The sequence below is a fragment of the Canis lupus genome, chromosome 17 (assembly GCF_011100685.1).
Source record: "Canis lupus familiaris isolate Mischka breed German Shepherd chromosome 17, alternate assembly UU_Cfam_GSD_1.0, whole genome shotgun sequence".
Lineage (NCBI taxonomy): Eukaryota > Metazoa > Chordata > Mammalia > Carnivora > Canidae > Canis > Canis lupus.
This window is the reverse complement of record NC_049238.1, coordinates 171,518-312,488: the sequence shown is the minus strand read 5'-3', so window position 1 is coordinate 312,488 and position 140,971 is coordinate 171,518. Positions and strand designations below refer to the sequence as shown.

General features: G+C 52.0%; 3 protein-coding genes and 2 long non-coding RNA genes across 8 annotated transcripts; 2 read left to right on the top strand and 3 right to left on the bottom strand.

Moving 5' to 3' along the window:
- Positions 1-6,287: 6,287 nt before the first annotated feature.
- On the bottom strand, positions 6,288-12,440 carry LOC111090451. The gene is made up of 2 exons (XR_005371938.1): positions 12,084-12,440; positions 6,288-6,412 (listed from the first exon to the last, which is right to left on the bottom strand). It is a non-coding gene; the product is annotated as an uncharacterized LOC111090451 (long non-coding RNA).
- Positions 12,441-43,191: 30,751 nt separating this feature from the next.
- On the top strand, positions 43,192-48,728 carry ALKAL2 (ALK and LTK ligand 2). Its single transcript, XM_038560642.1, has 5 exons — positions 43,192-43,477; positions 44,764-44,817; positions 44,895-44,975; positions 47,310-47,375; positions 48,110-48,728. Exons 1-4 carry the CDS (start codon positions 43,192-43,194, stop codon positions 47,372-47,374), a joined length of 486 nt encoding a protein of 161 aa, XP_038416570.1. The 3' UTR covers position 47,375; positions 48,110-48,728.
- Positions 48,729-51,282: 2,554 nt separating this feature from the next.
- Positions 51,283-64,192, bottom strand: ACP1 (acid phosphatase 1). 2 transcript variants are annotated; one of them, XM_038560652.1, is made up of 6 exons: positions 64,042-64,192; positions 59,074-59,147; positions 58,713-58,826; positions 53,137-53,198; positions 51,490-51,595; positions 51,283-51,415 (listed from the first exon to the last, which is right to left on the bottom strand). In XM_038560652.1, the coding sequence occupies exons 1-6, from the start codon at positions 64,082-64,084 to the stop codon at positions 51,338-51,340; spliced, it is 477 nt and encodes a 158-aa protein (XP_038416580.1). In that variant the 5' UTR covers positions 64,085-64,192; the 3' UTR covers positions 51,283-51,337. The 2 variants fall into 2 exon arrangements, with proteins under 2 accessions (XP_038416580.1, XP_038416579.1); XM_038560651.1 differs by lacking the exon at positions 58,713-58,826 and adding an exon at positions 58,874-58,987 and having other exon boundaries at positions 64,042-64,190.
- Positions 64,193-64,766: 574 nt separating this feature from the next.
- On the top strand, positions 64,767-101,856 carry SH3YL1 (SH3 and SYLF domain containing 1). 3 transcript variants are annotated; one of them, XM_038560650.1, is made up of 11 exons: positions 64,767-64,834; positions 78,358-78,468; positions 81,937-82,050; positions 84,943-85,007; positions 88,110-88,222; positions 88,871-88,999; positions 90,710-90,878; positions 91,378-91,456; positions 95,373-95,429; positions 100,224-100,294; positions 101,019-101,156. In XM_038560650.1, coding segments are annotated over exons 1-10 (876 nt in total). In that variant the 5' UTR covers positions 64,767-64,833; the 3' UTR covers positions 100,262-100,294; positions 101,019-101,156. The 3 variants fall into 3 exon arrangements, with proteins under 3 accessions (XP_038416578.1, XP_038416576.1, XP_038416577.1); XM_038560648.1 differs by lacking the exon at positions 100,224-100,294 and having other exon boundaries at positions 101,019-101,856; XM_038560649.1 differs by lacking the exons at positions 88,871-88,999; positions 100,224-100,294 and having other exon boundaries at positions 101,019-101,856.
- Positions 101,857-132,150: 30,294 nt separating this feature from the next.
- On the bottom strand, positions 132,151-134,348 carry LOC119869711. The gene is made up of 3 exons (XR_005371770.1): positions 134,016-134,348; positions 133,491-133,637; positions 132,151-132,305 (listed from the first exon to the last, which is right to left on the bottom strand). It is a non-coding gene; the product is annotated as an uncharacterized LOC119869711 (long non-coding RNA).
- Positions 134,349-140,971: the final 6,623 nt, after the last annotated feature.

Genomic DNA, 140,971 nt, shown 5'->3' with positions numbered 1-140,971 from the left:
TGTGTTTATTGGCCTTCTGTCTAGCTTCTTTGGAGACACATGTGCTCAAGTCTTTTGCCCATTTTTAAATTTTTTAAATTATTATTGTTGTTGAGCTGTAGGAAATCTTTCTTTATTCTAGATACTAATCTCTTATCAGGTAATGATTTGCAAATATTTTCTCCCATTGTCTGAGTGGTCTTCTCACCCTGTTGATAGAGTCCTTTGATGCACAAAAGTTTTTAATTTTAATGAAGTTCAATTTATCTATTTTCCTTTTTCTGGCTCTGATTTTAGTATAATATCCAAGACATCACTGAAAATCCAATGTCATGAAGCTTCCCCTCTGTTTTATTCCAAGAGTTTTATAATTATTACCCTTAAGTCTTTGATCCATTTTGAGTTAATTTTTGTATATGGTGTGAGATAAGGATACAACCTCATTCTTCGGCATGTGGATGTCCAGTTTTCCCGACACAGTTTGTTGAAGAGATTGTCCAGAAAGTCCTCATTTAAAAAAAAAATCTCAAAAGGAAGCATTGTTAACATGTTTCAATTGGAACACTAATTTTTATATTGAAATACAAAAACATTTGCCATGTGTTGTGCACTTACTCGATGCCAGATAGTAGACTAAAGTCTTTGCATGCATTATCTCTAAGATTCTGCAGAGCCCAGCGAGATTTATGCTTTTAACAAATATCTATTCTATGTCTGATACATCAGCTACTCTCCTAAGCACTGGATTTAGCAGTGAAAAAAAAAAAAAAAGCAAATGAAAATCCCTGGTTTCATACAGAAGAATTCTAGTGGAGGAGACATATAATAAACACAGAAAATGTGTAGAATTACGGGTAATTGGTATGCTGAGAAAAGTAAACTAAGGAAAGGGTGTAGGGTTTACTGGGGTAATGAAGGGCTGCGATTCAAAACACAGGGGCCAAGCCCCAGGGGAGGGTGACTGAGTGAAGGCCGGACCTGGGGAGGCTGCGCCAGGGGCACGAGGGGAAAGGCATCGCTCGCGCGGAGAGCCCGGGAGGCCGATCACACCCGCGGTCCCTCCGGTAACAGGTCACAGACAGGGCCGGCCCGGCTCGGCCGACCCCACACCTGAGCTTCTTGCCACTTCATCACACCAAGCACCCGCCGTCTGGGACCGTGGGAGGTCCCCGGGCGTTGGCTGAGGGCGAGGGTTCACTGCGGGAAGGAATACCTTTTACTTTCTAGCAGCAAAGGCCCTTCTCCCGGGGTGGCCCCTTGACCTGCTCGCCCGAAGGACCTGCGCTCGCGGCCTGGGCCGCTTCCCCGGGAAGGCCATCCCTGAAGGCTCCCCGACGTCTCCTCTCCCCCGGACCCCAACTCACCATCAGGTGCTGACTTCCGCCCTCTTCTTCCTCAGTGCCTCCCTCCATCAGGGTTGGACACGTCCTAGGAGCATAGGCCAAAGCCCCGGGGACACCACGGGCAACCTAGAACGATCGCAGGACCCCGAAACACAAACAGCAATGCACGTCGGATGAGGAAGTCCGTACAAGGAAACCCTGCTGAGCACCAATACGTAGGAGTCCATGGGCTACAGTCACTCCCTTCCCAGGCTTTGACCCCACGCCTTGCCGCACGACCCGAGCGCCCCACCAGGCTGGCAGCGCGCCTCCTGACCCCGTGGCCACCTGTGGAGCCCAGGCACACGGTGGACAGGCCGAGGCACCCCCCATAAATCCTCGCAGCCCTGCGCCGGCTTCAAATTATACCGCACCTGTCGTGAACTTGTGTCTTCTCAACAGTCACTCTTCTATTTATCCTGCAAGTATGACGTGAAAAGATACTGCGTGTTGTTTGAGAGAGCAGTGGACACGAGGCTGTGTCACCAGCCGCGAGCAGACGAGGCGGCTCCCCGTGGATGGAGTGACCACGTGGCCCAGGAGCAGGGCCTTGCTCTGCACCTGGGCGCCCGTAGGCCTCACCTCCCTGGGCCCCCGATGTCACCTCCGAAGCGCTGGAGACCGTCCAGCTGAACATCACAAATCTTGGATGGTCCCCGAAACTCATTCCAGCTCAGAATCCCTATGATTCTAATTATACTATTCTTTAAGATTCTCGGGAATATTGTCATTTGAAACATGATATTGGTAACTTCCCAAGCCAACAAGCATTCATGAAAGAGCCTTTCCATGTGGACCATATGGATTTAAAATCTCTTTCAAGTGCAGTATTTAGATTTTGGAACAGATACAGCATTCTTTTTTGGAACAACTAAAGCACTTTTATTATATGTCTTCGAGCATTTGTAGGCAAAAAAATATATGTACTTTAAAAAATGAAATGGTCTTCAGGCCTACGGAAGCTTTGTAGCTACACCAAGGATACATTCAAAGACACCAGTGGTGCAGGGAAATGACGGACAACTAACATCATCGGAGGCAGGAAGAGCCACATCACGGCTCAACCGTGCGCGTCGCAATGTCTCAGCCTCGGCACTACTGACGTCTTGGACCGGGTGGTCTGTATCGTGAGGCCCATCCTGTGCGCAGTGGGGATTGGGGAGCACCCCTGGTCTCCACCCACTAGATGCCAGCACCCTTCCCCGAGGTGCGACAACCAAAGGTCGGTGCAGGTGGGAAGCCCTAGTGCCCCTGGGATGTCCGCAGGACACGCGGCATTGGAAAGGAGCCCCCCACCTCCCATGGACCCCTGAAAGCCAGCGTAAGACGTCCCCCAGGAACAGTAGAAAGACCATTCACGGCGGCGGACAGTTAGCCAACTGCTCCAGGACCTGTCTCCCGGGACTGGGCTACACCCACGCCCACCCGAGTCAATCCGCCGCAGGAGCCTGTATCCAAGATTTCAGGACGCGTCCAGAGATGTTCATATATTCGCCGAGTGTCACACGGTTACAGCTTTTTGCATAATCCATGGCAATTCACGTGATCTTTCCAGATTATCAAATAAACCTTCAATTTTAAACTTCTAAAATTGGAGCAACTAAAGCACTTTGTTTAGGCTTCTAAAATTTGAGTGAAATGTAGCAAAAGTCTCTCTCTCATCCTTTGGAAATTAAAAATGTCACTGTTCCTACACACTAAAATCTCTGCGCACTAAAATATTTAAAGGGTTTAAGTTCAGTCATATAAACTGAGAACTGGCAAGTAATCACAGATCAGCATGCTGCGCTAAATATAAACAGGATTTGGAAGAACCTCCTAGCTTCCTTCTCCAAGACGCTGCCCTCAGCCAGTTGGGGGGGGGGGGGTGCGCAGTCACGGTGAGCGGGAGCCCGACGGACGGTTCAGGGGGAAATCTGAGTGTGGCTACAACCCTCTGGCTCCCCCCGTGGGGCCCCCTTCTCCCCACCAGCCGGGAGGAGAAGCTGAAGATGCACGACACCCGCAGCCCACACGTAAGCCTCCCTGTGCAGAACCTTCTCTTCCCATAGAATAGAGGAAGCCCGGGTCAGAAAGCGTGCCCGGGCCTGGCTCCATGCAACCAAGGCCTCCCTCCACAAGAGAAGAGAGGAACTCGGAAGCTCTTAGAAAGTCTCCCCCCAGATTACGAATGCAGGTGCCCCGAACCTGCTCCCCTCATCCCATCGTATTTACAGGGCCCTGGTGGGGCCAAGGCCGCAGGCTCCCTGTCCTTGGGTGGCTCAGAAGCAGCCATCTGAGGCAAAACTTTGTGTTTGCAGGAAGTTGGTGGTTAAAGCTATGAGGGTAGGGCTGAGTTGGCAACACTAGGTTGGCCCCGGGGACATATAATTGTCCCAGAAAAGCTCCGTAAAAGAGCAAAGTCCTGGTAACAGTGCAGGCGGGGAGCTGCTCGCAAGACTTGAATAATCATTCATAAACCTGCTCTGAGGTGCGAAGGGAAAACAGAACCCAGCTCCAGAATATGAAGCAGAAGAAAGTCATGGGAGTGAAGCGGATATTTGTGGAGAACAGAAAATAGAGGAACTTTATAAAGAGCTCTAGTGATAAAAAAAAAAAAAAGCAGGAATATAGAACCACAATAGAAAAAGATTATATAAGACAACTTTCTCGAGCTGAAAAGGAACAAATGCAGTCATTCCAGACCAAAAATAAAAATAAAAATCAGTGACAACGTCTGTGTGGACAACAAGCATAAAGAAAGAACCTGAGTTTTATTAGCAAGACAATGATGGGGAATTTGTCTGCTCAGCAACCAAAATACAATTTTCCTCTTAAACCTTAACTATCTAAATATGGCATAAGGCCCACCAATGGTGGAAAGAGGACACAGGACGGCACGATGTTTTAGCCATCAAGGTGCGGTTGAGCCAATAAATAGAAATACAGCTCAAAACAATCCCCCTCGGGAAGCCTTCCCGAAAGATCTCCCCGGAGAGTAGTTCTAATCCAGCATGACACGAATCCAAGCAGAGTTCAAGCATGGAAACATTCCAGAAAGTATTAAAACCAATTAAACAGGGAAGCCTGGGTGGCCCCATCGGCTCAGGTCGTGATCCCGGGGTCCTGGGATGGAGCCCCGGCCGGTCTGCTGCTAGGCGGGGAGCCTGCTTCTCCCTCTCCCCCTGCCCGTGCTCTCTCGCTCTCGCTCGCTCTTCAAATAAACAAATAAATAAAACCAATTAAACATAGACGTGTCTAAAGAAGTCTGTTTACAAAACCGGACTCAGATATCAATCTGAATCTACAGCATCACAAGATCTAGCACGTGAAGTGCAGCAAGGCACGTGAGGGAACGGTGCGCCCCGGACCCACAGGCCGAGGCCTCACCCCAGCACGAAGGCACCGCAGAGGGCGTGTGGGCATTCCCGAAGGCTCCAGGCCACCGAAGAGTCCTACTCCCGGAGCACTGATGTCCCCACAAGAGGAAGAGCCCGAGGGAGCACTCACAGAGGGGACACCCGGGAGGACATAGGGGAGGACACAGGCCTGAGGCAGCCCACGCCCCGAAGACCTCAGGTCACCAGAGACCAGCCCCGTCCACTCCCTACCTCAGGCCTCCAGCCTCCAGGACCCGCAGAGCCCGCACATCAGGGTGCAGGCCCCCAAATCCGTGGCTTGTTAGGGCCGCCAGTCAGACCAGTACCATGTGCCGGGAAGTGACGCCTAGTTTTATTTTTATTTATTTTTATTTTTTTTAATTCATTTATTCATGAGAGACACAGAGAGAGAGGCAGAGACACAGGCAGAGGGAGAAGCAGGCTCCATGCAGGGAGCCCGATGGGGGACTCGATCTTGGGACCCCAGGATCACGCCCTGGGCTGAAGGTGGCGCTAAACTGCTGAGCCACCAGGACTGCCCTGACACTTAGTTTTAAACAATGGGTTTTAAATATTTGTTTTAAAAAAACAAATAGGTTTTAAGAATAGAACGTTGTCAAGTTGAGTGTGACTATTACAGGAAGACAGGCTAAAATGACTTTAATACAAATAGCCAGTAGTATAATTACACCGTCAATAAATGGCGCCTAAAATACTAGTCAATAATATTTTATTATTAGCTTTAAGTATGCAATTAATGAATTATGACACAGAGTGAGGACAGCATTTGAAAAATAAAACAAAAAAAAGAATTAGAAGACAAAAATGACAAAGTATATGATTCAAATGCTAATTCTTTAAAAATAAGCAAAAATAATTATTATTTTTTTTAAATAATTATTTTTCAAAAGCCATTTATGATATAAAAGAAAGTGCAAAATCACTTCATTAGAAAACATTATGAAGAGTGTTTTCCATCCTAGAGACATAAACCCTATATATAATGTATTTACTAATTTAGTACCAGGTATGTTAATATAATCACACATTTTGATGAAGCAGTATTTACATAAAAATGTAAGGATAGTTTAATACTAATATATGCATCCTCAAAATTCATCACAACCCTTGACCAAAGAAAAACATTATTTATAGAGATCATAAAACTGCTTTATAATAAAATCCAGCATCTACTTATGGGGAAAAATCTTCTGTTTATATAAAAATTGGGTTTAAAAAAATCAGTTGCAAACCATCATGGAAAAACTTAATGTCGGACTAATACAAGAAATTCATTCTTAAAAAACAAATAAGCAAGGATCCTTTTTTCCTTAAAATGCCCAATATTATCACAATTACTTAGTGTAAATAACAGCTACAATGAAATGTATATTCTGGCCTCTGTGCCAAGGTGATGACAAAAATTATGTCCAATCCTTACATTTACTCAAGAAGGTCTTGAGATTATTTACCTACAAAGCCCAAGGGAGCGTGTTGGAAATTAGTAATGAGATACGGTGGTCAGACACGGGTAAATGTGAGAAATCTCAGGGCTGGTATCAAAAAGTATGATGGAAAAGAATCTTTTAATGACTGCAACAAAAGTATACAGTACGCAGGACTGCACATGCATCCATGTGAGGATCTGTATGGAGGACCGTCATTGGTGGATGGGGGAAAACTCTCGAAGACCTGGATAAATGGAGAGAGGTCTCAAATTAAAACAAAATACGATAAGGATATCAATTCTTCCCATATAATCTGACAGAACAAACCTAAGCTCATTTACAGAAAGAGAGAAAAATTCATTCTAAAAGCATATTTAAGGTACAATAAGTTGACACTTGGATAACTGACATTAAAATGTATTTTAAAGTTTTAAGGATTGAGAAAGTATTACGATGGAACAGCAACTGATGAACAAATAAAGGGATCGTGCTAAGAACAGACTCAAGACATACAAATACTCATCACCTGGTGTCTTCCAAGAAGTAACATGAATTTAAAAGCATTAAGCGTAAGTGAAAGACCAAGGAATCTCTAACATTTTATTTATTTAGATATAATTGACATACTGCTTTGTGTTAGCTCCGGATGGACAACATAATTGTTTGATGGGTGCAGGTGTTGCCAAATGACCCCTCCAGCAGGTGTGGTTACCATCCATTCCTCACGGTTACACACCTTCTCTTGTGATGAGAACTTTTAAGATCTTCTCGGACTTACTTATTTTATAACTGGTAGTTGGCATTGTTTGACCACGGAAGGGTTAGATTTTTTTTTAAGTGCTGTTTTTTATTTTATTTATTTATTTACTTATTTATTTTAAAGATTGTATTTATTTATTCATGAGAGACACAGAGAGAGGCAGAGACCCAGGCAGAGGGAGAAGCAGGCTCCGTGCAGGGAGCCCAACGCGGGACTCGATTCCGGGACCCCAGGATCACGGCCTGGGCTGGAGGCAGGTGCCCAACCGCTGAGCCCCCCAGGGATCTCCTGTGTTCCCTGCATTTAAATATATTTAAATTCCTTAGACACTGACCAGTGATGAAGGCCAGCTGGTGAGTCCAGTCGCCGGCTTCCTCTCTGTTCTCCTTCCCCCGCTCCATCCTCTACCGTCCTGTCAGACTGCAAGTAAAATCTGCTCTTCAAAGGGAATCATTATATTCCCGATGAATCAGGTAATTTCTCTCCCTCAACCAGGCTTGGAGAAAGATTCTTCCCTGCTTAGATATGAGGGATGAAACCTGGATACTTGTTCCAGGACTACAGACCCCACGTTTGCAGAGCATTTTCATGAAGAACTTTCATCTTGTTTCAGGGACATACGGGCGGGCGGTGTGTTTTTTTACCGCTTTGGTAAATTGCGCCTGATGAAGCAATGGAGCCTCCGAGCCTGCGCCCTTGGAGAAAGGGATCGGGGTGAGGGGGCAGCAGATCTGTGGGATCTGACACCCAGCCGCTGACACCGGCGTGTGGATTCAGGGACTTCCTTTCCTCGCAAGCAACTTGCTGGAGAAGAGCAAGGTCTCCCAGGCCCCGAGCAGCTCATGCAGGTCAAGTGTGCAGCACGCAGGGTCCTGGTGACCAAAGGAGATGTCCTGAACAAGTGCTGCTGCTGGCTGTGACTCACTTCTAGGGAAGCTGCAGAATTACCTGCTGTTTGGGGGTGCCCATCCCACCCTCAGTGCCCTCTTGGATATAAACTGCTTTTAGTGTCTTCTGATACCAAGGCAGCCTTACCTCAGCTGTCAAAACAATAGTCAACCTAAGAGTGATGTAACCAGAAATGTAAAGCAGCATCACATTTTCCTCTGGTAACAAATCAGAATTATCGAAGTGCTTCCATTGTATTCTCAATTATGTTAATTTTTTTCTTTGCAAAATACTATATAAGGAGTACATAGGTATTGTGAAAAGGGAAGTATTTCAAGCAATATCTGCAATGACCTCGAGGCACTGCAGAACTTTTAGAGTTCTTAACTCAACTTAATCCAGCAGGCAGATAATATAGCATTTCAGGATATGGTCACACACATACTTTAAATTATGTTAGATGAGATGAGATGGATCATCTCATGGATGAGATGGATGGATGGATGCGATATAAAATCACTACTTAAGGCTATATGCTTCTTTATTCAACAAATGTGAGTGAAAAAAAGAAAAAAGGAAGGAAGGAAGGAAGAAGGGGAAAACAGGAGAAACGAAGAGAAACAAACAAGACAAGAAGCAAGGAAAGGAGACCAGAAGGAGAAGGGACAACAGGAGGAAGGAGCGGACTCGCCCATGCAGCCCTGCACCGGCCGGCCCACCGACCCCAGGCCTGATGGAGCCCACGCTCTTGCAGTCACGACAGTAACCGTCATCTGCAATACACTGTGCTAACACCAAAAAGGGGGTTAAAAACAGACTGCTATAAATATATATTAATTTTAATTATTAGAGTTATCTTAATAGCAACAGTTGTATGCTACAATAAGTCAATTTTTAATGATGATTATCTAAAATATAAAAAATTTAAAAGTCTTGGATTTTCATCTTTTAGTGGAAGAGATCACTTTAAAAAAAAAAAAAGATTTTATTTATTTATTTATTTGTTCATGAAAGACAGAGAGAGAGAGAGGCAGAGGCACAGGCAGAGGGAGAAGCAGGCTCCATGTAGGGAGCCGGACGTGGGACTCAATCCCGGGACTCCAGGATCAGTCCCTGGGCTGAAGGCAGGAGCTAAACCACTGAGCCACCCAGGGATTCCCAGAGAGGTCACTTTTTAAATGTGAAATAAGAATTCTACACTCTAATATCTCCAAAAGCAAATGAGCAGAGAAAAGACATGAGTTTTGTAAAAATGGACATAACTTCATATACACGTATCATGAGTTTTTAAAGAGTATCTTGGGAAAATGTAGCAACTATCTCCAGAATTATACCATTTTTGGTAAAAACTATATTACTGAGACATAACTATAGAAAATTATTACTTTTGTAATTCAAACGAAAAATAAGAACTAACAGAAAGAAAATTAACTCAATAGCTGAAGACAATATTATAGAGAAAATGCAGGAGTCCATGGTGAGTCAATAAGTTATGCCTTTGATACACACCAAACAAAAACAGTAATGCTTAGGAACTATTTATCTAGAGAAAAATATTTCAAAGTTAAATTTTATTATAAATCACTATTGGTAAAAAAATAAAAGAGAGAGAGAGAGAGAGAGCGAGAGAGAGAGAGAGAGAGAAAGGGAGAGATATTGATGTTGTATGAAATCAGATTAAAAAAATCAGATTTCACACATCCCTATGTTCTAAATATGAGGTTCGATAACAATGACAAATGTTTTAGTATTCTTATTTTTTAAACTTGGATAAATTTGGTGTGAATTCACTGCAGGATCACAGACTTGCTGACGCGGTATAGTTAAAAATCTATTATGGAACTGAAAAAAAGTCCTAGAAACAGAAATCTATTTTTCGTATGCTAACTTTAATGTGATTAATTTCCACTTCTCTGAAATGTCCAACTAGCAAAGCTATACCCAGCAGTTATTAACTAACAGTTAAGATAGCTCCGGGTTTTGGCCTTGACCTGGACTCATCAGATAAAGCTCAAGCTCAGTGACCTGACAAAGGCGTGAACATTACGGAGTAGCAGTGCCTTCCGGTGTGCCAAACCCTGGCACACGGGAAGGGTTATACGTGACGCAAGGATTGGATGAAGTAGAATCTATCCCAGCGATGCAAGAAAATCAATCACGAATTACAACACATTGATAGGGCGAAGCAAACAGCACGCACCCGCGTGATTGTCTTGATAGACACAGAAAAAGCATCTGCTAAAATTCGACATCCTTTCATCATCGCTAAAAAATACTCAGCAAACTGGGAATGGCAGAGAACGCCTTTAACAGGATAAAGGGCAACTGAAAAAACCACAGCTAGCTTCACAATTGTTGGTGAAAGACCAAATCTCTCCGTCTAAAACCAGAACAAACCAGGATGCCCACTTTCACACTGCTGTGCTGTAGTCCTAGCCAAAGCAATTATGCAAGAAAAAGAAATAAAAGCCATTCGAATTGGAAGGAAAGAGGTAAAACTATCTCTGTTTGCAGATGACATGTTCTATAAATAGAAGATCCTGTAGGGGCGCCTGGGTGGCTCAACTGGTTGAGCATCTGCCTTGGCTCAGGGCAGGAGCCCAGCCCCACACCCGGCTCCCTCCAGCTTAGTGGACAGGCTGCTTCTCCCTCCCCCTCCCCGCCCGTCTTACCCCCACTCATGCACACTCTTTCTCTCTCTCACTTGCTTCTACCTCTCACTCTCTCAAATAAATAAGTAAATAAAAGCTTAAAAAAAAAGAAAATCGTATAGAATGCACATCAAAAGCTAATTATTAGAGCAAATCCAGCGAGATTGCAGGGTACGAGGTTAACAGAAAAAAAAATCAGTTGTGTTTTTGCACACCAGCATTAAATAATCTGAAAGGAAATGGAGAAAGCAATTCCATTTACAATCGAGTCCCAATGAATAAAATGCGTGAAAGAAACTGAGCCAAAGAAGTAAAATACTTGGGCACTGAAACTACAAAACATTGCTTGAAAGAAATTAAAGGAGGCTTCCACGAATGGAAAGACCTCCCATTCCACAGACCGGAGGACTCAATATTACGAATATGGCAAGGGATCTGTGGGTTTGAGCAGCCCCATTCCAGATCCTCATGACCCCCCCTTTTTTTTTTGCAGAAATGGAAAAAGGTGATTCTGAGATTCTTATGAAATTGTAAGGAACCCCCAAAATAGCCGAAACAACCCTGAAAAGGAAAAACAAGGTAGGAGGACTCACACTTCCCAATTTTAAAACCTATTACAAAGCATTCGTGAATTCACCCACTCACCAGAATTTATTCACAACCGGAAGTCCTTCCTTCAGCCCTTGCTGCAGGGCTACGTGCAGATCCGCACAGCGAGGCCCATGTCCAAGCCGAGCCCCAGGCTGCCCCTGCCTTCCGGCGTCGGGCCTGTCCGGGGACAGTGTGTGTTTACAGCACAGGCAGTGTCCAATCTTGGCATTTTTTTGTGGGTTTTGTTGGAGATTTTACTGCTTAAACGGCCCCCGAGGAGAGCGCCCAAGTGCCGTGCGGCGTTCCGGGGAGCGAGGCCGGGGCTCCCGGGGAAGGGCCCTGGCGTCGGGTCCCAGCAGCTCCACCAGCTGCATCTCTGTCTTGTCTGCGTGAACTGTCCGTGTTGCCCGTTTTGCCCGTTATCTTCATGGAGGTTGTTCAGGAGGCAGAGGCTTTTCCCTTCCGGCTCACACGCTCTGCAGGGGCTCCACGTCCCCATGTCACGGGTCAGTGTGCACTCTTGAAGTTTCCACGTCCCACGTGTTGCCTTGCTTTCCCACGACTCGCCCCGTCTCCCCTCCGGAACGTACCGTAAACCCCCGTCCTCCCCCAGGATCTGTCTATACTGCAGGCCACATCGGGATGTGGTGTTCACGGTTTTGTGACTGCACATTCAACTGACGCGACACATACGACAGACTCTAAATCTGTCTTTTAAAAGAAGATTTCGATGTTTCTAGAGTTAATAACTGCCTTGTATTCTATCGGGTTGTTACTTGAGCAATGCAATACTGAGTCTCCTCTCGAGGCTTTCAGACACACACCAGGTTGAGTCTTGGGGACACAACCCGACGCGGGGTTCCCTCTCGTCGGATACACAGACGCCACCAGCACGGCCGTGCCCACCGCTCAGGGGATGCCTCCCCCCACCCCTGCATCCCCGCGGCCTTCCTGCCGGCCCATCCAGTTTGGCGACGGGAATGTGCCAGGGGCTCCCCTGGAAAGGGCATTTGGGAGGCACAGACCTTTGAACACGTTTGATAACATCCGAAGATCCCCGTCTTCCGTCCCCCGTTCGGGTATTTGGCTCCGTGTGGCACTTCCCCTCGAAAATCATCCCCTGTGAAAAGCTGGCTCTCCTTCCCGGGCCAGGGCTGCTTCGCGGAATGTACGTGGTTCCATGGCCCCTCGTGCTCCTGGTCCTCAGCTCACCACTGTTCTGGAACTTTCCAGGGCTCCAGGTTGGCTAGATTTCCTCCCCCCAATGTGCTGGGCCCTCGGTTTTTTCTGTCAAACGGGAAAGTCGTATCTCCTGGTTCTGGAACTTCGCTCTGTAACCAATTCAGTTACTTCCTTCTCTCTAATTCCTCTGCCTTCTCATTCTAGAATTCTGATTTAATGATACGAGTGAGCCTCCGGGACTCATCGGAACCTTAAGTTTCTCTGTCGGCTTTTCCATCTCTTTGCCTTAAAATTCCAAAGATTTCCTCAACGGTACCATCTGGCTCTTTTACGGACTTAACCTTTTGTTTTATATAGAGAAATACATTCAGGATCCAAGGGTGTGTTGTCGTCCTCTGAATGTTTCTAAGACCGTCTTGTTCTCACCGGACACCACCTCTGACCTCCCTCAGGAAGGTTTTGATCATTTTGCTTTCTTCTGCGCGCAACGTCGTCCAATCTGCGTGTTTGCTTGTTGTCCGTCTGTTCCCCACCTTCCCTGATAATACGCCTGCTGTTCTCCCGCAGGTAAGAGACAAGTACTGAACCCAGAGCACCCATCGTCCCCGCCTGGACCCAGCCCGACCCGTTCAGAGGCTGAGCATGGGCTTCCTCATGGCTGCTGAAGGGCTCGTTGCTCCTCGGCAGGCACCTCCAGACGAGCCAGGGGGACACGCGCCTGCCTGCGCTGTCCCTCTCGGAGCCAAGATGCCGGACACCTAGGCAGCCTGTCATGAACCATAAGGCTACTGTCCAGGCGACGCTGCAGCCATACCCAGGTCCTCCGTCCAGTGTCATGAGAGGGAGCCTGCGGCCTCTCTCGCCAACGAAGGGAAAAGCCCGAGTTCGACCTCTGCAGGGAGGACGGGTGTAGTGGGAGAGGGTGGGGACGGAGGGTGGGGACGGCGTGACGGCCGGCGCCTCCTGCGATGGCACAGCTGGGCTTTGCCCTCGAGCCGGGCCCGGGAGATGCTGCCAACAGGAGGACCTGGACGCTCGGCCTGCCTCGGGGGAAATAAAGTGAGAAACTACTTAATTTCACACAAGACCCAAAATGCATAAAGAAGGGGATTCAGAACACGGCCCCGGGCCGAGCTCCCAGTGCCGACCCCGCCGCAGAACCGTGCACGGACTGGTGACGCTGTGACTCCGGGGTGGGTGACACGCGTGCGTGGCCTCCGGGCCCTGAGAGTCAATGAAGGGACGTGAGCCCCGGAGCGCAAGCGCTGGCATTCGGCAGAGCCAGCTGAGAGCCGCAGATTGTGGATCCCAAGCAATTATATTTTTAAACATGTTCAAAGTTATTTTTAACCTTTTATAGTCCTTTCTGGTTTTCACTGTGCAGAGACTATTTTAAACCTTTTCTTATTAAATTTGGAAATGTAGACAAGGACACTTAACAGCAAATTGTGAATGAAAGAGACAGGGGCCACCCCCACAGGAAGAGGGGCCTGGGGCGGAGACGGGGGAGGGCACACCTGGGGGGCGGCTTCCGAGCACAGACCCAGCGCCAGTATCACCCAGACCCGGTGGCCGCGGGGAATGGATGTGCCCCGGGCTGTGGCCCTCGGGGTCCCCTCTGCACCTTGACTCAGGCACAGGCCACCCTTTTATTTGCACCCCCAGGGACGGCCCAGGTGGGCACCTCACGATGCTCAACCTTCCTTCTCGCCTGCAAAGTACCTGCACTTTAGCTGCTCCCGGCACCTCCTTTCCCCACATCTCAGCCTTCGAGTGGGCACTACAGGGTACCCAGTGCACCCCATCCTTCTCGGGGTGACCCTGAGCACCTCTGTGCACCCCTGTCCTTGTTGGGGTGACCCTGAGCACCTCTGTGCACCCATCCTTCTCGGGTGACCCTGACCACCTCTGTGCACCCCTAGGTGGTCCTGGGTTCCCGGGCTGCTCCTGCTCCCTGGGCCTTCTCACCACTGATCCGTGCATAGTTTGCTCCCTGCTTAACGACAGGAAGAGGGACCCCGTTTCCCAAGGTCCTGGAGCACCCCCTTCCCTCTGCCCCCCCGGGGCCCCCACGCTGACGGAATCTGCTCTTCCCAGGCCCATGGCCTCTCCTCTCCTTGCTCTCCTCTGTCTCTGCTTCTTCTCCGTAGGCTAATGGGGGACCCTGGGCCACAGCGGAATGAAGGGGGGCCGGGGAGGGACGAGGCGGAGCAGGGGTGACCCCGGTTTACTGGGGGCAGAGGCTTCACCAGTCAGAGGAAAGTGGGATCAAAACTAGTAGGGCCGCGCAGTCCGCAAAAGCGACCGTGTCGCGTGGATTTAGAAGGACAGTCCGGAGACCTGACAGGTTCTCTTGAGCCCGTCTTTGCCTTGATAAGGCTCCGCGGAGGGTGGGCCCAGGTCTCCGGTGCGAGCATTCGTGCGTGCATGTGTCTAGCCGCGGGGTGCATTTCTCCTTCTTTTTGTTTGTTTTATTGTTGTTTTGAGGGTTTGTAAATTGAGGTAAAATTTCCATGCAGTCAGAACCGCAGACCTTACAGGTACATCGTTGAAAGACGAGTTTTTAGAGCAGTTTTAGGTTCAGGGCACAAGTGGGAGGGAGGCCTGGTGGGGCCTCATTCACCCCGTGCCCCCAGAGCCCACACCCGGCCCCCCGCCAGGGCACATTTGTTTCCAGGGATGGACCCACGCAGACACATCAACAGGCCCGGAGCCTAGTGTCTGTTCTGGTTCAGACTGGTGGTGTTCCTTCTGCGGCTCGGGCAGACACAGGTGACGCCTGGGCCCCTGCAGCATCTTACTGCCCTCAGAACTCCCCCCCCCGCCGACCCCCAGCGAGTGCGGCCCTGCGGCCTTCCTGGGTTTGCTGGGTCCCTGCCACGCCGGGATGCTCCGTGCAGGGCCCCCCAGGGCTCACCTCCCCCCAGGAGGAATCCCGCGGTCCCGGAGTCCCGGTGTCGGGCGGGCGGTGGATGCCCTGGCGTCCCCAGCTCCGAGGCTGTCCCCCACGTGTCTCCCCTTCTCCCTGCCCCCCGTCCCTCCCGCCTTCCGGCCTCTTGCAGGACGCACCGACCCAGCGTCTCTGTGTTTGGGCATCACCACTTGATCACATTTGCAGAGTCCCTCTCCCCAGTCCAAGGACCCACACAGGCCCAGGGCTCAGGACCCATGTCTTCGGGGCCACCATTCCCACGCAGCACACCAGTCGAGACACAGAAACAGCCCCATCACCCCAAGAGCTGTGTCAGTCCTACCAGCGCTGCACACTGGCCCGGGTCTGGCCTCATCACGCGCTTGCCCGTTCGCGGTCTCTGCGAAGGGACAAGGCAACACGGGGCCCCAAGCAGGTGCCCGAGCCATGGGGCCCGGCCCAGCCCACGCTCCGCCTGAATGGCGGGGCGCCTCCTTCACCGCGGGGTGCTCCCGGTCCTGTGAGCGCGCCTGTCACCCTAAGACCTGTTTTCCTGCTGGTGGCTGCGTGGATCGCCTGCAGCCTTCGGGGCCGTGAGAGAAGCTACTGGACGTTCTCGGGCAAGCTCCTCTGTGGACAGACTCTCCCCTGCATCTTGGCTAAACGCCGGCACGGCCCCCCGAGGCCCCAGCAGGTGCATCTTTACCTTCCGAGAACCTGCCAGAGTGTTTCAAAGTCACCGAGCCGCTTCTCGCTGCCTTGGCAACATGTGAAAGGTCAGGTTGCCCTCCGACCACCACCTCCCACCCCCAGATTTGGTGTTTAAACGTTTGCTTTTAGCAAATTGCAATATCGCATCCTGAGATTAATCGACATTCCCTGAGATCCAACATTCTTGAGCGCCTTTGCGTGTTTCTATGGAGTTTACGTGCGTCTTCGTTAGGAGAACCGGAGCCTGAATCACTGAACCATTTTTATTTGGTCTTCTACTTTTTATCGACTCATTTGAGTCGTTTATATATTATTGATAAGTCTCTGTCAGATGTATTATGAGTATCTTCCCCCATTCTATGACTCGCCTTTGTATTTTCTTAATAATACGCTTCACAGAAAGGTCTTAACATTTTGGTGCAGTCTGATTTTCCAATTTGTTCTTTAGGGGCCAGTGCTGCTGCTGCTTCTTCTTCTTTTTTTTTTTTTTTCTCTTTAGGAAGGCTGCAGAATATTCCCTTGTGCTTTGTTCAAGGAGCTTTATAGGTTTAGCTTTTATTTGGCATATGAACCGTAATCTGTTTATGTCTGTAGTGAGAGGTAGGGATAGAAGTGATTGGCTATTTCCATTTATTCATTCTGTTTTTCCAACATCATTTTTAAAAACACCCTTTCTCCACTTAGTTTCTCTAGAAATTTGTCAAAAATCAATTTATCATCTACCTGGGTGTCTTTCCGAGCCAGCCACCTGTTGTTGCATTGATGGAATTGTCTACACCACACTGTCTTTATTACTGTGGATTTTTAGTAAGCCTTGCACTTTGGTAGGAGAATTCCTCTTTTTTCTTCTTCCTCATCGAAAGTATTTGGGCTGTTCCAGGTCCTTTGCATTTCCATATAAGCTTTAGGATTAATTTGTAAATTTTTACAAAAACAGCCTGTTGGCATTTTGATTGGAATGTGTTGAGTCTAAATAACAATTTGTGGGTATTTGAATTCCTAACAAAATAAATCTCTACATTAATGGTAGTAATATTTCCCCCCATTTGTTTAAATATTCTTTAATTTCCTGCATTATTCTTTACCACTTTTTAAAAATATGCTTCTGAATATTTTATATTCCATCTTAATTCTATTATAAATTAGGTTTTATTTCATTTTCCATTTGCCTGATGCTAGTATATAGAAATAGAAATGCAATTAATTTTTATATTTACTTTGTATTTTATGCTCTTGCTATAAATTCACTATTTCTAGTAGTTATTTTGTATATCCCTTGAAATTATCTACATACACAATTGTGCTGTGTGTAAATAAAGACCGTTTTCTTTCTTCTTTTCCAATTCATATGCCTTTTTATTTCTTTTTCTTGTTTAATTGCACTGGCTAGCTACTCTGATGCAATGTTGAAATTCAGTGGTCAGAAAGAACATCCTTGTCATGTTCCTGTCTTTAGGGGAAAAGCCTTCAATATTTTACCATTGAGTGAGCTGCTGGTTTTTCATAGATAACCTTTGTCAGATTGAAGAAGTTCTTTTTTATTTTTTTGTTTGCATTTGCTAAGATTTTTCATCACACATAAGTGTTTAATTTTGTCAAATATTTTTCTGCATTTTTAAAATTATATAATTTTTCCTTATTTTATTAATATGTTGGTTTATATTGATGGATTTTTTAAATATTAAATCAAACCTTAGATTTCTGGAATACATGTATTTGGCAATGTTGTATTATCCTTTTGTTTTATCATGTTTGGTATCAGGGCTGTGTGGGTGGGCTGTGTGAATAAAATCAGTGGGAAAGTATTCCTTCATCTATCTCCTATTTTTGTAAGACTTTAATTAAGATTATATTATTTCTTCCAACATTCTAGAATTCACCATTTGGGCTCAAATATACCTTTGTGGTACGTTTTTTTTTTTAAATTTAATAATCTTCAATACAAAAGTTCAAATGAATAGTTGACATATGGCTATTTAAATTTTCTATTTATTTTTGTGTCATTTAGTAAGTTGTCTATCAAAGATTGTCCATTTCATCTAAGTCACCAAATTAATTGGAATTTCTTTGTTTATAATATTTCTTTTACTCGTTCTAAATTATGTAAAAATTGCAGTGATATTCCCTCTTCCATTCTAATATTTTGTGTTTTTATCCTTTTTTCTTGATTAGTCTCACTACAGATTTATCCATTTTATTATTCTTTACAAAGAACCACCTTATAGTATTTTGTCTTTATTGTTTGGCTTTCTCTACCTTACTCATTTAAGCTCTTTATTTATTTTTCATCCTATTCATTTGGTTTTAGTTTACTTCTCTTTTTCTAGTTTCTTATGTGGAAACATAGGGAAAGTTTAAACTGTTGCCCTTTTCTAATATCATCATTAGAAGCATCATCAAATTTCCTTCTAAATGCTGCTATTATTGTAATTATCTTCATAAAGCTAAAATATTTTCCAATTTCCCTAGTGTTTTTATCTCTTACCCCTTAATTATTTAAAGTGTGTTATATAATTTTTAATCATTTGAAGTCTTTTCAAAATTTTTTGTAGTTGATTTTTTAAAATATTTTAAGTTCAATTTGCCAACATATAATAGAACACCAGTGCACACCTCATCATGTGCCCTCCTTAGTGCCCTTCACCCAGTTACCCCATCTCTCTACCTCCCTCCCCTTCTGCAACTGTTTCTTTGTTTCCCAGAGTGAGGAGTCTCTCATGGTTTGTCTTCCTCTCTCATTTCTCCCCACTCAGTTTCCCTCCTTCCATTATGGTCCCTTTCACTATTTCTTACATTCCACATATAAGTGAAACCATATGATGATTGTCCTTCCCCAACTGACTTATTTCACTCAGCATCATACCCTTCATTTCCATCCATGTTGATACCACGTGGTAGGTATTTGTCTTTTCTGATGGCTGAGTAATATTCCACTGTGTGTGTGGGTGTGTGTGTATCACAGCTTCTTTATCCATTCATCTCTAGTTGATTTTTCATTTGATTCAATTTTTGATCAGAGAACAAAAAGCCTGTAAGTTTTCAGGCTTCCAGAGAGTATGGAGACGTATTTTATGACCTAGTATGTGGTCTATCTTGGTGAATATTTCAGCTGCATTTGAAAAGCATGTCTACTCCCTAGTTGTTGTGTAGAGTATTCTATAAAATTAAATTGAAAAAAGGTAAATTGAGTCGAGTTAGTTGATAGCATTGCTCAAATTTTCCATATCCTCACTGGATTTTTTTCTAGTTGTTCTATCAATTACCAAGAAAGGGGCATTGAAAATCATCAGCTGTGATTTTATATTTGTCTATTTCTCCCTTTCATTCTATCAGTTTTCTTTTCATGCATCTTGAGGCTCTGTATTTATATACCTCCACATAAGGATTATTATGTCTTTCTGAAAAACTGACCATTTTATTGTTGTAAAAGGTTCCTCTTTATCTCTGGTAAAATCCTTGTCTTTAAGTCCACATTGTCTGGTACTAAGGTAACCACATCAGCTTTCCTATATTCATTGCATGGTATATCTTTTTCCATCCTTTTAGTTTCCACCTATTTTTTATATTTAAAATCTCAGGCAGCTTATAGTAAGTCTTATTTTCTATTCAGTCTTTTTAGACAACCTCTGCATTTTAATTGGAATATTAGGCCCATTTACATTTAACGTAATTACTGGTATGGTTAGATTCACATCCTGGAACCCTAAATCTGCCATGCTAATGAGGCTAAACTATCCTGGTAAATGAAAAACTAGATAGAGAAGAGCTAAAGAACTTCAGCTTAGGAATCCCCAGTGGCTCAGCGGTTTAGCGTCTGCTTTCAGCCCAGGGCGTGACCCTGGGGTCCCAGGGTCGAGTCCCACATCAGGCTCCCTGCATGGAGCCTGCTTCTCCCTCTGCCTGTGTCTCTGCCTCTCTCTCTCTCTCTCTGTCTCTGTATCTCCCATGAATAAATAAATAAAATCTTAAAAAAAAAAAAGAACTTCAGTGTATCGTCAAGTAGCCCTTGGCCACCAGTAGACCTGTCATCGGTCCACAGATGAATGACAACCCTTCAGAGATCAGTTGAGCTACCTCGGACCAGAAGAACCACCCAGCAGCCCACAGAATAGAGAGCTAAATAAAATGGCTCTTGTTTTAACTACTAAGTTCTGAGGCCGTTTGTTGCACAGCCCGAACTAACTGATACACTATCTCACTGACCTCTGTTTACGTAGTTGGCTCCTCTAACTATATGTTCCTCTTACCTGTGCTTGACATTTTTCTCTTTTCTTGACTCTTTGTTGTCTCTTTGCTTGACATTTCTCTCTTGTTACATATCTATAGAAAGTCTGTTAAGCCCACTTCTGGGCTTAACAAAACAAAACAAAACAAAATATAACAAACAAAAAACAAAACTGCTGCTAAATTTCATTCATTAACTGATTTTGTTTGAATATGTTCAACTTCTAAGATCTCTGCTCACCTTCAAAAAAACGACATATTTTCACAGGCCATCCCAAATCACCCACCTAAACTTTCATTTTAATCATTAGGAGCCCTTCTCTGATTGACTTATTTCCCTCAGCATAATACCCTCCAGATAAGTCAATCGGAGAAGGACAAACATTATATGGTCTCATTCATTTGGGGAATATAAATAATAGTGAAAGGAAATAGAAGGGAAGGGAGAAGAAATGGGTAGGAAATATCAGAAAGAGAGACAGAACATAAAGACTCCTAACTCTGGGAAATGAACTAGGGGTGGTGGAAGGGGAGGTGGGCAGGGGGTGGGGGTGACTGGGTGACGGGCACTGAGGGGGGCACTTGACGGGATGAGCACTGGGTGTTATTCTGTATGTTGGCAAATTGAACACCAATAAAAAATAAATTTATTATTAGAAAAAACAATATATCCCAGCAGATTGAATGCAAAAAAATAAAATAATAAAATAAAATAAAAATCATTAGGAGCCCTACTTTTTAATATATTTACCCATTCTTGACTTTCCCCCTTCTTTCAAAAATAAAGATCTCCATAATCCATCGGTTAGAGTATCTACTCTTAGCAGCCAAAAATATCACATATGTTTGTTTTTGAATGCTATTATTGAATCAGTACATAGATAGGGTTTATAACGTCCCTGTGAAAAATTAATGGTGCTAAAAATCAAAATATATAGGAATATCTCTATATTTAAATACGGTTGTCCTGGGGTTGCTTTAGCAGAGAATAAAGCTATACCAGGTAAAGAATGAATCCATAAATATCTTAAACATAATAAGTTTTGGTCCATATCTCATGGGCACAGCATCCTCAGTATGTAGCACTGACGAAAAAAATTACCTGTGAAGCTCACTTGCATCCTACAGCTGAGTCAGGATATGAATCCAAGCTTTGCCACAGGTTGCGAAGAGGGCACTAAATTGCGGGCATGTTACTGATTCCTGCAGGAGTCCCCGTGCCCTTAACTGACTACTGTAGGGAACACAAATATTTTGCACAGAAACATTCTGAACGCTTCATGTATAAATTTAAAAAAAAAAATGAAAAAGCCAATTGAGTGGAGGCCTAAAGTGGCCTAAAGTGGAGGCCTAAATTATTTCCTAATATAAAAAATCAGGGTTCCTAGGAAACCACCCGGGGATCGAATATTAGGTACCACTTTTGGTTAAACTCTATCTGTTTTCATGCCCTCCCAGTCTCAAAGCACAATGTTTTATTTATGGGAACTCTATATAAAACTTGGAAAATTGAACAAAAACAAACAGAGTTTGTCTTTTGAGTCATGAGAGTTCAGCAGTGTGTTCACAGGACCTTCTAGGACAGCATCAGAGGAGACAAGCCAGGAGGGGGGACTCGTGCCATGGCCACTCCTCACCTGCTCCGTGGAACTATCTTCTTGGACCTGACATCGTTAGGAACTCTGAGTTCCAGTTTCAGCAGGATGCATCCCAAGGGTGTGGAAAATAAGATTTCTGGCTTCTAGGGCCTGAATCCATAAACCATGAAACTCAGAACATCTGGAAACATTGAGTTGTGTTGCAAGAGAGACGCGGAGGACTTGACAGAGGCCCGGGAGCAACCTGTGCCAGCCCGCTTGGCTCTAGGACGCGCTCGCGCCTCATCCGTCTCCTGCCCTGATGGCTGCTGGGCAGAACCACGGAACCCGAGCACTTGAGCCAGCGTTAGCGACCCGGGGGGGGGGGGGGGTTCATATTTACCTTCATAGATTCTGTTCTGAAGGTTCTAATTATTTATGTGGCCCTGGAAAGTCTGGAGACACGCACGCAAGAGCCGAAGCTGGTCACAGTTTCCCTCGGACAAGTAGAGGCCGTTTACACCATTTTTGGAGTCCTGCGCTGGGAACAAAAGGCCAAGCTGCAAAACTCTCGGAGAGCGTGAGAACTCCTGGTTAGGCAACAACTAACGGCACAAAGAAAACAAAAGCGTAATTTAAAGCAAAAGAGTCTCCGGTGGCACAGTGTCCTCGGAGCTGAGCTGTGGGGACCCGAGCCCACGCCGTCTCCACTCCTTCACCCACGGGCTCACCCTTCTCTGAGCGCCTTTCCCTTCCTCCGTGTCCTTCTCGGATCTAGGGAGTGACAGTTGCTGGCACGGTGGACAAATGTGGACTCGGGGAGATGCAGGGGACAGAGGCAAAGCGCTTCGTCCTCCGCAAGACTCCCCGCAGCTCCCAGGCCAGGTGGCGCCTTGGTACCCATGGCACACGCCGGGCCCGGGACCACACCCCGCACCCCACGCTCGTCCCCCGCAGGCACCCTGACCGGCCCTGAGACCCGGAGGCCCCGGGTTGGGAACAAACAGACGACGGGTTTTAAGGCTCGCGTGCAGCTCTAAGGGTTTCTCTTCTCAAATGCTGTTGCCTGCAGCCTGCCTTGGGGCCTGGGGGCCTTGGAGCCTGGGGGGCCTGGTGGACCTGGGGGGCCTTGGGGCCAGGGGGACCTGGGGGCCTGGGGGGCCTAGGGGGCCTGGGGGTCTCAGGGGCCTAGGGACCTGGGGGCCTCAGGGCCTGGGGGCCTTGGAGCCTAGGGGCCTTGGGGGGCCTGGGGCCTGGGGGCCTGGGGGCCTGGGGTATCTGGGGACCTGGGGGCCTGGGAGGGGTGAGACAGAGGCCACAGGGCGGGGACCAGCTGCCTCCCCTGCCACCCGCGGGCTCAGCCGAAACACTGACCCGAGAATCCGGCTGGAAGCCCCGGGGTCAGGGGGCCCCCGGGCTGCGATCTGAGGAACAAAGGCCCAGGGTCCGGCGGCCAAGCATTGGGGCCCAGCGAGGCGTCCAGTGCGGGGACGTCCGAGCACACCCCAGGACCCAGAGGAAGGGACCACTGACCAGGACGCGAGCCCGAGCGCCCTCCTACGTGACGCTGGAGCCACTCACTCTCGGTGGTCCCCTCGCCAGTCGCAGCTTCCTGGGGCTCAGAGTCCCCTCCGGGCGCTGAAGCATTTCCCGCCGCCTGCAGATGCTCATCCTGTCCCCCGAGCAGCCTGCGACTCTTTCTCCTCTGCTTGTCGGGATCTGAAAGTCCCCTTCCCTCCGACACTGTGGCCCAGGACCCAGAGCGGACCCAGAGCGGACCACCTGACTCCGCAGGGACCAGTCCAGCCAGTTCTCAGCTGGGCTCTCTGGGCTCTGCTGGAGGCCAGCCCTGCGGCAGGTGCCTGGCGGAGGGACCGGCCCGGGAGAGAAACGCTTCCCCCTTTTAGGGGACACTTTTTGGGAGGCCCCTGGGGGAGCTCAGCAGTGGAGCAGCTGCCTTTGGCCCAAGGCGTGACCCCAGGGTCCTGGAATCGAGTCCCGCGACGAGCTCCCTGCATGGAGCCTGCTTCTCTCGCTGCCTGTGTCTCTGCCTCTCTCCCTCTCTGTGTCTCTCATGAATAAATAAATAAAACCTTAAAAAATAAATAAATAAGTGACACCTTTCACTCTAATCTTATTACCTTAAATCCAAAGTAAATCTATTTTAACATCTAAAAATTAGCGCTCTTTTAGATGCTTAATGCATTTTAAATTTCTTTTTTGAAGCAATTTGTCGCCTCCCTGAGAAGCACCGCTCTGTGAGTCCTGGTGAAACAGGACAAATCACTACCGTCCTCCTTGTGCAGACGCGGCGAACCGTGTTTCCCTGACGAGCCAGCTGCTGTTCCCCACGGGCCGTGTGTTCGGGGCGTCACTCCTGTTCCGCTGCTCAAGGCCGAGCAGGCTCCTGCAGGGCGGGGACCCAGGCCATCGCCCCCGACCCCGTCCGCGCTCCTCTGTCCCCTCTGGACACGCACTTCATGCCCCCCTGTCCGTGGCCTCTTCGATGGACACATAAGCCCCTCGGAAGTGAGGACGGAGAGAAGTGACCGCACACATCACAGCTGCCCCTTCTCCCAACTTGCCTGCGGTCGGGACGCGTATACACGTCTCCAGCTCACACACGTGAGGCCGAGAGCTGCGGGGGAGGAGAGGCTGCCCGTGTGGTCCGCCGGCAGCAACGTGAGGACTCCCCAGCACGCACGTCCGCGATCCTGGACAGACCACAGGCCGCGGTGCCGCCACCACGCAGAAGGCCCGACACCCTGCACACGAAGGAGGATGCACGATCCTCTGGAAATGATGTCACCATTTGCACTTACTACTGAGTGACGCTTCTGTGAAGCATCTCTGTGTTTAACCATTGTTGATGGTCTCCAGGCCCCCGCTGCTTCCCGCCCGCCCCGGCCTCCCCGGCCACGCAGGGGACTCCCGGCCGCCACGGGGTCTCCCCTCGCCTGCGTCCCGGGGATCTAACTACAGTCCTTGGTCAAGCCCTGCTGGAACTGCGTGGAAAGGAAGGAGGAAAAGCTGGCAGATTCTGACATTTTAAGCACGGCAATTTCACACCAGATTTACTGCTGAGAAAGGTGTGTCCCAAAATAGCCCCGAATGATGAGCATCCACCAGTTGGAGCCTGCGCCCACGCAGATGGCATCCCCTCCACGCCGCACACGGGCCCGTGGGGAGGCCTGCGGGCTCCTGGCGGCCAAGGCACGCGTCCCAGGGTGAAACTCACCTAGGAAACCAGCCAAGGGTGAACAAAGGGAGGGCGAGGCGCGGTCGCTCCTGTCCCCGATGTCCAAGGTGCGTGTCGTCCTAGGGGCACGTTACCCCGGGCCCGGGGCGAAGGATGTCTGGGCAGAGAAACGGGAAATTGAAACAATCATATGCTACTTCTGTGTCTTTCTTTTATATTTTCTGCAAATGGGAGAAGAGAAAGTTGCCCACGTTCATAGAAAAATGGGTTCCTATTACTCAAGAGTCAGTAGATTCTTTTATTAAAAAGACACGAATCATAACTTTTCAAAAAATGCCGATGGTGCGGCCGTCACAGCCACTGGCTCCGCGGCCCCGCGCGTCCCACGTCCTCCCGCCTCGGCTCCCGCACCGGGATCCAGCGGCAGTTGCCCCCCCGGGGCTGTGCCATGGCCTGCACCATGGGAATCAGGATCCCCCCGGATCCTACACGCCACGTCCTTACGCCGAGATTCCTCCTTCCTGCGATGCGGAGCACTTCTGAGCACGACGGCGAGCGGCCTCGCCCGCCCTCAGTTAGATGCTGGGCGCCCCTAAAGACGGCCCCGGTGCGATCTGACCCCAAATCCCAGGCCTTCACCCCCATCTCCTACCTGCACGTTCTGTGTTGGCTGCATGTGTCCCAAGGCAGAGTGAGCGGAGCCGCGGTGCGGGCCGGGGCCGGGGTGCGGGCTGCTGGCCGTCCTCCAGCCTTGCTGCAAGCAGTGCGGCTGTTTATATCCTGGGCCTTTCGCTGCCGCTTACTAAGCCACCAAGGGGAAGATGAAAAATTCTAGCCGCGCTGAGCAGAAGTCGCTTGGCCCGAGGCCAGGAAGTGGCCAGTGGCCCTCTGCGGAACCCACGGTGGAATTTTGCCTTTATTTGGGTACCAGGCGGGTAAAGAGAACCAAGGAGCCAGATGAATGGACGCTAAGAATATCTTTCTCGATGAAAAGCTCAAATTTCTTTTTGAATCTTGAGTTTGGTGGCGAAGGACTTTGTGCTCACAGGCGGGTGCCGAGGAAAGGCCGGCCCTTCGTCCTGCAGCGCCGCGGCCCCCCGCGGGAGCACATGGGGGGGGATGGCCTCCATCAGGACCTGGGGCTCCTGGCCCGAGGCTTGTCCCACCAGGGTCGGCGGATCCTGGAGTGTGAGGGGCGCCAGACACGGGCCCCCACCTTCCAGTCAGCCCGGTGCCTCCACCGATGTGCCAGGGCCTGCGAACCTGGTGCTGTGACCTGTGACTGGGGAGGGTGGGGAGGAGGGGAGGAGGGGAGGGATGGGGAGGGGAGGAGGGGAGAGTGAGAGGGATGGGGAGTGAGGGGAGGAGAGGGGACAGATGGAGAGAGGAGGGGGATGGGGAGAGGTCAACAAGGGCAAGCCACTCGTGGCGGGCACACCTGGGCCCACTTGCACCGCCTGGAGCCCGCCCCCCACGCCCCGGCTGCGTCCCACAGCGCTGGCCCGACGTGCTCGCCTCACCCACGAGCTGCTCGCTATGCTCCTAATCGGTCCAGACCCCAGGCGGGCGGTTTGGGAACATCAAGGGCACCGGGGCTCCGTGGGCCCAGCACAGGTCTCCGGGTGAGGCAGGCTCCAGGCTGGCTGCAGCCCCCAACCCCGGCCGGAGCCCCGCCTGCCTACATGGGGTCCCAGGGTCGCGGGGTCACTCGGGTGCCTCCTGCCAGCCGGGGGCTCAGCAGGACGTTGCAGCCTCTGCTCCTCCTGGACTGCGCTTCACGGAAGCCGCAAGGTAGTTTTCATCAGCGCTGAATGCCCCGTCCGGCTGGCCGCCTCCCAGGCCGCACGCGGGCCCCGGCCCTCCCCAGCCCTCCCCGGCCGCCAAGCCCGCGGGTCAGTGTGGCCGAAGAGCAGACTTTTCCCATCTGGCTCCGATTCCAGACGCTGTACAAGCGCAGGAGATCTGAGTCGTCCTGTGGCCGGAGGGCAGCGCGGCCGCAGGTGTGGACACGGCGGCTTGCAGGGCCCCACAGCTTGAGCCTGGCTCCCCAGGGGCAGCGGGAGCCTGCGTGCCGACCACTCCCCGTGACGGCTGCCTCGTAGGCCCGTGTTCCCAAGGCTACCCCTGCGGTGAGGCCACGGCTGGCTCTGCACGTGCCGCCGGCCTCGTGACACCCCGAGGATGCCTGGGGGCTCTGGGCCGGGCTCCCGAGCCTCTGGTGGGATCATCATGACACTCGCCCCTCGGAGCCGCCAGGGACCCCAGGGCCACTGTGCATCTCGGGTCCCGCGCGTTATTGTCCTTACGTGGGGTCGCCCCCTCTCAGCGCCCACCAGCGGCCTTGCAGCACTTGCCGCCCCGGAGCGGGGCGCTGGGGCTGCGTCTGTGCAGCGCGGGAGCTCGTCCGTCGCCTGTGAGCGAGCACTCGGCATGGCCAGGTGGGGTCAGCCCTCGCGGCCGGCCCCCCGGGCCGCCCCCCAGGCCCCTCTCGCTGGGGCTGTGCCCCCGGCCTCGCCATCTGGCTGCGCGCCGCCCTCATCCCCCCCATGCGAGGGGCATGTCCCGTGTCCACCACGGCCGCGGAGCCCAGGGTCCTGCTGGGGCGGCGGCCGCGAGCCCTCGTCCTCCACTGGTTGACTCCGGTGTCCAAGCGGGGCCCACTTGGGCTGCAGCTGAGCCCCCCCGACGGAAGGGCCCCGGGTCTCCGACAGGAACGGCACCCAGTGCCGCCCGTGGGTGACAGAGGCCGGGGCTCGGGAGCCCGGCGTGCACCTGCTGGGGACAAGCTGGCGAGTCCTAGGCCCCAGGCCCACGCAGGGAAGCCCGGCCGCCACGCCCTGGGCCCCGGGCAGACGTGCTGCCCTCCGCGGCTGGAGGTCGGTTCCCTGAGCTGTGGTTTCCTGGGATGGCGACAAGGAGACTCGATAAGGGCTCAGCTATCCTGCGTCTTCACCTCTGAACAGCACTGTCAGCACCGAGAGAAGCCTCGCTAGTCCCCTCCTTCCTCTGGACAGACACGTAGGCCCGTGGCAGCGGACCCCTGTCTGTCTGTCTGTCTGGTCAAACATACTGGAGTGCACGTGGCGAGAACAGCACCGCACCCTCTTCCGTAGCCCGCGGGCCACCTGGTAAGGGCCGTGCAGGGCCAAGCCCAGCCGACTGCCCGGCACCAACAGTCTGCAGAGCGCGGCCTCCGTCCTGCCCCCTGGGGCCACTGGTCCTGCTGGGGCCCGGGCGCTGAGGGAGGGGCTCTAGGACACCCCTGGCAGGATGCATGGTCACGCCCCGCGACACGCTCCCCTCGGAGGTCGTGGGCCCGGTCATGCTGCTGAAGGGCATCTGGGGGGACGCCTCGGCCCGGCTTCCTCGGGGGACCCGGTCTCCAGTGGGCTCCCATCCATGCCCACCACCGGCCACGCTGCCCCACGCTGCCCCAGCCCCGACGTCACACGCGTGTCGGGAAAATCTAAGGAAAAAAATCCACCCCGACCGATTATAGAAACTGTTGCTCAGTTGTGCGAAGGCGTCTGTTTCCCACCAAGGAGACCGAAGGGAACAAGGTGCGACACTTCGGGGTGCTTAGGGCTTTGATGGAACGTAGGAAGTCTTTAAAATGCCTTTTTAAAGGCACGTTTACGCTCACGGTTGTGGGAACCCTGGTGCCCGGTAAGTGCGAGCAGCGAACGCAGAGCCCACAGGCGGCAGCGCAGCCACTGGGCCGTGAGCGCGGGAGGGCGGCCACCCCAGGGCGCGAGGTCCTGGTCCATGGGTGTCGTCCCGGAGCACACGGCACAGCTCGCTGTTTGGGGAACAATGTCGGGCCCCGGCTTCACGACCCCCCACGCAGACCTCGAGGGTTGATTCTTTACGCTGACATTGGCCGTTTCTGATCCGCTTTAAGAAAAACATGCCGATCTCCCAGTTTGGGGAAGGAAGCTAACATTTCTGTTGGAAACAAATTGCTTTCTGCCACTACGGAGTGTGAGATGAACTGGGGGGTGGGGGGAGAGGTGCCTCACGCCCCGACCGGAGACCAGAGACCGTCCACGGAGTCACAGCAGGACGGCCATCAGCTCAGCGTGACCCCTGCACTTTGTATTTCATTATTTTGAAGTTTTTATGGGATTATTTAAGGAGATGTTGCAGCTTCTAGGAGGGAAATCTTGTACATCAAAGACACGCTCTTCCATTGAAAGGCCCATCCCTTTCAACGTGGATTTCCGATCAGACCCCGAGTGACCGGCTGCCGAGGAAAACTCTCGATCTCTGGATACACAAGAAATTTTCGGCACAAACCCTGAGGCAAAATAAAGGGGCTGTGCTTTATTTTTAAAATGTATAAAAGGTTCAGGGGCTTGTCCTGGAGAGAGTGACAGAGAGGGAGCCGGAGCCGGAGAGCAGGAGCGCGTGCCGGCCTCTTGCTCCTACGAGGGGCCCCCAAAGGACCTCGGAGGCAAGTGAAGCAGGAAGGGGGCCTGATTTATTCTGTATAAACACGAATTGTGTTTTTCTTTTACAGTGAAAAGGGAAAAGTGATAGTGTATCCTACTGTAGTTTTAGATGAATTATCGGTGAGGATCGGCCACTCACACAGGACAATAACTGGCTCTAAAAAAAAAAAAAAAAGATTCAGGAGAGACGAAATGCTCAGCAGAGGCGCGGCCGGCTGTCCCCCCCAGACTGAAGCCGCGCGGCCAGCAGGAAGAGCAAAGCGGGATGCTGCTAAATAAAGCTCCATTTAACAGGGAGGAGAGATCAACAGAGTGGTTGCCATAGCAACGAAGGGAGCCGAAGGGACCCAGCACCCACCCCGCCCAATGACAGGTAGCGCCACGGCCTGTGCACTTGTTGAGTAGATTTATCCCGACGACTCCCTGCTCGGATTCTCGCCGGCCACGTGCGGCACCGTCAGGCAAGGCTGGGCCACCTGGGACCAAGGCATCTCTCACAAGTCACAGTGACAACTAAAGGAAAATAAAGTGCCAAATGCATGTGACACAGATGGATTTTTGTTGGCCACTGGTGGGCACGGAGATTTCCCGGGCAACCTCAGGCAGCCATGCGCTCCTGTCCCTGAACATCGGTGATGGCCAACCCCGCGTAAGCACCGGCCGTGGGCGGCTTTGCCCCGAGGCTCGGCGTCCGGGGCTCGGGGAGGCCGGCAGTGGTCACGCAGGGCGACGGCCTTCACCTTCGCCTCCTGCCACCTGTCCGGGTGAACAGGTGAACACGTCCGTCCTTCAGCGGGAACGCTGTCAACCGCCCGGGGACCCGCTTCTTGCTCCTTTTACCGGATAAGCTCATGGACCCGGTCACCTTCAGCGGGAAGCTGTGGAGGCCGTGGGAGGGAGGCAGGAGGTCGCACCAATGGCCTTGAATCCTGGCCTCTTCTGCTGCTTACAGAGCGGAGCGACCTCAAACGTAGCCGCTTGGGATGAAGGAGAAAGGGGGGAGCAGGGTCAGGGATTCCCAACCTCTGCTGAGCAGGGAAGCTTGTGAATGTTCGTGCCGCATGTAAAGCAGGTGGAAGCCCAACTTGTCCTGGAATCCGTGGGGCTGGGCCCACAGCAGCTGGGCCTCACGGAGCTCCCGCCGCACTCAGGCCGTCGGATCGGCTCCAGCGTGACGGTCTATGGTCCACCCAGTAACTCAAAAACACACCAACGCGGGGAGATTCTCGCCAAAGGCGTGTCAGGCCCAAGCCCCCGTGTCTGTAAAGTGGAGAGGCCACGGCTCTCGAGGAAGGATGGCAAGGGCAGCGTGGACTGTGACCCGGCCCCTCAGCCCCAGGCCTGCTCGGCCTCCGCTCAGTCGGGGTGCAGTTCATCCATAGGGCAGGAAGGCCACCCCCGGGGACACGTAGTTCTGCAGGAACAAGCAGTGGTCACTGCTCTTCCTGGAGCCTAAGGGGTGAAGTGCGTGCCACTCACGGCCGGGGTCACCTGGGGACAGGTAGGCGCACGCAGCTCAGCTCATCTGACCCCACAGGCTCTGCAGACCTCTCCCCTACCAGCCATCCGGGGCTGACCCTAATCCTCGATCCCCTCCTGCCTCCAGGGACGCCATCAGCGAGAGGGAGGAGGAGGCAAATCCGGTGGGTTGCTGTCCCCCACCCTTTCCCCGAGGGCCCCTCAAGCTGATCTGTCTGCACCAGAAACCCTCCCCTCCTCGTCGTCCTCACCCTCGCCATCTGGGTCCAGGCTGGGAGTCCACAATTTCCCCAGAGCCTGCCCGCCACCTGCTAAATGACCAACCCGTCCCCTCCTATCCTGCTGACAAATAGGAGAGGAAGCAGCCGCCTCCAGCGTCATGTGGCCGCCCGCGGCCCACGGCCCCCACGCTCCTGCCTCTTCGGTACCTTCACATCATTCTCCCGTGCACGTTGCTTCCATTCCAGACCCTCCCAAGGACCAGAGGGCCCTCCGGCCCGTGAGCCCCGGCATGGGGAGGACACCGCCAGGGCCACCTATGGATCCTGCCGAAGAAGACTTGACCAACTCGTGGCCGCGACGAGACCCCCAGAGGGATGACAGCTGCTGGGTCATGTCCTCGAGCCCCTGACGAGCCCGAGGCTCCTGCCCCAGCTTCTGGTGTGTGCGGCCGTCCGCCGATGTGTGCACTGAGTGTTCCGTCCCGTGTGTATGTATCCCAGCTACTTTGGAGCCTTCTCCAACTAGCGACCAAAGTCATCGCCAAATCGTCATCCTCAACTTTCAGGTCAGCTGGAGCCCGACCATGAAGTCCTCCTTGGTGGTTTGAAGGAATGCGGGAGCTGTCAGCCTTGCAAATAAAAGGTAGAGGCAGAGTCGGGAGGAACAGAGGCGTCTGGGGTGAAAGGTCGGGTGGCACCGTCTACTGCACAGAAGACCAAGCTGCGCGCTGTGGAGGCTCCAGTGGGACCGAGGGCGGAGGGGGCGCAGGGCGGCGAGGAGCTTGACCGAACCCACACAGCTGCAGACCTGATTTAACCTCATCCCATGTATTTAAAATTAGGCAATGGTTTGCTTCTAACCTGGAATGGCAGCGAGATCTTAGTGAAACGCGCCCTTGCAGCCTCCAGGTGAGCGGGGTCGGCCGAGGATGCCCAGCTGGCCCGTGACTCCGGGGAGGCCAGGTCCCCAAGGGCATCACCAGCCACGCGGCGAGCCCGAGTCCGTAGATCTCCTGGAGCCCCGTGCTCCCGCCTGATTGGAGCCCGCATTCCGAAGCAGCGTGGGCCTGTGCATGGAGGGCGGCTCCGACGGGGAGGGGTCTCTCCTCCGCAGAAGACTTCCCCCGCGCGCTCCCCACGGGTGGGGATGGTAGGCGTGACCTTTCTCGAGCAACACGAAGGAATCACAGTGGGCTGCTACACATTTCCCCCCAAACTGCTTGCCCTCCCTCCCCAGGGCCGCAGCCCAAGTGAGCTAGGGTCCACGGGGTGAGGAGGCTGGGGAACGTGGGAGTCGGGGGCAGGAAACACAGCAACTTTGTTTATCTGCAAACATCACAATGTTCTCAGGCAGCTTATTGTAACTTAAATATCAGTTTTAATGTAACTACTATAGAATGAAAAGAAATAATTCTAAAACATTCACAAGTGTTTTAAAATTCCATTTCGATACTGACGTAAATTAATTTATTTATCTTTGCTCTTTAGGAATTTATTTGTTGATGAGACTTTACATTTTTTTTGTTTTTTTATTGGAGTTCAATTTGCCAACATAGAGCATATGACCCAGTGCTCAGCCCGTCAAGTGCCCCCCTCAGTGCCCGTCACCCAGTCACCCCACCCCCTGCCCTCCTCCCCTTCCACGACCCCTCGTTCGTTTCCCAGAGTTAGGAGTTGCTATAAATTTTAATTTACCAAAATAAATGAAGGAAAAATGAATTTTCCTTACGAAGAGCTTATTTGCTTTAAAAATAAATTAACCACAGATTCTTTAAATAACAAACATCCTTAGCATATTTAAGATTCAATTCAACTTAAATTTCACCCATATTCTCAGGGATATACCTTAGTAATTACAAGCATATTCTCAGGGTCAGCCCTGCAAAAATACTTTGCAAAAAACTGAGCCAGTCATTCAGATGGAATTTCTACAGATGCCAAACATTTGGAAGCACCGGAATGATTGACTCCATTTTTCATTTTTCATCTAAATGTTTTTGCCTTTTGTAGAGTAGATGTTGCTATAGAATATCTCAATTTCTCAAAATTAAATACATTTTAAAAGATGGAGGAAATTATAATTACCAACCCACTACATATGGGACTATTCTTTCACAAACCTGCTAAATGTAAGGGTTCAAATAAAAGTCAAAAATGTAAAGAGCTCTTTTACTCCTTGTACATACAAATTATATTAGAAAACAGCTGGGCCCAGTGAAAGCTTTGGGATTGATTTAAATTTGTATCCACTCTATTCCATCACTCTGTGATTTCAGGGTGCTGACAATAAAAATGGAATCTCTTCGTATTGTGGTGTGTGCATGAGACTTCTTGTCAGAAATGTTCATCAGGACTTGAGTAATAACAGAGTCATAGGAAGTAAGAACTGCCAACCACGTTAGCATCTATCTGTTAATTTTAGCAAAAAAAAAAAAAAAAAAAAGAAAACCCTTGAAACTGTGTATTGCTAACACTTTAACTAGAAATGCCTTTAAAATGACACCAATAAATTCCAGAAATGACTGATTCAATCCAGACTTTCATTAGATTGGTTATATCTTCATTAACATCACAGTTATTGATAATGTTTGATAAAATTTACTGAGGGCCTTATCCGAAGAAAGTCAGATATCAGACTCTGGGTAATGAAAGCTGTTACTTTCATATATATATATATATATATATATATATATATATATATATATCTGATATACATATCTGATATGTATCTGATATATATATATGTATCCAAATATATATATTTGGATTTTATTTTATAACATAAATGCAATATAATATCAATTATTAAAATGAACAAGGCAGGGGTGCCTGGATGGCTCAGTCAGTTGGGCGTTTGACTCTTGATTGTGGCTCAGGTCATGACTTCAGGGTCATGAGATCGAGCCCTGCATCAGGCTCAGAGCCGGGCATGGAGTCTGCTTAAGACTCTCTCTCTCCCTCTCTTAAAAAAAAACATAATTAGAAAAGAAAGAAAGAAAGAAAGAAAGAAAGAAAGAAAGAAAGAAAGAAAGAAAGAAAGAAAGAATAAAATGTGGAAGGCAGTTAAAATATATTTTGATCTTAGTAAATCATAGCAATTTAAAGACACAAAAATAAAGTGCCCTTTTTAAAGATGGGATCTCTTCTCAAACTCAAATGTTCCTACTCCGCAGAGAGAAAACAATCACCCATCGCCATCTGCCAAAATCCTGCTGTACAAGATATTGTTTAAATCTTTGCTGAAACACTGTTAGAAGAGGCCCTTTTAATCCCGACTCGGGTATCTTTTAACGGGTGCTTCTGTAAATATGTGCTAGTGGTTGCGTGTGAAGCAACCACGGCGTAACACGTTGTATTGTACACGTAAGAGCAAGAGTCATAACCTCATCATCCGGCTCTTCAGTAACGCGCAGAAATAAGGACAGTCAGGACACCGGTGAAGGCACATCGGCCCCTGAACAGGCGACACAGCAACATGGGGTGAGACCCTCCTGGCCTCGGGACCTCCCTAGGTCTTTTTTTTTTTTAATTTTTATTTATTTATGATAGTCACACAGAGAGAGAGAGAGAGGCAGAGACATAGGCAGAGGGAGAAGCAGGCTCCATGCACCGGGAGCCCGACGTGGGATTCGATCCTGGGTCTCCAGGATCGCGCCCTGGGCCAAAGGCAGGCGCTAAACCGCTGTGCCACCCAGGGATCCCACTCCCTAGGTCTTTAAAACATTTAGAAAGGATCCATCACGGGCTCTGCAATCGCCACATGACTGCGCTCGTTTGTCCCCAGATAAGGGGAAAGGTGGGCATCGATCCTTCCGATGCCTGAATGGGGCCGAGCTGTGCCACAGGACAGCGGTTACCACGATTTCGATCCACGTGAGGCCAGAGGTCCTGAGAACGTAGGACGGCTCCTCTCTCCTGCTCTGACACCCGTGTCCGTGGGGCACGGGGACGCCCTTCCCATCCTCACTCCCTCCCCATCCCTGAGCCGCCGCTCAGCTCGCGGGGCCCCTCGGCCTGGGCTCCCCCACAGGCCGCAAGGCCAAGGCTGGAGGCACAAAGGCCCCTCTCCGGGCTGCTCACGGGGAAGGCCAAGCAGCGCTGCTGAGCGTCCAGTGAGTCAGGGGTGCTCCGCGGGCACCCCTCCCTGGGGGGTAGAGCCGTTCCTGCTCCAGGCCGCTGAAACTCTGACTCCCGCCAGCACCAGGAAGCAGCCGGAGTTGAGGGGTGCCCAGTACCGACTGCTGGACTGAACCGTAACTGTGGCAAGAATGCCCGGAGAAGGGTCACTGCCCTAGTCGGAGGCTCCTCCGACTGCATGGGGGCGCGAGCAAACCACAGATGGTTCCTAGGACGTCATAGCCCCGCGCAACCACCCACATGCCACCTTCCCTCACAGGTACCTTGTGTGTTGCCTCACATTCTGGCAGTGCCCTCCCCGCTGGGGTGAGCAAACCCACTCACTGGGGTGAGCACACTCACTGTGATGAGCACACTCCCCCACTGGGATGAGCACACCCACTCATTGGATGAGCACACTCACTCGCTGGGGTGAGCACACTCACTGGGGTGAACACACTCCCTCATTGGAGTGAGCACACTCACTGTGGTGAACACACTCACTGGGGTGAGCACACTCACTCACTGGTGTGAACACACTCACTGTGGTGAACACACCCACTCACTGGGGTGAGCACATTCACTCACTGGGGTGAACACACTCACTCACTATGATGAGCACACTCCCCCGCTGGGGTGAGCACACCCACTCATTGGGTGAGCACACTCACTCGCTGGGTGAACACACTCCCTCATTGAAGTGAGCACACTCACTGTGGTGAACACACTCACTGGGGTGAGCACACTCACTGGGGTGAGCCTACAGTCAGTATTCTGAGGTCTCTGATTGCTGCTACTCTGATTGCTGGGTCTGTGGACACCTAATAATTTAGAATATTTTAGTCCACTTTCTAACCATAGATTTTCTATGCAGCCTTGAATGAGTTACAGAATTATGCTGCCCCAGAAACTCTATAGAGAATATAGATGATGCTCTTTTTTATGGGATATAATACGAAATTATGAACTACAGAAAGAAAAGACTTAATGCCAGCGTACACTACGAGAGACTTAGTAATGGTCGGAAATGTTCAGTTTTTTACGTCCCTGCGCTGAAGGCTCGACATACATCATTGTAGCTGCTACTCACCAAGCCCCTGAGGGATTGTGTCCTAAGTCCTTTCCCTGTGAGTCATGAAGAAACTGGGCTCAGAAGCATTGTCTTGCCCAAGTTCCCAGGCTGGTGATTGGGAGTCGCCACGCCAGCCCACATCTGGGCTCCGTGGCCACGTTCGTGGCCACTCTACACGCTGCTTTCCCAAAGAAAGTGGACGCCAGGAAAGCCGTCTCTCCAGCGAGTGTCGCCCCCCCTCCTACAGTCTGTTCTCCCCACACAGGCTCCCTGGGGCTCCGAGGGCCCCACCTGAACAGGCTGCACCTGCGTTTCCCTCTGTCTAGGAAGCTCCGTCCCGTCCCAATATGACTATCCCTTATCACTACGAGTAGCACTTCTGCGGCAGAGTCTACACTACTCCCAATTCTCTTCTGAGACAGCCCCGACTGGGTACGATCTTTTATTGTTAACAATATTCTGGTCGTATCTTTACTGTATAATCATATGCTTCCTAAAGGGATGATCCACACTCCAGTCATCTTTGTAATTCTACAAACATTGGTTATCAAAAAGGAAGCACCCAATAAAAAATACTTATTGAAATGCTTTTGTGAGCATCTTTCAGTAAAAATACATAAAAATAGCATGCTTATTCATTTTTTTTTTCAGAATCATTTACTTTGTGTGAAGACGATGTTCCCTGCACATACTAAGCGCTGGTGGCATAATGATAAAGAGGCAGCTCCTGGCTGCAAAAACACGGTGGCCAATGGAGGATGCAGAAAAGTAACCCAGGAAACATTCAGAAAGCAAAGAGAGTTAAGTGAGGTTGGTGCCGTGATGGGAGAAGCAGAGATACGGGATTAGGGAGATCTGGGAGGAGGCCCAGAAGGCCTGGTGTCTACAGTGAAGCAGGATGAGCTGCTCCATGAAAGCAAGGGGTAGGAGGAAGGGAAGTTGCCCCAGACAAAAGGAGCAGTTTAGATAAAGGTCATCTTATCTTACCCCCTGAGGCTGGAGCCCGATCTGGAGATGGGGTGGGCTTCAGAGAGGCCGGGTACAGCACCTGGCCTACAGCCGCCCCTACGTGAGGCTTATCTCCTGTCCACGCTTCTCCTGGTCTAATTATCCAGGGGATCGGCCAGTGTCCCCGACCCCTGGCCAAGGGTTGGGGATGGTTTCTTCCTCAATTGCTTAATGGAAAAGCAAATATTGTAACAAGTATTAGTTTTCTGAAGAAAGCCTATTTCTCTTACTCGCACTGATTTGAACCTATTGTGATAGGACATGCTTGCTGGGGGGCACTCGGCTGAGGGCTGGCTAGCGGAGCAGAGGTGGAGCAGACACAGCCGGGTGCAGAGGACCCAGTGTGGACCTCCAGGTTCTTGGAAAGGGCAGAGTTGGGGCGCGTGGGGAGCTCAGTTGGTTAAACGACCCACTCGTGCTTTCAGCTGAGGTCATGATCTCAGGGTCAGGAGATGAGGTCCCAAGTCCGGCTCCGTGCTCAGTGGGGAGTCAGTCTGCTTGAGATCCTCTCTCCCTCTCCCTCTGCCCTTCCCCCTGCTCACACATGGTTACTTACACTCTCTCCCAAATAAATAAATTTAAAAAAAAAGAAAAGAAAGGGCAGGGCCTGAGTGACAGCACAAATAGACCACTCCCCACCACAAGAGACTAATGTGAGGGAAATTAAGTTTTATTTCATTAAGTCACTAAAATGTATGAATTGGTTGACAGATGGGTTATCTTATCCCCAGAAAACTACCAGTTGGTTTGAGAATATCTTTGGAATACAGCGCTTTTATGGTTCCTTGGGAACCGCTACGTGACCCTCATCCTGTCACTTTTGATCAGGATATTAGATCTTCCACAGAGAAATAATATATAGGTTGGTGCTCCTATATGGTCCTATAGATATATTGGTGTTGTTCCTCTCCACGTATGGCTGTGTTCTGTCCATATATTCCCATGGGCCAATTTGTTCATGAATTTGAGGTGGACTTTTACCAAATTGGAGAGTCTTTTTTTTTCACATGTCGATACAGAGTGTGTACAGATGTTGCCGTCAGAGGGTGTGATATTGGGGGCACCTGGTGGCTCCGTCCCTCAGGCGTCAGCTCATGTGATCCCAGCCAGGCTCCCTGCTCAGCGGGGTATCTGCTTCTCCCTCCCCCTCTGCTCTTCCTACCCCCTTGCCCTGTAGTGCGCTCTCTCTCTCTCTCTCTCAAATAAATAAATCATTTTAAAAATCCAAAAAAAGAAAAAGTGTGATACTGGAGCCCCAAGGGGCAGGGAAGTGCCACTAAGCCTTAAGGCCTCTTCTCCATCTGGTCTCATAAGTGAACCACTTCTAGGGAACAAAAGCAAGTCTATGCTCCCATTAAGCCTTCAGCCAACAGGCCGCTTCCTCCTGGCCACGGGGTAGGAGCGCGCCAGCCAGCCGCAGAGCGTCCCAAGCCTCCGCGCACCCCGGGGCTCCTACGTCTCCGGGCACCACACTGCAGTGTGGTTCTGCAGATGCAAAAGTGAGTGTCAGAAAATGAAAAGGAGGCGGCCGGCCTCCCTATCCTTACGGCAGGGAGGCTCCTCTGCGTGTGCGAGAAAGGATTTGGTAGAAGGCTTATTTCATCCACCTATAGGATAAACAGAGGGTAGGCACAGACCGCTACCCCGAGAGGTCACAGTGACGGTCCTCGGGGACCTCCTCCACAGCGAGGTCCTGCCTGACATCTCTCTTCCTAAATGCTCCCGACACCTGCTAGTGCATTTCCTGTGAGCTAATAATGTGTCAAATAGCAGCAATAACAGAACTGATGAAAGCTAGATATTCAGTAACATTTCTTTATAGCACATAAAATCATCCTTTATGGAAGGTGGTAGTTTTTCTCTCTAATGACATCTTAGATTGGTAAATGATCACCGTAACGGTTGAACTAATATAACAATTCATGTAAAAACATGTAGTTAATATCTATTTTAGAAGTCGTGGGAGGTAGTTAATAATCATCTCAAATAAAATGTATACTTTGCAGGAAGAAAGAGAATGCATAATAATTGAAACACTGGCACTTTATACTGTTCATATATTGAAAAAAAATAACTTGCCCATCTCACAACATAAATCTACGTTAAAGGTGGGTTAAACACAACTTTTCCCTCTCTTGTTTGTTTTCCTTCTAGGATACATAGTTTTCTCAAAAAGGAAACAAAACTAAATCAAATCTAGCAGAAATCACTTTTGCCAATAATACTCAGAATATAGTGTTGCTATCTTATCGGTTTTGGATCCTTCGTAGAAATAGAAAGTTGTTCTTTTACTAAAGTAGGGGATTAAATTATTTAGGATGAATATATCGTCTCTTCTTGCATGAAGACAGATGAGCAACTCCCAGTGACTGTTTTCGTGAGTTACCTTCAGCTCTCCGTAGGAATACCACATTTTCTATTTTTTGACTTATTTGGCAGCAATCGGAATCGTATACTTGAACCTTCCAGTTCAACTGCCTGGTTCCACGGGAAGGGAGTGGGGAGCCGAAGGCCCGTCAGGCACACCTTGGGATTTCCAGGTAAGCCAGTCTGCCTACGCGTGGCTTCGCCTTCACCTGCGTGGATCGCTGGAGCCGGTGAGAACGCGCCGCAGGAGGGGCCACCGGGCCCACGGAACCGCACGCGGCTGGCGCCTGGAGAGCGGGCTCAGTGCACTGCTCATCAAGTGGACAAAGTCTGTGAAGATGGTTTATTCAGAAGGGGTGGCTCCTGGACTTACTTCAGCGCAGAGCTTTGCAGAAAGGGGCGGAGGAGAGCGTGACCGTGGGCCCATAGAGCCCGGCCTCCTGAAGCCCAGCTCCGGCCAGTGGCAGGTGCGCGCTGCCCTCCATGCACGTGAGGACCGGGCGAGCTGTCGGTGGCGGGAGGGGGGGCGCCCAGGAGACCCGCCAGACTCGGGGGAGCCCGCATGGTTGGCCAGTTAAGAGATCCTTTGGTCTTTCCCCTTAAAAAGGAAAAAGGACCACAAGAGGAAAAAGGACAATATTATCACTAGCAAGGCTTTCTTGGTCGGTGGAACTTGGGGAGGGGGTATAGTTCTAACCGGTGTCTTTCAGACAAATCTAAGTTGTTAAAATTAAGTTTTTATTTGTAATTGAAGTACAGTTGACATATGATACTAGTGTCCGGGGTGCAACACACTGATCTTACGTGACCTGGACTGGAAACGCTCACCGACAGCGTGGCCGTGTGTGTCCCGCTCAGAGCACGCGGGCGGTTGACGCGCTCCTGCGCGGTAGCTGCTGCCTGTCGGTGGGACCCTGTACCCCTCACCCCCCTCGGTGCATCCCGTCCCCCTGGTTCTGGAAAAGAGTAATTCCAAGGGAAGAATTAGGCTACCCTCTTGTTTTCCTTTTTTACTGGATCGGTATTGTTTTTGCAAAAGCAGTTTTTCCAGGATGTTTTACAACGGAAGTTCCCCATAGCCCTGTTGGGCAGGAGGGGCCCCTGCCGCGGGGCCACTGCTGGGCGCCCACCGGGCCGGGAGGCTTGTCACTAGGCGGCGCCTCCACTGGAGCTCACCCGCCTCAGGGAGGGGAAGGGAGCAAACCCCACTCCAAACGCCTGGGGCTGCGGGGAGAACTGCCCCTGCATGGTGGTGGCCCTCCTGCCGGGACGAGGTGCTCACGCGGAATGCCACCGGATCCTTTTAAAGAGAGCACAGTGTAAACACGGCCCCCAAAGTGTGTGTGTGTGTGGGGGGAGGACCACGGGGCGGGGGGGTCACATCATAGTATCTGCTATCTCGGCGCTTCGTGTTCCTTGGAAACAGCTAGGGAGACAGAGACAGAGAGACAGAGACAAAGACAGAGACAGAGACACAGAGAGACACAGAGCAGAGAGACAGAGAGACACAGAGCAGAGAGACACAGAGACACAGAGTCAGAGAGACAGCAGAGACAGAGAGAAACACAGAGCAGAGAGACATAGAGACACAGAGTCAGAGAGACACAGAGACACAGAGTCAGAGAGACAGCAGAGGGACAGAAAGATAGAGAGACACAGAGCAGTGAGACAGAGAGACGGAGACAGAGCAGAGACAGAGACAGAGAGACACGCATGGCCAGAGACCGCGGGCGAGATCTCCGGCTGGCCCCGCCGCCCAGGCCTGGTCCCGGAAGCCCTCGCAGCGCCGCAGCCCTGCCTTCTGGAGCGGGGCCGGGAGCACCTTTCCCAATCACATCCCCGACTTGGAGGGCGGCCAGCTCTTGCCCAGAAAGCGCCAATAAAATGGGAAAGCGCGCGATTGATTGATAATACATTTTACAAGAAAAAAAAAATGGCAAAGGAGATGATACGCTGTTGCAGCCTCGCAAATGCGCTGCCCGAATCCCGGGCACCGACACTTTGGGAAATGCGGCCTCGGGGGGCGGTGCCCGGGGCTGGGTGGGGGGGGTCCCCGGGGCGGGGGGTCCCCGGGGCAGGGGCAGGGGCGTCCGCGGGGCCGCGGGCCTGGGGGCCGTCCTGGGCGGCGCGGGGCTCCCCGAACCCGACTCTAATCGACTTATTAAATGCCGAGGCAATCAGGCGGCTCCTTTTTTAATAGCCCAAGATCTACATTTAGACAAAAACAGATCTGAGTTCCTGGTAAAGGCGTTTCTTCTCATCCTGTCACAAGTGACAGGAACGGAGGGAAACAGAACGAGGGAGAGGAGGGGGAGGGGGAGGGGGAGGGGAGGCGGGATGACGGAGCAGGAGGCGGGGAGGGAGGCAGGGCGGGGGCGGGCGGGCGGCAGGGGGAGGGGGCGGCGGGGCGGGGGGGCTGGCGGGGATCCGCGCGGGCCTCGAACACCCGAGCGGCTGCTAATTAAAGCCCGCGGAGCCCTCGGGGACCGGCCTGACGTCGGCGGGCGCGGGGATAAGAGGCGGCGGCGCCCGGCCCGTCCCCGTCCCCGGCCCCGTCCCCGGCCCCGTCCCCGGCCCCGGCCCCGGCCCCGTCCCGGGCCCCGTCCGGTCCCCGCTGCGGCGCTGCGCTCCGGCCGGCGCGGGCCATGGACTAGCGGGGCCAGGACGCCGCGCTCCCCGCCGGCCCGACGCGCAGGTGCCCCGCGCAGGTGTGAGCCGCTGCCCCGCCGCGGCGCCAAGGTTCTGGGGGGGGCGGGGGCGCGGGGGTCCTAAGGGGTCCGGGGTGCGGGGTGCGGGCCCCGGGGGCGGGGGCGTCCGGCACACAAAGGCGGCGCTGGAAACTTGAGCGCAGCCGCCCGGCGGGGCGCGGCCCCCACCCACTCACGGGGAGCGCGGGGCCGCGGGGTCGGGGTCGGGGCCGGGCAGGGGCAGGGGCAGGTCGGGCGCGGGCAGGACCCCGCGGGGCGCCCCCTCCCCTCCCCTCCCGCCGGGGCCCCGCTCGCCGCGCGGCTCGGAAGGTGAAGAAAGTTGTGCCGAGGCCGCGCGCAGCCAAGTGCAGGCGGCGGGGCCGTCTCCCCGAAACTTGGAAAGGTCGGCGGGGGCGCGGGGGGCGCGGGGGGCCCTGGACCGGGTGGCGGGGACCGGCCGGGGGGCGCGGGGACTGGGTGGCGAGGAGGGGCGCGGGGGGCGCAGGAGGCGCGGGGACCAGGCGGCGGGGAGGGGCGCAGAGCCGGGGGCGCGGGGACCCAGTGGCGGGGCCGGGGCGGCGGGGAGGGGCGCAGGGGGCGCGGCGGGGCGCGGGGCCGGGGGGGGGGGGCGGGGTGGGCGCGAGGCGGCGGGTGGCGGAGACCGGGCGGGGGGTCCTGGGCCGGGCGGGGGTCGGGGGCCCAGTGGCGGGGCCGGGGCGCGGGGAGGGTCGGGGGGGGCGCGGGGAGGGCGCGCGGGGCGGCGGGTGGCGGGGGCCGGGCGGGGGCGGGGACCTGGGCCGGGCGTGGGGCCCGGGGACCCAGTGGCGGGGCCGGGGCGCGGGGCGAGGGCCGGCGTCCTTGGAGCCCCCGCCCGCCCCGACCCGCGCGGGTCCCCGCAGGCCGCGCCGCCCGCCGCGAGGAGCGCAGGATGCGCGGCCCGGGGCTCCCGCCGCTGGGGCTCCCGCCGCTGGGGCCGCCGCTGGGGCTGCTGCTGGCGCTGCTGCTGGTGCTGGGGGCGGCGCGGCCCGGGGGCACGGAGCCCGGGCAGGCGGCCGCGGGGCGCTCGCTGCTGCGGCTCGTCGTGGAGATCCTGCAGGAGCTCAGGAAGGCGCACGCGGGAGAGGCCAAGCGGCTGCACGGCCCGGGCCTGGGCCGCCGGGAGCTGTCGGAGTCGGACGGCGCGGGGCGCTCCCTCCCCGAGGAGCAGAGGGTCGGTGAGTCCCCCCCGAGGGCGCCCGCGGGGACGGGCCCTGGGACTCGCGCTGCCTGGGGAAACGCGTCTGTCTTAGCAACATAGAACCATGCCGACTGTTTGCAAAAAAAGAAAAAAAAAAAAGAGGCGATTTTTATTTTAAAGAACGAAGAAAATGGGAGGTGGGTGAATGGGGAGGCCTGGCCTAGCGCCGTCCGCACACCGCCGGGCCCCCAAGCGGTTACCTGGGTCCGGCGCTTTGGCACAGAGCTGTCAGCTGTTATTTTGGAAATGGAAATATTTTCAGCAAAGCACTTTCAACTGAGACAGAAACGTTTCGGGGCCGCCCCCCTCGCCCCCCCCCCCCCGCCCGTGGCCGAGCCTTCCCAGAGTGGGTGCCTCCTGGGAAATGTCCAAGGAAAGTAGGAGAGCTTTTAATGCTTTCCTGACACAATTAGGTCAAATGTGATAAGGTCAGTTTTATACAGACTGACACTCAGGAGACGTCTGAGCCGCACAAGTGAGTGAGGTTCACAGGAGACAGGCCCTCCTGAGACGAGGAGTCTTTGTGGCCAGGGAAGGTGCGTGCACACGTAGCCCCAGCAAAGTGAGCATCCAGAACGAGCAAGTGGAAAATGGTTACAGGTGACTGCAAAAAAAAAAAAAAAAAAGAAAAAAGCAAGCACAAAGCCTGGAATCAGAGGAGGTCTGTGGGAGCCCTGCTAGTTCCCAAGTAGAAAGACAACTGTCTTTCGGGAATCTCACTTTAAAACCAGGTAATTGTCTATTTGCATGCATGCACACCAGCCTTCATAACAGGTGGTTGTGAAGGCATTTAATCCGTTTTCTAAATATAGACCTAGAAAAAAAAGCAGTTTTATAACGATTTTTTGTTTGTTTGAAGCATTGGGTTTTCATTCTAAGACTTTGAGAGCTTGTGGGATCTGCCTACCAAGCTGCCCAAAATGCAAATGTCTGTCCACACGCGCACATGCACACACACAGCCCTTCACCCTTACGTGACTTCACGGTCGCTGTCTTCGTGCCAGTGGCAGAGACAAGTAGTACTGAAGCTCTGGGAAGAGCTAATATTCTGTCTGAATAAAAATGTGCTCCCGATGACGAATCTTCACATTATGTCCCATACAACGGTCGCAGGGGCTCCAGCCTGTTGTACTTAGTGCGTTGCCGCGTGGCTAACACAGGGTCTCCAAAGTCTTTCTTTGACATTCCTTCCGATCTCACGGGAAAAAAAAAAAAATGCTTCTAGCAAGCCATGCGAGAATTAACCTCTTTCCCTTCAAACAGAAATTGTTCCTCGAGATCTGAGGATGAAGGACAAGTTTCTAAAGCACCTTACAGGTGAGTGTCCTCATCCCGTTACCTGCGTCCGGGTCCCACATCGTGCGAGCACTCACCATCGGCTTCCTTCGTTGCAGGCCCCCTTTATTTCAGTCCCAAGTGCAGCAAACACTTCCACAGGCTGTACCACAACACCAGGGACTGCACCGTCCCCGCATGTAAGTGCGCCGTCCCCGCGGCCTCCCGCTCGCCCCCCTGGCTCCCGCCTGCCCATACGCACTCCCTCCTAACGATGCAGCGAGGGTCGGGGTGACCAGACCGCAGCAGAAGGCGGCCGCGTTCTGCAGCAGCTAGTGCCAAATGGAAAATTATTTACATTTGCTGGAATTAATCATGTCTTGGAGTGGGCCGAGCTCCTCCATTCACATTCTTGTTCTGTTTATGAATTCTGGCCTGATGTCGTCTATATTTGTATCTGCTCAATATGACAAACAAGCATCAAGAATGAGTTGCTAGGATGACTACCGCACACTGGAATGGTCTGGGGTGGACCGAGTCTGCGGGCCGGGGCCCCCCAGCCTCCCTGGACGCGGCTCCCCCGCTCGGCCTCACCGCCGACCTGGAAACGCACACCTCCCCTCAGTCCAGTCTCAGCACAGCGTTCTGATGGTTTCTCTGTAACAGAATGTATTTTATTTCCCTAAAGCGGCTGCTGTGCTCTTCATAAAATGTGTAGTGCTGGCAGGTGACACGCTAGCTGGAGTGACAGTGGTTAGAGCCCCAAACCCATTTATTTGTGACTTTTATCTCACGGGAGGCCCACAGGAGGGACGCTAGCATCCTGCCAGCTGCCTTCGGGGACCGTCCACACCAGGCTGCCCTGCCCTGATTTTAAAAAAAAAAAAAAAAGAAAAAAATCAGCCACTTTATATGAAGTGCAAGTTTTTCTGCTGAGGCAGCAGAGTTGCCCCCAAATCGACGCCGCTGCCGTGTGTGCGGCTCCTTGTACAGATGTGTGGTGAAGGTGGCCGGGGACACGGAGCTGGGTGCCCACCTGGGGGCCCTCGCCGCGCGGCTCAGCCCTGGGAGGCCGCCGCACACACGTCCCACAGAGCTGATTTTATTTTGCGAGCTCTGCTGTGGCCCACCAGGTCGTCCATGCCCAGTGCACCTGGCACGTAGCTGTTTCCCGCTTCTGTCTGAGAGTTAATCATCATTCCAGGGGCCAGAGCCCCTTCTCATGTTTATTGTTTCAATGTGCACATATATATATATATATATGTATTTTTTTTTAAGATTTTATTTATTTACTCATGAGAGACAGAGAGAGAGGCAGAGACACAGGCAGAGGGAGAAGTGGGCTCCATGCAGGGGGCCTGATGCAGGACTCGATCCCGGGTCTCCATGGCAAACTGCTAGAACCTGGGGCGTCAGCACTGAAAGGTGCCAGCCCCCACCCCCCGCGGTGTGGTCCCCAGGGGGCCGTGCGAGAGCAGGAGTCTGACGTCTCCCCAGACTCCCCGGACCAGGTTAGGGGTGGGGAACACATGGTCGCGTGGACTCCTGCAAACAGCAGCGCTTACCCTGCCCCCCTGCACCTGGGCGTCCGATGGACAGTCTGGGGGAGCCACCTCCCGAAGTAGTGGGGCCACCGGGGGAACGGAGGAACCGTCAGGAATCCAGGTGACTGGCCTCCGGCTCTTGGAGCTCTTTCTCCCCCTTTGCACACAAACTATCACGTCCCCTAAATATTTAGGGGCGCTGTTTGCAGGAGCAGGATTAGCAGCTTGTCTAACGTGCCGGTGAACCCGCCGTCGTCAGTCTGCTCGTTCATTCGGAATTTCAGTCAAGGGCACAGCCTCCTACGTAGGACTCGGAGGCTCTTGAGCAGCAGACCGCAGCAACTCACGCTCTGCGGTAGCTTTCCACAGGACCCGCTGCAGAGGCTACTCGTGGCCACGAGCACCAGGCCTCACTGGGGTTCCCTGAGGTAGCCAGCGTGGAATACTTTAATAGGAAATTGGGTGAGATGGCGAGGAAAGTCCATCCGGACTGAGGAATTACCTGCTGCCTTGCGCCATCCACCCAGGTTTTTTTTTTTTTTTTTTTTTTTAAAGACTGTATTTATTTATTCATGAGAGACAGAGAGAGGCAGAGACCCAGGCCGAGGGAGGAGCAGTCTCCCTGCGGGGACCCCGATGCGGAACTCGATCCCGGGACCCCGGGGTCACGCCCTGAGCCCTGCATGTGCCCCCCAACCAGGTCTTTCTGCTCTGACTCGATTGCTGACCCGTTTCCTTAGACCTTCTCGCAGGGTCCTGTGTGGGGCCAACCTGGGAGGGGGCCTGCGTGCAGCCTCCCCACACGGCCTGCAGTCGCGTGGCGCCGCGGCCCCTGGAGAACCGCGGGTCGGCAGATCATGGGCCCCCGTGCCCGGCCAGGCTCCACAGGGCTCCCGGGGTTCGGGGCACCTGAAGAGGGAGGGCGCAGGCGGCTCCTTGGGGGGCAGCCTGGGGCGGCCGCCGCGCTGAGGCCCCGCTGTTCCACCACAGACTACAAGCGATGCGCCCGGCTCCTGACCCGGCTGGCTGTCAGCCCCGCGTGCGTGGACGGATGAGGTAAGCCGGACACAGTCGGCACACCGCGGCCCGCGGGCCTCTGGACACACTCGGTCTCCGGCTCCCGGGCCTGCTCTGCGGGAGGCTGACACCCCCAGAACCCGCGGGCACCCACGGGAGCGCCCCGTCCCACGCTCGCCCGGTGCCCAGGTGCAGGCCTGCGGCCCGGGGCCACACGTCCGGGAGTCCCCGCGGCCCTGGGGCTGCAAGTCCTGAGCTGGGCTTGAAGGCCACACCTGGGCGGGCGACGGGGGCCAGAGCGGCAGTGGCTCCCACGGGCCCGCCCGCGCTCACCTGGCTCCCTGTGGTCCCGGAGCGCCCACCCCGTCCACGCAACGCGGCCCTGCCCACGCGCACGAGGGCAGGCGCCCAGGCCGCGGGATGACCCTTCCCACGGCCTGGGCGCCCCGCTCCGAGAACGCAGGCTGTTCTCGGCTGTGGGTCTCGCCCACGCGCGACGGAGGGAGAAAGGCCGGGGGCGGGTTGTCGGGGTCGCCGGGGTCGCAAGGCCGTGGCCTGGAGGGAGGACCCGCGCGCACCTGCGGGGGGGGGGGGTGGTGGGCGTGTCCCTATGGCAGGTGGCAGCCTGGCCAGGTGTCCCTGCGCAGAGCCCCTGTGACACAGGCACCTGCGACCCTGGGCTCTGACCCGGGAGGCCACATAATTTGACATTCGATTCTCTTTGAAAATTGCTAAGAGAGCGCAGACTCACAAACCACATGTGTGTTTTTCAGCGGTGAGCAGAACACAGGACCCCGAGCCCACGACCCACGAGAAGTGCCTTGAGGACCAACGGGAACGGAGCCTGCCGCCCGCGTGCACACGTCGCCTCCACAAGAGATTTATTTTTGCAGACAGACTCTCCTTTACCCTGAGTTTTGTGGCTGCTGACCCTGTTGGCAGACAGTCCGTGAGCACATCGGAGGGCGATGCTTGCCGGGCGTGATTTTGGGGGAAGAAGCAGACGCTCCACACTTGAGGCGTAGTGCGCTGGAAAATGACAAAGCTACTTCATTTTCCTGATTAGGTGAAATCTCAAAGAGTATTTCTTTAGAAACATAGAGTCTGAAACTATATTTTCATATAGCATATGGTATGATTTAATATTTTTGTTACTTTTACAATCAAATTCCCAGAGTATTATTTGGAACTGCATGAATAAACAAACAAACAAAAAAAAACCCCACAAAATAACCACCTTGTCATGGTTTAGAGGCAGTGGAGTGTGAGTCTGTGAGTGTATCCGGGCTGACGTCGCTCGTCCCTTGTATGATAAGTGTAAGATAGCATCCGGATGCTGTGCAATATGTAAATGCTGTACATAAAACAAGTAATAAATGTTTGTTATAATGACGTCTCGAAAGCGACTCTTTACTTCCCACGAGCTCACCAGTGAAGGACGCGGACGTCCTTACGCTGCCAGAGCGTCCCGGAATGAAGAGGCATAAACACGGAAAAGGGGAAGGCCATGAATTCTTGGAAAGGACAATTAAATGGGTTTTTATTAAAGGAGCTGCTAGGTTGTAATGGTGGCCTGTCCCAAGGCAGAGCCTGAAACGGTGGCAAATATTTAAACGAGGCCATGTCCGTGTTTCCCCGAGTCCGAGGTCCCGCGAGGCCGGGAAGTAGCACTGCGGAGCAGCCCGGACGCTCAGAGGCCGTGTGCCCGGAACATCCGACCGCGTGTGGCCCAGAGTTCTGCCCGCAGGAGCTGCAGCCCGGATGCGGCTGCGAGGACGGGGGGGACGGGACTCGAGGAGGAGCCTGGGTCCGTCCCTGAGCCACGGGTGCAGACTGCGGGGTACAGGTGACAGGGACAGACTCAGGACCCGAAGGACAGCGTGACGCCACCCTGGGGTCCGCAAGCAACGGCCGCATGAGGAGGAGGGAGCGTGACCCTGAAGTGCGCGCAGTCCTACTTGCAAGGCTGCCTCTCCCACTGCCGTTCTCTTCGGAGCCACCCCCGGGGCCTGGCCTGTGGAGCCGCAAGGCCCCTACATGCCTGAGGAAGACTCGTGGGGAAATGCCCAGGGACACACGGCTGGCGGGGAGGGGGCAAGGCCACCCTGCTCCTGCCCCTGGGCTCCCATCCCGCCCGCCCAGACACCAGGGGCGCCGCTGCTGCTCCTCTACTCTCCCGTCCCACCCCCTGAGCAAGGGTCCACGCGGGCTCTGGATGAAGAGGGACCTGCGCCAGGGGTTCTCCAGGGTTCCAGCCCCAGCTGTGCCCTGGGTGGAGACCGGGAGCCGCGCCCGAGGACACGGCCAGGGACACAGGTGGGGGGCCGGCCGGGACACGTGAGGCTGCAGGGCCCAAACTTCCTGCACAAAGAAGCGGAAGCAACGTACTGGTTTTATCGCTTTATTTCCTAACGTGCACGTACAACACCGCAGGTCGTCTGAAAGGAGGGTGGAAGGCATTATTTTCTGACTCTTCACTTATCAATAAAAAAGCAGGTGGACACATACTTCTTGGTTGCATTCTTATTAATTTCCCCAGTTTATTTTGAAAATCATTTTTCTGCCATATACCCGTATGAATTTTTTTTTTAATGATTTTATTTATTCATGAGAGACTCAGAGAAAGGCGGAGACACAGGCAAAGGGGTAAGCAGGCTTCCTGCAGGGAGCCCGATGCGGGACTCGATCCAGGGACCCCGGGGTCACGCCCTGAGCCGAAGGGAGATGCTCGATCGCTGAGCACCCCCAGGGGCCCCCTGTGTGAATTTTAGTTATCACAAAGTGCACAGAAATGACCTGTTTTGTCTATAGATTAATCACCCATCAAAGGATACTTAATGTATCAATACTTAAGTATTCCAACATGAAAGAACTTTCTGCAAATTTCTAACTCTTTTTCCCACCTAAGCTAACCTGTACTTGACATCTGGGTCCCACAGGCATCCCTCATGCGGTCGGTCGGTGAGAGGAGCCAGCACCGCGTCCTGCTTTCTGGCTGTAATTACATTTCCAGACATGAAGTGGTTTGAAAGGAACCAAGCTGACTCCCTCATGAAATACAGCAGCAGGTGTCAGAGCCTCTGAGGGTGCAGTGCACCCGGTGAGCAGGAGTGAGTGGGGGGGGGGTGAGCAGGGGTGAGCGGGGGTGGGTAGGGATGGGCTGGGGTGAGTGGGGAGTGAGCAGGGGGTAGGCGGGGGTGAAATGGAGTGAGCAGGAGGTGGGCTGGGGTGAGTGGGGGTGAGTAGGGGTGCCGGCAGGGGTAGGTGGGCATGAGCAGGGGTGAGCAGGGGTGCGGGTGGGCAGGTGTGAGCGGGGGTGAGCAGGGGTGAGTGGGGTGAGCAGGGGTGGGGTGGGCAGGAGTAAGCAAGGGTGAACGGGGTGCAGGTGAACGTGAGCAGGGGTGAGTGGAGTGGGCTGGGGTGCGGGGGTAAGCAAGGGTGCGGGTAGGGGTGGGCAGGGGAGGGGGGAGTGAGCTGGGGTAAGCAGGGATGCAGGGGGGTGGGCTGGGGTGGGTGGAGGTGCGGGCGGGGGGTGTCGGGGTTGGCTGGGGTGGGCAGGGATGTGGGTGGCCTACACAGCCAGCGGGGGAGAGCAGGGGTGGGTGGGGGAGAGCGGGGGTGGGTGGGGGTACCTGGGGTGGGCAGGGGTGTGGGCAGCCTGCACAGCCGGTGGGGGAGAATGGGGGGGTGACCCAGGGTGGGCAGGGGTGTGGGTGGGGGTGACCCGGGGTGGGTAGGGGTGTGGGCGGGGGTTACCCGGGGTGGGCAAGGGTTGGGTGGGGGTGACCCAGGGTGGGCAGGGGTGCGGGTGGGGCCCTGGCAGGAGAGGCTGTGCCGAGGGGCAGGCGTCCCCGTGGGAACAGGGCCGTGTGCTCGGCGGCCTGTGGCTGGGGGCGGAGGGAGGGCGGCCTGGCGCGACAACAACACTTGGCACCGCAGACACCGCGTGGAGGAAACCCCTTTATTGCGTGTGGGGCCCCAGGAAGCGCAGGCCCGCGGCGTCAGCGCACCTTCTCCAGGAAGGCCCGGCAGCACCTGGCACACTGCTGGTACACGGCCTCGAAGTCCGACTCGTTGCCCTGGAAGCACAGGCGGGTCACCACGCGGGCCCACGGTCGCCAGCGCGCGCCAGGGGAGCGGCAGGTGTACTTACGTAGTACGGGTCCTCGATGATGAGCTGGTTCTGCGGGTCGTAGCTCCCAAGGAGTTCGATTTTAGCTCTGCAGTTTTTAATCTGATTACTTTTTCTAGTCAAATCTCTGTAAAATTGAAACACGAACTTAGTTTCCTGATCCGTGGCGTCAGGCGGAGCTTCAGGGACTAGCCCCTCAACACCCGGCAAGCCACCTGGCTTAGGAGGAACCAGGCCGGGGGCGGAGCGGCGTGACCCCAGCACCGGGATGAGCCACTGCAGCCTGTGCAACCGGAGTCAGTGACTGCGTCCTGCGGGGACACGCGGCGGGGACGACGACACAGGAAAGCGGTGACCCAGAGGCCGCCGCAGCGGGGAGGCCGTGGAGCCCAGTCCCGGGGTGCCCGCCCCCGCCCCACCTCGGCCCTGCCCCGTCTGTGCCCACCCCCACCACCCCCACTCAGGCCCCACCCCACCGAAGCCCGTCTGCGCCCACCCTCACGCCCCCTCACTCCGCCCACCGTCTGTGCCCATCCCCACCCCACCCCCGTCTGTGCCCACCCCCACCGCCCCCCAGCTGAACAGCAGTCCCACCGCCCCCACTCAGCACCGGTGGTTCGGTGCAGAGGCAGCTCCTCAGCTCTGCATCCTCCCCCACATGGTTAGCAACCTCCACCGAGCACCCAGGATGTCACCCTGTGCCCTGGGACACAGGGGGCCAGGCCTCCAAGCAACACGGCGTGTCCCCACAGCAACCCGGGCACACGCGTGGGCTCCATCTGCTCCCAGACACCCGCACTGAACACCGAGGGAAGGGACCCTGCTCGTGACCGAGCAGCACCCACCGGCCGCCTGCCGACCACCCGGAGAAATGAGTGCAACGTGAGGCGTCCCGCTAAGGGCCTGGCCAGAGCTGGGTGCTCCTGGTGTTCCTGGCTCTCCGCACGCCAGGTAAACCCCAGTCGTGGTGACTGAGGGGCACAGTGCCCTCATCTCAGCACGGGAATGACCTCGTACAGTCTCATGGGTCACCTGACCCCCCACGGCCGTGACACCTGCGTGACATGTCGTGTTCACATCCTGGCACAGCTGCCCGCGTTCTGTGCAGCTCCTCTCCCTGCACACAAAGCTCCTAACTGCCCACACCGTGTCCCCCGGGGTCCGACCCCACGCAGGCCACTGGGCAGTGGCGGGCACTCTGCTGCACAAAGCCCCGGCCACAGCCTGCACACCGACCCGCTCCACCCGTGAAGCAGGGCACGTGCCGCAGCCCTTGCGCCTCCTCCGTAAGATGCAGAGCAAGGGTCCAGGGCTTGGAGTGCAGACGCCACCACGGCGTACCCCAGCCCGTCTGCCTGCTTCTGTGGCTAAGTCCGCTAGGGCGGTAAGTCTCCCTGTCCTCACCTTCCCTTCCCGGGCCACACGCCCCGCATGCCCAGGCTCCGGGCTGTGCCCGCTCAGGAGCTCCCCGTGGCCTGCGGGCGCGCCCCTCCGTACACACACGGGGATACGCTGCTCACAACCACACAGGACAGACTGTCCCACACACTGTGACCATCACTACCTTTAGAACTTTAAGACAATAAAAAAATCACTTTCGACCACAAACAACTGGCCTATTACGGAACTAACAGCTGAACAGAAATATCCTCTAGAAAATGGGATTACCTCAGATTGCTTTCATCCATACACAGTATATAATCAAATGTGGCAAAGTCTTCCTTGGTAACCTAAAATTAAACAAGAAGTCAAAAACAGTGTTTATGTTTGTAACAATGGCCTAGAGGCTCCAAAGCAGCACACACACGAAAATTTGCTATATTTGAATTTCTTACTTAAGTTAAATAATTTAGGGTATTTTAAACTTAAAATAGAGTTAACCTATTTTGTCATATCATATTGCAAAGAAATGTTCTATTATCAAGTTCCCTGGAATAACCCCAACAGCATAACACATAAGCACAAAGTCTGACTTCACCGGTAATTCTCAGTAACGAGTATAATTCACCGAACGTATCAAATGTCATGCTTAACCCCCCTCATCTCTGCCTTCCTTGTCCGTCGTCCCTGGTGACACACGGTGGTGAAGAACAACGGCTGCCCATGCCGCTCCCTCCCGGGCAGGACAGCCCTGCACCCGCGGCCGTGGACACCAGGCCGAGCCAGGTGCAGGGGCGTCGGGAGAGCCGGGGTGGGAGGCAGGTGCTCACGGAACGGCCGCCGAGGACCTGGACGCGTGGCTGTCTCCCCGAGGACACGCCATGTGAACACGACGCAGGAGGCCACTCGGTATTTTTACTGATTCTAACCTGAGAACTTACCAGGTCTCCGACATCGTAACTTAGCAACATAAGCCCACTAAAACGTAAGGGGGAGCATTATTTTATGATTCCTGGCTATTATAAATAAGGAGAGGCCACATAGCGAAGGTGGAAATAATTTCCCACAATGTAAGTTTTCAATAATAATCTCCGTCACTAAGAAATCATTTAAAATATAAGAGCACCAGGAAACTAGGAAGGATGCGGAAACCCTGGGTAACCAGAGTGAGGACGCTGTTCATGACGTCAGCTTCGGGGCATCTGGGGGGCTCAGCGGTTGAGCGGCTGCCTCAGGCTCAGGTCGTGACCCTGGGGCCTGGGTCCCATGTGTCGGGCTCCCTGCTGGGGCGGGGGGAGTCTGCTCCTCCCTCTGCCCCTCACCCTGCCCGTGCATCCACTCTCGCTCGCTCTCTCTCTCGAATATAAAAACAAAGTCTTTATAATAATCAGTGTAGCAAACAAATGATAAATACACTCGTTATTCTGTTAAAAATGTAACTTGTGCTCTTCAAATGTACGTGTGTGAGTTCTTAATGCAGCACGTTCATCAGGTGCCGAGGACGGTATCCTGTTAGCACTCCCGAGGTGCTAGCTTATTCAACATCTATTAGAGCCATGCCATGAGCTATTTCCCCAAAACAGCTTATAAGAAACATCCCAGGATTAACTATTAACAATGTTTTTATGGTTTTAGAATTACTACAATTATGGATTGTAAGACGGTCTTAGAACTGAGAGCATGTGAGAAGCGTATGTGATGTTTAGATCACAGTAAGAGCAGCTATGACCAGGCCCTCCGAGAAGGCCGAGGGAAGGCCCCGCGCCGAACAAGCCACGACTTGCTGAGGCAAGCCAGCTCCGCGCCGGAGAAGAGAGCTCGCCGCCTCGGAGCCGAGCGCGTGTGTGAAGCCGTGAGTGTGCCGCTGGGAGGGCACAGCCTGGGGGGGCCAGAACCCCAGCAGGAGCCCCCACGGGCAACATGTACCTGCACATCGAAGGTTCCTGGCAACTCAGAAGAGGAAACACAACAGCAAACCTTAATTACTCTGTCCAAGTCCACCGGTCGCCTGACACTGAACGGATCCCGTCCTCATGACATCACAGACACGGGGGGATCTGAGGCAGGAACTCTCCAAGACGGGGCCTGCCAGCAACGTCACGGTGGAGAGGAGCGGGGCGCTCCCACTGGCGTGCGCAGAGACCAGGGACATGGCCAGACCCCGCGGTGCCCAGGGCCGCCCCACGCACAGTCAGCAGCGCCCAGGCAGAGACCGTGCTCCGGACGCGGAGAAGCCTGGGCAAGGCGCCGCTGCTGGAGCAGAGAAGCTCCAAAGGCCCACCCGCAACCTCACAGGCTGCAGGGACTGGCTGCGGGGCTGGCACAGCGGACCCAGGGAGCAGGGTCTGGCACACACCAGCCTCCTGTCAAATCATCTGCCCCTGCCTCACCTGCTCAGGGCACCCAGAGGGGAGCAGCTGCTGAAGAGGACGCCGGCCAGGCCACGCCACAGGCCCTCAGAGGGGCTCTGGGCAGGCTGTGCTGGGACGGAGCCCAGGCCAACAGGCCAAGCCTCAGAGCCACGGCCCGCAAGGGAGACGGAAAACGGAGAACTTTCCAGAACTGATGGAAACCGTCAAGGTGCATATTCAGGAAGCACGCTTGGCCTACCATACAGGACTGCTGGAAAAAATCCAAAAGAGAAACCTAAAGGCTGCAGAGAAAGTGAGAGCAATTTCAGGAATGGAGACAACGGAATCGATGAATCCGGCCAAATCCTGAAAGCAGAAACACTAGCGATAATCAACAAACTTAACAATTTTACCTAACTGGTTTTATGAAGCTACAGAACCGTGACGTGTGTGTATGCCTTGCGTGTGTGGCCCCTGGTGTGTATCCCGACATGTGTGACCCTGGGTGTGTATCCCCCTGACAGGTGTGTGACCCCGGGTGTGTATCTCCCTGACAGGTGTGTGACCCTGGGTGTGTATCCCCGACAGGTGTGTGACCCTGGGTGTGTATCTCCCTGACAGGTGTGTGACCCTGGGTGTCTATCTCCCCGACAAGTGTGTGACCCCGGGTGTGTATCCCCTTGACACATATGTGAATCCCCCCTGACATCTATGTGACCCTGGGTGTGTATCCCCGATACCTGTGTGACCCCGGGTGTGTATCCCCGACACCTGTGACCCCAGGTGTGTATCCCCTCGACACGTGTGTGACCCCGGTATATATCCCCAACACCTGTGTGAACCCGGGTGTGTATCCCCGACACCTGTGTGACCCCAGGTATATATCCCCCCGACGTGTGTGACTCCGGGTGTGTATCCCCGACACCTGTGTTACCCTGGGTGTGCATCCCCCCAACACGTGTGTTCATCCCCCCAAGTGTGTGCCCTGGGTGTGAGCCCAACAGGACTGCCCGCAGGCGCTCCCCACATGCAGCACGGTGCTCATACACACCCAGCGGGAAGCGGCGGTGGCCTCTGTCGCCCAGGGTGGAGGAAGCAGCTAGCGGGACCAGAAGCAGGTCCTGGAAGCAGCCGTCACGGGCACAGCGGAGAGTGTCACCAAGGGAGAGCTGACCCAAAGGGCACACACTACAGGATTCCGTGAAGGTACAAAGGCAGAAAGAATCCAGGTGGTGACCTCAGGGTGGAGGCAGCGGTACTCGCCCAAGAACCCGCTGACCGCCCGTCGGGCGTCACACAGAAGAACCAACGTATCAACAAAGGAAACATCTCCACGGACCTGACTGACGTGCAGTCACACACCCAAGCCCAGAACGAAGCACCCTAAAGATATTTTACTTGTTAACCCAGGTTTAAAGTATTAGGAAAACCAAAATTTTAAGAGATACAACAGAACAGTTCTCATACACATTGTGACAACCGCTAAGGAGAAAGCCTGTAAAGATGCTGAAACATAACAAAGATCTGAAATGATACTTTTTTTAAGACCTGTGTATTTAAAATAATTCAATTGTACTCAAATTATATGCCTGTGTATGAAAAAATAATCCAATCTCAAAAATAGAAAACCTGAAAGCCTGACAGCTTGAAATCACAAACTACTGTTCAGAATAAATCCACGTTCTCTAAACCGCTGAAAATAGAACTGGGCAAGGTGTGCAAACCCTGGAGACTGGGGCCGTGATCTCGACTGTGTCCTATTCCGTCCAATGAGAATTCACGTAAGGAAAAGTCAGGCCTCCGGGGAGTTCACTTACATGGGTAGTTAGCCGACAGTCAGCCGACAGCCAGAAATGGGAAGTTCACAGGTTCCAGAGTAAATTTATCTAAGCCAAAATGACGTGTGTATTAGTAGCTGCTGAGACGTCGTTAGCGCAGCAGAAGTGTTTCTATGGCACTTCCATGAACGTTCCGGCTCACACCCATACGTGCCTTTATCACAACAAACAAGCCAATGGTCAAAGCCCGGTTCCCCCACCTTGAGGCCGGGTGACCGGTGATAGGCTGTGTATTTTCTCTCCAGAACTGTTTCTCCCCAATCAAAACACGTTTACCCACTACCCCCCCTTCCCTAACAAGGTAAAGGAGAGGACAAAAAGTGGTATGATCAAAAATAAAAACACAGTGCCGTGCGGCAAAACAGTTGGGAAACCTTCAGCAAAGAGCTGCTTTAAGGTAACAGTGATCGGTCTCCGTCCAGTCTGACGCAAAGGTCTCCTCTAACACTCAGTCTCGGTTCCCACGCTGCCAGCCGCGCTTCTACATACGTAATCCACCTGACAACTGATCTTAAAAGCACCCGGCAGCTTCTCACTTCAAAGGACCCAAAAGCTCCTCACTGGACACGGCCTGTGGTTTCTGAGGCCAGTTCACAGCCCTGCGAGGCCTACAGAGCCTGTACGCCGTATTAGGCTGAATACAAAAGAAGTTACAAGATTTAGCCAGGTTTCTTTTTTAATTTTTTTAAAGACTTATTTATATTAGAAAGTGAGCAAGAGAAGGGGCAGAGGGAGAGAGAGGGTGAGCAGCAGACTCCCGCCGAGCAGGGTGCCCAACGCAGGGCTCACTCCCAGGACCCTGAGATCGTGAGCATCATGACCGGAACCAAAATCAAGACTCAGATGCTGAACCAAGGGAGCCACCCGGAGCCCCAGCCAGATTTTTAAAACCATCTAACAGAGTTCCATAAAATAAGGATATTGATAAAGGAACTCCCCTCGCAGAACAATATCTGAAGCATTCTGCACGAGAAATGATGCAGCCTTAGGGGCAGCCCGGGGCTACAGGAGGCGCCACCGCCTTGGTGCTCTCGGGGTTTCTGAAGGAACTCAGAGCTGCACGGGCACTAACTTGCTTACCAGTTCTAGGCGGCCTCGTACGTAAGTTAAAACGTAAACCTGGGCTCCTCTGCCGTATTTCAAACGTCCAACGGCCCACTGGCTTCCCACGGAACAGAGCGGACACACAGCGCACCTTCCTACCCCAGAATGTCCCGTGCAGCACTCCAAAATCCAGACCCCAGGTCCACTTGCTGGGAGCAGGCTGTGCACCCAGAGTATCAGCGCGACCCTCTAAGACCCTTCACAAGTGAAAATACAGTTTTGAACATGTTACAGAACTTCATTCTACCAAGAGACTTGTAACGTGAGCAGACTCGCCCCCAGGGCTCACACGTTTCAATCACACAGGGACAAATGAAAAAGGAGATTATAACCCAGGTCTCCAGCTCGTAGGCAGGGCTCTCACCAGTATGTGATTATAACATTCTAATCAGCAAATTCCAAGGTGGTGCCTGTCTTCTCAACTGTGGAACCAGCAGTGAAACAGAACGGGCAGCTGGTGGCTATGAAAACGGACCTGGGACAGGCACGCACGAGCACGTCAGTGTGGCTGAGCTCGCCGCTTCTCAAGTTAGGGGCTCCAGTATTAGAAATTAAATGAGATCTCTTCTACCTGTCGTGCTTTATGGGCTGTGTTAATGCCATGATTTCTGAGGCAGCACAGAGCTCTCGGATCTGGTGACCGGCCCACGTTCCAGTCAGAAACAGCGCCACTGTCAATGACCCACTGCAACAGAGAACACACGTGTGCACTTTCAAGTTCCAGTACAGTACCTGCCGGGCAATGTGATTCATGGGGATACCATGCTTCTTCATGCAACTCTGCCCTCGATAATCAGGAGGGTTTCCTATTTCATACGTGGATGTCGCTGCACTGTCTATCCTCCACTGTAGGAGAAAAAAAGAATTTTTTTCGCCATTTCCTGCCCCGAGGCAGCCAGGCTGGCCTCTTTAACATACATAACCGTACTTACGTTATCTGAAAGCTTTTGATCGGTGACGAGTTTTCTGAAAACGGCTTCTGCAATGGGTGACCGACAGATGTTACCTTAAAAAAGGGGAAAAGCAGAGAGGGGGTGTCAGGTTTAATGCTCCGCGGCCACTTCACCAGTGTCAGCAAAGTGAGGTCAGCATGCACACCTGGGGATGCTGGCCCAACCCGCGCTCCATGACCTGACACCAGCTGCCCAAGGACTCCAACAACAAGTAACTAAGACATAAAAAAACCCAAATCATTGTTTTTCGGGGTTGCTATCGGTGACCCGAGGTAACTCATGTAATCGACGAAGCGGGATGCAACACACCTATTTTAAAACGAAGTAAAACAGGGTTAAAAATACGTATTTTTAAGTATATTGCACGTAAGGATGAATACTGTTTCATAAAGTACACGAACGCATCCCACCAACAGTAGCTCAACACAGACTTTCAGGGTGCAATCTGCTGGAGTCTGCCTGCTGAATTAGGATGCTGCCCTGCAGGTCACCCAGAGCTTCCCGCATGGGCTGCGAGTTCCGGGACTCCCCAGGACCACCCTCTCTGCTAGAGGTTCAACAACTCTCTAGAAGAGAAAAAATTAAGAAAATGAAGGCTTGGGATTATAGTTTTATCATAACCAGAAAGATTCGGGCAGCCCCGGTGGCGCAGCGGTTTAGCGCAGCCTGAAGCCTGGGGTGTGATCCTGGAGACCTGGGATCGAGTCCCACATCGGGCTCCCTGCATGGAGCCTGCTTCTCCCTCTGTCTCTGCCTCTCTCTCTCTCTCTCTCTCTCTCTGTGTCTCTCATGAATAAATAAATAAAATTCTTTAAAAAAAAAAAAAAAAGACTTTAAAAAAAAAAAAATAATAACCAGAAAGATTCAAAGCAGAATCAGCCAAAGTTAGAAAGCACGGCGAGATTCTGGAAGTCTCCAACCTGAAGCTTTCTGGTCCTATGACACGTGTGACCCTCTCGTCATCCACATGGGACAAAATACTCAGGGAACTGCCAACCCAGGATGCTCCCCGGGGCTCCAGAGCCAGGGGAGTTCCATCACGCAGGCGTGGATATGGGATTATGCCGAACTGACTGCAGCTGCCCCCAGCCCCAATGTGTGGCTCACCCTCCAGGCATGGACTACGTGAGGACCCCTTGGAACAACAAAACACTGTCATCCTAAGGACTAGGCTAAAAGCATGAACAAGATGATGAGAAAACTCCTCACCAGAAAAAAAGGAAGAGGAGTTGAGCTCTTAGGAAGAGGACTTACTGGGTGGCTGTATCACTAAGAGAACAATCAACGTGTGCTGGTGGGTCTGGTGGGCGCAGCCCTAACTTCCCAGCGGGAAGGGGATGTTCTAAGACACAGGAGCCCCGCACTGTGCCAGGGCCTCTTCCCACAAACGGCTGCAGGCCTAGAGAGCCTGGAACGAAAGGGGAGACTCACTACGGGGCAACACAGAGCACACTGGGCGTCAAGGGAGCTGCGTTAGGCAGACACGGTCACCTCTACTCATCTGAAATCTTCGGGTTTGTGATAGGCGTGGGGCACCGGATCTTCTGAAGTGTGAAACACAACTGATGCCCTGGTAGGTGAGCCCAACACCGACTTTACCACAGTATTCTTCAGTTCGCACTTTAGTCTTAGGCCTTATAATATATTTATAAACCACAGAGGTTGCAGTTTCCACAGCAGTGAAGCTTATCAACCACTCAACCGCAACAGGGAACACGGGAATGAGTCCTCGATGTCCTCTATGAGGTAGTTTGTGTTGCAACGTTTCTCCTTAAGACATTCTGGATTCTTGTTTTGTTTTTAAAATAAGTATTATCATCCCTACTATGTTAATCACTGAAAAGGCTCTGACGACGTAGAATTGCTTTATCTGTCCCCGCACACCCTGGGAATACTTTATCTGCCACTCTATTCACTTTAAGACCACTGTTATTATTTTGAAACTTCAGAATAGATGCTTACAATCTCACATCTAAAGACATAATAAGGGCAGCCCGGGGGGCTCAGCGGTTTAGCGCCTGCCTTCAGCCCAGGATGTGATCCTGGAGTCCTGGGATCGAGTCCCGCATCGGGCTCCCTGCATGGAGCCTGCTTCTCCCTCTGCCTGTGTCTCTGCCTCTCTCTCTCTCTCTCTCTCTCTCTCTCACTGTGTGCCTATCATAAATAAATAAATAAATAATTTTAAAAAAGACATAATAAAAAGACTAGTCTCATCTCTTTACAAATAATTAACTACAAAATAACAGCTCAGATTCCCCACAAGACAAAAACTAGGATTATTTACTGCCTTAAAGTCAAGCCATATTCATCCACACTGACTTTTTTCCCAGATAGTTGTATTTACCGCAAGATGTATGTGTAAATATAGATGGGAAAAAATTACTACTGCAAAAATTAGAAGTCAAGTCATACTACTTACAAAATTAGCGGAATTCTGCTTCTCCATAACTTACTCTCTGGATTTCAAAAGTTGCTATCACTAAATTAAGGCATTATTAAAAATGGAGCTCATAAGTAAAACACAGGGCAGCCCGGGTGGCTCAGCGGTTTAGTGCCACCTCCAGCCCAGGGCCTGACCCTGGAGACCCGGGATCGAGTCCCGCGTCGGGCTCCCTGCATGGAGCCTGCTCCTCCCTCTACTTGTGTCTCTGCCTCTCTGCCCCCACCCCCATAAATAAATAAATAAAATCTTAAAAAAAAAAAAGTAAACCAGGGTGCTTCAGGTTCACCTGTGGAAAGTTCTAAGAACTTAAAATGTCATCTGCAGACTTCTTTAGAAAAAAGCTCAATCTGTGAAGTCTCCTGCTTGCTTTTTTCCAAATTAGGCAGCATATTACATCCTTACCCAACACCTGTACTCCAAGGGCTAAGACGCACAAAAGGAAAAAATGACATTCTCCAAGGGTAGGGACGGTGTCTCCTACTTTGGGCAGCACCCCTCACAATGGGCAGCACAGAGGAAGTATCAATAAGTATCAATCAGTTGTAGGAAAGAGGTCATCTGACCTCACTAATCTATTATCACTTCCAACCACGCTGGAAGCACCGGGGCCTTCAACAGTTGAGCGTATCTCTTAGGCACAAAAACACGAAACCCTCAATAATCTTGCCAAAATAAGGAGTGCGGTTCTTTCCCGCCATCAGCCTTACCAATGGAAAACATCTGACACTCCGGTCTGAAAAGGCCCAAATAAATGCTCTGAAGGAATGTAGTTTTTACATTTCAAAGATACAGCATTCTTAGTGCTCCGTGTCGGGCGATCGTGCGAAAAGGCATTCGTCAACTCCTGGAACCTGCCCAGAATCTGACCCCTCAGCCCCCCACCCGCGATGCACTCGGATCCAGCACACGCTCCTCTGCACCCCTGGCCTCACCCCCGCCCAGTCTAATCTCAAAACAGCAGCTGAACACTTCTCTCTAAATGTCCCAGCTCCGCTCAATGGCTTCATCCTCCAGTGGATTATCTCCTCCAGGGTGAGCCTGAGCCCTCACGTGGCCTCACCAGACAGGTCTCTGTAGACCCTAAAACAGCATCTGAAAACTATGACCCGTGGCTCCCTCCGTGTACAGTCCACAGAACCAGGAATAATTTTTACCTTTTAAATAACTGGAAAAACTCAGAAGTAGAATAAGATCTTGCAGCATGAGAAACTCACATGGAATTCAAACTGCAGCGTCCATAAATAAAGTTATACTGGGACACGGCCAAGCATTATTGTTTATGTATTGTCTAGGTCTGCTTTTGCAAAGCACCAAATATTTACTTTCTGGTTCTTTACATAAGGAGTTCAGCGTCCTGCCCTGGAGCACTCATTTCTTGTAAGGAATAGCTTCCCCGTGCATCCGGAATAGTTTGTTATGTATTTGCGGTGGCATTGAGAAAACAGGCACTGAAACTACCCTGGAGTCTCCAGGTACAGAGGAAGGTGTGGCTGGAAAAGGCTACTGGGTCTCTAGGCCAGGCCAGCGGTTTCCCTCCAGCATGAACAGGACCAGCACTCCTGTTTCAAGGCTGGTCACCCACTTTCTTCTGGGCCCAGGATGCTTTTCCGAAGACCCAGGGCTTGCTTTCTCTGCCTCAAGTCTTTGCCCAAGCGTCACCCTGTAGGTAAGGCCACCCCAACCGTTTTACTTAAGAGTGCATTCCACGCGCACCCCCTTCCCTGCCCTACAGTCCTTGATACAATATCAACTTATTAGATAACCAAGTGCTTGGGTGTGAACCCGAGCTCTGTGGAGGCAGCCACTTTGTCTGCGTTGCTCCGTCTCCCTGGCACTGAGAAGACGGGCTGGTACTACAGCTCGTGCTGACACAGAACACTGCCCGGAAGATCAACACACACGCCACACATCCCCCGAGAACGAGCACCGCGGTGGTAATGTCCGCATAACGGGCGACACTAGGGCCTGCCAGACACCCAACAGGAACCGGCTGCCTTTAATCACCGTGGGTTCCGGACGCCAGCCTCCAACGGAGAGCTTAAAAACCAAGTGATGGCCGCCACCAAGGTGAAACGAGGTGGTCCTTCTGCTTTCCCCTCATCAGCAGACTGAGCAGGTGAGAGGTAGTCCAGCGTGGATAGGACTGAGCGCGTAAGGGGGACCCGGGTCGCGGGGAGGCCAGCAGGTGAGAGGGGACCCCGAGTGGACAGCGGGCAGGTGAGCGGGTAAGTGGGCAGGTGAGTGGGAAGTAGCCTGGGGAGCGGGCAGGTGAGCGGGGACGCGGGCAGGTGAGCGGCAGGTGAAGCGGGGATGAGGCCTGGGGAGCGGGCAGGTGAGCGGGGACGCGGCCTGGGGCGCGGGCAGCAGGTGCGCCGCGCGGATGGGAGCCTGCGGGGTCCGTCGCACCGCCCGCCCCCCCCCGCCGTCCCCGGTCGGACGCAGCAGCACAGCCCGGACCCCCCCGCCCGGGAGAGCCCGCCCGGGGCCGGGGCGCGCCGCCTCACCGAGACACACGAACAGCACAGACTTGGGCACCTGCTCAGCCATCTTCCCGCGCGCACAGCCGGGCGCCCACGGAGCGCGTCGGGACGTTTCCTGCGCGACGCATGCGCACCTCGAGCGCCCCGCCCCGCGCGCCTGCGCAGGACGCCCTCAGCCGCTCCCGGGGGCGAGCGCCTCAGCCTTGCGCCTGCGCAGTACTGAGACGGGGGACCGCAGTCGTCGGGAGGACGGAAGGGGCGCCGCGGGGGCGGGGCGAGGAGCCGGGGGGCGGGGCGAGGAGCCGGGGGCGGGGCGAGGAGCCGGGGGCGGGGCGAGGAGCCGGGGGGCGGGGCGAGGAGCCGGGGGCGGGGCGAGGAGCCGGGGGGCGGGGCGAGGAGTCTGCAGGCGGGCGGGGGCGCCCGGGGCGCGGGCGCGGGGGCCAGTGAGCGACCCCGGGGGGCGGGGTGGTGAACGGGTGTCCGGGGTCGGGGCGCTGGGCCCGGGGGCTCGGGGGTGAGCGGAGCCCCACGGAGGGCGGCACCCCTGGGGACCCGAGCCCCCGCGCCCCGCCCGTCCGGGCCTGCCCGGGTCCCGAAGTCGGGGAGCCTTGGAGGCCCCGGGGCAGCGCGGGGCGGGGGCGCCTTCGGGGTCGCCGGGGCCGGCTGGGTCCCGAGGACGCGGGGGCGGGCGGCACCTGCCCCTCACCTGCCCCTCACCTGCCCCTCACCTGCCGCAGGTGTGCGCCTGCCCGGGGAGGCGGGGCCGCGGGAGCGCCCTTCCTGTTCCCGGGCAGGTGTCGGCGGCGGCGGGGCGCGAGTGAGTAGGGGTGCGGGCGGCCGAGCCGCAGGGCGGGGGCGCGGGGGGCGGGGGGCGGGGGTGCCCCCGAGGTCGCCAGGCGGCCGGGCCCCGGGGAGCCTCCTGGGCGGGGAGGCCTGGGCGCGGACGGGGCGGGCCGTGGGCGGCTGGGCCCGGGCTGCAGTGTCCTCCTCGGCTTCCGCAAAGGCCCCGCCCGGGCCCCTGCCCCGGGAGTCGGAATCCGTGGGACCCAGAAAGTTCTAGGAGGAGGGGTTTCCCCCGCCTGGGAGCGTGCAGGCCCCGATTCCTGTTCTCGGGAATGTCCCTAGTGGGACCCGCAGCCGGGAACCGCAGGTGCAGCGCGGCTGCCCAGCTGTTTGCAAACTACCATGTTGGAGGTTAGAACCATCCAAATAAGCTCCGATCTCCATCCTGCTCACCCTGTTTAAAGTCAGGAGGACTGGCTGTTTGTTTTGCGAACGCCCTATTAAAGTTTCCATAAAACGAGAAAATAGGAACCTCATCTTCTGTCAGATTAAAACCAGACATCTCTGCTCATCCAGTGATTGGAAGCCTTTATTCCACTTAGTGCCGACTCTCAGGAGAGCTCTCACTATTCGGGAGTAGGATGTGGTGCTTCAAAAGCAAGGCTGGTGCGGGCCAGAGGGAAGGAAGCGGGCCGGCTGCCCTGCCCAGAAGTCCTTCTACCTGTCGCCTTGTTTGCAGGTGTGTCATGGTGACACGTGACCCTACACAATTGAAACCCTAAGCACAGTGACCTTTCTGTTTTCTCTGGGAAGAGTCCATGCTCCACAGCAGATGATCAGGCTGGAGGGGCAGGTGTAGCCCCACGCCGAGCCAGGGTCACTCTCTAGTTTGGAAAAAGATAAAGTGAGTGTTAATCAAGGTTCTTCTTATGCTGACACTTAAGTGCTCACCACTCCCTCCTCCTTGTCCCACATCTGCAGCCCCAGGTCAGGGGGAGGAGAGAGACGCACAGGATGCGCTAATTTGGAGCTCCAATGGCCAGTCTGGTTTCAGGTTTGGACTCTGAAGGCTGCTAATATGACCAGAGAGACCGGTTTTGATTTCTGGAACTGACAAGCTTGGTCCCCTTGAGTCAAAGGAAGTGGTTACACCATGGCCACAGAAAGATAAGAATCCACTTAACAAACAATGTCCGGGGCAGCCCGGGTGGCTCGGCGGTTTGGCGTCGCCTTCAGTCCAGGGCCTGATCCTGGGGTCCCGGGATCAAGTCCCGCATTGGGCTCCCTGCATGGAGCCTGCTTCTCCCTCTGCCTGGGTCTCCGCCTCTCTCTCTGTGTCTCTCATGAATAAATGAATAAAATCTTAAAAAAAAAAAAAAAAAAACAATGTCCATAGTTGTCAGCGGTGTTCAAGACAGGAATGTTCTTAAAAGCTTCTGAGCTAAGGGCAGTATGTCAAAATCTAAAAAATTACATAGATGGCCGAAGTTTCTTTTATCTTCACTAAGATTTAATCTGTTTATTCTACATATTTCCTTAGCAATGTCTAGTCCTTTGATTTTGGTTAGAGTTTTATCAATTCAGTAAACTAACTTTTATTTCATGTAAGTTATGAGGCTTATTAATTTGGTTAATATCTAATTAACGTGCATTTAGAAAACGGTTTCTAAATTTCTAGGCTTTTCCTGTAGGTACCTCTCTCGTAGTCAGGCATCCACTGAGGAAGCGTATAATGGAAGCTTGTTGATACGAGGGAAAAGTCTGGGAAGCCCCGGCGCTGAGTGATGGGGGAGGCTTGACGGGGTCAGTTTCTCTCCCAAACCCTAGGTTATTGCCCGTGATCAGTATGTAAATTATTTCCACAGCTTAAGCTCCTTTCAAGCTTTTGAGGTTTCCAAAGTAAAAATTTTCTTCCCTGTATTTTAGAAAGTCTTAATTTAAAAAAAAAAGTTTTAGTATAGACATTTTCAAATGTTTTAATCACTTTTTTTGTATTTTTTTTTTGTATATTTTTTTATTGGAGTTCGGTTTGCCAACATATAGTACAACCCCCAGTGCTCATCCCATCCAGCGCCCCCCTCGGTACCCATCACCCAGTCACCCCGTACCCCCTCTCTCCTCCCCTTCCACCACCCCTTGTTCGTTTCCCAGAGTTAGGAATCTCTCACATTCTGTCTCCCTCTCTGATATTTCCCACCCATCTTCTCTCCTTTCCCCTTTAATCACTTTTTAAAGAAAATTTTAAGCTAAGTTTCTTAGCTTGAGGTTTGGCAGGCATAGACTCTCAGGCGGAAACTCAAATATTCTTAGAGAATTTGCTTTGCCTTGGGATTCAAGAGACTCAAGGCTTTTATGAATGTTGCGATGCTGATCGTGACTTAAGGTTGAAAAGCTTCTTTAGTAATGACCTGCATCTTCACAGCTTCAGTCACACGACGATGCCAGCGTTCTGGCCAGACCGTGCCCTCCGCACCCCCTGCAGCACAGCAGAGGACGGCGCGTGGGCTGTGACTCGATGCTGAGGACAGGAGCTGAGGCTAATATCTAAATTGTTATTATTATTCGTTGGCTCTGACGGAGAAATTCACCATATATAACTATGACCAGGCAATATGATTTTATCAGAAATTTTTAAAAAATATGTGGTATTAAAACAAATTAGCTAGCGTCTTGTACAGTTCGGCCGAGCGCGGAGGCATCCTGACCGCGACCAGGCTCGTGAACCCCGGTGCAGTGACGGGGTTTAGACACGGCCCTCTGGTGTGCAGGCGCCATGGGCTGCATCTGAATTCCCAAGCCCAATAGCCCCCTTCCCGTGTTTACAGAAAGGGCTGCGACCTTTCCCCACAGCAGGATGTTTGCAATAGCAGCTCTCAACTGTGGAATTTGCTTATTTGACTGGTTCAGTTCTGCTTGCTTGATAGGGTTCACAGCAGAAAGTCTTCGGGGCTAAGATTTATGTACTATTTACTAAGTTTTAGTTGCATGTGTCAGAAAATCTGATCCAAATTGGCTTTAGCAGAAAAGGAAAACATGCTGGTCCAAGTGTGAACAGTCCCGGAGCTGCTGGGGCTTCAGCTGTTGACAAGACCTGCACTCCAGCAGGGCCTGCAGAGCCCACATTGTCTCTGCAAGTCTTGTCAAATGCCCTTCTGCGTGGCTTTGCTCTCAGGCTCTCCTCCTGCGGTGACAAAGTCGTGTAGCAAGTCCAAACGGAAGCGCCTGGGGAGGAGGACTTCTGGCAGCATCGCACAAGTGTTGATGAGGTGCTGGTAGGTTGGCTTTGGCTGGAGTTCTGCTGTGGCCCAAGATCTGCCCTGACTTGCCCACTTGGGTCGCCCACTCCCTTGCAGGGGCGGCATCACTGAAACAGGCAGACTGTGCTGGTTCTGAAATAAGCCACAGATATGTAGCAGCAGAAGGAGCACATGGCTGCCACAGTTTTCTGATCCAATTCAGTAAGTTGTTCTGAGCATCCAGATGCACGAAAGGGCACTGCAGAGATGGGTGAGAGGTGCTGCTTCTGGCCTTAAGGGTTGTAGTTCAATGGTGGACAAACAGCATTGGGAACACAAAGGAAGTCGGAAGAAAAGACAGTTGGGTGGGGGTGAGCCTCAAATCACAAACTCAAGTGCTGAAGATATGAAGACGTATCACGAGCGCTCATTTTCTACCAAGTTGGGCTCTCTTCGTCCTCCCCGGAGGCCGTCCTGTCTCAGGCTGACGCCAGGTCTGGGCTAGCACTGCCCGCTCGGACTTGCTTTGGTCTCCGTTACTGCTAGTCCTGTCACTGCTGCCCTGCTGCCCCTTGCTGCACTCACAAGGCCCTGGCAGTCCACCCGATAGTGCAGCAGCACGTTCTGCCTGCAAGCAGAGATGCTGGGCCTGCTGCGCCCCTGGGCTGACAGGAGCCTTGTGGGGTGAGCCTCATTGGCACTGGGCTTGCGTGAGGCTGGAGCACTGGGCTCCTGGCAACCAGACCTCCTTGGGTTTCCTTCTCTTTTTCAATCTCTCTTTCTTTAGAGGACCTGGAAAGGACTCCACTGGGCGCTACTTGTCAGCTTGTCCCTGGCTTCCCTCTGGCCCTCCTCTCTCGTAAGGCCTGGGAAATATTATAGAGTCCAAGAGCCAGAGAAATTTTGCTATTACTCAGCACATTTCCTCCTAAACCCATTGGATTTCCATATGTAAATGGACTCTGCTAGTCCTCACAGGGATTTGATCTTTAATTCCCCAAAGGCACACAAATAGCTTTTTCATCTAACACGTGTGCTGGGCACCTAACTCTGTGTCATTATGGCATGTGCTGGAGATATTATGGTGAAGAAAACAAAATAGTTCATGTGCTTACCCCCATGGAGCTTATATTGCTGTGAAGGAGATGTGCACGAAGGACCATGATAGATAGATATGGCGGATGGAGAGATCTGACAGATGCAGAGATATGATGGATGGATAAACAGATATGGCAGATGGACAAACATGACGGATGGAGAGACATGACGGATGAAGAGATATGATGGATGGAGAGGCATGATGGATAGGACAGATGGAGAGATGATAGATGGAGAGACATGACAGATGGAGAGATGATGGATGGATAAATATGGATGGATGAATAGACATGATGGATAGACATGATAGATGGAGAGACAAGACAGATGGAGAGATATGGATGGAGAGACATGACGGATGGAGAGACATGACAGATGAAGAGATATGATGGAGAGACATGACAGATAGGACAGATCGAGAGATATGATGGAGAGACATGACAGATGGAGAGATATGATGGATGGATAGGCATGATGGATGGAGAGATCTGACAGATGGAGAAATATGATGGATAAATAGATATGGCAGATGGAGAGACATGACAGATGAAGAGATATGGAGAGACATGACGAATAGACAGGACAGATGGAGAGATATGGATGGAGAGACATGATGGAGATATATGGATGGAGAGATATGGATGGAGAGACATGACATGGAGAGATATGATGGATGGATAGACATGATGGATAGACATGATGGATGGATAGGCATGATGGATGAAGAGATATGACAGATGGAGAGACAAGACAGATGGAGAGATATGGATGGAGAGACATGGTGGATGGATAGATATGACATGACGGATAGATAAGGCAGATACAGACAGATATAATTGACAGATATGTTAGAGATGCAGACATGTAGATGTATGGTTGACAGAGTAAGGATATAAGCTGTGGTGCAGACTAAGTATGGGAAACCTTTGAGGGATGTAAGCATTGGATACTGTTACCTTAGCTATTACGTAAATGGAACATCTCTTTGGAGAAATGACCATAGGGGTTCAAGACTAGGAACAGAGAAACCAGTCAGGAGGCTTTGAACAGACACCACAAGAGCTCGTCGTCTTGGGCCAGGCTGGTGGCGGGAAGGAGGTGAGGTGTGATCAGATCTTGAGTAAATGTTGAAGGCTTCTGTCCTGGCGTGGTGTGCTGATGGACGGCTGTGGCCCTGAGAGCAACGATAGAGAAGCTGCAGTTGGCCCAGGTTCTGGGCGTGAGCTCCCAGGTGGAGAAAGGCCACCTGGAGAGAGAGGAAGCTGGGGCGCAGGTGGGGCCCTGGTGGGCTCACGAGCGGGCCAGTATAATTTGAGATGCTGACTTGATTGAGAAAGTCACTGAGACTGAGAGCCTGCAATTTAGGGGAAAGTTCAAGAGTAGATAAAACTTGGAGAATTGTCAGAGCTAAGTTGTGCTTACAGTCGCGGGCCTGAGAGTTGCATGTAATGGGAAAGAGCGGGGCCTGGGGGACGGGAGGACCCTGGCAAGAGGCCGAGAGACAGCCTGGCCTCTCCTTTCCGGCAGCCTTGGTGGCCGCCCTGAAGCCACACCTGGGGCAGGTTTGCTCCTGAGCTCCCGGGTCACGGACTGGCTGGTGCGAGCCGCGGCGGACGGAGGGACAGTCTCTGAGGCGTGGGGCAAGGAGGCCCTGCTGTGGGCCCAGAGCCCACCACCGGGAGGTCCGCCCTGGCTCCGTGACCCCAAGGGCCACTCTGAAGCAGCATGTACAATTGGCCTCGAAAAATTAGTTGTATTTCAAGAGGTCAGAGGCTGGCAGTGGTTTCCTTAAAGGGCCAGGGAAAGAAACTTGAAGATATACGTAGGCCCTTACCCAGCAAGACCGAACAACCAACCACAATTTTCGCGGTTGCTGAGAACTGAAGTATGCTGACCGGGCCCGTGTTCTGGTGATGCTCGTCTCAGGATGAGGCCGTGTGAGTCTCTAGACGAGAACACATTTTGCTACTTGAGATTCTCAAAGTTACTGTTCCTTAGCCTCAAAATAAGTCCCACGTGTTCAGCTGTTAATGCCGGTCCGTGGTGTGGTTTTACTGATGACACCTCTGAAAATGCATTTTTTTACACAAAATATTATTATTCGTTCGATTTAATATGTTCAACCATTAAAAATGTAAAAACTGTTCTTACTTTCCAGGCGCTAGGTGAGCAGGGTCCCCCGTCAATTCGCCACCCCCAACCTCCCAGCGTGGGCTCTGGGACCAGCAGCAGGGCTCCTTAAGGTGTTGCTCCTTTCTGGGAGCGTGATGAAGAGCTTCCTCGGGGCGGGGTGGGAGGAAGGCTGCAAGAGGGACAGGCGGGGTCAGCCCGTGGCAGGGACGCTGGCCGCAGGCCCAGGACAGGGAACCTGAGCTCGCGGCTCCATCCGCAGCCCGGGAGGCCCGGCAGCCCTGCGCGGTCGGCCTGTGGGAGCCTGGCCCTCCCCGACTCGCCCTTGCCGGGGCTCTCGGCCCGGGTGCACCCGGGACAAACACCTGCCACGGGCCTCCCTCGCAGCCTCTGCAGCCACCCCCCGGGCCGGAGCCCCTAGATGGGCCACGGGCACCAGGAGGGGCACGAGACAGGACCCCAGTGCACCGAAGCCTTCTAAGGTGTCCACCTACTGGAGACAAGGGACGTTCCCGTAAACTCTTCAGCACCTCATAGAAAGGCAAAGCCAGTGCTTTGAGTTTGCAGAAGGGCTTGAAATGGTGAGTTACGAGCACCACATAATCCGGGAGATAAGAACGGGACCGTGTAGCCTGATCGCCCGCGACGTCTCTGTCCCTGTGTCCGCCTCTCCAAACTGATTAGATGGAAAACAAGCCAAATCTGCTCTTACGTCGGAAAATGAAAATTGCAAAGACTCCTCCACCGTCTCCCTTCTTCAAAGATGAGAAATAATTTTTAAAATGTAGTAATTTCAGCCGCAATATCAGTAATTGTTGCGGTAATATCAGCCGCAATAAAAAGCGTCCACCGTCAGGCACTCACCACATTAAGGGTCACGCCTCCCCGGGGTAGTAACCCAGCCGCGGGCGGCTCTCCCCTGAGGCCATCAGGGGTCTCATGTCCACCCCCCGAGCGGCTGTGACAGCGACAGGAAGGAGGCTGGAGAGGCCCGTACTTCTCAGGCGTCCTGGCATGGAGGTGACACGTTGCCCTCGCCCCGGGGACTGCGGCCACTATAACATGGAAGCGCCCATGGGGTGGCAGCTGGCTGTCCCGGCCCCAGCATGGAGCGGAGCCTCTGCACGGTTCATGGGTGCTGGGACAGGTGCGGTCACCACGTCCCGTCGGGCCCCAGTGGGAACTAGGAACCGGGTAGCTCACCTGGTAATGGTGCGTGTGTCTAACGAGGCAGCCGTCCCCGTGCCCGGTGCGCTGCCCCAGATCCTGTCCCGTAGCAGCCGGATGGGGGACGCCGCCTCTTCCTTGGGACGTGCTCACCGGTCGCAGCTTTGTGCCACCGTATCCCGCAAACAGCCCTTGCCGTGTGTGTCCCACCCCAGGCGCTGGGCACCCAGGACAGAGCGCACGTCCTCGGGGAGCCACGCTGCCTCCAGGGGAGACGATAGGGGCCCAAGTACCTTTATGGGAATTGGAATTGCTCTAGTGCGTATTTTTTCTAAGACCCTCTAAACGCAAACAGGGTAATCAAAGCAGTAGGAAAGGGCAGACTGAAGGTCGCTAGTAAATGGACATAATTTTCAATGGCTTTCTCGAGATTCCTTCCTATAAACATTTCACGTGCTTCCAAAAATCTTTCTGTGGTCATCTCTGTGCTTAAAACTAACGACTGGGCAGCCCGGGTGGCTCAGCGGTTGAGCACCTGCCTTTGGCCCAGGGTGTGATCCTGGAGTCCTGGGATCGAGTCCCGCGGAGGGCTCCCGGCATGGAGCCTGCTTCTCCCTCAGCCTGTGTCTCTGCCTCTCTCTGTATCTCTCGTGAATAAATAAATAAAATATTTTTTAAAAATTATTAAAAAAAACTAATGACTGCCACCAAAAGCAGCAGAGCCCCAAGAGCACGAGGCTTCCATCGGTGGGACAGCTTTGCCCTAAGCAAGCACATGGCTGCACGATGAGGAGTAACTTCAGGTCCTAAAAATCCAGGACCTGGCAGTGACTGCCCTGCGTGGCAGGTGCAAGGGGACAGACAACGTGAAGGGCACCGATCCGTGACAGAGCTCTCGCGGTGGGGCTCACAAGGTGCCCCAACATGCGAAATATCTAATTACCTAATATTCGGCGTATGCTGAACACTCTGCTATGGAATGTCTCGGACACACGAGGGACCAGTGAAGGGACGCGATTTGCACCTGCGGCCTCCTCTAGAGCCGAAGGGAGCACTAACCTGCAGGCAGCACCTGGGGGGCCTTCCCCAGGACCACCCCAGCCCCCAGCCAAATACCATTGGGTTTCTGTTATGTATATTTATATCTTCTAGATGAATTTTACACATAAATATTGTGTATATTTTGTTACAGGTAGATTTTATCATTTATGCATACGTGTTGTGTAAATGTAGATGCTTGGGCAGCCCTGGGGGGCTCACCGGTTTAGAGCCGCCTTCAGCCTGCATCGTGATCCTGGGGTCCCAGGATCGAGTCCCACGTCGGGCTCCCTGCATGGAGCCTGCTTCTCCCTTTCCTGTGTCTCTGCCTCTCTCTCTCTCTCTCTCTCTGTGTCTCTTATGAATAAATAAATGAAATTAAAAATATATATATAAAAAAATAAATGTATGTGCTTGCTCTCGTCTGTGTCTGTGTGTGGTCCCCCGCGTGTCTTCATGCAGCTTGTTCTTCCTCTGTTATCCCTACTTTCCCACGGAGACATGCATGTGTCTAGTTGAACGCAGCTTTCAGGCTACACCAGACCAAAGTCATTCATCCTCTTCTTGGGGAAAATTTGTTTCCTTCTTTGGATGCGTTTCTGTGTCGTTGTCAGTTTGCTGTCAGGAACCCTGCGGCAGTGCCCGGGGCCCGCCACAGAGATCTGCCGACGTGGGGCAGGGCCACGCTTGCGCCGAGGCTCCGGGCCGCTCCCTGGCGTCTCTCCGAGCCCCTCGTGACTCTTACCCATCGTGGGAGGCGGCTGCGGTGCTCTCACCCCATGCCCCCTCGTCGCACCTGCCGAGGCCCCGTGTCCCCCACTCAGCCCCGAGGCCCCCGCACACCCGCGGGCCTTCGCCCGCTCCCACAAGAGGTGCATGTCCTGACCACGGCCCCCACGGTGCTGGCACTGACTTCTACCCCGACAGGACATGACACTGCCCTTCTGTCCCGACCCACACGCCCCACGTGTCACGTCCACACCAGCCACAGAGTTTTCTGTTCCGTGAATCAACTAACCGGACACTTTGCCCAGTTTTCTGTTGTGCTACTTGTATTTTTATTGATTTTTTCAAGGTCTCTGTGTATTCTGGACCCCAGATCTCTGACATTTATACGTATGACAGATACCGTCCAGCATTTCAGTTGAATTTTTATTTTTCAGATGTATGTTGATACAACTTTTTCTTAACTTTAACTGAGTATATCTGTAGTTTCCCCTTCTTATTGTGGATTATTTAGGGCATTCCTCCGTTGCCCAAATAGTCAAGATATTTTCTATTACTTTTGTTCTTTTTTTTAAGATTTTATTTATTTATTTATTTATTTATTCATTCATTCATTCATTCATTCATTCATTCATTCATGAGAGACATGGAGAGAGAGGCAGAGACACAGGCAGAGGGAGAAGCAGGCTCCATGCAGGGAGCCCGACGTGGGACTTGATCCCGGGACTCCAGGATCACGCCCTGAGCCAGAGGCAGATGCTCAACCACTGATCCATCCAGTCGTCCCCATTACTTTCATTCTAAAAGTACTAAATTTTGCATTCAGTATTAAGGCGATCAATTATTGAAATTGTGTATGATGTGATATTATATTCTTATTTTGTTTTCATTTGAACCACCATCTGTCCCAGAATAATGTATTCAAGTACCCCGTTATCTCTGTCATATATTTTTAAATATGTGAATACATATATGAATATTTTTTCTTTTGTTAGAAAGGTGACATTTTTTTATAAATTTATTTTTTATTGGTGTTCAATTTGCCAACATATAGAATAACACCCAGTGCTCATCCCATCAAGTGCCCCCCTCAGTGCCCGTCACCCAGTTACCCCCACCCCCCGCCCACCTCCCCTTCCACCTTAAGTGCTATAGATTATTCAGTAAGTTGTGCTGTATATGTAAAAAATATTAGGTTCCTACTTCATATCCTACACCAATGTGAGTTTGAGATGCACCAAATAGTTAACGTAAAATATAAGCTCTGGAAGAGGCTATAGCATAATGACCATATAGTTTTGTTTTGTTTTAATTAAGGCCTTTAGTCACAGTATTAGAAAGATGAAAACAGTAGAAAGGCTAGAGAAATGTTGCCATGTAAGTAAAAACATATGCTGAAAAACTATAAATAATTTTTTTTTTTTAGAAAAGCTGCAGAGACATAGATTTACAACATGATTAAAATTATAGACAAAAAGAGTATGGCACCAGAAAAACAGTCAAAGAATGTGAACAGAAAATAAGCAAAACAGGAAATGTAAACAAACAAAAGAAAAATTCACTAGTATTCAGATAAATCCAAATAAAATGTGTTATGCTGTTTTCTAATGTACGGACTTCGCCGTTACCAGTGTCGCCTGTAACGTGGGAATTTTTATGGTAATACCCAGTGGTTCTAAACTTGGGGACTGTTTTGGGCGCCTGGGTGGCTCCGTCAGTGAAACCTGGGTAGTATCTGTAGGAGGCAAATTTGTTGTTTGTTTTTTTTTAAGATTTATTTATTATTTATTTATTAGTGAGAGACACAGAGAGAGAGAGAGAAGGAGGCAGAGACACAGGCAGAGGGAGAAGCAGGCTCCATGCAGGGAGCCGGACGCGGGACTCGATCCCGGGACCCCGGTGTCATGCCCTGGGCTGAAGGAGGCGCTAAACTGCTGAGCCACCCGGGCTGCCCTGTAGGAGGCAATTTGATGATGTAATGAAAAGCTAACAAACTTCTTTTTGTTTTTGATTCATTGATGCCAACCCTTGAGACTCTATCCTAAGATGATTGTCAGCCAACAGCGGTATCTGTAAAAGCAGAAAATGGAAATAATCTACATATTTGGCAATAGGAGTCAATTGAGGCATACACAAAAATGCAGACAGTAGTGTCGGTGGATATTGATAGTGGGGGTGGCTTTTTCCTCGATATTTTCGTATGTGTATGTTTTCTTTTTTCTTTACAATATGCTTCTGCCATATTTTCTGATCATTTAAAAATACAGATTTTTTTTTTGTCATACTTGGGCCTTTTGCACTATGAATTTGAAAACTAATTCTCACTTAATTTCTGGTTCTTTTATGGTTTGATTTTTGGCATTTCAAATCATTGATGAATTTGGAGTTTGTCCATAAGTAACATGAAGCTGTGGATGATTTTTTTCCCCAAAAAGATCACTATTTATTGTGTAACATAGCTTTTCTACATTGACTTAAGGTGCTTTTTTATTATATATTAAATTACTTTTATATATTTGGGCCAATTTCTGAATTTTCTACTTTGTAAAATTGACTCTTCTACCTATACTTGCATCTACTACAAATTATGGAGGCTTTATCACACGTTGCAGCTTCTGGCAGAGAATCACCTCTCCGTTATTTTTCTGTTATATACTTTTCCCGCATATTTTCTCGCTTGTTTATTTTTCCATATGAACTTGTGAATCATTTTGTTTGGTCAGGATACTTGTAAAATTTACAAGAGATGAACTTGTCGTCGTTAAGACAAAAAGTCGAAAAACCATCATAGGAACGTTGAAAAGACAAATGACAAGCCGCAAATCAAAATTTGTAACTCATGTTCTAGAAAAACCTTAATTCCCTTACTTTATAAATGAGTAAGAAATAAGAAATACTGCCCTGGTGGGACAGCACGAGGGATTGGAGGGGATGGAAAGTTACTTGACGTCACTCAACAAGTGAAAGCCCAGGGAGAGGTTCAGACACTGAAAGCTCCCGCCACTTACTGTGACCCCCAGAAACCGGCAGATATGCCAGGGATGTGCTCCTGCAGGGGGGAGATGGGGGGGCGACCCCCGGAAAGGCCTGGACTCCGAGATGTGCTCCTGCAGGGGGGAGATCCAGGGCAGGGGAGTGGGGGGCGACCCCCGGGACCGCCCGGGCTCCAACCTGGAGGCACCTGCAAGCCCCGGGGCGGGGGGTCACCCGTGCCTGTCTCTGGCTGCAGGAGAGACCTGGGCCTGGGGAGCCCAGGACCCCGGATCTGCAAGGCAGGGTCTGCAGGGGGCGGCGAGGCACCGGGGACCAGCCCACCCCGCCAGGCGCCGGCTTCCACTGGAGAGGCCCGTGGGGAGCCCCTGGATGGGGCACCGGGGCGGAGCCTGAGCGGCCCCACTGCTCGGGCGGGTCAGGACCCCGTGAGGCGCCCCGCCCGGGCTGCTGCGGGCATCAGGGACCACCCGGGGTGGGGGGCATACCTGCCAGCCACCCCTCAACCTCAGAAACGGGTGGCCCACATCCCAAGAGGCCAAAGAGAACGCCATTGTCCGACGAGGACAAAGAAGTATCTTTTACAATATGCCCAAGTATTGAAAGAACAACATACTGAGGACAGAAATGGAAAAACCAGAACAAATGGAACTTTCAGAGCTGAAAGTGTCAGGTGGAAGTGAAAAATGCATTCGATGGCCTGAACGGCTCCCCTGGCCCTGAAGCCTCTTGTTCTGTGGCCCTTGCGCTTCCTCCTCCTGTGACAAAGGGCCGGCCCTTCAGGGCCCGAGGGTGCTGCGCCCGGTGGTGGCCCGACTCCCCCAGGACGTGCAGGGGGGACTCATCCGCAGCTCCGGAGTCCCTCCCACCGTCACTGACGAGGATAATCCATAGGATAGCTCCACATTTTGACGTGGATTTTATCCAGGATTTTATAATTTCTGGGATTTTGAGGGTTTAGGGTTTCCCAACCTCAGAGTGAATTCATCAGGAGAATAGAGATGAGACAATAATTTGAGCATTTCCAGTTCATTTCTTTTGCTAGAAGGATGCTATTTGTTAATGCTCAATTGTGCATGAGAAGAAATGAAATTATAATAGATTCCTAACTCCTACTTACTGGATTTTTTCATTAAAATCTCTCTCTCTCTTTTTTTTTTTAATCTTTCAGTGAACAATCCTATACCTTCCAATTTGAAATCAGAAGCAAAAAAGGCTGCTAAAATCCTGAGAGAATTCACGGAAATAACTTCCAGAAATGGACCTGATAAGATCATTCCTGGTAAGTAAACCATGTACCTCTCATTTCTCATTTTGTTGCCTGAGCTGCTTGGTGTGGTCTTTGGCCTCAGGCCGGGGACCCCTAAGAGCACCTTATCCTCCTGGCTGGTCTGCCAGAGGGTCTCCCGGGCCCCCACACCCCCGCCCCCTCGCCCTTCCCTGCCTCCTCTTCCTGGCGCACCTGGGCTCTCCCTAAATTCACCTGTCCTCACCCTCAGTTTCTCAGGCCTTCACAACCTTATCTTGCAGAATCACTGGCTAATCTCATACATACATTTTGATTTGGGGGTTTCTCTCTTGAGATAAGATATTTGCCTTTTATCCTGCTTGAAGAAGACGCGGCTCAGTAACTCCTTGGGCCTTGAGAATGCAGAGCCTGACCTCCCGCCAGGGCTGCTGAGTCAGACGCAGACGCAGGGCCGCCCCAACCACTCTCGTTGATCTAATGGAGGCGGAGCACAGAAGACCTAGGCCGGGGTGGGAGGGGGGTTGGGAACCACTGTCTGTCCTTGGCCACGACCAGTGGCTCCTACTGGTGGTTAAGGTGAACTCATCTTGGCCAAGAGGCCAAGAAGACTCGTGTGCAAACTGGCTTGGGCACTGCACAGACTGCCTCTGCCTTCCCTTTTGACCAGTTGCCACGCAGGACGCCGATCCTGCAGGGACGAAAACTAATTTAACTTAAAAAAAAAAAAAAAACTAGATTAATTTCTTAAGCTAGATTTTTAAGTTATTTAGCAGAACGTTAAATGTTTAAAAAGATTAATGTAGGGACGCCTCAGTGGCTCAGTGGTTGGGCGTCTGCCTTCCGCCCAGGGCGTGACCCCAGGGTCCTGGGATCGAGTCCTGTGTCGGGCTCCCCGCAGGGAGCCTGCTTCTCCCTCTGCCCGTGTCTCTGTGTCTTTCTCTGTGTCTCTCATGAATACATAAAATCTTTAAAAAAAAGATTAATTTATTGTTGTTATAATAATAACAATATTCGGGATCCCTGGATGGCGCAGCGGTTTGGCGCCTGCCTTTGGCCCAGGGCGCGATCCTGGAGACCCGGGATCGAATCCCACGTCGGGCTCCCGGTGCATGGAGCCTGCTTCTCCCTCTGCCTGTGTCTCTGCCTCTCTCTCTCTCTGTGACTATCACAAATAAATAAATAAATACCTTAAAAAAAATTAATAATAACAATATTAACGATTGTTATTTTGGCGCAGTCACTGCTCCCATGGAGGACACAGTGCTTCCTGGAGCCTCGCTCCTCAAGGTGTGGACTCGACCAACTAGGGGCTTGTTAGAAATGCAGGATCTCAAGGCTCTTCTGAAGCGTAAGGAGTCAGAATCTGCATTTTTCACGAGATCTCAGTGATCTGTATGCACATACCAGTTCGATAAAATGCTGCTTTACGACTTGAAGAAAATTTAGCCAGGAAAAACGAATTTTCAGTAACAGTATTCTGAAGCAGGAGATAGAAGACACGTCTTGATATATGTGAGCATCTGCATACGCAGCCTCCTAGCCCAATTCATGAATAAATTGTATTTCCTGACACAGAAACATCTGGGTTTGGATTATCCCTCCTGGATTCTGTGCAGTGGAATTCCATCAGTGATCTGTAACCAGCGCATCAATACTGTAAATAAAAAGCCAATTGGCAAATTATTCAGGCATTAGTGGTATTTTAGTGTCTTCCAAATCTGGGTGGAAAATCCATAAACACAAACATGACATTTAAAATACGTTCATCAAAAAAATAAATAAAATAAATAAATAAAATAAATAAATTAAATAAATAAAATAAAATAAATAAAACAAAATAAAATAATAAAAATAATAAAATAAAGTAAAATAAAATAAAAAATAAATACAATAAAATAAAAAAATAAAAAATAAATAAATAAATAAAAATACATTCCTCTGCTTTTGTTCCTCGTAAACGGAGGCAGTCCTGACCGTACACACACTGAGAGCGGAGGAAGATGCTCTGCCAAAATGTGGTTGTAAAAACACACCCATGTGATACACAGCATAGCCTCAACCTCATCACAACATTCATACGACCTTCCACGCAGAGCAAAGGCACGCTCAGCAGGCTGCAGTCGGAGCCCAGCCCTGTCCTCCCCACGTGCCTTTGCGCCTTCACGCCCTTGATGCGTTCTCTCTCAGAGTCTCCTGCTAAAGTTTTGAAGCGGTTTGAAACTAAATTTACAAATTTAGTGTTTTTCTAGGGACTCGTACAAAACCATTTCTGCGTATTTGAGTAGAGGGTTTGGTTTGACTTTCTTGATGGAATATTTGACTAAAGATGAGAAATCGAAACACCTGGAAAGTGATGTCAGAGGCAAGAGTAACTTCTGATGCTTAGGCTTCCTCTGTTATTATTTTTTTTTAAGATTTTATTTATTTACTCATGAGAGACAAGGAGAGAGAGGCAGAGACACAGGCAGAGGGAGAAGCAGGCTCCATGCAGGGAGCCCGATGCGGGACTCGATCCCGGGACCCCGGGGTCACCACCTGGGCCAAAGGCAGACACTCAGCCCCTGGGCCACCCAGGCGACCCTTCCCTTGTTGCTTGAAGATGTCCTGTTGTGTAAATAAATCCACAGAAAAGGGAGGTGCCCTGTTTGAGGGGCACATATATTAATCCATCTTACGTAATGGACTTCCCTGAAATGTGAATATGGTATAAATTAAATGGTATTCTTAGCCCGCTTAGTAGTTATGTGTCACTTGAATACTTGATCAGATCATTTTATAAAGTTAAACGTCTTTTAAAGTGGCAAAATCACTTGGGTTTTCTGTGTTTACGTCTAATTTTCGTATTCATGAAACGTGAACTAAGTATATGGCTTTAAGATCCAAGTTCTGCTGCTGGCAGCACACCCGTCTTGTGAGGTTTCTCCTTAGTACTCAGTTCCTTGTGGATCTTAATTCCTTTAAAAACACTAACTTGGGCTTTTTTTTCTTTTTGTATTTGTTAAGACTTTATTTAAATTCAATTAATTGACATATAATGTATTATTGGTTTCAGGGGTAGAGTCTTATATGACACCCAGTGCTCGTCACATCACGTGCCCTCCTTGGTGCCCGTCGCCCAGGGACCCCGTCCCCCACCCCACCTCCTCCAGCCGCCCTGTGTGTTCCCTGTAATCAAGTAGCTTGTTTTTTTATGCGTTGTATTCTCAATTATTTGAAGTTTCCAAATTACTTGTCCTGCTAGCAGATGCCCGTAGGGAAAGGTCACCCTCATGCCTCCTTCAGACATCAGGTGCAGGACCTGGGAGCAGCACTGCGCTGGGTGCCCCGGTGGAGGCAGCACCCCGACGGGAGGTGGTGGCCAAGGCCTGGGTGCCCTGAGCTGCGCCCGCCCCCCGCCATGGGCGCCCCCCGCCCCGTGGGCCTGGCCGCGCAGCGCTGTGTCCTGAGTCCTCCACGCCGCCCTCTGTCCCACCTGCTCACCTGCCGCTTCCTACCTTGCAGCCCACGTGATCGCTAGAGCCAAAGGTCTTGCGCTTCTGTCCGTGGTCCGGGCCGGCTTCCTTGTGACGGCCAGAGGGGGCAGCGGCGTGGTGCTGGCGCGCAGGCCCCACGGAGGTGAGTCCCCGGTCCGGCCCCGGCATGGGCACCCGCGCCCCTGAACCCCCGACCCAGCCTCCACTCGCCCGGCTGCTCTGGGCCACCCTCGGCACAGATACCTGGTGGGCCGGCGAGCACCTCGTGGCGGGAAGGAATCCCCTCAACCCCGAGGGGTAACTTGCCCTGTGGGAGGTGATCTGGCCATCTCAGCCATCTCTGATCACTCTACTGTTCCCGGGGGAAACCACAAAAACCAGAATTTTTCTTTAAAGCCTGTACCCAGGGTGAGGGTGACAGCCCATCGGGATCAGACACGTTGGTGTTACTTTCTGGGGTGAAGTCTAATCCTTGATTTTCAGAGATGAAATCAAAATGTACTTCCCCCGATTCCAGGTTTAGCCGACATTTAGCATAATAATTTAAAACCATGCAGGTGTGTCAAAGCCAACTAAAGAGCTGTTTATGCCGATTTAACATTCTCTGTACGCTCACATAATTGAACGTATTTCTCTCTTAATACATATTTTTTAGTGTAGATCATTTCATGTTGGTCTGGAAGAGAGCACAAGACAATGACAGTAGATCCCCTGGGGGTCAGTGGGCATGGGCCCTGGTCCCCGGGGTTAGGCTCCCTTTGTCACCTGATGTGACCCCACAGTACAGTAGATCCCCTGGGGGTCTGTGGGGCATGGGCCCTGGTCCCCAAGGTCAGGCTCTGTCCCCTGATGTGACCCTAAAGTGCAGTAGATACCCCTGGGTGTCTGTGGGGCGTGGGCCCTGGTCCCCGGAGTCAGGCTCCCTGTGTCCCCTGATGTGACCCCACAGACCTAGGCCTCTGCAGAGCCGCTGCACTGCCCGTGGGCCCAGGGCCATGAGAAGGTCACCGTGCGGGTTGACCAGGCGGCTCTCTGCTCAGGTGGGGCCTGACCGCCCTGGGTCTCAGAGCCTCAGGTGGACCTGCTCCGGGGCCCAGTAGCCTCATTTCTCTCCCCCTCCCGAGCGCCAGCTGCTCCGTCTGCACAGGATAAGATAAAAGCCGCCCAAAGGAAGTAGCAAATTCCCCAGATCCCGGCCAGATGGGCTGTCCTCAGACAGGTCGGTTCCTAACATAGGAAATGAGAAGAACTTTGGGATTATATGACACTCATTTCTGTAATCGAAACCCCACTAAGCCGGGATAGATTAGTTCTGAATATATTCAAGCCATATCCTGTTACCTAGAACACAAAATTAGGTTTAGGAAGGTAATAAGCATTTTCAGAAAAGTACTTTATTTATACTGTCCCACCCTCCGCCCATCAAATTAATTTATTTCCTAATTCAAATGGAATTATTGTACTTAGTTTTCAAATGTAAGGAAATTTATCATCTTAAAATCTTAATAATCTTGAATTTATAACCCAGTTCTTGTGCTTCTACAAGGCACAAAAAGGCCAGTTTTTGCCCCCAGAGTTTTACAATAGAAACAGTTTATTATTGTGTTGCCCTTAGAAGTGATAATATTAAAATTTTTTAAAGTCATTTGCTCTCTTATATCTCCTAAAAAATTCTAACCAAAAACTAGAATTGCAGCTCAATTATTTTGTGAAACATCCAAGCATCGATAGTTGTGATTATCAAGTGCCATGTGTGTTAACAGGTACAGGCTGGCTAGTTTGGTCGTGTGCACGTTTATAGAGAAAGATGAGGGAGCATGGATTTGTGAGTCCATGAGACTCAATATCTAATATCTTTCAAATATTTTTCTTTTAGATTTTTTTTAAATTTATTTATTCATGAGAGACACACACACACAGAGAGGCAGAGACCAAGGCAGAGGGAGAAGTAGGCTCCATGCAGGGAGCCCGACGTGGGACTCGATCCCAGGTCTCCAGGATCACGCCCTGGGCTGAAGGCGACGCTAAACCACTGGGCCACCGGGGCTGCTCCCTTTCAAATATTTTTAACTTAAACATTATATATGCTCATTAAAGAATATTTAAAAACAGAGGGGGAAATACAAAAGTCTTAGTATTTCTAAAAGAACACTATTCTTTCACATTGTAGCATTTTTCCTTCCCATATTTGGGTACCAAAGGGGTTTTAATGTTTTTTTTTTTTTTCATTTAAATTCAATGAGCCTACATATAGTACATCCTTAGTTTCAGATGTAGGGTTCAATAAGTCATCAGTTGTGTATCACACCCAGTGCTCACCCACCACACGCCCATCACCCAGTGCCCCCAGTCCCACCCACCCCCGGCGCCCCCAGGGTGTTTCCCAGAGCTAAGAGTCTCTTGGGTTCGCCTTCCCCTCTGATGACTTCCAATCAGTTTTCCCTCCCTTCCCCTTATAATCCCTTTGACCATGTCTTATATTCCATGTATGAGTGAAACCATATGATTGTCCTTCTCCAACTGACTTCCCTCAGCATCATAGCCTCCAGGTCCCTCCATGTCGAAGCACATAGTGGATATTTGTCGTTTCTAATGGTTGAGGAATATCCCACTGTGTCCATAGACCAGAGCTTCTCTATCCATCATCTATCGATGGACACCGAGGCTCCTTCCACAGTTGGGCTATTGTGGACATTGCTGCTGTGAACATCAGGGTGCAGGTGTCCCGGCGTTTCCCTGCATCTGTATCTTTGGGGTAAATCCCCAGCAGTGCAATTGCTGGGTCGTAGGGCAGGTCTATTTTTAACTCTTTGAGGAACCTCCATGCAGTTTTCCAGAGTGGCTGCACCTGTTCACATTCCCACCAACAGTGCAAGAGGGTTCCCTTTTGTCCGCATCCTCTCCAGCATTTGTGGTTTCCTGCCTTGTAATTGTCCCCATCCTCACTGGGGTGAGGTGGGATCTCATGGTGGTTTTGGTGTGTATTTAAGGGGTTTTAATATTAGAGTGACGCTTGTTTCTTTGTTTTTATTAGAATGGTCTGCGCCCTCCGCCATTGGGATAGCTGGGTTTGGTGGAGGATTTGAGATAGGAATTGAGGTAAGTGTGTAAACATACAATTGCCATTTTCTCCAAAAGCAGCTGAAACTTACTGCAGAGAACCTGAGAGACTACTTGCTGTTCTTATTTCACCACCAACAAAATATCGTTTTTGCATGTATTTCGTTTTCTAGATGGATCCCCACCTACAATTTTCATTTTTTTTTTTTAAGATTTTACTTATTTATTCATGAGAGACACAGAGAGAGAGGCAGAGACCCAGGCAGAGGGAGAAGCAGGCTCCCTGCGGGGACCCCGAAGCAGGACTTGATCCCAGGACCCTGGGGTCACAATCTGAGCCAAAGGCAGACGTTCAACCGCTGACCCCCTGGGCGGCCCTCCGCCTAAAACTGTCTAAGTTTGCCAGTGTCCTCTCCTTGACGGTGGACGTTGCTCGTCCCCCTTTGCTCCATCTCCACCTCTAGCACGTCTGAGGAGCAGGCGTCTCAACAGATGGACCCTGCGGCCCCGCAGCTCCGGATTGCCAGCCGCTCCCCAGCTGGAGCTCAGAGCCAGGCCTACCTGACTAGCCCAGCGTGTCCTCGGGTGGCAACACCTAGTCATGTTACAGCCCAGAGAATTATTGAATTCGTTATCTTTGAACTCTTATCTTCAAATAATTCAAATTCTTTAAGCAAAGACTGACTTTGCATTGTTTGGTTTTGTAACTTTGCTCCTAACGACCTTGGCCCCTCTGCTCCGGGGTCAACGTTACTCCCCCAGCTTTTCCCACAGGCTAGTTGGGTTTCCCTCATTCCTTCGTGTAACATTGAAGTTTAAATGCACAACCGGCATCTTATTTGTAGTTACATCTTATTGCAAACTTTTTTTTTTTTTAAGATGTTATTTATTTATTTGACACAGAGATAGAGAGACCCAGAGAGAAGAGGCAGGCGGAGCAGAGGCAGGAGCAGGGAGAAGTGGGGAGCCCGACATGAGGACGGGACGGGGGCAGGGGTCCACCCCAGGACCCCGGGGTCAGGGCCCGAGCCAAAGGCAGGCGCTCCACCGACAGAGCCGCCCAGGCGCCCCTTATTGCAAACATCTTAAGAAGCCGCATCGAATTTTGAGATGTCTTCTACCGTTTATTTACTCTATTGCTCCAGTTTTCTTTCAGAGAATCTGTTTTGCTTTTCCCCTAAGCTGTGGGAGCAAATGTAGAGCCACTGGCCTGTCCTGCTCCTCAGATTCTCTGTGGGCTTTGACCTGGTTCTCTGTAGTGATATCACCAAAGAACAGGATTATCTTACTCTTATTTCAGAGAGAATTGAATTGAGAGGAGACAGAAAATTAAAGCATTACTTTTTTCTTTAATTGACTCTTACTTAACATTTTGTCTTCCTTAACTGTCCTAAGATGTACCAAGGAGAAGGGGACACTCGGCGAGGCATCCCCACGGTCATGGCTGGAGATCTGCACCTTCTGCCTATGTCTCTACCAAGCATTATGCAGAGCGATCTTATACACATTACCTAAAACTGTATATAAAGCCAGCTCACACAATCATTGGCAAAATTACTTGTCATAAAATGCTAAGTAATTCTGTATCATTTGACACCACAGAAATTGTCCATATATAAAATGGAGGGATGCCCGGGGGGCTCAGCAGTTGAGCGTCTGCCTTCGGCCCAGGCTGTGACCCCGGGGTCCCGGGATCGAGTCCTATGTCGGGCTCCCTGCAGGGAGCCTGCTTCTCCCTCTGCCTGTGTCTCTGCCTCTCTCTCTGCATCTCTCATGAATAAATAAATAAAATCTTTAAAAAAATGCCAAAATAAAATCATTTACGAATGATTTCTATTAATGTCTTAAACCAGCTTACGTGAAGGTCTGTGCCCGTGTCCACACGCATGCAGAGTACACGACTTGCGAGCGGGGTCCCCTCCCGCCCCCCGCGAGGCACAGAAGCAAGCTGCAATTGCAAGCTGCTTGGCTGTGTGTCCAAGCTCACAGAACCTGCAGGAGGCAGACGTGGGATTCACACCCAGAGAGTTCGATTTTTAGCCCAGATTCTTAGCATCGATCTGCACACCTTTCCTCTTCTGGGTCTGCGGGTCTCCATCCTCAACAGGGCCGAAAGGGGCCGGGCCTGCAGCTGTCGCGTGGGGAAGGGCGGCAGGTGGGGAAGCCGGCAGAGGAACCCGGGTCACCAGCTCTCAGTCGCAGCTGCCCCAAAACTTGGGCCCGTCCCTCCGTCCCCGAGGGCCGTCCGTGCTTCTGGGCTCTTGAACACACCCGTCCATGCGGGTGCGTCTTGAGCATCCTCACCGCGTCCCCACTTTGCTTTCACGTAGAGAATTAACTCAGTAGAAGGCATTAACTGATGGTTAGCTAGCTTCCTTCCAATATTTTGCACTTCAGCCCGAAAGAAAAAGGACAGCATGCACTTTAGTCATGGTAGGAGCTCGGCCCTACCGGGGATCACTGTGGAGATGCCACTGAAGACCCCGGGTCCTGCGCCCTGGCTCGCGGCAGGCAGGTCTCAGGCTGGGCTCTCTCTCTCACCGAGTGTGGATGAAGGGAGTACTTTTACTCTTTCTGACCTACGTACACTGGACCTGCTCTAGCTGTCCCTGGGACGGTCCCCCAAAGCTTGCCAGGCCCCCGTCACTACCATGTCAAGAAGACTGGGGGTTTGCACGGAGCCCCACAGGGTTTGCACGGGGCCCCACAGGGTTTGGGGTATGCATGGAGCCCCACAGGGTATGCACAGAGCCCCACGGGGTTTACACGGACCCCCACGGGGTATGCATGGAGCCCCACGGGGTATGCACGGAGCCCCACAGGGTATGCAGGGGGCCCCACAGGGTATTCACGGGGCCCCACGGGGTATGCACAGGGCCCCACGGGGTTTGCACGGAGCCCCACGGGGTATGCATGGTCCTTGGTGAGTGCTCGGCCGGGTCTGCTGTGCTGCCCTGTGGAAATCACCGTTACTTGCATCCTCAGCTCAAAATACAAATGATTCTTCCTTCATCTTCTCTCACTGTCTACACTGAAACTCTTGCTACGTCGTATCGTATATATTTGAGTTTTAATCAGCATGTACTTTAAAGGATATTTACATGTAATTAATTGTAAATAAATGGTTCTCTTCATTTTCAGGTATCAGATTTGGTAATAATTCTGAATTACGACAGAGCAGTTGAAGCTTTCGCAAAAGGCGGTAACCTGACGCTTGGAGGGAACTTTACTGTGGCAGTTGGGCCCCTGGGAAGGTGAGCACCGTGCAGTACTTTCCGAACAGCTGTTGGATAGTAATGGTTTAAAAAGTGTACACAGCTTTGCATGGGGAGGAAGCTTGAGTTGCAATGAAACCGATTAAGGATTTATATAAGCTGAGGGCCTGAGGTTGTTTAGAAATCAGAAAGCTGGTGTGATAAAGTGAGAAAATCTGAAACTAGAACACACAAAAAGAAACTAAACATTTCAGAAATGCAGGTCATCGTATCTACTGGAATCGAACATAAAATTGACCTTTACGCTCTGAAGGAGCCAAGTCAAATTTAATTAACTGATAAAGAAAGGGCAGCATTGACTGAGAAAGAAAAAAGATCTTCTTCAAACTAAATTGTGAAAAACCGAAATAGAATAGAAGGGTTTCACTGGAGCGATGGTTGCCGTACGTAGCGTGCCTTTTACCTCTCTGTTAAGGAACGACTATTTTCGGGTCGTTTGAGCCACGTAGACGTGCGGAAAACCCAGAGCATATAGTCATATAAAAAGGTTTCTAAATTCCATGACAATACTCAGTGTGTAGTACAGAGCAAGCCCCCTCTTCGAATGAGAAGCTTGGGGCTGCGCAGATACCGCCTTTGGTGTCCATCCCCTGGTGGTCCTGTGATGCAAGACCGTGTGTTTTGCAGGAATTTAGAAGGAAATGTGGCCCTAAGGAGTCCTGCTGCCGTCTTCACATACTGCAAGTCCAGGGGACTGTTTGCTGGCATATCTTTAGAAGGCAGCTGCTTGATTGAAAGGAAAGAAACTAATCGAAAGTAAGTGCAAGCCAAATAGTATTAATTGATTTCAGGAACGTATGATGAGGAAAATAATACTTCATAGACCCATATAGTTGTTCCCAGTTTGCAGAGTAAACTTATATATTCTTTTTATTTATTTTTTGGAAGATTTTATTTATTTATTCATAGAGAGAGAGAGAGAGGCAGAGACACAGGCAGAGGGAGAAGCAGGCTCCCTGCGGGGAGCGCGAAGCAGGACTCAATCCCGGGACCTCAGGGTCATGCCCTGGGCTGAAGGTGGCGCTAAACCACTGAGCCACCCAGGCTGCCCCTATATTCTTTTTAAACACAGCATTTGACTCTAACTATATATTTCTTAAAGATTCAATTAAAGTAATATGTACTTAGAGAAAATCCAGAAAACACAAAAAATTACAAGAAAAAAACCGTTCATTTAAGATGAACACGATTCACATTTTGCTTTATTGCCTTATGGTGTTTTCCTAAACGTAATTCCCCTTGTTTTGCCACGTGTGATTGTAATTGTACTGGATCCCATTGTAAACCCTTTTTTTCCACTTGGCATTATAGGAATCTTCAGTGTAGGGGCCTCTGGGGGGCTCAGGGGTTGAGCGTCTGCCTCTGGCTCGGGGCGTGACCCCGGGGTCCCGGGATCGAACCTGCATCGGGCTCCCGGCATGGAGCCTGCTTCTCCCTCGGCCCGTGTCTCTGCCTCTTTCTGTGTGTCTCTCGTGAATAAATAAAATATTTAGAAAAAAAATAGTAAAAAAATAAAAAGAAAAAGAATCTTCAGTGTAAGTTAATGGCTATAATATTCCATTAGTTGGCCGTGTCATGTGAAGTGTACTTTTCAAACATCTGTAAAACCCTTGCAGATCAGACTGTTCCTATTGTGAGAGGCGGCCTGTCACTGCACTCAGCCTTTGTCTTTCGTCCCTAAAACAAAACGGAGGCAGATCTCCATTCTCCCTCAGGCATGCTGTGATGGGGAAGGGGGGAGGAGAACTTCTAGGTCAGCCACAGAAGGAGAGCGCGGGAGGCCTGGGCGGGGTGCGAGCAGGTTTGCGGCTCTGGGCTCCTAAAGCCAGGAGAGAGGCTTTTACTTCTGCTTTTATTAGTATGAGAAACTTAAATGAAGAATTCTTTTAAAAACTTCTGATTCTGGGCCTTTGGGAGACTTTCTCACGGCCGTTCCCCTGAATCCTGGATAAACTGAAACAAATATACTTCCTAACGCACTGCAGGGCTTCGAGGTATGTAAGGCCAATCTTTATATGTAATTCAGTATTACGGTAATTCAGTAATACATATAATATGTAATTATATGTATTTGTAAAATAAACATTTCAAAGAAACTACAAAGCCATATTTGTTATTAGATATTACAAAGCACCATTTTTAAAAAATAAAAACCTGTACAAATATATGTACTTCTCGGTATATTTGCATATATGTGCTTATGTATGTGTGTGTGTGCGTTTGCTTTTTATATTATCGGAGGAAGGATCTGCATATCAAACTATTTTTTGGTGATTGACTCTAGAGATGTGCCCGGGAGTGAATTTAGGGTTTAACCCAGGTTAGGGCTTGTAGTTAATGTTTGAAAAAATAGTAAATATGAGGTACCAGATGCGTGTAAATGCCTACATACAGGTGTGTGTCCTACTTTTAACTCTAGAAAAGATTCATGTCTATGAATGCTCCGAATCTGATATTTCTTACTAGATTTTATTGTCAAGATATCCGGGCTTACGACATTTTATTCGGAGAAGTACCGCGGCCCGCTCAAGCCGAAGATCTTTATGAAATTCTCGATTCCTTTACCGAGAAGTATGAAAACGAGGGACAACGAATCAACGCAAGGAGAGCGGCCAGGGAGCAGAGGAAGGCGGCTGTAAGTACGGCTCTCCACGTTCCCTCGGGCACAGGCCACTGCTTTCTGTGCCATATCCTGCCTCGGAATCGGGCTCCTGACAACCGGCCAGGGCCCCTCACGGTTCCATTTACCTGCAGGTCTTGTGAACGCGTCCTGTAACCGGGACGCGTCATGTGTACCGACCTCGGGGAGGAACACGGCCTGTTGCCCACGGCTCAGGTCCCTAAGGGGCCTGGGAGCACCGGGCGCCGTGCGCCGGGCCCGTGACCACCTTCGGAGTTGGGGGACCCCTGGTACAACACGGAACCCTGCACACTGAGCTGGGCGGTGGCCGCCCCTGCAGGTGCCTCGGTTCGCACCCAGTGCAGCGCGCGCAGGGCAGGTGCTTGTCGGGGTGTTTTGTTAGCAGGTGCATAGGACCAAATGCTTCAGGTACGCCCGTCGGAAGAACAAAGCCTTATGTGCTCCGCGGCAAAGAAGTATGTTAAAATTATGTGCATTTTTGTGTCCCTTTCAGGCTAAAGAGTTACCCCCGAAACCACTGTCGAGACCACAGCCGTCACCTGCGCAAGTCCCGCCGAACTCTGGCTCCCAAGGTAAATGCTTTTGTTGCAATTCAAATACAATTATAATTAAGCAATTATTAAATATTGCTATTAAGAAATCAAGCTACGTTGTTAAGCTTTAGTGTCAAATAGAAGCACTGACGGGTGTGGGAGAGAAAAATAAACGCTCAGCCCCTTCCAAATCCTCACTGCTGTAGTTTGGAAAAGCTTCTGTTCTCATTCAGGAGACGCTTTCTCCAATTAGAGATATTTTATCTTTAAAGTCTTTTGGTTTCTTCTATTTGTCATTTCTCCCAAAGGCTGTTATCCTGTGGATTTGAAACGGGGAACAAAATAAGCCTCTCTCTTGTGTACCACAGACTTATATTCTGGATGTTACTATTTACTATATATTCTTGGGCGCTCAGGATTTCATAAGGTGGTTTTATTTATTTTTTAAAAGATTGTATTTATTCATGAGAGACAGAGAGACGCAGAGACACAGGCCAAGGGAGACGCGGGCTCCCTCCCTGGGGGACTCGATCCTGAGACCCCGGGGTCACGCCAAACGCAGGGAGGGAGAGAGAGCACGAGCAGGTGGGGAGGGACTGACCTCTGCCCTGCACGTGTCACGTGCCCGTGGGCCGTGGCTGCCACGCACGGGTCCTCCCTCGTCCCACTGGGTGGACTGAGCCGCGTTACTCGTGCTCCCCGATACCCACTTACCTGTGACAAGGTCTCACCTACAAGCGGGCCTCACACACGGACGACAGCACGTCATAGAGTGAACGGCCCCGACGGCCCCGCAGCACATGCAGAGTGAACCTGGTCACTCTGTCTCCTGAGATCTCTTCCTGTGCTTCCTCACCTTCTTGTCATGATGTGACAGGAGACACCTGCTTGGGGAGCTGGAGGGAGGTGAGGGCCGCGGCGGGCGCGCGGGGCATCAGGCTGACAGGGGTGACAGGACCGGCAGCTTGGGCCACGGTGGCCACAGGAATGGGCCGAGAGCGAGCTGCGGGGAGTGGCTGTGGCCTGTGCCCCGCCACCTGCTGTCTGCTGCCACCTGCTCTCACCTGCCACCTGCTGTCACCCACCACCTGCTGCCACCCACCACCTGCTGTCTGCTGCCACCTGCTCTTACCTGCCACCTGCTCTCACCCACCACCTGCTGCCACCCACCACCTGCTGTCACCTACCACCTGCTGCCACCCGCCACCTGCTGTCTGCTGCCACCTGCTCTCACCCGCCACCTATTGTCACCCGCAACCAGCTCTTACCTGCCACCTGCCATCTGCTGCCACCTGCCACCCACCACCTGCTGTCACCCACCACCTGCTGCCACCCGCCACCTGCTGTCACCCACCACCTGCTGCCACCCGCCACCTGCTGTCTGCTGCCACCTGCTCTCACCTGCCACCTGCTCTCACCCGCCACCTGTTGTCACTCACCACCTGCTGTCATCCACCACCTGCTGCCACCTGCCACCTGCTGCCACCTGCCACCTGCTGCCACTCGCCACCTGCTGTCACCCTGACACCTGCTGCCACCTGCCACCTGCTATCACCCTGCCACCTGCTATGACCCTGCCACCCACCACGTGCTATCACCCGCCACCTGCTGCCACCGCCACCTGCTGCCACCTGCCACCTGCTGCCACCAGCCACCTGCTGTCACGCGCTTACCTGCCTCTGATTTGGGATATTTCTTACAACAACGTTGCACGCATACATCTGCTAATTCGGCATTTCTGTGGTGATCTGTCCATTTTCTGTTTTCCACTTGCGGGGGCTCAGAGTGTCTGTGCCTTTTTTGTTGCGTGTATTCCCACGTACCTTATAATTTCGGTCTGTGCAGGTGAACGGAAGGTTCCTCCCATCTCTATCGCAGACTGCTTATCTTTACATTGCGAAAGTCCTGCTCGGCATTTCTTTTGTCCTAGATCTGACCACGACCCCAAATCTCTTATTTCTAGTCAGTTTTTTTTTAAAAAGCATTCTTTCAGCATAGTGATACCGTCCTCCCCATCCTGCCACGTTGCTCTCTCCGTCCCCGCCCCCTCAGCTTCTGGCAGCAGCCGTCTGGCGGGTGGGCCTCTGTCCTGGGGCCCTGCCGAGCTCCTGCTCCGCCGCCCCGTGGGCCCCCGGCCCCCCCGCCTTCCCTCATGTCTAGGCAGGAGACCCCGATGGTCCCGAGTCCGGCCGTGAACGTGAGAACAGGCCCAGCCTGATCCAGACGGCAGCTGCTAGTGAGCCCCCCGGGCCCCCAGCAGAGGCCGCCGGCTTCAGAGTTCCCGGATTTCGGTTTCTTTGCCCAACAGAACTGAAGGGGGACAACGGAACTGTCACGTCCTAACAGTCGTCGTTAATATTGTCATTGTATATGGCTTACTTTAAAAATCACGCAGCTAGGGGATCCCTGGGTGGCTCAGTGGTTTGGCGCCTGCCTTTGGCCCAGGGCGTGATCCTGGAGTCCCGGGATCGAGTCCCGTGTCGGGCTCCCTGCATGGAGCCTGCTTCTGCCTGTGTCTCTGCCTCTCTCTCTCTCTCTCTCTCTCATGAATAAATAAATAAAATCTTAAAAAAAAATCACACAGCTAACTATCACCAAAACAAAAAGTTATAAAAGTAATATTTTATTATTTTTGTTTTAATTATAGTTAAGTCGTTTTTTTGACCTTCATCTTGGAAGGAATATAAAATAATCCTGTTCCGTTGCTGTGAAACATATCCATTTAACCCTCTCTAGCTTTTATAAGAACCAGCTTTTCTACCACCTATATCTTTAAAAAAGAATACTAAAAAAAAATAAAAATAAAAATAAAAAAATAAAAAATAAAAAATAATACTAAGATACAATTGGGTATCGAAACTTTGTCATTCTAGAAATAAGAAATAGTCATCTTGTGTATATGAACTGAAAGACTTACCCGTCTATGAAGATGCCTTTCAAATAAAAATTTACTTTCATGTTTAGTAAATAAAAAAAATTCATAGTATATTTAAGATTTTGGTGAGCTGTGTACCAATAATGATTACTATAATCAATCTATAAGAAATTATTTAATAGAGCCTTGTGCTTACTTCAAATAACATAAAAATAAATTCATGTACAAATTTTTGTTGTAGAAACTGTTACATAAAAATATATTTATACCTTAGTATAAAATCTTTGGGACAAATGGAATGGAAATATGACTTGAAGATTAAAATGAACACTACAGAGGCTCCTGGGTGGCTCCGTGGTTGAGCATCTGCCTTCACCCCAGGGCGTGACCCCAGAGTCCTGGGATCGAGTCCCACATCGGGCTCCCTGCATGGAGCCTGCTTCTCCCTCTGCCTGTGTCTCTGCCTCTCTCTGTGTGTCTCTCATGAATAAATAAATAAAATTTCCTAAAAAAAAATAATGATTCATTTTTATACTATGACATTTAGATTCCGTTACCCCAAAGAGAGAGATAATTATTTAAATAATTGAAATTGAAATATGCTGCAAAGTAGGCCCTTTACAACTTTTAGCATTATATTGAACAATTTGAGGTGTTAAATCGAAAATATACAAGTGAATACATGCTGTTTAAAAATTATCATAGGGGTTAAGCAAAGATGTTTGAAAATCACTGTCTTGGGGGCTACAAATTTTGTAAAAATTCAAGCATTTTATGATCACTTCCAGAAAAATATGTATGTGTGTTATCCGAGAACGTATAATTCCAAGGCTGCGACTTGTGGTTTCTGATCCATCAATATCAGATATTTGCCCGCTGCTTTGTGCTCGGTGTTCTCTCTGGGTTTATTCAGGCATTCCTCTTGATTTGAAGTGTGATAAAATACTGATATTTCTGTCAATCTTAGGGATTCAAAAAATCTTCACAAGGGCAAGATTCGGCATTCTTGGCTATTTTATATACTATATACGCTAATAAGTCTTCTAAATGCCCCCCTTCATTTTTTTTTCTATTTTGCAGGTGACAGAAACAAATACAAGCTCTACCCTGAACTTTCCAGCTATCAGGAGAGAGTTGGTAGGTAAAACGTCTATATGTTAAAAATGATTCACATCTATCTTACAGTCACGAACTTTCTGATTAGAATGGCAGGTTGTCAAACCCTCTGGGAAGGTGTCCAGACCCGCTTTGATTTGTAGGAGATGCACATTGTTTTGAGAAGTAGCTTCATTTAAAAAAAATGCTATGCTTTGCTCTCTTACTTGCTTTTAATCTGAGATAAGGAGAGTGATGGGGAGCTCAAGAGGCACAGCTCCTGCTGAGGAGCCCCCAGCCTGGGACAGGGAGCCGCTGACCCCCGGGGCCTCGTCTGAGGACCCAACCATGCGATCTTTTAAGATCTTGTCACAATAGAATGACTTGTTCTGCTCGTTGTGGATTACAACGTCGTCATCATCATTTTTTTTCTGGATTTTAGTCCCATGAATATTTTTTTAAGGAATCTTTTATTTTTCATGTTCAGATATTTTGCCATTAATTGGGAACTGCTTCATATTCACATATTAGGGTTTGTTGTGATGAAAATAGTCCCCCGACCTATCTTACTTCAATATTCCTTAGAAAATGTTCCTTGGAAGAATTAAGCAATTATTGAGAAATGTAAACAGGACACAAAATGAGGGTGAAGGTTAACCCGCTGTAAATAGCCCATTTATGTTTTCACATCATCTTTTGTCGCCGGGGTCACAGAACCTGCAGCGGAATTACCCGTTTCACGGAAACACAATGTCAAGGTTTAACAAAGTATCTGCTTCTTCTTAAAACTTATAAAGTGCTTCAAAAATGTCTCTCAAGCCGAGGTCCTTAAGCAGAAGTCAACGTTTCCTGGTTGCCGAGGGTGCTGGCTTCCTCCGCTCGCAGCGGGGCTTCCCCGTTGGGCCCCTCTCCTGGCCGTGCTCCCCGGCAGGTGCACGGGATCTGTGCCCGCCCGGGTGCGGCCTGCGGGGCGGGGGGCCCTGTGGCCCCTGGGGCAGTGAGAAGACTCGGGTGTCTGGGGACGAACCTGCCCCTATAGACGTGATTTACAGCCAGAATCGGACACTGTCAAAATTTGACCCTTAGATGCACGTCCCACAGAGGCAGGGCAGGTGAAGGCGTGTGTGCGGCCCGTGATGTCACGCGGCGGGCTTCTAAGGACTCGGCTGGAATGAGGCAATGGCTCCGGCAGCCTGCCGTTAATGGGGACTTTAAATTTCAGGGGAACGGAGCAGAGTCCCGTGGGGGGACCCTGGGGGCCGGGACACTGGGGCTGTGGTGAGGCGGCCGCAGGGACTGTGACCGTGTCCCTCGGGTCCTCCGCAGCGCGCCTGTGGCCTGCAGCCCCGTGAGCATGACGACACCCCCGAGAGGCATGGGGACAGTGCGAAGCCACGGGAAGCCACCCCCGGGTGGGCTCGGGAATGGGCTGGGACCTGCACTCAGTACTGCGGCCACCAGCCTGCAACCCGCGATGGCGTTACCTGCCCGCGGCCGGCCCGTCAGTTTTGTTTTAACGTTTGAGGGTAGGATGAGCTAAGTAGCACAAAGTGTGGGTACTACAATACTTATTTATTTTAGTCCTTTCTCCAAATATAAGGCATTCGGAAGAAAAAACTGAAAAGGAAAATTTAAAGCCTATTTTTAAAATAAAACTGACTTTGCGCTATCAGACTTTTAAAAAGCAGCTGTGAAACGGGGTGAGGTCTCCCCAGGGCCTCTCTGTCGCCCCGGCTGCGACAGGCCTGAGCCCCAGCTCACACGCACCTCGCGGGGACGGCTGGGCCCCGTGGGCTTGCTCTCGGCTTGTCCCACACCCGTGACTGGCTGCACTTCTGCACGGGCTACTGGCAAAGCAGCGTTTCCCCAGACTGTGTGTGCTTTGGTTCGGCCACCTTTGGAAGCTCCAGCTCCGTGGAACTTGGGCCTCTCAGCAAGACAGCCTTGCAAGTGCACAGCCTGGTTAACTGGACGTTTCTGTAACAGCCTGTGCCCTCCTATGTCCGTCCCCACCACCGCCTCCTATCCACCCTGTAGTTCTCAGCGGCAGCCTGGGCACATCCACTGCAGGGGCCAGCCTGTGCTGCGTGGACGCTCGGACTCCGTGCCCCGGTGTCGGGGGCACCCGCCCCAGCTGCCAGACATCACCTCTCAGGGCCGCTTGTCTGCTGGCCTCACCTAGAGGCCTCGTGTGCCTCCCTCAACAGCGGCCCCCACCCTCCTGCAGGGCCCCTGGTGGTGACAGGCCACCCTGGCCCGGGGGGGCGGGGGTCAGAGTTAAGTCAGCCGTGCAGCTCACGCCTGCATTAAACGTGTAAGGAAACCGAAGGCGTGGTCTCGTGCTTCCGTTTGCCTTGAACCCGACCTGGCGAAGGCAGAGACCCTTCCCTGAACCGCGTCTGCCGCACGGGGCGCGGGGCGGTGACATCCTGGGGACCCCTCCTCGCCGACAGGAGCCCCCGGGCGGCCGCCAGTCGCTGTAGCTCCTTCTCATCGGGGTCCTGATCTGGGGGAGACCGAGCACGTGCATTTAAATTCCGGGACCGTGACGAGGAGGACGGCTATTGGCTTCAAAGAGCCTCGTGGGTTTAAACCCAAGAACTCGCGGGCATACCCGGCCAAGGAAGGAGGCGTCTTGATGGCAGGCATTGGAGTCCCGGCAGCAATCTCTGCGCCCCAGGGTGCCCCCTTTCTGGAAGGACAGACTGCCTTCCCGGGGAGAAAAAGGGCTCACTTTGTCTTTTCTAATAAGTTATTTTGTGGGCATTAAACTTTTCCTTATGGGAACCATCCCTAATACTCATAGTGAAGAAGAACCTCAAGCCATCTTGATGGAAGCAAACACTGACCGTAGGCAGCATAGAGCGGCTGTGCCCCAAGCACCTCCTGGCCCCGGCCTCTTGTTCTCCCGACCCGGCGCCCGCGTGGCCCTCTCCCCACCGTCTCCCCTCCTGCGAGGACCCCCGCCCCGCCCCGCCTCTGCTCGGTTGGAACACCGAATGCCAGCCTCCTCCCCGGCAGCACCCCGATGGCCCCGCTGCTCCGCACCCCTGATGCCTAGAACTGCGACTCCTGGGGTGCCGGGCAGCCCCCAGCGGCGAGCACTGGGCCTGCCTGGGAGCCCCTCCGTCTCTCATTCAGTTCGTGGTATCCTGCCTCTAGCTGTTCATCGCCGGCTGTATCCCCGACGGCAAGAACCGGCTCCGCCGGCAGTGATGGCCCAGGCCCCCAGCTCTCGCTGCCTGCGGAGTCTGGGGACCCCGGCAACGCAGGGACCCAGCTGCTTCTCCCGAAACGCTGCCTGACACGCAAAGTGTCCAGGCCTCCCGTGCAGCCGGTGGCAGCAACGTGGGGCTCATGTGTTCGCTGCAGGCCATGGGCCCGGGTCAGGCAGGCCTCTGCCGTTCAGACCTCTGCTCCCCACGCGCGCCCCAGCCGCGGGAGGACAGGCGAGTGCATGCCTGACCCAGTGGCCACGGCTGCTGTTGCTGCGCTGAGCGCCGCCACCTGTCACCACTGTCGCCATCCTCTGTGCAGCCAAGGCACACAGATGCCATGCAGAGACGGCCGTGACTCCAGGCCATCCCCGTGTTCACCTTCTTTGTTTGCTTCTTCTTATTTTCCGGTGCGTCCAGGGCCGAGGTGAGAGGAGCAGCCACTCGAGGGCTCTCGTGAATTAAGTCTGGTTCATGGAGGTTGAGCTTCGTAAGTGGAGGTGATCAATGCAATTATTGATGTGAAAATGACGTTCAGGATGACTTCTTCTGTGACATCACCTTACATTCCTCTGAGCTGATGACACGGAGGCCTGAGGACTTGCTCTGCGTCCCCCCCACGCCGCGACCTCACAGCCACTCCCCATCCACGGTGACGACCACCCGAGTGCTCATGTGTGTCGGCGGTCGCCCCCCGGCTCGAGGGGCTCCTCCACTCGATACCCAACTGTGCTCTTCTGCAATATACGTTTAACCTTCTTTCTTACAATCAATAGACTGAAAGTAAATAGAGCATAAAATATATAAAAATATGCAGAACATGTCTGCATGATAGAAAAAAAAATAGCTGTGCCGGTAATACCTGTGGTGCAATTGCATCAGCTGTTTTGGGGGCTGTTGCTGTAGATTCAAAGAGCCAAAAAAAAAAAAAAAAAAAAAAAAAAGCCACACGGCACCTGAAGCGCCGCGGCAGCATCTTGTGTGAGCTGCAATCAGCGTCGCGGTCCCACGTGTAGACTCCTGACTTTTTATGTCTTACTGACAGGCCAGGTTTCAGATAAGTAACTGTTTTTTGTTTTGTTTTGTTTTGTTTTTAGAATCAGGTTATTTATATTTTCAGTGTATCCGCAGTAAGATGCGCTTAAAAAGCATCTCGCTGCCTGATACATGCACAAAATATGTGGAACAGAAACACAGAACTCCACGTGGCTGAGAACACGGGAGTGCGTGTCCTTATATTTCTTATATTACACAGTTTATAATACTGTGCTTTACTCATAGTAACTCCTGAATTCTCAAGGGATTTTTTTTCCCAGTACAACACAGAACATTCTATGCATCGTGTTGAAGCACTTGTTACGCAGACGCAGATGTGGTGCTTGTGCTGACTTGAGTTTGATCTCTATTTTGAAAGAAAATCTAAAGCAAGTGCAGAAATGAAAACAGCCACGACGCCCGTGGGAAACCTGTCTGCTGATGAGCCAGCAAAGTGCATCTGAGCTGGACCCTCAAAGCTACAGAGCATAGCTTCTGGGGGGGTTTTGTGTGTGTGTGTGTGTGTGTGTGTGTGTGTGTGTGTGTGTGTTTACATTTTATGTCATTTTATTTTCCGTCGTGACAGGTGCACTAATTCCCGTCCCGCCGCCCGCCCCCCAGTGACTGTCAGTGGGCTCTCTGGAGTTCGGAGTCTCGGTCTGTTTCTTGGTTTGTCTCTCTCCCTCCCTCTCTCTCTTTTTTTTTTCTTTTTTCTTCCTTTGGACATTCATTTTGTTTCTTAAATTCCACATATGAGTGAGATCATACGGTATTTGTTTTCTTCTGACCGACTGATTTTACCGAGCATGGCACTCTAGCCCTATCCTGGAGCGTGGTTTTTCAATTAAGTCTTTTATGATATCATCATGAATATAAATGCGTGTTTCTCTAACAGCTACTATTTGTGGAGCCATAATGACCCTTCTATTAAGTGAGGGAAGATGTGAATACGGCTGACCTCCGAATGGCGTGGGGCGGGGGGCGTAGGGCCACCAAACCCCGTGCAGCTGAAAATCCACATATGACTTTTGACTCCCCCAAAACTTAAGTGCCAATGGCCTGCCATAGACCAGAAGCCTTAGCAAAACCATAAACAGTAAATTAACACCTATTTTATGTTACATGTACTATGTGCTGTATTCTTACAATACACTATGCCAGATAAAAGCAAGGGTTATTAAGAAAATAAAGAGAAGATACATTTACAGTATCATAGTGTTCATAAAAAAAATCCATATATAAGTGCACCTCACACTTGTGTTGTCAAGGGTTTACTTGTAGTGTTATCATCTGGATTATTCCATTTTTTTCTTACCTACACACCTTTCCCAGGTTTTCCCATTAAAAATGCAAATAATTTAATTTTTTTTTTTGTTTATAGGCAATTTGAGTCAGCCCATAGAAGTGACGGCACTATATTCTTTTGAAGGACAACAGCCGGGGGATTTGAATTTTCAAGCTGGAGACAGAATCATAGTCCTATCAAAAACGGATTCACACTTTGATTGGTGGGAAGGGAAGCTGCGAGGTCAAACTGGCATTTTTCCAGCCAACTACGTTACCATGGATTAAAGTTCCTATTATTTTCTTCTTTGAGAATCATAAAACACTAATTTCACCACTGACGGGGTTTACTATCCAGTTAAGCAATGTTTAACAGGTTTTAAAATGCTGCTCTTTGCCCTATAAACTTTTATCCAATCTGTAAAAGATTTTTTTCCTCTCTGTGGATGGTTACTTTACACGTCTTTAAATGCTCTGTACTAATTTTATCACATGTGCCATGTAATAGTCAACATTCTCCAATTCCTATGGTCACAGTCCTTTCGGCTCATTTTCGGGCATCGCTAAACGGGTGACTGGCTGTGGATGCGGTAACCGCGTGTTTTACTTTGAGAGCCTGAGGGCGGGGGCGTGGGTACGTGGATTCGTGCATCTCTTACTAGAGGAGAAGAAATCAGCTTAACGAAGGTATTAAGTAATCCCTCTAGTTGTAGGTAAACCGGAGCAGGGATCCTTAAAAATGATCTTTATTTCTGCAAACGTCAACGTGCACGTAGAGCAATAGCAGAGACTCGGTGAGGAACTCGGCCCCTCGGCGTTAAACAAGACCCCGCGAACTTTTCTTCTGCGTGAGGTTGTGTGCTCATTTCTAGTAAGAGAGTCAGCTTACGGCGGCCTGGCCTCCTGTCCCTAAATAAATGCTTTTTAAATGGTGAGCTATAGTCTTGATTTTCCCCCGAGTTTCTAGCGTCTGGAGGCCCCCTGGTCGGCCTGAAGCTAAGACCTCCCCTGCGACTGGCTGTCTAACTCGGTTTCTTTGTGGCTGTGGTCATGCACACTTGACAGATGCAACTAAGATCTTTGGGCCACGACGTGATGGTTTAATATCCACACGCACCGCGAAGCGGCTCCCACCAGCTTGGGTCTCGCATCCTGAGGACACAGAGCACTTAGCGGATCTCAGGCACACGGTGCACCAGTTGGGGCCGTCCCCGTGCCACGCCCGGAATCCCTGCACCTTGTCCCTCGCACGCCTGGCGGGCTGCGGTCTTGGACCCCGACTCCGCCCCCCCGGTAACCACGCTAGTCTGGCGGAGTCTGGCTGGTTCGCATCCCCACAGACGTGAGAGCCGACAGTATTTGTCTTTTACTGACGTATGTCACTCGGATCGTGCCCTCCGGATCTGTTCCGCGACTTCGCACTCCCCGGACGTCCTCGTCTCAGCAGGTGCCTTCTGGCCTCGGGCTGTGTTTCGCTTCTCCCGTGGGCACCCCGGCCAGAGCGCGGACAATGCCCGTCTGCTGGAACATCGCTGATCATCCTGCAGGGTTTCCCTTCCACACAACAAGTTGCTTTTCTCCTGCTAGTTTTAAGGTTCTGTCCTTGTCTTTCATTCCCGGCAATTTGATCGTAAAGTCTTGAGGAGGGACAGGCAGGGGCTGGTAGGCGAGGTAGGTGGGGGCCACGAATCCCCCAACGCTGAGATGTCAGCGTGACTCCCGCGGACACCCGATGGCCAGCAGGGTACCCACAGCCCTCAGGAGTCACGGGGTCCCGCTGGCTGCCCCTCAGGGCCTTTCGGGGGCTTCCGTCGAGAACCGACTGGGAAACTTGCGGCCTTGAGATTCTGGCTCTGTCTCAGTTTGAGCGAGTGAGGACTGGTGACAATGTCTTGAGTGGCTTCCTTCTTTCTGGGGTCTGGTTATCCTTTGTCACGAAAGGACACCTCCCCGCCCGCACCCACAGCCAGGGCAGGGTGGTCCGGTTTGCTCCCCCAGCTCTGGTTTACTTACACCGGGCATCTTCGGGATGTTTGGAAGCCCGACCACGTGGCCCCCATCTTCTCTCCTTACCCAGCCCCGCCCGTCCCTCACCCATCTGCAGGTCTGTGTCCCCCGGGAGAGGGGCATTTGCATCCCGCGCTTCCCTCTCTCTCCTGGGATCCACTGGGATCCATCCACTGACCCCTGGGTGGGGCCCGTCACTCCCCACCTGTCTCCTCCTGGACTGGGAGGGACCCCACTGCCCCCCGCCCCCGACGTGCTGACTCTTCCTCCCGCGTCTGTGCTCTCTACTGAACCGGTCACGGAGCTCCTCAGTTCCGCGAGCGCATTCTTGGATGAGGAGAGCAAAGGCAAAAGAGACGTGGATAAAATTAAATTTCCTTACAGCTTGCAGCCCATTGACGTGCAGGGGGTGGTGGTCCTCAAAGAACCCCCAAGGGCCTTCCTGCTAATGCTTCGCTGGAGGCAGAAAGCACCCTAACCTTGACAAGAGCCCCAACTCCAGCATCTCCGAGTCCTCTTCAACATATGAAAATCCTTTTAGAAACTTCCTTTGTCTCTAGCCACCAACTTAAAAATGTGTAATCAGGGGCCCTGGGGGCTCAGCGGTTAAGCATCTGCCTTCTGCCCAGGGTGTGACTCCGGGGTCCCGGGATCAAGTCCCGCGTCGGGCTCCCCGCATGGAGCCTGCTTCTCCCTCTGCCTGTGTCTCTGCCTCTCTCTCTGTGTGTGTCTCTCATGAATAAATAAATAAAATCTTGAAAAAAAATGTGTAACCAGTGGCCCCTCACGATCCCAGTGATGGGTCCTGTCCCCGTGTGATACTAAAAACACCTCTCTGCCCTGAAAATGTCTCAAGAATGCTTTGTTGACCATTCAGTCCTGGGCCCCACATTGCATCATCTTGGGGCCCCAACACGGAGCCTGAGTCCTCTCTTCCAGACCCCAGGTCTCGGTGCAAACCTCTCTTCCTCTGTTTTCATTTCGGGGGCCCTTGGGGAGTGCGGCCTTCTGGGGACACTTTCCTGCCGGTGGCTCAGGCTGCAGTCCGCGGCGGCCCCCCTGCAGGAGGAGCAGAAGCCTGCCCTGGGCTGGCACCTAGTTATTATTAAACCCCAGAAACCTGATGCCCCCCTTTACTCTTTTTCTTACACAAAGTTGTCTGTGGTGGGCCTGAAGCAACCCCGAGCAGGCCGGCTGCCAATCGAAGACTCGGCGGGAGGTTCCCTCCTGGGTCCGACGGCCCCTCCCCCTCCCTGGTGTAGCCACTCTGGCCACAGACCCACCCGGAGCCGCTGACACCGGTGCCCAATGGGAAGTCCCAGGGAGGCGGGTGGGCCGAGGGACCACCTGCGATGGAAGTCGCTGAGCCCGTGACGGGTTTCTATCTGCACGGTTTTCCGTCAATGTCCTCTGCTAATTAAGTCACAAAATTGGGTGATTTCCCTCTGTAACACTTTTCTAGGGTTTTCCATGGGTTAAAAATGGCAAGTTCTTCCCGGCACGGTATTTTGATCCCCTCCCGGTACCGTTTGTAGCCTGGGGTGAGAAGGGAAGCAGGGTCTGCCCCACGTCACATCCTGCGGGGCCTGGGAGGGCGGGGATCACAGCCACCACCCCCGCCCCGAATGCCTCCAGCTGCTGGGACACCAGGACCCCCTGACATACCCCGCGGGGGTCACCACCTGGGAATCCGGGCCTGGGGACAGGTAGCGTGGATGTGCACGGGCACAGACCTTCTGGGTTTCTTCTCGGTTCCCTAGGACTCTCCCTGGGATGAGATTTAACCCACTGGGAGCAATTCAGAAGGCAAGGCTTAAGGGGCGCCCGCCCTTCTGTAACACTGCACGGCTGGCACCCCTTAGGAAACGAGGAAAAATGGCCCATTAATGAGACATTAAACTTCAATCCAATCTATCAGATGTATTTGACAGGAAACCGGGCAAATGGACTGGGATGTGCTGTGTGCAGGCACTCACGGCCCTAAATCAGGCCCTAAATCAGGACCCCAACCGGAGGGCCCCTTGCAGAATGTGTCTGGCTGCTAAGCAGGCTACGAAACCCCTCCGGATGGAGTGTTTGATTGTCTAAACAGGCCTCGTCCTCCTAATAAACCCAGGGGGCTGGAGGAAACACGGTCGTCCCTATAAAGGGGATGCTGACTGCCTCTGCTCCTCCTATGACAGACCCCAGACCCAGGGAACTCTCGTTGCTTGTGGGGGCTTCTCCCTCATTCGTTTCTTGGGTTAATGGCATGCCAACTGGAGCCCACTCTCGGGTGAGCGTACCTGGGGACGGGACCCTGAGGAGTATTCCCACAAAACTGAAGGAGTTTCGGGGAAGTTCCCCGTCTCCCCGGGCCTGACGTGGATGCTCTATATGCACCCGTCGGTGTAAAAGCCATGTGTCTGCTCATCTGAGCTGACGAGCTGTGGAACCCGGAGCCCCCTTCTCGGCCCTTCGGGCTTTTCCCCACCTCCCGCCTCGCTGGCAGCGCCTCCCTCCTCGCCGTCCCCTCCTCCTGTCCCCGCACCGTGGGCGCGGCCTGCATGACTGGACCCCATAGGAGCCTCCACCTGCAGCCCCCAGCCTCCTGCTCCTCCGAGGAGGAAAAAAATCTCTAGAGATTTTCCCACTGGTGCCCCAGGTAAAAATTGACAAAGGGGAACAAATTGACCTTTAAGGGGACCCAGGTGGCACATATCTGGTATTTAACCTAATGGTTGAATTTGTTGGTTTAATTAAGACGGATGTGTCTGTCCTCAGCATTAAATACAAGACTTTTATTCTACCAAGATTACTAAAGGTTGAATAGGTCCCTGGGCTCTGTTGTCAGCGAAACGACGACTTGAAATGGTGGTTAATTTTGTCCGCCTCAAGGTTTTCACGGGTAATTTGTAAGAAAGCTTTCAAAGTCTTTAGTAGCCTGGAACTTTAAAGTCCTGCTTGCATGTTACGTTGGGTCTCACTGGCCACCTAAGTCTTTTCCAAACGAGATAAAAATACTAAAGCCATAATCACTACACACAGGTTTGTACTTCTGACTTCTTACTTCAGAGAAGCCGAGGATATTCGAGTCTTGGAAAACAAGCTTTGTGTCTTACTGAAAAGTCATACTATGGAAAACGCATGTTCCTAAAAATTATGAAATATATTCATAAATTTGCTAAGAATGTTGGTGTAACAGACAGTTCACAATTGGTTACTCTCTAGTGCTCACTGGACACTATGATTCCTAAGAGTTAAAATTCCGCTAAATGCAGAAACCCAGTCAGAGAGGACTGATCTTCCGTAGCACTGCAAGGCCTCCCGACAAGGACTTGAGACGTTTAAAGGCTGATGGAAGGGAGCGGAAGGTGCGTGAGGAGGATCTAAGCAACGGGGGTACGTGGTGTGGGGGTAAAGGAAAGTGAGTTTGTCCTCAGATGAGACTGGGCCTCTGGAGAGCAAGAGCTGACATCAAAATCCGAATGAAAATGTTGTAGGTTTACAAAGGAGGATCTCTGGGGAGGGATTTCCTATGTGGTCAGAAGTAAGGTTGAAATGAGTGGATTTTAAAAGTTCACTGGTGTAAGATTAAAATTCTGCTTTTCTCTCTGTTAAAACAAAGTTTTCTCGAATGGGTGGCCTGCTCTTGGTAAGAAAATGTAAGCAAAGGTGTTTTTTTTTTTTCCTTTTGTCTGTCCAGAAAACCAAAACTTAGTTTTGTCTTTATCAGGCCTTTGATGAGTTAAAGTTAAAACTTCCCAATATTAAACAAAACAAAAACAAAACTTCTCAATATTAAGGAAGCTAGTTTTTTTTTGTTTTTTTTATTTATCATTTTTTTAATAATAAATTTATTTCTTATTGGTGTTCAATTTGCCAACATACAGGATGTGCTCATCCCGTCAAGTGCCCCCCTCAGTGCCACCCATTCACCCCCTCCTCCCCTTCCACCACCCCTAGTTCGTTTCCCAGAGTTAGGAGTCTTGGTGTTCTGTCTCCCTTTCTGATATTTCTGATATTTCCTCTCCCTTCCCCTCTATTCCCTTTCACTATTATTTATATTCCCCAAATGAATGAGACCATATAATGTTTGTCCTTCTCCGATTGACTTATTTCACTCAGCATAATACCCTCCAGGTCCCTCCACGTCAAAGCAAATGGTGGGTATTTGTCATTTCTAATGGCTGAGGAATATTCCGTTGTATACATAGACCACAGCTTCTTCTTCTTTTTTTTTTTAGACCACAGCTTCTTTATCCATCATCTTTCGATGGACACCGAGGCTCCTTCCACAGTGTGGCTATTGTGGACATTGCTGCTATAAACATCGGGGTGCAGGTGTCCCAGCGTCTCACTGCATCTGTATCTTTGGGGTAAATCCCCAGCAGGGCAATTGCTGGGTCGTAGGGCTAGGTACTCTATAACCCTATGTATTTGCCTTTGGAATCTCTTATTGCCACTTTCGTTAAATAAATAATCAAGTTTTAAGTTTTGTAATGATCTGTAATCCTATTTAGGCTTGTATTTTATAAATATCTGAGGTTTTTAAACAAACTTCTCTGGGAATTGAAATGTAAATGAAGTCTTTTTTGACTGATTAGGCCTTTTGTTTGGCATGTTAAAGTTACTACTGTTAAATAATGATAGATGAGCACTGGGTGTTATTCTGTATGTTGGCAAATTGAACACCGATAAAAAATAAATTTATTATTAACAAAAAAATAAATAAAAATAAAAAAAATAAAAAATAAAAATAACGCTAGACCTTCGGCTATGTTGTTTGGGTAAATGCTATAACTGGTCCAGAGATGACATGCAATTCCTAAAGTTCTCGTAGCTTTTGGTATAAGGCCATCGCTCGATATTCTGATCATTATGTGGCACAGAAATAACGGAATTTCCTTGTCGGCTGCGTTATAATGAAGTCTTCGTAGCAGATCTTGAACCAGGTCCACTTTTGAGTCATCATTTAGAATTATTGTTCTTATTCTCTTGCAAAATGTGAATCATCTTCAAAGAGATTCATAAAAAGGGCTTTTGACAAATACAGGTTTTTGATGGCTTCAAGATCATAAATGACTGAACTGAGTAAGAATTTCCACAACTAGCTAAAAAAAGCTGTATTCACACTGAGTAAGAATTAGTCACACGGAACTAAACGAACTGAGGAAGATGATTGTCGTTTTTGTGGCTCTTGTTTGGAACACAGCTGGTTCTCTAATGTTTGCTTGTCCAGATTAAGGAAACTTCCTCTTCAACCATCCATGATATACAGAACCACGAAGAAACATCCCTTTGTGAGTAAATGGAAGTGTTTAACTTTTCCCTCTGCCTGAACCCTCTGAAATTCAAAATGTCTCAGTGAGGATTCTTTCTTTCAGGGCAATTACAGTCATTTGCATAAGCTCAGCAACAACCTGTTCTCCTCCTAACAGGACACCTTTGGGAACACTGGTTATTTTGCCAAGGCCTTGATAGCGACGTCCTATTTGAGAGACATTCCTAGGCTTGGCCATGACCAGACAGCTTGGAGGAACTGAGGTGGACTCGATGAAGCCTGGAGCCATGGAGCCCTTGGAGATGTTGGCCAATACAGGCTACGGTTCCCAGCGGCCTCACCAGGTGAGTAAAGAATGTCACGTCCTGGCAGGTGCAGGAACCTCGGGGTATTTTGGGGACTTGAGAACAGGAATTCACACAAATCGACAGGTAGTGCAGGCAAGTCTGCCGACAAATATTTGGTTTGGCTTCAGACCCGGAGAGGCTGATAAAAAGTTCAATCCAGATTCCTTAGAAAATGTTCTAGCAAAGCAGATTTTAAAGGATATCTACGATCAATCACTATTCTCTCTGGGCACACATAAAAAATTAGGCCACATTTGTTAAAATTGGACTTGTTTTTCAAACAAATTAGATTTGATTTGGCTATCTCTGGAAATAAGGGTGATTTTAGAGAGAAAAATTATACTTCAATAGCACATTGTTGTGGATGTTAAATCCTGGTTTTGGTTGTCTTTGCATGAATACTGTTTACCGAAGTTAGACAACTAGAGGTAAACTTCAGAGAAATTGCCATATTAGTAACCATGGGCATATGATCATTTCAACAGCTGGGAAATAGGACTCCCCAATAATTGTATAGCTCAGCTCTCAGCTTGATCAATTCTGTGTGGCTGAGAGGAAAAAATAACTCCTTGGAACCCAGAGCATAGCCCACTCCGTGGAGTCGACTGGCATTGTGGAGACCACGGGTGGCCCCACTTTCCTTATGATCGGACTGCATGTTCCTCCCGGGGGTGCCTAGGTTCCCACACAAATCTTATCCCATTTGCCTGATTCCTCATAATTAGGATACTGGTAAGGCAAGGCATCGAATAAGCAGGGCTTGTGGATGATTTTCTCCCTTAGCCGTGTTGTGCAAGGAGCCACCTTTATTGATGTGAAACTGCAAATAGAGGCTTTAGCCAAGCGTAAAACAGCCCCTTTAACTAAAAAGGACATGCAGTCACCCAGAAATTCAAAAGGTGACCCTCTGAAGCCGGAGGGCTCTGGAGACCCTGACTGCAGCTCACGGTTTTATTTTTAATAAAACAGATCATTGTGTATAGACTCCAGATCACCACAAAATGTGACAGGGTTACTAAGACATGGACACCTAAATTGGTTTTAAATGACCTCTCTCTTTCCTCTATTCATTGGTTAAACTCCTGGACTGAAGGGAAATTTGGGTCAACTGTCAAAGGCCTTTTTTAGTCCCAGTTCAGTAAATGAATTGTAGAACAAAAAGACAAAACAAAACAAAAAAAGACCTTTTTTTATTGAGCTTCTCTTTCTTATAATAATATTAAGCTTATTTTGTTGTCTTTTCTGGCGGCTCCCGACCTGGTACCAAGTCTCCTTCGCTGCTATGACTCCAAGCCTTTCTACTCAGGGAGGCTCGTCTATGTTTTCTACCTGGGATTGGCTGCCTCGGCCATTGGTCAATCCTACATAGAAGCTCCCCAACCAGACCGATGCTGACCCACAGGTGAGGACGTTTCTATGCCTCCTTTCAGCAGGAAGAAGTTACACAAGACACCTGCCAACCTCAGTGACCTTAAAGATTGAAGGGTCAAAATTGTTCAGGGAGGAATGACGAGAAAAACAAAGGCAAAAGAAACGTGGATAACATTAAATTTCCTTACAGCTTGCAGCCCGTTGACAAATCCCTGCGGCAGGCAGAGGGTGATGGTCCTCAAAGAACTCCCAAGTGTCCTCCTGCTAATGCTTCGCTGGAGGCAGAAAGCACCCTAACCTTGACAGGAGCCCCAACTCCAGCACCTCCGAGTCCTCTTCAACATATGAAAATCCTTTAGACACTTCCTTTGTCTGTAGCCACCAACTTAAAAGTGTGTAATCAGGGGTCCCGGGGGGCTCAGCGGTTGAGCGTTCGGCTCAGGGTGTGACCCCAGAGCCCAGGGCAGAGGCTCTACTGCTGAGCCACCCAGTCGTCCCCATCTTGTTCTTTTCTTTGTGATTTATTCCCCTGACCCTTCATTTTCCCAGTCTCTGTGTTGCTTTCTGGACATTAGATAATACAGTCCCCTCTGCCAGTCTTGATGCTCTTGGTAGGAGTTGAACCTTGTGACCTGAGTTACAGGTGGGCCCCCAAAACTTTGTGGTTGTCCAAACTACCTACTTTGCTCTTCGTGGCTGCCGGTAGTTGAAGGCGTGCCGCAACCAGGGTGTTCCAAAGGGGAGGATCCCTAGACCCTCTGGTCAGCACCTAGATGCAGGCTGGTTGCCAGCTAGACCCTCAGCAGCACTGAGAAAGGGTGTAGTTAATCTCTTTCTGTGGAGAAACTGGGCAATAAGCCTTTCTACCTGCCACCTTCGCACTGGGCCTGGAGGCTTCCTGCGGGGTGGGCGGGGCTCCTGTGCCCATTTAAAAACTACTCCTTTGTTCGCTACAGTCCTGTGGGACCCGTGGATGTCAGCCCTGCTGGCTCTCAGAGGTAGGTGCTCTGGGGGTCCGTCCCGTGAATGGCAGCTTTAGAACTGGGGTGGCTGATGCGTGAACAGTCTTCCAGGGAGATGCCTTGTTTCATTATTGTAACAAGCCAGAGGAAGAAAGCAGGATAAGTGTGCACTGGCTTCTCAGGGGTCAGGGGGATCACAGGCAGCACCTCGGGGCCTGCTGATTAGAGGCTGGACCCTCGGGGAGCAGCTTGTACAGTGTGCAGTCCAGCCCCTTCCAGGAAGGGGACTGTGGGGCATGGTGTTTGCCAGCCGAGCCCTGGGGGCATAGATGCCCTGAGTGTTTGTGCCCCCATTAAGAACTGCTTCTTGGGTTGCAACAGTCCCCTGGGACTTGTGAATGTAAGCCGCATTGGCTTTCAGAGCGCAGTGACTTGGGAGCTCATCCCTTGGATGGCAGCCTTAAAGTTGGGGCACTCGATGTTCCGTCCGAAACCTTCGCTCTTCAGGGAGAAGCCGGGAGGTGGGCATTGCCCCTTGATTGCGTGGTGCTGGGCAGGGGGCAGGGTTTGTGGTCAGAATGTGTCTCCGCCTTTCCTTCCTGTTTCAATGTGGGTGTTTCCTAGTTACCCAAAATGGAAGACCACCAGGCTCGTTTCTGGATGTCTCTCAGAGGGACTCCTCTAGGAGTAGTTTTATGCTCCGGGCACCTGTGTTACCATCCTGGTCCCTCTAACTTCTTCCTTAAACTCCAGATTCACCTCCAACCATACACTCGACAGCTCTGTTTGGGCAGGTAATAGTATCTCCAACCTAATTTGTCGAACACTAGACTCTTGCTTCCCCTTTACTAGGCCTGACCTCCCTCAACATTCCTGCTTAGTCAATGGAGATTCCATTCATCCATTTCCTGAGGCCACAGAGTTCCCTAGGAGCCATTCTTGATTCTTCTTCTTTTTAAAAAGATTTTATATATTTGAGAGAGAGAGAGAGAGAGCACGAGCAGGGGGAGGGGCAGAGGGACAAGCAGACGCCCCGCTGAGCAGGGAACCTGACGTGGGACTCGATCCCAGGATCCTGAGATCACGACCTGAGCCAAAGGCAGATGCTTCACCAACTAAGCCACCCAGGTGCCCCTGATGTTTTCATTTTAGACTTCAGTAAAGGTCAACTTTTGTTAAAAGATTCACATTTTTCTCATCCAACATCCTTACGAGCATTTCTTCGATATTACCTACAATTTGGAAACTTTATCCAAGGTTTCAATTAGAATTAAACATACTTATAAAAAAAAAACACACACACAACCTGGAGGCACTAAACACTTTGTGAATTTTCCTTTGCCATCTGTGGTATAAAGCATGCATTTCCCATTGCTCTCCCAAGTTTCAGCGTTCTCAATTTCCTACTTATTTGCTGACCAAGATTGCCCAAGTTCCCACTCGGGTGGGGAGGCTTCCAAGCAGCATCGCGCGCTGTCAGAGCTGCAGACGTCCACAAAGAGTGTCATACATGCTCCTAAATGTTTCCAATATCACCAGGCTCCTTCTTTTTTGCAGAACCATCTTAATTTTATTTAAATATGGTTTTACCTTAACTGCTTCCAGGAAAGTTAAAATGAGGCCACAGAACTTCCTGAAAACATCTCCAACAAAATAACTAACTCCAGCAAGTCAGGTGAGGGAGACAACAGGCAGGTTCAAACGAGCAGCCAGCGGAGCCCCCTTCTGCTCCCAGAGGTGAGAACGGCCGAGCCGAGGGCATGGGATCTGTCTTCCCCCGAAGTCAGATCACTCTCCCTGAAACCGAGGCCAACCTAAAATCTGGCTCTCGTGAAACTTATCATGTGACTGTCCTTTTCCAGAACCTTGAAATGGGAGAACGGGCCGGAGGCCAGGTGCCTCACTTCCTTCGACATGGTTCTGTGGGCAGACGGTGGACTCTGGGGGGTTAGCCCACCGCACCCCGTGCTTCGCAAAGTACTCGCTACAATGGCTTAGAAATCCACTCTGCCCCCCGAAAATACCTGCTTTGCAGGTCTGTGAGGAGGAGTGGGTGAGCAGAGGCCACGTGTCTGTCCTTCATGTGGCTTCAGTAAGGGAGAGCTCTTGAGCAGGAGCTCAACTGTGAGCAGCTACCAGTCTCTTTGCCACCGAAAGATCCCAATGCACTGGCTTCACCAGCGTCTCCACCTGTTCGCTTACACGGATATTTGGACGAGATGTATTGAAAAGGAAGGAGCAGTTGGGTTCTACTCCTAAGTGTGTGGCCGTAGCAGGTGGCCCAGCGCGTGCAGATGCCCACGGACTGCTTCCTCTCCATCCGGCCCCACAACCTCCTTGGAATACGGGTCTGCGGGCCCCAGGCCTTCCCGGGGTTCTTTCCTGTGGGTTCCTTCCTCTACCTGATGGTGCCACCGGGGACTGAGGCCTCGGCCCGAACGGTCCCACCCTGGCTGGGCCCAAAGCTCCTGAAGGGAGGTCCTTTGCCCACCTGGTCTGGGCAGCCCCAGCCGGAACCCTCGGCTGATTATGGCTGCCAGGGGCCTAGGACTCGTGGGGTAAGGGCCTGGGTGCTTTTTCTTTGCTCTTTGGCAGTTTTTCCTCATCAACAAGTCAAATGGAAACAGATTCCAAGGAGGACTCACTGTGTTAGTGGGGAAACTTTTCTGGGCACCTCACTTGCTGGGCATCCTGTGTCCTGGGGATGCTGCGGTGAACGGGGCTGCCCCAGTGAGGGAGGCGCAATTCCAAGAGCTAAAACAGCAACGGCTACAATGACATTAGATAAACAAAATAACACTGCGTCGGGGGGCGGGGGGGGCAGGACACTGTGGCCTCCCGGGGCAAGGACACTGCGGGGACAAACGGAGAAGGACGGGAGGGCGGCGCCCGCAGGTGTGCAGGAGGGTCTCCGAGCAGAAGCCGCCGTGGGCTCGAATCCCTGAGCCGGGGAGGCCGAGGCCCCCGCGCACCCACAGCCCAGGTGGGCTCCCCCAGAAAACCCGCAGGCCTCTGTCGAGGGCCGCAGAGCAGAGCCCGAGGCCCATCCCCATCGCGACCAGCCCCGCGGGGACGAGGGCGGCTCAGGGTCCCGGACTGTCTCCTTGAGGGCGCGCGGGGGTCACACGTCCCTCCGGCCCGGCCCTCCCGCCCCTGCGGGCACCTGTCCGCCTGTCCATGCAGCGGCCCGCAGGCCAGGGCGCACCGCGGGGCAGGTCTGCGGCGGTGGGTGCAGGTGGGGGGCCCCCGGGGTTCGAGGGAAACAGCCCAGGGCCTCAGGCCCAAGGCCCCGCGCCTGGGACACTGCTCCGAGTTTGCACCCCACCTTCCGAGGCTGGATGGGGGGACCCAGCGCCCAGACACCCGCGGGGTCCTGTGGCAGAGGCCGCCTCCCACACCAGGGATCTGGGGAGAGGCGCTCTTTGTCTCAGGACCCAGCTCCTGCTGCCCTTCTGGCATCTTCTCCTGCCTCAGCCTGTCTTGGGCAGGTTTTCTCTGCTCCTGTGCGGTCTCTGACCACGCTCAGCGCACCCTGTGGCACTCGTCTCGTTGCACAGCGCCCTGCACACTCTCGCAGAGCTACACCTTCGGAATAGTGAAAAATTGTGCTTGAATAATTTGGCCACTGCAGGTAGCAGCAAAGAATAAGAGACACGGAAATGCAGAATTAAATGCATCGGAGCTTCTCCTCGTGGATTGGCAGGAGGCGCGGGCAGGCAGGGCTCCAAGGGGCTCAGGCGCCCCCAGTGCCCTCCCTCGCCCCAGCGGGGGCCTTCCGGACGGACCGGGTGCGGCCCCTGCGCTGACGCAGTTTTCCATCTCTCGGTGAGCATCCAGTTCGTGCCGACCATGCGTCCAGCCCTGTTGGGGGCCCTGGGGACAGTGCGCCAAGAAATGTCTTCGTGAAGCTTCGTTCCTCTCAGGAAAGGCGCACAGTAGATAAAATAAACAGAGATATTTTTAAAAGATGTTTAAAATGTTTATAATATAAATAAATAAAAATATATCTAGGGGCGTCCGGGTGGCTCAGGGGTTGAGCGGCTGCCTTCTGCCCAGGGCATGACCCCGGGGTCCTGGGATCGAGTCCCACATCGGGCTCCCTGCAGGGAGGCTGCTTCTCCCTCTGCCTGGGTCTCTGCCTCTCTCATGAGTAAATAAATAAAATCTTCAAAAAAAAGTAAAACATAAATAATAAAAATAAAAATATATCTAGAATAAGTATGCAGCATCGACACAATTAAGGAATAGGAGCGAGTGGACCTCGGGCGGGGGCTGTGGAGGACCGTGCCAGGGGAGGAAGGGGTGTGCAGAGAGCTCCTGGGCAGGTGCAGCCAGGGCAGGGGTGCAGCAGAGGCGAGGCCGGGCCCGGGGGACTCCCCAAGCTTCCAGCACCCCTCCTGCTGCCCTCTCTGACCCCTCCTCCCCAGGCAACCGCCCAGCTGCGCTCCGTGACGAGCACTCTGGGGCCTGACCACGCCGGTTCAGCGTGACTCCAGGTTTCTCCCCTGCAGGTCCTGCCCCGGGCCGCGCGCTTTCCACCCTGGGCCACAGACACCCTCTCTGCCTATTGGCTATGATGGGACAAGACCGAGGGTGCTACCGCCTCTCTGCACGTGGCTCTGCGTGGGACGCTCGGGGTTCTGCTCCCACGAGACAGGCCTGCGGGGGCGGCGGCCACTCTGAGGGGTGTGCAGCTCCACACACACAGCAAGGGTGTCCCTTGCTTCCACGCCCGCTCGCGCATCTCACGTGTGCTCCTCGGCCCTTCATGCAGCTTTCTCCGTAAGTTCTCCAGGTCCGTGTTTTCCCCACTTTTGGTTTGTTTCTCGTTATTGTGCTCTGCAATTTCTTTATGTGTTTTGGATACCGTCAGATCTACGATTTACAAGTACTTTCTCTTTGTCTGTGGCTTGTGTTTTCTTTCTCTTCACCGTGTGTTTCAGAGGGCAGCTCTCTTGATTTTATGAAGTCCACATCATCAAGTTTTCTTTGGCGAATCTGAGAGGCCTTTGCCAAACCCTCAGCCTCGGAGAGTTTCTCCAGTGTTTTCCTGAAGCGCTACAGGTTGTGGTTTTATAGTTAGGTCTGTGATCCATTTGCAATCATTTTTATATATGGTGAGAATGGATGGAGCGAAATTCTTGTTGTTTGTTTATTTTCAGTGTTGACTCTTTCCTTCTCTGGTAATAGGAACACAATGGGCTCCCCGGACCCAAGGACGGCACTTTCAACAATTCTGAAAAAACCCTGAGCAAACTTCTTTAAAGTTTTGCCGTGGTCTCCCTTCCGTCCCTTCCGCTTGAGCTCCCAGGGAGCGCCAGCCTCCTCCCTGTGGCCACGCTTCTCAGACTCCGGCGTCTTTCCATCTCTTGGGCTCATCAGACTGTAGTTTGGGTAACGTATTCAGACATATACTTTCGTTTCCTATTCATCTTCAATTGTGGCCACTCTGCTGCTTAAGGCACCATCAAGTTTTAAATTTCAGTTCTTTTTCTTTTACTTTTTTTTTTTTAAGATTTTATTTATTTATTCATGAGAGACACAGAGAGAGAGAGAGAGAGGCAGAGACACAGGCAGAGGGAGAAGCAGGCTCCATGCAGGGAGCCCGACGCAGGACTTGATCCCAGGTCTCCAGGATCACACCCTGGGCTGAAGGCAGACGCTCAAATGCTGAGCCACCCAGGGATCCCCCCAAATTTCAATTCTTAACACTTTTATTTATTGATGTCTTACTAGCTGAATTTTCAAACAGGCCTCCCTTCTTTATCGTCTGTTGTCCTAGCTAGGATGTTCCAGCTCTGCTGCATGCGTGTAACCATGTGATTTCACGCCTCCTGTCTGGCAACTCCAGTACTGAGGTCCTTTGTGAGTCCCTTGCTTTGTTCGGTTCTTTGCTGTTTCTTAAAATCAATGCCTTGTTCCTGTGCTGGTTTTGGGGTGTTTGATAGCAGACAGATCAATTTCCTGGCAATGGTTTGTGCCTTGGCTTCAGGTTGCAGAGCCCCAGGGAGTATCCGTTCCTGTGGACAGCCTGGGGGCTCTGAGTCCAGAAGTCCTTTCCACCCAAAGGCTCCATGGCGCATGTGGGTGGTGAGAGCCTGGACCCCAAGTCCATCCACATGAGCGAGGCCCCTCCGTTTCCTTCTGAGTGCAGAGCTCTTCTCACTTATTCTTGAGGCAACATGTAACCGTTTGCAGGTTCAAGTGACTAGGGGTCTCCCGCCAGCCTGGGCGCCACGGCCAGCTGTCTGTCCTCTGTTGGTATGCGGCTCACGGCTTCCCCTGGAGTCCAGTGCAGGTCGGGTGCTCAGGCGAGGCCCACCCAGCAGGACCCCAGCCCTGTCGGCCCCTTGGGCCCCTTCTCTGGGCCAGGTCAGTGTTGCTTCTGAGGCCCTCTTGGGTCTCCATTTCTGATCCACACAATCACGAAGAGTTTGAAGCCTGACTCACTGTCTCTAAATTTTCTTCTTTCTACTGAGTTTCCTGAGAGGCTTCGTCACACTGATGCTGCTTCTGCGTTTGCTGCCCTGTTGGAGGGGAAGCTACTTTTCTGATTTCTGTGCACTCATGCTTCACCTTCTCTGCTATCGCAGCATCTCTTCCTTAAGAGTTTGCTTTTCTAACTGAGACACCTGCACCCCAATGTTCACAGCAGCAATGTCCACAGTAGCCAGACTGTGGAAGGAGCCTCGGTGTCCATCGACAGACGATGGATAGAGAAGCTGTGGTCCATGTATACAGTGGGATATTCCTCAGCCATCAGAAAGGATGGGTACCCACCATTTGCTTCGATGTGGATGGACCTGGAGGGTATGATGCTGAGTGAAGTAAGTCAATCAGAGAAGGACAAACATTATATGGTCTCATTCTTTTGGGGAAGATAAAAAATAGTGAAAGGGAGTAAAGGGGAAAAGAGAGAAAATGAGTGGGAAATATCAGAAAGGGAGACAGAACATGAGAGACTCCTAACTCTGGGAGATGAACTAGGGGTGGTGGAAGGGGAGGTGGGCGAGGGGTAGGGGTGACTGGGTGACGGGCACTGAGGGGGGCACTTGGTGAGATGAGCACTGGGTGTTATACTATATGTTGGCAAATCAAACTCCAATAAAAATATACCAAAAAAAAAAAAAAAAAGAATTGCCAGAAACTAGAAAAGGGGATGGAACCATGCATTGTCCCTTCAAGTCTCCAGAAGGAACCAACCTTGTCAACACCTTAATTTCAGACTTCTAGCCATCAGAACTGTGAGAGAATAAAGGTTGGCTGTTTAAACTAAAAAAAAAAAAAAAAAAGAGTTTGCTTTTCTGCTTTATGATCTTTTTTTTACTATAGCAACTATTGTATTGACTTTTATAGTTGATGAAATGTTAGTCGTGATACCAATCTATTGGAAAGAATTTTATTTTATTTATCTATTTTTAAAGATTGTATTTATTTATTCATGAGAAACAGAGACACAGAGAGAGGCAGAGACACAGGCAGAGGGAGAAGCAGGCTCCATGCAGGGAGCCCGACGCGGGACTCAACCCGGGGTCTCCAGGATCACTCCCTGGGCTGATGGCAGCACTAGACTGCTGAGCCCCCTGGGCCGCCCCTGGAAAGAATTTTCGATGCTACTTCACTTCGCGGTTCCTTCCAAGTGTCCCTGCCTCCTGCCCCCTTTATTAGGAGTTTCCCTTCTCCTCTGAGCTCCCGATCGTTGAATGGGGGGTTGCCAGGCCTCTCCAGGGCTTCCGTGAGGTGGGAGGAGCTGTGCTGTTGCTCACATGGTTTGCACGACTCCTGCTTTGTGCGCGGGGGCTTCCTGAGCCCCATGCACACCCGTGTCCCCGCCGTGTGAGGACAGCTGCTACCGCAGACCTCGCCACCAGCAAGTGGGCCGTGGCTCCCCCACCCCTGCCCTGGCTTCGCCCCGCACGGCGGCCTGACGCCGGTTCCACTGGACATTGCCCAGAATCCATCGGGCATCTGCAGATCCCACCTGCTGCCTGTTATGTTGACAATGGGGTTTCCTCGGTTATTAAAGCTGCCCGAGCCCCTGTCCTGTGGCTTCCCAGTGATTTCCCAGAGGGGAAAGGGGGTGCTCACCGATTCAGTGACCTTGCACCTGGAGGTCTGGATCGACACGTTCAAGGGTTACGGTGTCAGTGTTTAGAATATAGAAATGTCACACCAAACACATTGTCTCAGAAATGGTATTAGTTAGGGTAAGACAAAAAAGGCAGTCTTTTAATAAAAATCTACGTTGTGTAGATTATGCAAAACATAGGCATGAGCTACGAAGTATAGATAAATATTCAAGGACTTCAGTACCAAAATCATCTGCTTGTTACAGTCTGATTTTTGGTAATATGGATAAAACCAAAGAAAAGCTATTTTCTAGGCTTCGTTTCCACTCACGCCCTGATATGTGCATCGTCGTGTGTAGGATGAACCCTGCACGTGGATAGTTTCCATCATGGATGTTGTTTCACAACAATAACAACCCATGGGCTGTTGGGCGCACGGAAACGTCCCCGCCGCGGGAAGCAGGCGAAGATTGAACATGACGGGGAGCATGTCGGGCACGTTAAGAGCAGAGTGTACATTCTCAATTACATAGGAAGTCACATAAAATATTTCAAATTGACATATTTTCAATATGTGATAAATATTTTCTCAACCCAGGCGGCAGTAGTGAGTGAATAGTCCTTCTCTGCTCTGTTTCTAGACATTATGAAATGACATAGTTCAGCAAAGGAATGCTCCTTTGTTCTTGGAAACAGAGCTTTTGAGAGGCTTTTGGAAACAGAAGGATTTTTTAAAACACGTTCTTGATTTTGATTATAAACTAATGAGACTTTAATAATGGGAAGAGGCAAAATAATTGTGATGTTTAGGTCATGTGAGTTGAATTTGGAGAATGGCTTAACATCCAAAAAGTAGAATTCTCTTCTAAAATGATCTTTGGTTGGGAAATAACACGCAGGCCACGTCAACACCCACCTTTAGGGAAAAACGGCAAATGCCCGTGATTCAGGTGAGCCTTACAGCGAGCATCACGGAGACAGAGGCCGCCAGGGCAGCAGATTCCACACAGACGGACTGCATAAGTCAGTCTGCCGGTCAGGGCCCGGGTTTGATCCTGTCCCAGCCACGACTCAAACAACGCGATGTACAGTCGAGGCAACAGATTGCTGATTTAATTCCACTCAAGTTGAAGTTGGGAGGCTTATAGCACAACCATAATCTGAGGAATGCGACGCTGCCCTGTGATCCAAACCCTGGGAGTCAGAGTAATAATCGGCCTTCCCAGGCCTATTGTGACTCAGAACCTCATTAGCATGTTGGGTCTCACTGTAAAAGTCTTGATTATCATGTTCTTAGATTAAGCAAATTTGGCAGGGATCACAACGAAAAGTGATACTTCAGTCTCCAAGTATCTTTATAAGCTAGAGCACAGGCCAAGCCTCCTAGGATATAATTCAACCAGGGTATAAATAAGTCAGCATTTTCTCCCCTCCCCACAGCCGAACGGGCTAAATTAGAGTGGCAAAGGAGTCGGTTAAAAAAGCAAACATGGGCGTTTAAGAATGTCCGTGCCCCTCACTCACAGTCAATCTTTGGCGAAATATCTATTTTAGGCAAAGGAAAGAAAACATTTTTGTGTTGGCCGGGGACTAGCAAAAAGGCAGAGTAAGAAGCTTCGCATGATTCTCTCTCCAAAAAAGCAATGAAAAAGCTTGATAAAATTGTCAAAAACAACCATTTCTGAACTCCAAAAATTAGCCATAAGCATAAAACAAGCTGAGAAGCATTTATTCACGGAAAACCTCTGACCCTCGGTAAAAACAGAGGGTTTGAGTGCTTTCCAGGGGTGTGGCCGCAGCCCGCCTCCCCCATGCCCAGGGGACGTGGCCCAGGGAGCTCCGCGGCCCCCCTGGGGCCTGGAGAAGCCCCCCTGCTCCCGTGGGTCTGGAGGCCACGTGGGCCCACCTTCCCCAGGCGCCAGACGGGGCCTTGCAGGCTCGGCCAGGCTCAGAGCCGCCCTTGACCCCGGCCAAAGGTGGACCCACAGACACAAGCGTCTTCATGCCTGGGGTGCCAGCAGGTGACACGGGTCCGACTTGGGAGGACCTGGGGTCAGGCTGGGTCCTGCCTGGAGCCCAGGGTCAGCCTGGGGCCAATCCCCTGGGAGGGGGCGACACCAGTGCACCTGCTCAGAGCGGTTTCCACCCAGCTCCCCAGAGGTCCTCAGAAGGCCACCATGTAAATAAAACACCACTTTAAACAGAACCAAAGAGCCCGAAAGTGACAGAAAATTGGCGGAAATGCACACAGGGCACCCGCTGTCTTCCGGGTGAGCAGCGACGTGAGCCCAAGGGTGGGAGTGCAGGGGAGCCCACGTCTCCAGAGGGAGAGCCGGGATGGGAGCATGGTGAGAGCAGGGTGGGAGCAGGGTCAGGGGCATCGGTATGAGCTCATGGTTCTCAAGACGCTTGCAGACCCCAAAATGCAGGAACGCGTGTGTAGTGGGTCAGTCAACACGCTTGGTCACAAAGGTAAGGGAAGAGGGACAGTCTGCACCAGAACCCGCTTCTCTCGAGAGCCGGGGAGAAGCTGTCGGCTCACACAGGGAGACCCCAGGGAGGCCCGTGGCTGGACCCTGGGACACTGAGGACCACAGAGGAAAGACACGACAGCCAACTAAAATCTGTGACAAGGGTAACGGCTTAGGTGATTGTACAGTGATCACGTAAGGTATTAGCACGAGAGGAAGACGCATATGGGGGAATCTAGGTATTAGTTTGCACATTTTCTGTAAGTATCAAATGATTTCAAAATAAACAAATGCAGAATTGCATTTGAATTTTTTGCAGAGCTTTTACAGAAAAGTTTGCATGTTTTTCCGTGCTGCTTGAACATGCCGTTAAGGCCTGAGTCTGTCTTTGGCATTCTTAGGGGTCATGGCCAGACGGCTGCACTTGGCTGGGTCCCTGTTGTGTTTGGCTTCTCCACGTGTTTTACATGCACAGTGACAGTATTTCGTAATTGTGTTTTTATTATCATCTCACTGAAAACAAAGCTCTCTCTTCAGACACAAATTCCCGTAGGCCGCATCAGCAGACAGTGAAGGTGCAGACAGCGGGGACCTCACGGGGCTGAGGGCCCTCCTCACTGGGTTGCTCGGGGTCCACCTGGAGCTCGTCTGCAGCCCTTAGGCTGTTGGCTCGTCAAATATTAAAACAATATTTCTGGGAAAGCTACCCACACTTGGACATAAGTCTGAAAGAAAGAGGCCAGTCTGGGGCAATTTCTTTGTTTTCTGGTCCTGGTTGGCTTCTCATCTGCAAAGCGGGCACCACACACAATAAGGAGTACGAGTCATCTCCCCGAGCCCTGGACGCACAGGAAATACTCAGCATTGGGAAGTAGTGTTGCTACGACTGTTGCCACATGGGCTTTCCACTGCAACCACCACAGGCCTCTGGCTTAGCCACAGCAGGGCATTCAGATCCCAGCCACCAGTGGGGACCCCGTGCATTCTTAGCCTCGGCCCCCGGCCAGCACGGTGGTCCCAGAACAAGCTGTGGGGGCCCAAGCACCATGTGGAGTTGTTAGCTCAGGAATCACTGCACCTGGGATTCTAACTGCAGTTCATGTCACACGTGTGGTGAGGGTGGGCCGGGAACTTGGTCCTTGGAGACCCTCGCTCTAACAGAGCTAAGGAGCTGGCCTTCAGCTCACACGCTGTCTCCTGTCCCCCCACCAGGCAGGGTCGTTCCCCGGGAAACAGAGGCTGCGTCTTTGTGCCCTCTGAGCTCCGCATGCTAGCTGACGAGCAGGGATCCCTGGGTGCTGGTTACGCTCTTGGGTCCCACGCAAAGACCTCATGCTTCCATCGTTTGGTAAGAGCACTTCCTCTAAGAACAGGGGCCTATGACGCAACATGCCAATCCAGGCATCCACTCGTCCAATCACGTGTTTCTTGAGTATCTACTGTGCTCCAGGCAGGTCGAAGCGCCAAGCATCCCTGTGGGGTGTGGGGGTGTGAGGGTTACTGAGGAATCCACAGGGACTCTGTATCTGGTGCAAAACGGACGGTGCTTGTGTCCCTGTCACCCACTGGGGCCTAGAAAACTAGCATAAGGATGCACTGGAAGCAACCTTTGTTGGAACTAAGTCTTGGGGACGCCACGCTGTGAGATGACAGTGAGGCGCACCTGGTCTGATGTGGGTCTTGGTCTCCGGGGAGTTGCGTCCCTTCCACCCTGGCACCCGCAGTGCCTCCCGTCTGCCTCCCGGGCTCCACAGCGGGGCGGCACCTCCCTTCTCTGCTCCGTGCACCTGTCAGGTCAGCAACACCTCAGCTGGCTTGTAGCCAGCCTCGTAGCCTGGGGGCGTCTGGGCAAAACCAGACTCAGGCTGAGTGAGATGGAAAGGCACGTGGGGGTAGGTTTGAGCTGCTCAAGACACTCCACAGGCTGCTGGGGCTCATTTTTCCTCAGTGTTTTGGGTTTTTATTTCCCTGACTCTTCTGAAATGACGCTATTGCTTTATTCCCACAGAACGAGCACAGAGAACATGCTCCCTCGACGGGCTGTGACTGTTTTGCACAAGCAGCTTCCATCTGAATTTATTTTCCTGATTAGATGCACATTATCTAGAAAAAAAAAAAGAATGTGGGAAAGGATAAAGTTTAAAATTAACTTTAAACTGTGGGAATGCGGAGGACCCTGAGAATGACGAGAATGAGTTTAAAACCTCTGTTTAGTGTCTCTGTTTTAATGTACTGACCCGGCGAGACCCAGGCAAGGGGAAGTCATGTCGCTGACTCGAAATTGGGGATGAGCCGTGAGAGACACTGATTTCATTCTAATATATTTAATGAATTTTACGTTATATGAGCAGACGGGAAAAAAACAGTTACTGCGGCCACGCAGGTCATACACCTGGCTTTCCAAATGCCTAAAGCTTCGGGTCGCATTTCTCAATGTTTTGTTCACAACCACACTAACATTTTATCTACCAGTATTGAGGAACTGAAATATTACTCAGACATTAAAATTGTGATCACGACCACAGACAAGGGCTTGGGATGCATTGTTCAGAGGAGTCTGAGGCCCCGCAGTGAGCATCAGGGCCGCAGCCGCGTGGACCACGTGCGCGTTCAGAAACTGGAAGGAAAACGAAGCTGGAAATGTTCCATGTGTTGGGGTGTTGAGGTTCTGCATTGAGACTTTTTTGGTCCAACCTTTTATGTAATCTCTTATTTTCTTAGCGATGGTAACAGCTACAATAAGAATTCATGTGGAAACTCGCTTTTTTTCTGAAGGATAAAAATAAACATAACCACGATATGTCCTGTTCTTGCCTGGTTCTGGCTTGCCTCCGCCCAACTGGCTGGAACGTCGCTTCCTGCACCTCCGAGGAGATTGTAATTATGATGTGAATCCCCAAAAGAGACCTTCCCGTGAAATCGCATCCAAGACTCCTTAGAAACAAGGTCCGTGCGTTACAACACGGACGGGTTAATGCTACGGAAGTTCTAGAACAAAGTTACCTGGTAAAGCATCCACATCAGTGCACACGCCTGGAGATTGACTTTCTGGGAGCTCGGGACAGAGAGAAGTTTATTTTATTTTATTTATTTGAGAAACAGAGAGACTGAGAGAGACCGAGAGAGCAGGAACATGGGGGAGAGAGAAGCAGACTCACCGCTGAGCAGGGAGCCCGGTGCGGGGCTCGAGCCCGGGGGGCCCCGGATCATGACCTGAGCCCAAGGCAGACGCTTCACCAATGGAGCCCCCGGGCGCCCTGCTGACCTTTTACCCTAAATGACTAAGGGCAATTGTCTCTTATGTAGGGGAAGCGCCAGAGAGCATCCCGGGGTGGCCCCTCGGGTGGCGGGAGGCGGGAGGCGGGAGGCGGGAGGTGGGGAACCTTGGCGACCGTCCCCCGAAGCGAGCGGCGCCTGCCGTCGGGGCCTGGGCAGGTGTCTGCGGCCGCGGGGCGCCCCCGTGGTGAGGCTCAGGCTTCCACCGTATTTGGAGGACCCTTTCCGTACAGGACTTTAAAGAACTGTAACTCACTCAGTTGAGGAAGGCTGAGGCTGTGATCCATGCCGCGGGCGCATGCCACGCAACCTGGCAACAAAGATTTAAAACCCTTAGGCCTGCTTCCCGGGGTCACAGGGTCCCCAGGCCTCTGGGCTCTGCTGAGTGATGCCCCGGAGGCCGTGTCCCGTCTGGCGGGGACGCTCCGTGCTCGAGGTGACTTCAAGGTCAGGGCCCAGCAGACTGTGCACCTGCCCCGGTGACGACGACTCTTCTGAGGCTGGTGACGAGGGGGCTGGACGGGCTGCCGCACGATGCACCCTGGACCCCAGGGACTTCCCGGGTCACTTCTGCAGCTGCTGACGCTGTTGCCCTTGACCCCAGCCCCGGGCCGGGAGGAGAGCCCCCCTCGTGGTCCAGCGGAGGGCCACCTGCCAGGATCCCCCCATGCTCCTGGGTGAGCCCACGCAGCCCCCACGGGCGACAAGGCCGGGAGCACCCCCTCCACGGCCCCATCCCTTGGCCCGTCTACTCCTTTGTCTCCAGGGATCCATAGGACACCGCTTGCTGACCCAACGCTGGCCAAGGTCACCCCGAGGAGGCCTGGGCCATCGCTGGTGCGCTGGCGGAGGGACAAGACCCGCGGCCCAGGGCTGGCTCCTGCCTGCAGGCTCGTGCCCCACCCACTCTGCTTGGCCCCCCACGCGGGAGGAGCCCCGGTGCCCGGCCCCAAGCCCTCTCTGGCGCTACAAAGTCCCTTCTTGTGAAAGAGCTTTTCAAACAAAGCCTCCCGTCACCTACTCTGGGGCAGATGGACCAAGTAGATGGCTCGACCGTATTAGTTTTGCACCGTGTGTGACTCCACTGAGGATCACGCACAGTCCTCTGTGACCATGAGCGAAGCACGAGGGGCAGAGGGCGCTTGGAGCGGGTCACGTCTGCACTCCGCCCCCCTGCAACGCAGAGCACACAGGTGCACAGGCAGGGACAGCAAACCAACAGCGGCAAGCCTTGCGTGGGCTCCGTGGGCAACGTGGGGGAGGCCTGGCAGCCGGACGACAACATCCACCCTGGGCGGCCGGAGGCGGGGTTTTGGGGTACAGGCGGGAAGTGGCCACGGTTCTTGGAGACGGGGGTCCTCTGAAGGGGCAGCTGCAGCACCTGGGAAGGAAGCCGACCCCTCCGCCTCATGCAGGATGGAGTGTCACAGATGCCGGCGGTGGGACGAGGTGGCCAATGGAGGGCGGGAGCCGTGGGCAAGGAAGCAGAGGCCCTCCTGGGGGATCCACACTGCTGGGGGCGCACTGGCAGAATGGAGCCCCGGGAGGGCGGGTAGCTTGTCCACACAGGCCACCTGCTGCCTCGGGAGGCAAGGGGAGCCCCTGAGTCCAGGTGCTGAAGACTGCCAGGTGGGAGCCTGGAATCCGGGGCTGTCCTGTCAGAGGAGCACAGTCTGCAGAGACCTGGGGTGGAGACAGAGAGGGGTCGGTGCCCTGGGGACCGGGAGGCAGGTGCAGGGATTGGGGGGCAGCTGCCAGCGACCGTCTGGGGCAGAGTCCTGATGAGGCTGCCGGGGAGGCCTGGGGGGAGGCCCGGGGGGGACCTGGGGGTGCCCAGAGGAGGGGCCCAGGGGGAGGCCGGGGGACACTCTGGTGGGGGACCTGGGGGGACCCGGGGTGGGGGGCCCGGGGTGAGGCCCAGGGAGCTGCAGGTGCAGGGTGGCCAGCGGTCCATGCAATGAGGGGCGCCCGAGTGCGCTGGCCAGAGCTCCAGGGAGGTTGCTGTGGCTCAGCAGGGCGGGCAGAGGATTCGCGTTGCCCGACGCGGTTGAGAGCGCGGCTACTTAGAATCCCGGGAACCTCCCTGCAGGGCCAGCGCTGCTCGGGGAGGCCTAGGGGAAGGGGCGAGCGTGGGAGCATGGGAGGCCCGGCTGTGGGGCTGCAGACGGCCAGGCTCCGGGTGCTGGGGAGGCCGGGAGGCCGGGAGGCCTGGGCGCCTCGCGCAGGAGGGGAGGAGGTTCTAGTCCTGGTATTTCCAGCCCTCGATCTGCATCCGTCTGTAAGCGCGGACGGCGGTCTCTGGTATGATGTGGAAACTAGGGGACACGCGTCCCAAGCGAACAAGCGGACGGCAGAAGGCGGTGATGCTAAGAGGTACCCACTGGCACGTGGATTCCCAGGGAGTGACCCCGGCGTGCGGCGGTGGCAGCGGAGTGCCAGAGGCTCATGTGAAGTCACCGAGCATCGTGCGGGGATCCCGACGTGAGGGTGACAGTGTTCAGGGAAGGGGACACCACATCAGGGTGTTCTCCCCAGGCCAGGGCTAAAACAGGGTCAGCACAACCTCTGCACATGAACGAGGACTGAGGGCGCGCGGAAACGCCAACGCATGTTTTGGGTAGAGACAGTGTCGGCAAAAAAAAAAAGGAATTTTGAGTTTTTTGTTTTGTTTTGTTCGTACGCTGTTGTTTCTGCATGAGACGCTCTCCAGAGCTGTACGCGCGCTCCCTCGTGGACTCGCAGGGTGGCACGTCGACACGGGCACGGCCGGGTGTGTGTGCGCGCTGCCCCAGCTTCCCCCCTTGAGCACTAACAGTGGGGACCTCCCAATCCTGGGGCACTTCAGGCCCCCTCCGGTCCGGCACCTGCAGAGAGAGTCGGGGCTGCCCCTCCCTGGCTGCCCACCCGCCGGCCCAGAGCCGCGCAAAACACCCCGAGGGGCCCGTTGAGATCCACGGGGTATCGACTTGGTGGCTCAGTGACCACGGCTCGTGGGCTACGGGGGGAAGCTACACTGGAGCCTCGGGGATCGCTCTCAGGCCGCCTGGTCCTCAGGCTCACGGCACGTCTCTGCTTATGGGAAAGCGTCCACGGGCCCCAGGCGGCCGGTGTAACCGCGCAAGGTTAAAAATAATTTCTAAAATACACCCCCCCGCCTCCCCCAGAGCTAGAAAATTTTAGGAGTCAGATGTTTTCTGAAGGGAAATAACATCCCAGGGAGGACTGTTTACACTTCCGAGGCCCAGAGCTGAGCCCTGCGGCCTATTTATAGGGGAGGCAGGTGCCCCGGAAGGAGCTGCCGGAGGCCGCGGAAGGGAGAGGCTCCGGGATGGCGGCTTGGAGGAACCTCGGCCTCCCGGAGGTTGCTGTGGAACAGCCGTCGAGGGGCCTCCCAGGCAGCGCTACCAGCAGCTCCCCCCCCCCACCGTCGGCGGGAATAGGGCTGTTAGAGTGGGGTGGAAAGGGAGAAGCAGCTGAGGGGGTTCCACTTGCTACAGGCCTCGCTGGGGGTGCACAGGGGGACCCAGGGATGCTGGGCTCAGCCCACCCGGACGGGCAGGCCACCAGGTCCCCACAGGTTCTGAGACAGGCGGCAAACACCACAGAAACGGAGGCCAAGCACCTGCTCCTGCTTCCCACCTACTCCTCCTGCTGACAAAACAGTGACTGTCCCCGGTTTATTCCCCAATAATCACAGTAGCGTTCCCTCCTCTCAGCTCACTGTCCCTAGTGCCCCCCGCCCCGCCACAAGTCCTCCGTCCTCCATCCCAGGCCCCCCTCCCTCCAGCTCAGCATCCCTAACCCCCTCCATCCGGGGTCCCCTTCCCCTCCAGCTCAGCATCCCTAACCCCCTCCATCCCAGGCCCCCCTCCTTCCAGCTCACCGTCCCTAACCCCCTCCATCCCAGGCCCCCCTCCCTCCAGCTCAGCATCCCTAATCCCCTCCATCCGGGGTCCCCTTCCCCTCCAGCTCAGCATCCCTAACCCCCTCCATCTGGGGCCCCTCTCCCCTCCAGCTCAGCATTCCTAACCCCCTCCATCTGGGGCCCCCCTCCCCTCCAGCTCACCGTCCCTAACCCCCTCCATCTGGGGCCCCCCTCCCCTCCAGCTCAGCGTCCCTAACCCCCTCCATCCGGGGCCCTCCCTCCCCTCCAGCTCACCATCCCTAACCCCCTCCATCAGGGGCCTCCCTCTGTCCCTTCCCCCGTCCTGCCCCAGGGCTCCCTGCCCTGCAAGCCTGCTTCCTAGGATCCTTGCCTACGGGGCTGGTCTCCAGTAAGAGCTGCAGGTGTTCCTTCCGTTGGCACAGCAGGTTAAGACCTGGAAGGCGAGTGGGCCTGGGACGGGTTTGGGGGGGCCAATAGACAGCAGTCGCAAGCACAGCACACCTGAAGTCTGGGGACCTGGCGGGGACAGCGGCTCTCCGGGCCGCGTGGGCTGGTGTCCGCGGATCCTCAGTCCCCCCACGGCGTTGCCCTGAATCCCACAGGGCCTGCGCTCTGGGTCCGAGCCTCGGGGCTGGGTGAGCGCGGGCACTTCTAAAAGCCAGGGGGTGTTTATTTGCAGCAGTCGCAGAGCCTTGGGGTTACCAGTGAAGCGCTTCGGGCACACAGGGGAGGAGCGAGGGGCGGCCTGCATCCCGGGGCCCCGCAGCTGAGAGCCCCTCGGCCGGGCCGCCCGGGTCTTTAGTGGATGATGCTGTAGGGACCTCACGAGTGGGACCACCCGCGTGTGTCCTGTTGTGACAGGCTCATTGCACTCAGTCTAAGACCCTTGAGGCCCATCTATGTTGTAGCATGTGTCACAAATGTCAGAATAGCCTTTTTTTAAAAAAAATTTAAAAAAAGCTGAACAGTATTCCATTGTGTGTTCAAACTACGTCTTCTTTATCACCTGCCAGTGAAACTTGGGGTTGTTTCCACCTCTTGGCTACTGTGGCTAATGCTGCAGTGGGAACGTGGGAGTCGGATGTGTCCCGGGACCCTGCTTTCAATTCTTGGTGTCTACACCAGGGGTGGGAGAGGGGTCCTACGGTGATTCTCTCTGTCGTGACCCGGGAACCTCTGTCCTGCGCCATGGCTGTGGCGACTTAGAGCCCCACCGACCGCGCAGATGCTTCTAATTTCCTCATCCTTGCCGACGCCTGGTATTTTCTAGTCTTCTGACTGTCATCCTAACGAGTGTGAGCTGATCTTTCATTGTGTTGTTCTTTTTTAAAATTTTTATTTATAAAAAAAATAAAATAAAATTTTTATTTATTTATTTATTCATAATAGACATAGAGTGGGGGGCAGAGACCCAGGCAGAGGGAGGAGCAGGCTCCATGCTGGGAGCCCGACGCGGGACTCGATCCCAGGACCCCGGGGTGACGCACTGGGCTGAAGGCAGATGCTCAACTTCGGAGCCTCCCAGGGATCCCCCTCGTTTTGAGGTTTCATTTAATTCAGGGCTTCTGGGGCTCAGCCCTGCTGACACTCTGACCGGAAGCCTTCTAGGGCCCGGGGCTGCCTGCGGCCTCATGCCTGTGTTGCGGGGGTGGGGGGACACCCCGGCTGGGGGCAGCGGTCCTCGTGCTGACACCGTGTCCCGGGATGTCGCCCAGGCCGCTGAGGGTCCTGCTCCCCTTCTCAGCCAGCAACGCTGCGCCCCGGAGCAGGGGTCTGCTGTGCTTCCTGCGAGGGGGAGACAGACACACGGACAGACGGACGCAGAAACACAGCCGACCGTCCTCATTTTGAAGATTCCCCACTGCTTAAACTACAGGATGTTAATGCCTCCGAGGGAGCATTCTGGTATTGTGGGGGAACTCAAACTTTGTTCTTTCCTAAAAAATCTCATCAGCAAGTGGTTTGAAGCCAACAGGGAGATATGACTTGTCTGTAAAACAACTGGCTTCGCATTACTTCGATTCTATTTGACATCGGTACTATACCCTAGGAATATAAAAATAAAACATCTCTCCAGACCACTTATAAATATTCTTAGGAAAATAAACTCTGTGATTGCTGTTGAATTTTGGCACACACACACATATTCTTTAAAAACAACAACAAAAACTCTTTTTAAGTTTTCCCTGGTGTCCCCCTTAGCTGATTAAGTCTTTAGTTTCCAAAAATTCTTTGACACACATGGCATGTCTTCTTAATTGTCTTAATTATTAAAGAAAATATCAGATCGAAAACATCGCCGGCTCTCCTGCAGGGTGGCGGAGCGCTGCGTACTCGTCTGGTTCGACGGCACATGCCCGCGGTACAGTGTACAGCGTGTGCTGCGCCCAAGATTGCGGGTCCGAGAAACCACAGAGGAGCCCTGGCAGTTAGGGGTTCCCATTCCTGTACGAGCCAGTTTCCCGGAAGGGTGTGCTCGGCGGCTTGACTAGGGTGGGGGAGCGCCCTAAGCACTAAGCGGGCCACGTGGGGGTCACACAGGGGAGGGCGGGTGCAGCACAAAATGGGGTTAGTCCTGCTCTGCTTGTCCAGGGGTAGGGGATTTCTGTTAGATTCCTTGGGTCTCACACGTGTAGACGCGTGACTGTTCCCTTCACAGGTGGATGTGGAAATGCGTGAGAGTGTTAAGAAGGAAATAGTGTTTCTTCCAAGTCTTTATGTGAAATTACAGTGGGCATTCCTATTTTATACATTGCTTCTTAGATTTTAGTATTTCCCCGTGTTTTTTCCACCTTTTTTAAAAGATTTATTTATTTACTTATTAAAGACAGAGAGAGAAAGAGAGACACGGAGAGAGAGAGGCAGAGGGAGAAGCAGGCTCCATGCAGGGAGCCCCACGCGGGACTCGATCCCGGGACCAGGGTCACGCCCTGGGCTGAAGGCAGCACCAAACTGCTGAGCCCCCCGGGCTGCCTTGTTTTACCCACTTTTAAATAATTTCTTGTAGTTATACGTATAGATTGTTTCCAGGCTTTTGCTGTTCTATTTAACACCGTCATGTACAACTTTGTGTTTGGGATTTTCCTGTAGCTCCGCGCTTGGGCAGAGAAACTGCTAAAATACTAAGCCAAAGGTTATGTTTTAAAACTTCTGGTATATATTAACAAACTGTTGAACAAAGTTGTACAAATGTGTTTAATGTCAGTAGATTATGTATTCCCAGTAGGATATGTTTTCAAAAAAAAATCACAGAGGCGTACAGCTGATATTGGGATGGGTATAAATGTGAATATATTTTTGCTCAGAAAAAAGGCTCCAGGAAACAAAGAAGCAGTTGGAATAGCTAATATCTCTGTGTTTCCCAGAGACCTTTTAGATTTTCTGAACTAAAACTAATAATTGATTTATAAAATAACACTGCCTGATACTTTTGTACAATTTTTCTTTATTTATGCAAGTCAGGTTTTTTTTTTCTTAATCACTATTGTTACTGTGGACCAGGCAATGGTACGCGTTTTAAAAATCTTGTTACCTTTCTTTTTTTTTTTATTTTAAAGAAAGTTGATTCATAAGAGACAGAGAGAGAGAGAGAGAGAGAGACCCAGGCAGAGGGAGAAGCAGGCTCCATGCAGGGAGCCCGACGTGGGACTCGATATCAGGACCCCAGGGTCACGACTCGGGCCAGGTGCCCTTCTTGTCACGTCTCATACACCAGCCACAGGATTCCATGTGCTGTAACATACACATATCTAATCAAAAATAAAACCTCACTTTTTTTTTTACTGTAATTTCTTTAAAATGTTTTAAAATTAAATTATTATTATTGAGGTATAGTTGACATATAACATATTCATTTCAGGAACAACCTAATGATTCGATATTTGTGAACATTGTGAAAGGAACTTTGAAGTATGTCTAGTTATCATTCATCACCTCACATAGCTACAAAAATGTTGCTTTCTTGTGACTTTCATTATTTTTGCATTTTTTGTTTATTCATACAAATTTGTTAATATTTACTTTTATAATCTTTAATCTTTTCCTTCTTAAACTGGTCTTTTATTGATCTTATTGGTAATTTTTATTGTGATGCAATTTGAAATAATCCTAAGGATATTAGAAGGAGCTCTCACCTATGATTTGCCCTTTTACCTCAATTGTTTACATTACTCCCCATTTGCTTATATGTCTTTTTTCATATAGGGGCATGTTATTTTTTCTGAACTACTTGAGAGTAAGTTGGAGTTATTGGGTCGCTGTATCTCTAGACACTTTGGTGGATATTTCTTAATAGGAAGAACTCAGGGTGGAGGAATTTATTTGTTATTGATGCAATATAATAAATTGCCTCACAGCTCGGTGGATTAAAACAATAAACACTTCTGTGCTTTAGGAAACCAGGGGTGACATCCGCCCCAGGGTTCGCACAGATCTGCAACCCTATTGTCAGTCAGGGATGCGCATCTGAAGGCTTGGCTGGGGGTCTGCTTTCACTTTCATAGGAGGTCCTTGGCAGGATTCCTTCCACTGGGGCTGTTGGGTGAGGGCCTCAGTGCTTCTTGCTATTTGCCAGTGGCCTCCCTCAGTTCTTTTTTTTAAAAAGATTTTATTTATTTATCCAGGAGAGACCCAGAGAGAGGCAGAGACACATGCAGAGGGAGAAGCAGGCTCCATGCAGGGAGCCCGATGCGGGACTCGATCCCAGGACCCCGGGGTCACGCCCTGGGCTGAAGGCAGGCGCTCGACCGCAGAGCCCCCCCCAAGCGTCCCCCCCCCTTTCTTGCCACACAGGCCCCTCCAGCGGGCGGCTCACGCCTTGGCACTGGCCTCCATCAGAGCAAGCCGGCGAGAGAACTGGAGCACGTAGGAAGGAGCCGGAGCCTTCCAGCAGCCTCCGTGGCAGGAGCTCGCCCTCACCTTTGCCACATTCTGTTTATCACAGTAGGTCACTAGGTTCAGCCCAACATAATGAGAGGCGTTGCAGGAAGGCGTGAATCCCAGGAGGCAGCATCCCGTGGGGCCGTCCCAGAGGCTGCTGCTACCACAGGAAACATTCAAGAAGTTCTTTTAAAAAAAAAAAAAAAATTTTATTTATTAATTTGAGAGAGATAGAGCGCAAGTGGGGAGGTGGGGGAAGGGAGATGCAGACTCCCCACCGAGCAGGGAGCCTGATGCGGGACTTGACCCCAGGACCCTGAGATCATGGGAAGGCAGATGCTTCAGCAGCTGAGCCTCCCAGGCTCCTCAGCTCAGTGGTTCTGAGCCCCCAACTCCCGCGAGCTTCTAATAAAACCCAATAATTGTCGGGGAGCTCAGAGCCACCACCCATCCCAGGTCAGCTTGATCATCTGCACTGTATGTTACCAAAAGCAGCAAAATGAAAACGAATAATACTTTCAGATACTTATACTAGAGGCACGTTTTTACTGATTAATAATTTACCTGGAGTACTAATCTGCGTGGAACAGTCTGCATCGGGCACCCAGGGGAATTGCAAGACGCAGCACACTCAGAGCAGCTTCTCTTCCCCGAGAAAGGATGGCGACTATTTGGAAACAGTAAAGTAAATTTGTGCATTTTCTTTGAAAGATGTGTCATTCTGCTTGTTTTCCTGTTCCCAAGCCATGGGAGCTTTCTAGAACTAAACCACGTAGGGTCCCTCGTTGCCTCGTCCCTCGTTGCCTCGTCCTCGGTTAGATTACCGGGTCGTTGACCTGAGCTTGACCTGTAACGACAAGCGTGCTGTGCCAGCCGAGCAGGCCCGGCCTTGGGACACCCGGGCTGGTGGCATCCCCCACGGAGCGCGCTGCCCTGTGACGGCCACTTGGGCCTGCGCCCCGCAGCCCGATGTCTCTGCAGGGGTTGCGCCTACTAATCGTCCCACGTATCCCCTTACTCTAAAAGCATTTGGGGAATTCTTGAATGAGGTCCAGCCGGCTGAAGGACTAAGGTGCTGTCTGCATGGAGGCTGCTCTTGGGTCCATGAAGGCAACAGGAACGTGGCTTGGCCCCTGGGTGGGGCCAGGTGCAGGTGTGCAGCGACGCTCGGCGACGCCGGCCCCTCCGGATCCTGTTCCTGCTGCTCCCACATCACGCCTCCCTTCACCCACCCATGGCACTGCTGTCGGGAATTGCGTGTGGCCTGAGCTTCTAGAACCTTCTGCCGCTGCCCTTTGCCCTCAGCACCTGCTGCTGAACCACTATATTGAGTCCCAGGCCCACGTCCCGAAGCCCAGCGCAGGTGGAACCGGCCCCCCGCTGGCGTCCAGCTGCTTCGTGACGGGCCTGCTCTGGCCGCTCTCGGGGCGTCGAGGGCACGGAGCACCCAGATCCTCCACAAGTATCTCCTCTGACTCAAGACCATCTTTTTGTAACTTTTACTGCAAGAAAAATATTTGAGGCCTTTGTCAGATCAAAATATTGATGTTGAAGGTGTGTCTGTTTTTCCAGAAAACCCTGTATCTGGGAATTTATGCCTCGTAATGGAAACTGCATGTGGCGTAGCCTGAGGCGTTGGAGCTCCCAGGCCAAGAAGGATTGGTGTTTCCAAGAGCTGACAAAACCTGGCTTGATTACGGTTCGTAGGAATGCAACACCCCAAAAAAGGACCCTAGCATTTTGGAGAATTTTGTTTACATTACCTTAAGCCCCAAGTGACCTTAAATTCTAAATAAAAGTTTCATGCTCAATGTGTATAAGAAGCTTGTTTTTAAAAAAAATAAATTCCATGACAGGTTTATTATATGTATCACAAACTAGCCTGGTGAGCATTTTACTCAACATTTAAAAATCTTTCATTAAGACCTTGCAGCACATAAAGCTTACAGAACAAAATCTAGCAAAAATCTTTAAAATCCAAACACATTTCTAAGGGAAAGGCCGGTGCTCCGTGAACTTACACGCTGCAGCGTCCGGGACCCCGGCGCCGCCTTTCCCCGCAGCGGCCCCTAGGGACTCGGCCTGCAGTGCTCCCCACGCCTGTCGGCAGGTAGGCTCGGCTTCGTGTAAGGTGCCAGTAGGGCCAAGGTCATGGTGTCTAAAAATAATGCGCGCTAATCCCCGGGACTCACGCTTCGGTTAGCGGCCCTCTGCCCTTGGCTTCCCTCCATCTTCCCGGGATCTAGAATCCGGCGAACGGCTCCTCCTTTTTTCTAAAAGAAGAAATAAGCAGACTGGGGCGACCTGCCGACGCCCGGGGCGTTAGGAGAGAACAGTCAGGAGCCTGCCCTGCTGCTCTTCGGGGGGTGTCAAGGGCACGAGAGCCTCGCGTTGGCCGTCACTGGCGTCGGTCACCCCACAGGCCCCAGGTCACATCCAAGTACTGGATGGTTTTTTCTTGGGAGTCACAGAATTTCAACTTGCTCTGTTTTCGCACGTTTTCGAGGAGATCATTTGAAAGATCAGAGAGATCTGTATTGGCTCGGGATGAGCGCTGCGCAGTTGGGCGCAGCTGGGGTCGGGCCCAGCCTCCGTGGCCCTCCCGCGTGTAGCCTCACAGCCCGCAGGGACAGAGGCCGTCCCACGACCCCAGAGGGCCCGACCGGCCTGCCCACGGGCTGTGGCTCCGCTGCCCCAGGAGGGCGAGCACCCTGGTGGCACCGGGGCGAGGGCCGGGCGTCGGGCCCAGCCACCTGCTCCAGGGACACCAGGCGGGTGCTGGCTGCCAGGCCCGGCCCGGAGTCCCTGCCCTTCCCCGGGGGGCCGGGGCGTTCCAGGTGGCGCCGCAGCTCTGGGTCATCAGCAGGCCTGGGGCGTCCTGGCCCTCGGCTGCTCGGGGTGGCTGTGCGGCAGGGCTGCTGCGGGGCCCTCGGGGTGCCGACCCCACCCACCACTGCCTACATTTGCCTTCTCTGTCTGCCCCAGAGGCCGCCCTCGAAGGTGAAGCTACAGTCCCTCCTGGGCATCACCTCATATCCTCTGGCTCCAAAGGAAGCAGAGCCGGATTCGGGGAGCACAGCCTTAGGTGTCGTGGGTTCCCCTGTGCACAAGGCCAGGAGGGTGGGGAGGCGGCCACCCTCCTGCCCAGGGCATGCCCCCTGCTGCCCAGGCGCCTCTTCGACCCTGCTTGCACGGCTCACTGAGGGCACGTGCACGTGTGTGCGTGCGTGTATTCACGTGGCTGTGCGCCTATGCATGCTGGCACTGGGCGTGTGTCCACGTGTATGGTGTGTGCACCTGTAGGTGTGGCATGTTGCTGCTCTAGTCCCCAGAAACCTGGCGAGAGTCTTTACTTTCCTGCACTTCTACGTGGGCATATACGTTCTCGTTCCTCAGCTCGCACACTTTGCAGTTCCCTGGGTCCTTCCTTCCAAGTGAGGGCGTAATTGCTTCGCATCTGGAATATCTCAAGTTTATCCTTCCTGGAATCAGCGCCATGAGTGTTTCCCCCCGGTCAGGTCAGGAGTCTGCTGCCGACACGATGCCCTCTGGTTACGTGGATTCGTGCGGGTTCTGGCTCCCTGACCACGAGCCCCCGTGTCACAGGCTTTCCTCTTGCACCTGTTGGCACAATGTCCCTACGGCGCCCTTCCCGCCGCGCGTCTCCCGGACCCTAGGATCCCTCTCGGCCGATTACCTTCGGGGGATGGAAGTCAAGGGTCAAGGGCGTGCGTCAGTGAGCTGGAGCTCTGGTCTTGCCGCCGCTGATCCCTTGCCAAGTGAAAGCTGTGGTCCAGCAAGTAGCTGCATTTATTTGGTCTTGGATTTCTCAATAGTTCGATTTTTACGTATATTAATGATAATTATAATTACGGAGTTGCTTAAGGGTGAAATAAGACCCTGTATATCAGCCTGTTTTGTGGACTTTAGAGCTCCGATCCTGCTATTATATCATTTTAAAATCCTCCACTCCTTGTTTCTTCCTTGCTTGCTGCTCTAGATAGTGAGTTAATTCCATCCTGTTTTTTTTAAGTTGTTATGTTGAACATGTGCAATTGGTAATATTACACTATATTTTCCTATAAGAGTGGCAATTTCATATGGTTTTCCCTACCAACTAAAAATCTAGACAGCGATGCAGTCGTGCGACTGAAGGCCTGAGCACTGAGGGGACCCGCCCATGCGGACTGTGGATTGTTCTGCTGGGGGCTGCGTTTCTCCAGAGAAATCCCATTTGCTGGCTTATGGTCACGTCCTCTTCACCAGGAGATAGTTTCCTTAAATGTCTGCGGATCCTTTATTTTCTGCTCACATTTAACAGTCCCATTCAAAAGGTGAGCAGAGTGTGTTATCATTAGTAAGGATTGTTCAAGGGTTTTCTTTGGGGTAATCTGATGGGGAGTCGCTGGCCATGCTGGAGACTTCCCGGACAGCGAGGTCCTGCGCAGTCCACGGCCTGCGTCCTTTCTCTGGGAGAAACCCCTCCCGACTCCCGGGAAGGCAGGTGCTTGCTCGCAGGTGTTCCCCCCACCAGGGCACAGGGCCACGCTGGGGTCACAGGGGCGCCATTTGCAGTCCAGGTTTTACCTGGCCCCTCTGGCTTCAGGTCGTTGTCTCTGTTCCCCTGTAGGCAGGTGTCCTGCCGTCCCACACCCAGCATTCGGGCCTCGTCTCCTCTGACGCTCCAGGGCCCTGGCCTCCTTCCTCGGTCTTGCCGCACTGAGGTAGAGACACTTCCTGCGATGGGAGGAATTTGAGCATTTGGTCTATCATTACTTTACTTTTTTAAAAATTGGATTTATTTATTAGACAGAGAGAGAGAGTGTGTAAGAATGTGAGTGGGGGGAGGGACAGAGGCAGAGACAGTCCCCAGCAGATCCCCCCCAGCAGATCCCCCCAGCAGACCCTCCCCCAGCAGGTCCCCCAGCAGATCCTCCCCAGCAGATCCTCCCCAGCAGATCCTCCCCAGAAGATCCCCCCAGCATATCACTCCCCCAGCAGACCCCCCTCCCCCGCAGAGCACCCAGCCCAACATGGGGCTCCATCGCACGACCCTGACACCACCACCTGGGCTGAAACCCAGAGTCGGACGCTCCACCAACTGCAGCACCCGGCGCCCCTTGGTCTCTCATCAACTGGAAGGTTTTTTTCTTCTAGTAGCAAAACTTTAAAAATGTTTAGTAACTCAAATGTTTGCGACATTATGAGCATCTTAAGGCACTAGCTTCCTGAATTTCCTGAGAGTGATGATAAGGGAATAATGAATTATTTCGCCCCTGATTTGTTATGAAGATCCTGTGCAGGTTTGGGGGGCATTACTCACACCCAGAAAGTGCGGGTCCAATTGCGATAAAAGGGTTTCTCTGGAGGAAGCACGACTGCTCTTCAATGTCGTACTTCAGGTGTCACCGAGCCTTTCTTTGAGACAAAATTGGCTCCTCTGCTCCATATAAGTGAAGATACTGTGTCTTAAAGAACATGATTTGGGAATTCTCTCTTTCCTGGTTTTCTTGCAGTTTGTGGGTGAAGGACGGCGGTGCTGCTCCCCGAGGGCCCCGGGCCCGTGCAGGCCTGTGGGGCATCGCTGCCGTGCCGGGGCTTCGGGAGGGTCCGGGGAGCAGAGTCCAGGCTGGGGGCGCCGGGCCTCGATGTCCCGGGCTGCCCCGCGGTCACAGGCTGCCCTCCGGTGGCGGGGCCCGGCCGCACAGGGACAGCGTGAGGTGGGGGCAGGACCCCGCAGTCAGACCCCGAGGTCAGGCTCCCGGGGCAGGTGAGTCACCGGGGAACCCGGGGTCTGACGAGGCCTTGGCCCACTGGAGCCCTGCCGTGCACTCTCCTGGAAACCCCTCCAGGACCTTCAGGTTGCTCTCCCGTTAGACAGTCCAACTCAAGGCCTGAGCTCATTCCAGATCTCCCCGGGAAGGACCTTGGCCAGAGCCATACAGCCAAATTTTCTTTTCCCATTTAAACCCAAATCCCAGGGGATCCCTGGTGGCTCAGCGGTTTGGCGCCTGCCTTTGGCCCATGGCGTGACCCTGGGATCCTGGGATCGAGTCCCATGTCAGGCTCCTGGCATGGAGCCTGCATCTCCCTCTGCCTGTGTCTCTGCCTCTCTCTCTCTATCATGAATAAATAAATAAAATCTTTAAAAATAAATAAATAAATAAATAAATAAATAAATAAATAAATAAATAAATAAACCAACCCCAAATCCCTGTGTGTGTGTGTAACACAACACCCTAATCTACACAAATGTATCTCGGCTTTTGGGAAATGGGTTGGAGAATGGGAAAGAGGATGCTTTATTCTTTCCTGGTATGTGCAAAGCACACACACACAGAAGTTATGAATTGGTAATTTCTCCAATAATTTAATCTGTAACACTGGGCACTTAAAGTTGTAATAACAGATTTAAAACTTGTGCCAATAGAGTGTGTTTTAAAATAGCATCAATGAAATAGTCGAACTAAATTCCTGTATTTCTGTGGGCCATGGAATAAATTTCCCCACCGTCTCTACGTGCATGTTTGCTGCTGAATAGGAATTGCAGGCGATTTTTGTTTTGACCACAAGCCCTTGGCAACCACTGATCATTTCACTGTTTCCAGAGTATTGGCTTTCCCAGGATGCAGTATAGCTGGGATCATAGAGCATGTGGCTTCCTCAGATTGTCTTATTTCTCGTAGTGCCATACGTTGTGAACTGACACCCTGTGTATGGGTGAACCACACTTTGTTTATCCATTCACTTATTGATGGACATCTTCCTTGCTTCTACTTTTTTTAGAATTTATGAATGAAGCTCCTGTAAATATTTGAAAGTTTTGTGTGGTCATAACTTTTTCACTCAATTGGTTAAATATGAACACAGTTGCTAGATCATACGATGAAGCTAACTTAGTGTTGTGAGAAACGGCCACGTTGTCTTGCACAGTGGCTGCACATCCTCAGTCTCAGCAGCGATGACGGAGGGTTCCTCTGCCCCACGTCCCTGTCAGCACCTGCGTTGTCCATATCCTGGATTTCGGCTCTTCTAACGGTGTGTGGTGCTCTCTCATTGCTGTTTTAATGTGCATTCCCCTGGTGACAGCTGATGATGAGTAGCTTTTCATGCGCTTATTTTTCATCTGCAGGCCTTTGCATACCTTGAAAGCATCTGTTTAGGTGTCTACCCAGTTTTAATTGAGTTGTCTGTTTTCTTATTGTTGTTTTAAGACTTATTTGTATATTTTCGATACTTATCCTTTTTTTACATATGTTTTGGAAATATTTTCTCCCATTCCATGGCTTGCCTTCTCATTTTCTTAATAGAAGTTTTTAATTTTATTTTTATGCTTAGGTAAATCATAAACTTTGGAGAAGATTCCAGTATTAGAACTCTGAACTGTAAAACCTGAATGTTCATTCTAAAATGTGAGGATTTTTATTCAGATTGACATATTTTCCATTTACTTACCAAGAACTCTAAGAAATTTCATTTGGGCATCTTCATAGAGTGGGAGATGTGCCATCAACATCAGT

What these genes read in the sequence shown, in the direction of transcription:
- ALKAL2 (XM_038560642.1), top strand. Translation starts at nt 43,192, where the DNA reads ATGCGCGGCCCGGGGCTCCCGCCGCTGGGGCTCCCGCCGCTGGGGCCG. An exon ending in CCCCGAGGAGCAGAGGGTCG is followed by an intron (nt 43,478 to 44,763) that starts GTGAGTCCCCCC and finishes CCCTTCAAACAG; the next exon opens with AAATTGTTCCTCGAGATCTG. An exon ending in GGACTGCACCGTCCCCGCAT is followed by an intron (nt 44,976 to 47,309) that starts GTAAGTGCGCCG and finishes GTTCCACCACAG; the next exon opens with ACTACAAGCGATGCGCCCGG.
- ACP1 (XM_038560652.1), bottom strand. Translation starts at nt 64,084, where the DNA reads ATGGCTGAGCAGGTGCCCAAGTCTGTGCTGTTCGTGTGTCTCG. An exon ending in TGTGCTGTTCGTGTGTCTCG is followed by an intron (nt 59,148 to 64,041) that starts GTGAGGCGGCGC and finishes CCCTTTTTTAAG; the next exon opens with GTAACATCTGTCGGTCACCC. An exon ending in TCATCGAGGACCCGTACTAC is followed by an intron (nt 51,416 to 51,489) that starts GTAAGTACACCT and finishes CTGTGCTTCCAG; the next exon opens with GGCAACGAGTCGGACTTCGA.
- SH3YL1 (XM_038560648.1), top strand. An exon ending in GATTTGAGATAGGAATTGAG is followed by an intron (nt 85,008 to 88,109) that starts GTAAGTGTGTAA and finishes CTTCATTTTCAG; the next exon opens with GTATCAGATTTGGTAATAAT. An exon ending in AGGAAAGAAACTAATCGAAA is followed by an intron (nt 89,000 to 90,709) that starts GTAAGTGCAAGC and finishes ATTTCTTACTAG; the next exon opens with ATTTTATTGTCAAGATATCC.